Here is a 138,350-nt window from a genome sequence, read left to right on the forward strand (position 1 = left end):
GTCATCCATGCTTTTGTAAGCTCATGTTTTGGACGACTGCAATGTACTTTTTTTTAGGTTTATCTCAATTTTGTTAATCATCTCAAAGCTTGGCCAAAGCTCTGAACACTCTATTCCTATTTAGCTTTAATCCCAGCTTGTTTCAGAATTGATTAAAACATGATTAACATTTGAGGCATTCGATAGTAAAGCCACCAGATATGGTAATGAAAGTCAATACCTTTTCTGAGGCCATCAGAGGTCTTCTTACTAGACCTCAAACATTCTATATTTTTAAATCATGTTTCAAGACAAATTTAAAAGGTTGTTTAATAACTTTCCTTGCTTTTTAGCCATTTCTCTCCTATTCATGTTTCCTGTTTCAAATGGGTTTATATTTTCATAAATGCATTAAAATGTCATATATGCGACCACTTATCAAAATCTCTTGTCCTGTAATTGGTATGCAGTTTGATTTCCAAAAGTGCTACACAAATTAGTTTCGTCTTTATTATTATGTACATAATTAAGTCAACTATCATTGGTAATAGTAAGCTATTCTTCATACCAGACCAAGTGAGGCTGTAGCAACAAAACCCAGGATTGTATAATGAGCTATGATGTGTTTTATGACTTTAACCTTTTGTGTTACATAGTCTAAATATATAAAAAGGTATTGAACATTTGACCCTTTGTAAGGTTTCAGGGTTGTTTTTGTATATTTGCCTCTTCTGGAAAAATTGCTAACAAGAGATGATTATATGTTCAGACTTCAACTGATTATAAATGTCCGACAATTCCACTTGCAGAGTTTTTCCCATCTACTGATTTCAACAAGAACCCCTCTATTTGCTGTGTCTAGCTCTAACACTGCAGCGCAAGAGACTGTCATGCATGCTCATCTGTGAATATGAAATATAAAGAACACTCGCCGTGTCTCCTCCTGTGTGTAGGTTGGCGTGAACTGCATCATAATGAGCACACACCGTGACTGTGCTTACTCCTGACACACACTTAAAAAATAAAAAATAAAATAAAAAAATTACTCTCAGAAGTTTTGTTTTTGCCAGGTTCAAAGCTTTGGAAACTATGTCAATACCTGTAAGGGGACGACATGTTTACCGAGCAAAGATTCATAACAAGTTCATTGCAATCTCTTGCATCACTGCGAATTACTCTGTCAGTTGTATTCATGAACCCCTGAGTGCTGTCGACAGCCAAGAGACACTCTGCTGCTACTTTCAAACACACATCTGCATTGTTGTGGGTCATCAACTGAGCTTGGTTTGTACACTCGTCTCAACAGTCTCTGCACAGGTTTACAGATGATACATTTTGATAATGCAATTTCAAGAGTAATTCATTACTGCGACATTTTTGAACAGCAGTTGTGTAGTGGGATGTTCTATGGTAGAACTTTGACCCATAACGTATGAGTATTTCTAAAGTTCTGGCTAACGCTCAGAGTTGAAGAAATGGTTCAGTTTAGTGAAGAGATTTTTCCTTCATTATTCTAAAAGTTTGAGCAATTGTTCAGCTCTGTGTCTCCAAGGGAGGACTGGTCAAGTCCGCTGTCTTCATCTCCCAGGAGACCAATGTCTGTGGCCAGTAGGCTGTGTTATATACCGTCTCCACTTCACATGTGTCCTGAATTTAAATACAATGTCACTTAGCTTCACTTAGATACGCATAGTTTCCCGTTAAGGATCCCATGCCCAATAAAATCTTAACACATGTGATAGCTGGGTGAAGAATTACCTTGTGTGGACACGTATCTCGTACAGTTAAGTTCTCTCCTTCAGAATTTGGCAGAATAACAAAGTGTTGGCCTTTCCTGCTTCTTAAATGTTCCTGCCTAAGACATCCAGGACTCCTTAAAGATCTTCAATCACGAGGTAGCCAGCTCCCAGATTTCCTTCGCGTGGTTAAATGGAGGCAGTGTATCAACTGCCTTTGTCGGTGCTGAGACACAAAATACTGAGAAACTGACCAAAGGGGCCTCAAAGTACTGAGGATGAATTGTGGTGAGTTCTCCAACTAAAATGATTCCAAAATTGCTTTAGAGATGCAATCATCACCAGGACTTTGACCTGTCGCCATTTAACAGATGTTTATAGAGATAACATCTGAATTCTTGTTTTATCAAACAGGTCTTTAACATTGTTGTCTTAAATGAATTGACAAGGGTATTCCTAGTAAGGTCTATTTTACACTTTGAGACATCGAGGCCTGTGTGTTGTCTATGGACATTTTAAGGCTAATTCAAAAGAAAGAAATGTCTGCAGGTCAATGCTATGAAGACACAGTAATCTTGCAATAAATGTTTCTTGGAGTTTAACATATTGCAATAACATGCACATTTCACATGATACATGTTAAAGGCTTATTCAAATGGTTATTGAAATCGTATTTCTAAATTTGAATGTTTTTATTTTGGTCAAAATAAGACATGTCCTATGAGATGACAATTTACAAAAAATACAATGTTCCTGAATAAATATAATCTGAAAAAATCTAATATAAAGTCAGGTTTACAGCCTTTTGTTTTTAAGGTCTTCAACTAAAAGACACAGTGACAATATATCTTGGGTGTTGACTGTGGGCTTTCAATGACATGAAATAAATGTGCATGTCTTAGGCCAAAAAAAGACATTTGGAACAGCATTTAGCCCAATTGATGGAGCCAAATACATTTTAACTGAACTTTGAAAAAAAAAATTAATTAAAAAATTACTTTGAAAAAATTAAATATTAAAATGGAAAAAAACTATATTTTAGAGACTTGTGTTGCAGTCATGTTTGTAGTCATCACTGAAGACAATCAACAAGGACATGTCTTGTTGTATTGGTGTGACATTTTGGGGATTTTAATGCCGTGACAGAAGGAGTTTATAATCTGAGTATACACTCTATAATTACTCGCAGTGCATCATTTACCAAGGCAAATTCATATATTTTACAGACACTATTGTTGAATGTTGCTGTTTATAGGATGAAGAATCCTGTCCGAGGCCCTGGTCCTTTAACCATGTAATGATTTGGGTCAAATGAAGACAGCATTTTTTCTGATAGTGTTTCTTTGTCACACGAGATGCACACTATTTGAACACACCTTTGAGGGAGCTTGCTTTGACAGCATGACGCAGGCCGGGCTAACCCGCAAAAGGCTCCTCAGATGGCCCACGGTGATCCGCGGAGTCATCACACACACGCCTCTGTTGAGCGTCGCTGCTTTGTTTCAATCGCGCCTTTCAACTACAAAAGCCTCACCAAAAAGAGCCAAGGAAAAAAAGAGCTTTTATCCTCCTCCCTCCCTAACCCCCTGCCTGGCTCCTTGAGCTCCCCAAATGTACAGGGTGAACAACTTTTTATTTTTTATATCATTGATTATTATTGTCAAATGAAATAAATTACATATTTTTATCTTACTTCTGTTAGCCCATATGGACTGAAATGAATCCCTTTAGCCTTTTAAGGAACTGAATGTCAAGTTTATTTTCAGGAAAAAGGATATAAACATCATTTGCACAATTCTGCCTCTTCAAAATAAATAATAATACATATCGGTTGTACATTGACACCCAATCGAAACAGAACTCGTTTAAGCTGGAGAAACAAAAAATCGGCACAATGCGGCGCGTGATTATTATCATACAGTGCGTTCTTCCACCATCATTGAACAAACCATAGTAATCATCGATCTCCTCTCTGGATGACAATGTATGCTGGACTCTGCAAACTACAGAAGCAAAATTCATTTTAATTACAAATTGCAACATCACCCGGTTAAGGACTGTCACTTCGGAAACAAAGTATTTTTTTTCTAGTGGCGTTGAACCTCACTATCAAACACAACAATGACTGATCATCCGTCAGCAAAGCATTGCCCCACCCCACCCCACTGCTCCCCCCTCCCCACCCCACCCCACCCCACCCTACACCACCTATCGTACAAAAGCAGATAAACTGAATCGTATAGCTCAGAAATCAAACATTGGACTTGGAAATAGAAAAAGGCGGAAGAAGAAAAAAAAACAGACTCAGACAAACACTACATTGCAACATCCGCAAAATGCATTTTAAGGAGAAATGATCCGCTTTCCTGTTTCACCCAGTGGAGACATCAAACTGTGTCATTGTTTTTTTTTTATCATTTGCACAGTTAACGTCTTCACACCCATTCCTTAGCACGTCAATTGCATGTTAATACTGTACGTGTGCAGTTGCCCTTTTCATATAGTTTTTAAGAGGTATGACAGAGACCGTGAATAATGTGGCTCCATATTTAAAGCTTTAGTGCGTAACTTCTGAGAAATGGGGAATTCTGAGTAATTACAACAACACTGTCGGCACATCTACATAAACCTTCGGTGTTCGCTCATGGATTTTTTCTTAGCAGTAGAATCAACCACTGAAACATTTCATGGTCACTTCTTAGGATTTTTCTAAGCTCCTGCACCAGTGTCGGGTGGGAACACCAGTTTGTAAACGCTCCCATAATGAGAAATACAGAGAGTATTGCGGAGCTATGATAGCTGTGATAGGCTAAATCAACTTGTTTGGCGATGGCTTGAATGTAACCAAAACATTTTTTAATTAAGAAATGACGCACTATAGCTTTAATTGTTTATGAAAAAACAGCTCCTCATCACCCTGCTCCCCAACCAGCCAACCCCTCCCAACCCCAAAATAAAACCATAGAAATCCTTGTCAAACTTCACAGTCAAGTGACTGCTGATTAGTCGCCAGGGACACAACAATTCATGAGAAACCTTTATGTTCTTTTTTTAGCACAAAGATATGCAAAGGAATGCATCAAAGCAAAGAGTGCTGGGTCCGTGCCCATCGCTGGAATGAAAGGACAGGTGCCTCCCTCCGTTAAAAAGGCTCCGACATGTATGCATTCAGTATGCAGTCAGCGCTCGGACTGAAGCCCAGATATTTGAAACCTTTAATGTCCTTTGCACACAAGGTTTTCCCTCCTCAGTCAAGCCACTTTTTGAAGTCCTTGTCAAAACTCACCGTGACGCTCTTTTTGAAAATCCATACAAGGCGGTAAACAAACCCCAAACCTTTGAAGTCAAAGTGTTTTTCTTTCAATCTCTCTTGTGTTTGTCTTTAAATCTTTCCCCCTCCAAAAGCGCTAAGGCAGACAAAATCAGTTTTCTCCGACAATAAATTACTCGTTATTTATTTATTTTTCAAGTCCGAGAAAATGTTAAGAGAGAGAGAGAGAGAGAGAGATAGAGAGATAGTGAGAACGAGAGACATTTTGGGGCTATGAGAAGACGCTGGTGCCTTCGCTGTTGCCGTACAGGTCGGCCAGCTTCTTGAAGCGCGGCCCCCAGTTGCTGAGATAGTCATAGTTCTGATCGGAGTCTGTACTTAGTGACTCCAGTGAGCTTAGCGACTCGGCCACCGATCCGCTGCCTTCGAAGGCGTACGTTTGCAGGGAGTCGTACGGCGGGGCGGAGGGGTCCACGTCGGCGTCCTTGAGCCGCTCCCAAATGAACTCTCGGAACACCACGTTGTCTGGCAGGGATTTGTATGGCGGGCGACTGGTTGGTGGGTAGTGGAAGAAAGTGGGCGTGTCTGGCGTGACGTCTCTCCGTACGCTGGGGTCCCGGATGACGTTGAGGTTGCGCAGCGTCACCATGTCGAAGGCCTCCGTGTCCTCCTCTCCTCCGCCCTCGTCGTCATAGCGCACGATGTTCTCCCTGATGTCACGCTCCTCGTCCAGGATCAGAGGTTCCTTCTTCCGCCGGCGCATGGTCACGATCAGCAGCACCATCACTGCAGAGGGGGAAGGGAGAGAGATGCCCGGGTTAGTAATGACTGACATATGTGCGTATTTTCCAGTGCCAGTCAGTTGAAAAGATACAGGGATATGTAGCTTTTAGGAGAGCTGAATTTACTAAAAAACGTCAGTATGTTTACATGGCGTTAGAGGAAATCCATTTATAGCGTTAGTCCAACCTGAAACCTGACTTTTTAAATACATGTAAACATGACAGTCCGATTGAATTCTTACTAAATTCAATTTCTCAAACTCGAGCTAACACATCCAGATAACGGGCTACTCCTGCGTATAGTCAATTGGACCGTAACTGGCCTTGGCGCTCTCCGCATGCTCAACAGTTTCAGCACTTGAAATGGTACCAGTTTAGCTTAAAACATCCAGTTGCAGCTTCTAAATGTTAGTGGAATAAAACCAAACATAAAGCACCCAAGAATTGACAGTTCGATTGTATAGAAATATGGTCATAGACGAATTACATCCACTTTTAAAATTGATGGTGTAACATGCTCTTTACCATCAATCCAAATGAGCACATTTCTAACATAAATATGTGTTAGCAGTGAAGGGCTACATGATTCAATCTGACGGAAAAAAGGGGGCGGGACCCACTGCACTCTGAATCCAATCAGAGACTACTAAACTAGACCTGCAATCTAATATACTGTGCCCCTGTGCGGATCACACCACCTACGATTTGCTTTTGAGACTTGTACAAAACTCCACTAAAACCTGAATCTGTGGCCCCTCCGAGATCTCCCCCAGAAGCCCTCCTCCAGCCCGCGCTCCCTCTCTCTCCCATACATTATTGCCGAAAATAACTCCACGCCCAAGCAAACTGGCAAATGTCTAATGATCCTCTATCCATCAATGTCAAGCCGGTTGCCAGTGAAAGATCGTTCCGTGGGCCCATATTTCTTTTTTTCCCCTCCTTTTCGGCCGTCGAGCTCCTGCAAAAGCTGCTAAGAACACGCGGCCCGGGAACCAAATTCAAACAGCACTTCAGAGCCCCCCCTAATAAGGGAGCAAATGGAAGAGATGGAAGGGGAGAAAGTGTCACACGGAAAGGCTGCCGAGAGATGAATGGGCAGCTCTCTGTCGGCTATTTGGTGACTGCTGGTAGCCAACAACAGCAGCACTAGTATCACCACTCAACAGTTTCTTTCGAGAAAATCCCTGAAATAGTCCCTCCAGTTTGAAAAACACTCCTTATATCCAGGACACTATTTTGCTTTTAGTGCTTTAAGACAGAATGCCAAACATTTCCGTGGGAGATTGTTTCCTCTGATTTTTCCTGAACTGGATTCATTCTGTATTCTATTCGATTCAGTAGGACTGCTCCAAAGTGAATTACAAAGTGGCACATTGAAATAGAATATTCTTCAGTGCTTTCCAGCAAAGCTCTTTAGGGTTTAATGCCTCGAAAGGCAGCAGCTCGCGATGCGTCACAGACTGGAAGCGGGCCAACATCCAATCACGTCCTATACTGGGATGAGCAGGTGGATGGCCAAGCATACAAATAGTCAGTTTGTGAAAGGTACCAATAGTTCTATATATATATATATATATATACAATAAATAATTTTTCAGCCACAGACAGTTTAGCAAACACATAACAACGAATGCTACAGGAGCCAGCACACTCTTCATAACACATTTTCTGATGGTGTACACTAAATGAAAAAACTGAGATCAATTTAGTGTTACAAAGGCTTTTGGCTGTAATTGAATTGTTTAAATGATCCGTCCGCCACAATCGATAGAGAACAAGGTGAGTTTTCTCTGCTGCCCTTTTCCAGCCCGCCTGCGTCCTTGAATGCTCTTTCTCATAAGAGTATTTTTTGTGTCCATGTGCTGAACCTGCGACTGATTATTTACTCATTTTGCCACCCACTCACTTGCTGTGTCTCTGAACTGCGCCGCAATTTCAATCAGCAACTGCGACGCTGTCAGGAATGAAAGGAGGCTTCTTTTTTATTTTTATACCAGACCCTGGTCTTGTTTTAGAAACATTGCCCAAATGTGTTAAGGCCCTGAAGACCTGTGTTCTTAATTAGCCTTGTAAAATCATTTTAAAAAAAGTCTGTAAAAAGCCGGAACATTTTTGGTTGTATTATTTGGTCTTGAATGATTTCTGTAGTCGTATTTATTTTCTCTCTTAATTGGTCGAAGGTAATGTAATGTTCTTCCATGAATCAGGATTCAGAACCATTAAAATTAAATTATTTTGACAGTTCTCAGTTTAAAGTTGCTTTTGTTGCCAGGCCACTGTCAATCAAATGACCTTTTCACTAATATAAGTATGTCTTATGTTACACACTTTAACTTTGATTGTTTCTTACTTAGCCATACGTGTTCAATAATGAAATAAATAATTATGTTTTCAGGTGTTTTAGAGTTTACAAAGGTTGAACAGTCCCAAAATACATGGCTGCATCAGAGAAAGGGAATGAGACTCACTCAGCAAACTGAATAGCTTTCTAAAAGTCCTCATTTTGAGAAATAATATCCCAAATTGAGCCATCAAAACATTAAATTGTGAACTGATTGTGTACCTTCAATTGCTTCATTCAGTACTCCCTATCTGATTAGCCCTGAGCATGCTGCCCCCAGATTAGGTTCTGATTAAAAATGTGATTGATGGGAGATGAATTAGCCAGCTGCACGGTATTCGCTGGACATATAAAAACAGCGTGGGGTACTTCAACAACACAAAGCCAGACTGAATAAATATAAATTAGGGAACTTATTTAACACTCACAACACTTTTTTTCCATCTACTTTCCTCCATGGGCAGAACTAATTAGGTCGTGCAAATCCAGTGCTTTTGCATATTTGTCTTAAAGACATTGAAGTAGGTACAAAGTGTCTTTGTAGGAATTGTTCATTTACCCCTTGTTATATGTTAAGCTAAATCGTTTTGGAGCGTTTCAAACCACACGTCCTGGTTAATATGAAATCCAGTTCAATTAAAATCTCAATTTTAGTTTCATCATATTGAATAGTAGCACAGCACCCTTTATACATATAGGGCTTTGGCTTAATACATAACACTTACAAACTAATTGTTTATGAGGATAGTTGCTGATTCATTTTGTCTTGGCCCGGGGTAATACTGTGCCATAATAAAATAGTATGAATACAGAGACCAGCCCACATGGAAGGGTGAATCAAGGTGTCTAGACACGTAGAGAGGTCTCCTGCCTCCTCATCCATGTGACAGATATCACTCTTCTGCACAGAGGACGATGCCACAAAATGAATTCTGCACCACGGCTAGATGAAGGGCAAAGAAACAATCAGAATCAGCCCACCTCAAAACCGTCGTGTTATTGGCCAAATGTGCTACATTTTCATTCTTTATCACTGTGTATTTGCTGCATGATGCTATCAGTCACACGTCCATGTATCCGTCCACATTATGAGCCTGTGCTTCTTAACTGTCTTTTTGACATTTGCGTGCTTGTGTATTTGTTCTGTGCATCTATCGGCAAGCTGTTCGCATTTTCCCTCCCAGTTCCCTTACCAGAAGTCTTCTTAACTTTTGCCAGGCTTTTATTAGGAAGACAAATCAGTTTTTAATTAACTTTCAATTCATTTTATTTCTTTAAGGACTGATTTTAATTTCTTATTAATTTGATCCCAAGCACGTCACACCAGTGTTATAGCGATAGCAAACAATTATGAGATTTGAAGACACAGAAGTCCAATGCCGCGGTTCGTTGCAGGCTACCTCGTGCACAGTGGAGCTCGAAGATCAGATCTTTAGCTGAAATGGTCTGCCGTCTGAATAGAGACACATAAATAGAGAGACGCAGACAAAGGCCTAACACGGGAGACAGACAGTAAAATAAGCGACAGATGAATGGACACAAAGATTTATAGAATGAGTCTGATAAGCTACGCTGCAGACAGAAATAACTGTCTGGAGAATTGGACGGGCTACGTAATGTCCTAATTGGCCCTCGGGGGAGGATTGAGCAATACCTGACCCTCACTCGGCGAATGTGGCACTGGATCTTAACAAGATAATGACCATCTCAGGACTTTAGATGTATCATCCAAAAGTGACTGTATCATTTAAGAAAAAAAAAGGATTTCAATGACATTTAGTAGAACAAAAAACAGGGTTTTCAGTGTTTTTTTTTACTGGAAGGAGAAGCGGACAAGCACTGTAATTAAATCTAAAAATATCAACCTACAGTATGATTAATGACCACTTAGCTTATGAGTACGTAAGGGCAAAGCTGATACACACACACACACACACACACTCACACACACACACACACACACACACACACACACACACACACACACACACACACACACACACACACACACACACACACACACACACACACACACACACACACACACACACACACACACACACACACACACACACACACACACACACACACACACACGCACACAGAGCTCTGTGTGGTGCAAAGGCAGGCAAGCAGGTGGAAACTGCACTTTTTGTATCAACTGCTGTGATTGAAGTTTGTCAGACACAGCCGTTGAAGACTACCACTAGTAAAAGTAGGGGCTTTCTGAAGAGCTCCCCAACTGTGCAACATGCATCGTAGCTATTAGACGCTGTCATGGCGACGAATAGCCAGAATCAGTGTGTCGCTGGTAGGAGTGTGTGTTCCTCTCACCTGATGAGAAAGAGAGAGATTGATGAAGGGAAAGTGTGTGTTGCAGTGTGTGTGTGTGAGAGGGGTGGGAGCAGATAGACTGACAGCACCTGAGGATGACAGCGGCGAGACGAAAGCTCTGGTCTTATTCCGTCTCGTGTCTCATCCCAAACAATACAATCACACGCAATCCCAGCCTGGATTGCTGGCGGCGAGATTGAAAGAGGTCTTGATGGAAGACCATCAAGGAAAATCAAAATAAAGGATTGGGCAGAGCGGCCGCACACGGGCCGTTAATAGAAGGTATGAAGGAGAAAGAGGGAGGGAGAGAATATGCACCCAGAAGAAAAGAAAGAGGCCGATCCAATTGAGCAAAACAGAGTGATGGGGACAGCTGAGGAGACACAAACACACACATGCACACATATGCAAACACACACACACACAGACACACACACGCATACACACAGTTGTACGCCCGCTCACACAGTTGCACGCACGCACACACACACAAAACACAGAGAAAAGGCAACTTGGAGGTATATTAAACTGGAGGCCATTAGTTCTAAGCCTGTGGCCTGAGGCCATGCTGTGCAGAATAGAGCCAGCTTTCATTAGTGATGGTGGGTTCAGGGTTGTGTGGCCACGCATTTCCCCCTGTTGCTCTTTTGAAGTTTTCATTTATCACAGAAGCTTTCTCTGTTGCAGCGGGGGGAAAATAAATAAAATAAGGCAACCTTCAAGGGGACTGGAATAAAAAGCAAAGTCTGACTCCCATCAAAGAACTCATTCCAGTTATTGTACATGCCGTTTTGATCCTCCTCAGCTTTCAATGAGGATCACCTAGGCGTTAAACTGCGACTGCTGCTCTGATGTGGCAGCGCTTTGTCTGTGTGTGTTTTTATGAGCAATAATGCAGCCTGGAGGTGATGGCTCGCTGCTGCAGTATCTTTAAGGTTATGTTAATGACTTTGCATTTACAAGTGTCTTTACTCACATCTCAACATATGGTGTGTTACATTAAAAAACAGTAGCAGGGGAGTGCCTGTCCTTGAAATGCAGCATTCAGCACAGTGCCCGTCTCTATGACCTTCATGTAATATCATAATGAAGCTTATAAAAGACAGTGAAACGTATCTGGGGGAAGCCATCATGAGAGCGCCTTTAGAGGGGAAAATGATCGAAAATCTCAAGTCTCATCATCTGCTTTCTCACAATGGAAAAATGCACATCGTTAGACTTCATTTTTTAGTGCAGTGGGCTACAATGCGGGAAGAGCACATAAATGACACATTGTCTTAAGAGACTGCTTAAACATAAAGTATAAATACATAAAAAACATGATTCACTTAATTAGGAAGAACCTTTTGTTTATATCGCTCATCATGTGAACATATTCATATTAAATTGATTTTTAATGTATTAAAGCATGATTAAATATACAGTTATGCCAACACAGCAAGTGTCTCTTTTTTGACAAAAAATCTCACTTTCTTCCACTTCTCAAAGGAAACAGATTTTTTTATTCTATTGTGAATTTTAAATGAAATGAAGGTTAGCCTTGGGCTTTGGGCCATCAACTGTAGACTTAGTTCAGCAAACAGCACGCAGACTGGATTTGTACCACCTGATGGGTCAAGCTTAACACATCAGGCAAAACGGAAATACAGCAAAATTTGCCCCAAAGCCGGTACTACGGCTCAATTCAACGGATCCTTTTCCATTATCTTACTCGTAGATATCCAGGCTGCTTTCCAGAAACTGTCTGACCTCGGTTACATGTATTTACCCAAGGGGAAATGCGAGGTGAAGATAACTCCCCCCCAAGGTTTGACATGAGTGAGACCTCGGGATACAGCTCTGTTCCAGCAAAGAATTCTCTCACACATCGGAATGCCTGAAGAATGCAGAACAGCAAATAGAAGTCTGAATGGGTTGTAAATGCTGAGCTAAGCAATGCTTTCTGCAGTCCACAGGTCTTTAGATCCACACACAACCATCTACTTAAGTCTGAACTTTAACCTAAATGGTAAAGGTTGAAAGCCTAAATATACAGTATTCCCACTCCAACAGAGCTAAACAAATCCTGCCTGCAAACTAGTCCAGGCAGACACAATTTGGAAGTGATATAATGAAAGAGGTTATTTAAGGTTTTTCTACCATGCCCACTCTTGGGGATGTGCAAAAAATATTATGGCCCTGCTTTTTCTAAAAGGAGGGTTGTCCAAAATACAATATAATACAGTTAACTCTCAAAGATTGGCTTTTGTTTTGGAATTGAAAATAAAGCAAAACAACTGGATTTCATTCAGATAATTTTCATTTATTAAAAGTTAAAATAAACATCTGCAATTTTGTTGTTATTGATAATTGTTAGGTTTAAGGAAACATTTTCAGGGGGGATTTACTTTTTCTTTTATAAAATGTAAAATATTAGCCCTTCAGCCCTCTCTCTCTCTCTCTCTCTCTCTCTCTCTCTCTCTCTCTCTCTCTCTCTCTCCCTATGCCAATCATTTCCATACACTCCCTGTATGTGAGGCTGCTTCTGCAATGCTCATTTGATTACTATCTGTAACTTTGACGCAAAAACTTGACAGACTGCAGAGCGACTTGACTCCTCAGTCAAACTGTTGAATAAAATCTCTTCACATCTGATATGATTCATACCAACCTATTTCATGGACTTATAATTTTTTTTTTTAGGTTTTCATATCCCTTAGTAGGCAAAATAAGTAATACGTTTTTATGACATGCAGATTCACACATGGTTAGTCACACAAGGTTATTGAAATGTGTCTTTCCACTAACACAAACACACATTTAATTCCAGAGTTGGTCCTCGCGAAGGGTCAGCCATATTGCGGCACCCCTGGAACAGTTTTGGGTTAAGTCTTGCTCAAGGACATACTGGTAGAGATGGTGGGCACTGCAGATGTTGTACAAGCCACCACTAGTTTTACAAATAACCACCATCCTGTCCGGTGCCAGGGATTACTCTAGGCCATCCTACCACACCAGTTATATTATACCAGAATGTGGAAATACTCCAATAAAAGTTTTGTTTTTTACTTGTTATTTTCTGACAGTGAGGTGACTCTTACCCAGAAGTGTGATGATGCAGCCTAGAATAGCCAGGAGGGCGCCGGTGCTGAGGCCAGTGGCGGTGTAGGCCACGGCTCCGCAAGACAAGGCCACGCCATCGGAGTCACAGTCACACACGCGCACAGAGAGCGTGTTAGTGCTGCTGAGGGAAGGACTCCCACTGTCCACAATCAACACGGGCAGACGATACACAGCCTGCTCCCGTCTCCTGAAACCGCCTCGTTTCGTCAGCACAGACGCTGTGTTGTCTGCAAAACATAGAGTGAAATTGGCAAGTCTTGTAAGAAAAATGCATAGAAGATATGGAGAATCAAGTTGACTCACAATAAATCATCTGCCTATACTGTGTATATGACTAACAGGAGGCTTAACAGTGCAGACAGCCATTCTGGAGAGTGCTTGTTGTCAAAATAATATTTGGTCAAAATCAGTGAATATCTCCTCATGACCTGCAACCTGTCTGTACTGTATGCAATGAAAAAAAAATGCAGTGTTTATACATAGCTTAGTCTCTGTAAGTAGGCCCACTTTCTTTATATATTGCTTACATACCAGTTTACAGAGCCTAGGCTGTGTATTAACGCCAGATTTTATTTGCAGCACCCACACAGTACGGACAGGTAGCGGATCGTGTAGAGATATTCACTGATTTTGACAAAAAAGTGATTTTGACAACAAGCGTTCTGCAGAATCGCTGACTCCCCCTTTAACTTCTATTCTGTAATTATTGTTGTGCTTTGGTCGTGCAGTTTGAAATGATTTTTTACAGTATTGAAAAGGCAGGAACGCCAACAGATGGTGTCATTAACACAATTCATTAAATGACACACTGTGCTGTCTCTGTGCTGATCCTGACCACCTGTTGGCTAATAACAGCTTTGGTTTGATGGTGAAAGCTTGTATAAAACTTCAGCCTTTGAGTAATACAGAAGGAGGCAGTCAGAGCAGAACAATATGCCGTCACAGAGGCTAAAAATGACACGTTCAAAAGGTTAAAAAAATGAATTGTCAGAATTGAAATGTGTATTTTTTTTTGCCATGAAGGACAAATCTTTTCTTTCGATATTCAGATTGCTCTTTGCTTTTAGCTCTCAAGAGTCTTGGAACAAGGCACACATATAGAGAAATGTTTTCTTGTCAATGCCACATTAGCCACATCACGTAAATGTTTTCAGGGCTGAACACACAGTTGGTCGGTAGCAACTCTGATGAGTGGAAAATAAAACAGTTAAGTTGTGAAATACATATATCATGGTGTTAAATGTGAAAAAAAATTCCACGTCAATTCTTGGTCCTCGGGGGACATCTTTACCCAGCAAAGCAGAAAACACATACTAGTGAAAATGGAACGTTAAGGCATTTAGCTTCATGGCAAAAGTATGTAAGCACCCGCATGTTGGCCTTATGTGCCCGCTAAATAATTCATGTCAACAACAGCCTTCACTGTTCTAGTCTTAAGCTTTGCACAATATAGTTAAACTGTACTACAGGGACTTCCACTTCCACTTAGCTACAGCAACATTAGCGAGGTCAGGCACTAATCTTAAGTGTGTGCGACCCAAGTCATCTCAAATGTATTGCATGGGGTTGAGGTCAAGGCTCAGGGTCTAATTCTTACATTGCAAACTTGGAAAACCATTTATAAAAAAGGGGCTTAATGCTTGGGGGCATTGTCATGTTAAAATAGTAAAGTGCTCAGTATCCTATACAATTGTGTTCCCATTGGAAAATAGCAGTAGCAGTATGTAGATAAGTGGAAAGTAAAGGAGGTTCTTGTTCATATGCAGCAACTAAGCTAACCGTCTTTAGCGAACCAGCTCTTGGCTCACACTTAAAAGACAGATACGAGATGTTGATCTTCTGCTCTACCTCTCAGCAGGAAAGCAAATAATGATGTTTTTCAAAATGTTAAAACATCTCTTTAATTCTAACATGGTGCTCCCCCGTAATACTGTGGCAAGACCACAAGGCTCATGCTGCTTCTACAGTATGTTTGAAAAGTAACATGGCAGCCTTTGTGGAGCTACCACACGTGTGAACAAAACACACAACACAGTGTATTGGCTGAACATATGTGTTTTAAAAGTGGAGTCAGGCAAGATTCCGATGCTATATGCATATTAACACTTTGGATATTTCTTTCTGATAAGCTAATTCTGGTTATTCGCCCACACTGTTACGTGTAGGTGGCAAGCAAGTCATCATGGCCCAAAGGGACGTTTCAATCCCTGTGTAAAGGTACAAGTGTTTCTGTGATCTACTGAAGAGTGGATTAGTAGTGGATTTTGGCAAAAAAAAATTCAGTTATCTCAGATGTGCTCCAGTTGCAGAGGAAAGTTAGTTTTTGCTTTCAGTTTTCATGAAAAATTACCCAAAAAAAAGGGTAGTGAGGGCATTGTCATAGCAGAATTATGGTTTCATTTGTTGCGAATGGGCACGCCGGGAGCCACCAGTGTTACTCTGCACTTCTTCTCCTGAGTCGGATTGCAAAGTAGATTGTGTGCAGGGTGGAGGGCAGATACACAGAGTTGGAGTGTCAATTGCATTGCTGCAAGGCTCCATTTTCAGGAAGTAAGCAGCAAATAGGCCGTACCTAACTTGACCAATACCTTTTACAGACTCGACTGGCAGTTTTCTCAAGGGAGTTTTTCATTGGGCAGTCACGCACCATGGGTTAATCTGACAAATGGAGCTTTGTATAGGACGTAGACATTTCGTACAAGTTTAAACTTGTGAATTACTTTTGGGTCCATGGCTTTTTAAGACCACATACCATTCTATTCAATACTTACATTGAAGAAAGCATGAAAGTATGATGAAAACGAGTATGGGCGATAAAGCCTACAATTCTTTATCGTCATATCAGACCGTTTCATTACTTTCCAAAAGATTATACCATTATTTTCTTATGACCTTATCGAATTGATATTGAAAAAAGAAAAGAAGTGTTGATATAATTGTTCCTCCTATTCTGCACCACACTTTGAAAGGTCCCTACTACAGGTGTTTTCAAAATTCCATGGTCCTCATTTTGCACAGAAATGTGTTCAAAGAGGTATGTTTGTTAAATGGTAATATGGGGACTGTGGATTTGTTCCCCTATCACTGACATTGAAAGCATGTTAGAAAGGGATGCTTTCATGACTTGATCGGTTTTTAAGACCTGAAGATACCTTGGACTAGAAAGATTTATACATTTTACCTTCAGATAACAAAATGACAGTAATACCAGGTAAACTATGGCAATGTTGAGGGATAAAATAGAAAATAGAAGTTTTCGTACCTTTGTTATCTCGCAAGGTGAAGTTGAGATTGCCAGCCACGGTTGCAGCCAGGGCGAAATAAAAGCGGTGACCACTCAGAGGTTCGTCCTTATCCACTGCACTGATGGTCTGAATCACCTGAGAATGGGAACACACACACACACACACACACACACACACACACACACACACACACACACACACACACACACACACACACACACACAAACAAACATGTTTTTAAAGATTAGTTATCTTGCTGATCTTTGTTATCTAATCAATTTACAGCTTGAGTTAACACCTAATCAGCCAGTTAATGTGTGCATGCAGTAAGAACTATGGTATCAGTTAATGGAGTGCATTGTTGTCAAGCCTTTGTATTTGCATTGCATTTACGTCTGTCATATCTATATACATGGGGGCATAAATCTTTCTTAAAAGGCCATGCAACAGTTTGAGTGGAGAAAACTAACTTGAAACTGATTTATGGAAAATATGTTTGGCTGTGGTTTTGTGGCATTTATCTCTTGAAGTACAGTAAGTGCTTATTTGGCAAGAGCATGACATCCTCTTAGGGATGAAGTTTTTTGTTTGTTTTTTTGTATGGGAGGGGCAAGGGATTTCTTCCAATCAAATCATTGTCGAGCAACTGTTCTCTCAGACCTAGACCAAAACATCCAATACCATAGTTCCTATGGGCACTAAAAACAAAAACTGAATGCTGACCTAAATTGTCCGCCTGTATCATACAGCTTAGATGACATTTTATGTCCCAAATGGTAGTCATATCCGATGACAGTAAAAGCATAAACTTATACAGTCGAAGACGTCCAAACAATTATACTGATTGATTAACTTTAAAAAAAAATCATAAAATACCATTGGATTCATCATAGTCCCAGCAGTATATGATGACAAAGCCATATATGTCCATGTGATTTTCAGTTTTCACTAAGCAATCATAAATGCACCTGTAGAGCATGTTTCTTGAATCTTTAACAAATCTTTTCAGAGGTATGCATTTACATCCCCTTATTCAGTGTGTCCTCTAAAACTACAGGAAGTAATAATGCAAACTCCACCACAAAGAAGAAATGCTTACATATACATGTATCTGCCGCAAACATCCTGGAATATGGCCATTTGAAAGGTTGGGTTAGGAAAAGTGATTTTTTTTTAATGATATACCTGGCATATTTACTTAAATTTAGGTCGAGCTCAGTAAAAAATATCGTTTCAACAAAATATCACAAGCTGAACAAGTGCTCTACCAAACGTTCCCACAACAGCATCAAGGATACTTAATATTACATTCAGTCTTCTTACTCTGAAAATCTAAAAGGACACTCAAGTGTACCTGCCTGCATTGACCAGACTGATGCTGTTCAAAAGAAACCCATATGCTATGTAGCCTGCATAATAAGTAGGAAAATGACTCATGATAAGAAGTGCTCTTGCCCTGAGGCGATACAAGACAAACATTCATATCTGTGCGTTTAAGTAGTGCACACTTTTTGTTTTGGCCCACTTTATTTTGCCTGTGAACCCAAGACTAAACCGAATCTTGCTCATGTTATTTCATAGCAGTGTTGACAACTATAAATAATGCAGCAAATCAAATTACCAAATAAACCAATTTATTTACACCCACCAGCATGAGCTGTAATGATTTTTTTATTCATACAAACGGCGTATCCGTAGAATCAAGTTATCCTTTTTCAGAAAAAGGAAACCACTACGCTTTAATTTCAGCCCCTTCTGTGCAGAGAAAAAAATCTCACTCAGTACTTGCTGCCACCGGAGAAGCATATCACACACAAACACGCCATATGGACGACAAATGATAGCCACCGCGACGGCCATCAAAGTGGGTGTTACCGCGGCAGTGTCCTTATTAATTTAGATCAAGCCTTCCTGAAGCCTTTATAGGCAATCTAGGAACAAAAACTCAACCCTGTGACAACTCACACCCGCGTGGATGGGATCCAAGAGATTCTTAAAAGCAATTCACACTAAATTATCACATCTCCCAGCCCTGAAACAGCCACACACACACACAGTCTCGCATCAAGACAAAAACAAAATTAACAAAAACAAGGGGGATGAGGAAGAAGAAGAAGAGGAAGTGAAATTTAGAGCCAATGATCCATCAGTTGCTGAGACGTGGATTATCAGTTGTCGGCTGTGATTAAATGCTGCTGGTTACAAGCTGTCAGGTATTAGGGGGGTTGTGGTGTAGGTGGTAAAACGACATCCTGCCAATTATTAGAACTGGCAGGCGGGGTAAGAAATTCATGAATATTTAACTCTGCGGTCTTAACAAAATTAAACTAGTTGCTCCTTTTTTCAGCAAAAGTAATCAAAAAAGTATGCTTTCTTTTAGTTTGTCGTTTGTTTGTTAACTGCTCAGCATGGCAGCGCATGGACGATTCATGTGGGATGTGGGAAACCAAAAAAGGTTATCTGCTCTAGCTGAAGAAAACATTTGCGATATCTGTATAGACACACAGAGGTGATGTTTGTGTCGGCACCCGATCAGTGACAAGTAGACGGAGACAACGGAGCAGCCTAAACATGCCGACGTGTACGACTGCTCGGGTTTGCATATCATCAAATGGTTGCTATTGATTCGGGGATCATAATAACTCACAAGCCTTTCACTCCGTTATGGAAATTTCACCACATCTGATAGAAACCTTTTTTTCTTTGTGGTTCTTCTTACAACCTGCACCTCCTATACACAATTTGAAACCTCCTTTGATGTCCTCTGAATATGCCAGATGGATTGGGGAGCTTATCTCGGGGATGGGTTATCCGTTTTTTTTTTTCTCCGCGAAAGGACTGTAAATCATCCTTAAATCAAACACTTTGTAATGTATAATGCCTTTCATTAGCGGGGCTCTTGATGCCATCCGTCCCACAGAACCTTTTGCCGGGGAATTCTCTAATGGCTTGAGTAGCAGACAGAAGGGGAAGAGGCATAAATTCTCACTGAAGACATTAAGACTGGTGCCTGTCGCAAAGGCACGAATGAGAAAGAGTATGGTGGTGGATCACAGAATTAAAGTATTTTTTTTTGGTATTTACACATGACTGCACGTCAGATCAAAAGGGATAGAAAAGGACAAAGGTGTCTCGATGTGTCGCTTCGGTGGAGGTGCAAGCAGGAGAATGTGCAAACAACAAGAGGCACGCATGCATACACATATTCACACACTATTTGTAGATGCTGCCAACAATTGTGCCAGGTAGTTGACAACTAGTGTCTGGCATTACATTTTCAACTGTATTCTATATAAGGGTGTCAGCTGACACTTTTGACCTGTGTGACCTCTGTAAAGGAATATATCTATGGAGGCACATTGATATGTTAGCTGATGGTAATATGTGCAATACAAACAGCAATCTTGATGCAAATCCCTTGTTTAGTTGACTATACTGAGGGGGGAATTTTACAATTGGTGAGTACATGGTAGCTACTTAATTATCTAAGTGTCAAGTGTCAAACATTGGCATTACAAACAGACATTTTTGTCCTAATAAGATAATTCCCTGATATCAAAGAAAACATTTACATATATCTAACTTCAAATGTTTCATTTTAAACAAAGATATCTTTTTAACACTGATGCAATTCACAGTTTGGTGTAGTTTTTTTTATCAGTGAAAAAAAAAAGTTGTGTGAAAGAATCTCTCCAAACTAAGCTATACTGTTCGTGCAACACTTTAGGTACTGATAATAAAAAAATGTCAATGATACCCTGCCCTTGCCAAGTAAAGCCAAAATACTCACTTCTGTATTTTTCGATTGAAGGCTTCAATAGACATTTCTCCACACAACGTACCACCGGGACGACTTGAGCTGAACTTTCACAGACCATAATGCTGCTTTGTCACACAGCTTGCAGTTATTCCAAAGAACAGCATCCTGCAGCGCCAGCTAAAATGTGTTCACACATTCAAGATTTAATCCTCTCAAAAAAACAAAAAACATGTGCCTACTCAGACTCTGAAGCAGTTAGACAATTTAGCCTCTGTAAAGTGGGGACTTATGTCAACTGACGTAACAAGACGAGACCGGGAGACTTTGGTGTGTGGGGGAAAGAAAGTATGAGAGATAATTAGCAGGAATAACACTTCTGCCTCCTCACCAGCAGAGTAAACACTTATCAACTCCTTCAAAAGATAAAAAAGGTCTAGTTATTTTATCTTAAAGGGACAATTATCAGATTGTCAGCCAGACGAGTCTTGTGATAGGATCAAGCCTCTTAAAAAGTTGAACCAAGTGTATAAATAAGCATCGCATCAAACAAGGTTGGCACCCGTTGCCTTGGCGAGAAGACAGCTGTCACCAGGGGGTTTGTGTTGACGAAGGAAGCGGCGGTTTCTGTGGTTTTCACACCAGCTTCCTATGACATCTCCCACATGTGACACCCGCAACTTTACCGACCCCGACACACCGCACCCAGCTGTTAACTCACACACGCGCGCACAGACACACACACACACACACACACACACACACACACGTTTTCATAACTTCCGAGGACATAACTTAGTCTATCCATAACCACTACTTGCCTAACCCTTACCCTAGCCCTAACCCTAACCTAAACCTCAGTCTACCCATACCTTAAAGCAAGTCTTCAACCTTAAGTTTGGTTATTTACATTACAAGGACTTCCATTTTGTCCCCAAAAGGAAGGAAAGTCCCCACAATATTACATAGTGAACAGAAACAATGTCCCCACAACATGAGTAATACATGCCCCCCGCACCCACACACACACACACACACAAATAGATTTGAATGGCAGTCAATACGTACTGTTCAACATATGTCATCTTTTTATGTTTTCTGTCATACCACATTGATTATATCAGAATGATTGGCAGACATCCATCCTTAATGGATGGTGTGTTTGTTGGAGTGAATCTGACAAGCCTGCTGAGAATAAAGTGGTTTCCAAGTGAAAAGTGAGATTACATTTCCTCCTTTAATAGAACAGACAAGGATGCTGCCACACGTTAATAGTGTTTTCAAACTTGACCTATCAGTCTTCATCTCAAACTTTGATGCAACACCTCTAATTAACTGTTAATTTCAATGTAGTCTGAAGGTGTGAAGGTTTGTGTTATTGGAGAGATGCAACAGATAGGTGATGGATGATGTGTTGATCAGGGTAAAAAAAAGAGAGAAAGAAACACTTGAAATGTTGTTGCACAGAAAGTCAACATTCCAAACTAAATCCAATGTCTTTGTCCCTAGAGGGTCAACACACAGGACAATAGGTTCAAACAGTCAATTAAAGTAAATGTACTGCCAAATATAAGTAATAATATAAGTCTTGCCAGGGACTTTCCACAGGTTTCCAACAATAAATATATTGATCTTGATATTGATCAGAATACATATATAGGCTACATATATTTTAACTGCTATGATTATACATCCATAATGCTTTTCTGAAAGCAAACTAGAAAAATAATGTTGCCATGGAGTCAATTATAAAGTTTGGTCTGGCTGTGTGAGAGTTCTTATAAAGCTTAAATAACTAATATATTATTTTTTCAGCATATATCTTTATACATGTTGGCAAATTGGCCCCATCAAAAGTGTGATGGTTGAGCTATAAGCAGTTCCTGTTTACAGCTTAGCTATTAATGTACAGACACATATCACTTGATGGCTTTGATTCAGACGATATTTCCCATGCAAGTCAGAGCCAATTTAAAGAACGTCACTCGCAAAGGACATTGAAAGAAGTGCAAAATGACACTCAATTCAAAAATATGCACTGTGTCTGTGTTTTCCAAATTGACAAGAGCTATGATAATAGAGACCGCCAGAAGGAGTAGCCACTGTCCAAGAGAGAAACTAATTGAGATTTTCACAAATTAATAAACTTAACTAATTATCAACTTTTTACTTATGCTGTACCTTATCTGTACACCTATCCATCTGCACGCCATTGGAAGGCGAGGTGGGCCTCACAGTTTAAACCACTATTCTCCAATATGAACACATCTCCAGAGGGTTGCTAAGGCCCCTCATAGACACTGCAAGAGCGCGGGGGGAGGGGGAGCATGGGGAGCAGACTGGGGGCAGCAGAATGCCCAGTCCGCTCATGTATGTAATGGTTATACACTGAAGTGATTGTACAATGTGACCTCTCTCTCCTCCCACCAGCCCTACTGCCTGTGCCCCCTTCCAACCCCATCATAATATCAATTAATATTATGGCAGGAGACAGACGCACCGATGATCCGTAACAAGTGGCATCTCTGGAGAGAGCCGGTGCCACGAGACGGCCCTTTAATTAGGCCCTGAGAAATGGCAGGTTATTCCGTCCCCCTGCACTCCCTGTTAATCTGTGCAGCACACAGCCACGCACAGAGGCGACCCCGGCCCCGACTGGCAAATGTTATTATTTCATCTTCGTCGCAGCTGTGAATATAAGCCCTATGGGTGTGACAGACAGTGGGTGGCATAAGATTTTTTTTTAACAAAGCTTTACATGGATGGAGCAGATGCAATTCAGTATAAAGCCAACGTCTGTTCACTGCAACGGCCGGACATACAGTACAGTAACACAACAGGAGCATTTTCATTAATTAGGAATCACATCTGACAGGTTACGAGTCCACCAAGTTTGTCTGTGTCGGCTGTCTGTTAGCAAACAGAGAGCCTCGTTGGAATTCAAACAGGGTTTTGTATTCAAATGTCAAAACCTCTTTCTGTTTGCCCTGGATCTGTTTTAGGGTGTAAATTTCATCATGAAATTTCCATTTTGTCTGCCTTCATTATTCAGTGTGGGTGTGCAATCCCCCTGGTACACTTCAGAGTTGCCTAAACAGAAGTCTTTATTTGAATTGGACTGAATATGAATATGAATTTTTGGGAAAAAAGAAAGAAGCAAAAAACAATAAGGTGAAGGAGATGACGAAGCACATGTGAGTTGAATATGTGAATGTTTTTGGATTCTTCATGTTAGAACTTTGCACAATATCGGCAAGTGATTTTCAGATAACTTACGGGTGCAAGAAAAAAGTCACATGTGAAAGCAATATGTTCACTTGCAATGGATCCATTTCATACATCAAAAACATGCATTTTGATGCATACAGTTCAATTTGTACAAATGTTTCTACTTTTCTTGTACTTGACTGTGACCATGTCATACATTTTTTCACTTTCTAAACTACTGTAATTAATAAACTTGATTTTTTTTTAAGTACCCTATTACCCATATGGAAACATACGTACCATCTAAATCCATATCTTTGGGCAAAAGTGAGAAGTAATGTCAAACTCATCACACACACACACACACGCACACACACACACACACACACACACACACACACACACACACACACACACACACACACACACACGCACACGATTACACACTACTTTCAAATATTGCCTATTCCTTGACTAGTAACATGCAAGAAGAACTAGCTTCTGGCTACAGCAGCTCATTTTACGACTGCACGCCACTTCATTGTCAGAATTTGAATGCAGCAGATCTCATTGAGGAGAGTGAGGCCTCCGTCACCGGCAGTGCGCTCCCTCGCTTTACAGCAGAGGAGCTCCCAGCTACACCTGGGGGGGAACCTCTCAGCTCAGCTATCACTGGCATTGAGTAAGCAATCTGTCTGCTTCAGCTGAGTAATTACAGATTTGCTGCACCTTTTCCTGCTGATGATGCTGTCATGGGCTGCGGCTGTGGCTATGTCCTGGGGGACCGGTTTGATTGTCGGGGAATGACTTTGTTTCAGTATTGTCATAAGGCACGGTGCCATAATTTATCAGGCGCTTCTGGGTGGGAGAAAAATGTAAAAATGATCTGTTGAATTGCAAAGTCAGGGTACATTGATGGGTAATAGATGGTTGCCAAGGTTGCTATCAATTTGATATCACTGAGCTGTGACGATCTTCTCAGGAAAAGTGGCAGCAAAAATAGACTAGCTCCGGTAGAACGCATTCTTCAATAACGATGGCATCTTAAATAGCCGCAATGTTTATTCCAGAAAATACTCTGCCCCCTAAGGATAAAATGTGATTAATTAAATTTAGATTTTTACATTATCTCAAAATAGCTCAAGGTGGTTATAATTGTAATGCTAACTGAACTTCCTTTTTCTTTTTCTTAGGCAATTTTGATACTGAAGAGACTGAACAAATACGAAAATACCTTCAAAAACTCAACACAGCAACAGAGTTCTTCACCTGTGTGGCTCTGTAACCTCTTTGCACATAGAGCAGCATTGTGGTCAAGCATCATGCACACAGAAGAAAAAACACACACATGAAATATAGTCTCTCATGTTTTGCAAATGAAATCATTTGCCATTCTAGTTCAGCCTCCCGTGAGCAGCACGGTGACAAACAACTCGGAAATATGAATGCAAATAACATATTTAAAAGGGGAGCCTAATAGCCATCCCCAATACAATGCATCATTCTGATCAATTGTACTTATTCAGGTCTCCACGCCTCCTTTACCCTTTTGCCTCTGATTGTATTTTCCAAATGCCACGAAGCAGACGAATGGCAGCCGCAGACTCACAAGTCATCTAGCAAACAATGAGGCCAAATGCTAAACACAGGGAAAAAATGCAATGCATGCAACGCAGGGCTGTGGCTTAGTTTTCTCTCCCTTATTTTCCCTGGACCAAATCTGTGAGCCCTGAAATCTCTCAGGGTCTCTCTTTTTGTGTTTGATATTGCGATGCATTTTCTGCCCCGCTGCCCTTCTGTGCTGATCATCTAATTACACCCAGGTCTTCAGCAACGGAAAGTTAAAAACAGCGGCAGTGCAACCACTCCGTCCCAGCATGAGTTATCACAATACAGCGTGATATTATTGTAGATTAAGACCACAGGCAGAGTCAAGCACCGTCATTAATTTTCACCGGCTTTGACGCTATACGGATGGGGGGGTGTGTGGGGGGGGGGGGGCACATCTCTAATGAACGATAACGACTGCAACACCTGCTATTAAGTCTTAAGGATGTGTCTCGTACTAATGATGCCCTGGAATGACCCCCTGAGCTGTGAAGCGGAATCTGTGCACTGTGGACTTGTTTTAAAAAGGGAAGAAGAAAGGGCTTTAATGGCTGTGGGAGTCAGCAGGGCGCTCTTTGTGAGTCAAACTTCAAGGGAGAGAAGAAAAAAGGAGATGAAGCCGGACCAACTGCATAGAGATACTGTATCTGCCTCGGCGTCTTACCTGTCCGGCCATGGCGTTTTCACACAGGAGGGTTTCATAGTCGATGGCGAAGACCGGCGCGTTGTCGTTTATGTCCAGCACAGTGATGAGAGTGATGCCTTTGCCGATCTGGGTTGGGTCCTCTGAAAGAGACAGAGAGACAAGAGTTATTTTTTTTTATTCTTTTTTGCATTTATTAGACAGTTTTGGAGAGACATGAAATAAAAGCAAATGGAATGGAGTAGAGAGGGGGCTGACATGCAGAGAACGAACCGGGTCAATCCTGGGTCTGTTGCAACGACGACCAAGCCTCATCTGTGTGTGTGGGGGGGAGGGTCTAACCGCTACACCATGAGCGCCCCCCTTTAAATATATTTTTTTGACAGGTTTTTTCGGGGGAACTTTATTGGATAGTATTCAGCTCAGAGTCGAAATGGGGACAAAAAGAGGAGGAAGCCATGCAGTAAACTGCCTAGTAGTCGAACCCTGGTCCACTGCGACAAGGACTTTTGCCTTAATAGTACACGCTCTACCGGTGAGCCACTAGGGCGCCCGAGAGTTCTCGTTTTTTAATGTCACAGCATCCAGCGAACTTTCTTTTAAACACTTTAATTCTGCCTTAACTTAACGATGGTGGACTTGGCCAAATTATGGAATATTGATCTGTTCTTTCGTGTTTTAATTAATCACAGAAGTGCTGCTGTAATGAAACAGCATGTGTGTGTGTGTGTGTGTGTGTGTGTGTGTGTGTGTGTGTGTGTGTGTGTGCTTCAAACAGCTGGAGCCCTTACACACACATATACTGCTGTGGACCAGCCAGACTGGTGGTGATTAAACTACAGTGCGAGGAAGGCTAGGCTGCGTGCGTGTGCCTGCTGACGAGCCATACTGCTCTGTGGTCTTCACGCCTCTGTCTGCACTGACACACAGTGATGGCTGAATGGCTGCGTCTGAGTGCCAGATGATGATTTAGCCCGGCATAGGCGCCTTGCCGGTCAGAGATGACGCGTTGACATTCGGGGCCGGGTTGATTTGACGGTGATAAAAAGGACGCGTGGGGCCCCCGGCAAAAGACCCTCTTGTCATCGGTGCAGTCTGGCTGGCCAAAGTGGATGAAATGTGAGTGACTGCGGCCAAAATGCACAACATCCCTCAACCAAAGGAGTCGCAGAACTCTTTTTCACTTGAAAAAAAAGAAGCCATTAACTATAAATACTGTCACACGGCAGACAGGGCAGTGGATTTCTGTAGCCAGTTCATGAACTCAAGAGATGTTTTTAGATGGAAACAGAGGCCAAGTGTCACTTTGTGTCAGAAAGAATCCAGTGCCTCATGCATGAAGGACTGTTGTGACATTTCATATGGCGATGATTATTTTCTGCCTTCTCTTTGTTGCTATATCAGGCGTGCGCTCACACCGGGGAATCAACCCAATACTGTGGCTGTGTGTGCTGTTAGATGTAAATAAAAGAAACACATCTTTGAAGCAAAAAGCGATAAAAAGGTTTGGGAAAAAAATTATTTAATACCTTTTCCTCACACGGGGTTCAGTCTGGAGATGTGAGAGAAGAGGAACTGCGGGGCTGACAGACTTGTCTTTTTTAACTTATACTGATGTGACGCAGAGAGCATTCGGCAGACTGTGCTGATTGGTGTCCATTGTGTTTATATTATGGCAATTGAGAGATAGGAACGCTGGGGGAAAATGGACCCTTGTGTGTCCTTCGTGCCATCGAGATTTGTAAAAAAAAAAAAATGCAGACGGCACTTCTTCACATCACATTAACATAGATCACCCGCGGGTGAGATGGCCCACCCTGAGTCAGCATCTTGTCCCCACGACTCAGGGACAAACTGAGGTCAAAACAACCATCCTGAATGTGAATTAACATTCCCCGACAGCCCTAAAACAACCCCAAAAACTGCCTTGTCCACAGCACACAGCGCTGTAGGACATTATGAAGAAGATAGCGGGAGAGGCACTTTCTCATTGTGACACCAACAAGTAAAGTGGCCGTGCGCTAAGCCCCAGTGGCAGGTTTACAACCCGAAATGTGTAGTAATTTATGAAACAAATGTTCCTTAATTTCAAATAGGGATAGATAAAAGCAGACTTTGCATTTAGCCAGCAACCATCGACGTTGTGGGCTGAAATGACAACTGTTACGAGAAGATGTTATATAGCCGAAGCTGGCTAGCTAATTAAGCTACCAATAGTGCCATTGGTTGGTTTATACCTTTGTCATATCGCTGGCTAAAAAGTTTTCAGCTTGTTTTTAAACGTATCTTACATACTTGCTTGTATGTTTAAAGTTAGATTTCACTTTTACTCTTGCAAGATAATTGTTCACTCGTGTGTGCCATATTGGCTTCTGTTGCTGGTGGGTAAATTTCCCCAGATAGCATGATACAGCTGCTGCTAAACTCTGATAGTGTCCATGAAAAGTTTCGACACAGACATTTGCAAAATGTACTTAATCAATTTGACAAATGAATGTTAACGGCCAATAAAATCCTCCATAGCTTTGGAAGGAAGAGCTTGGTTACTACTACAAGTTGTTAGCTAGTGAGCTGCCTATATATATATATAGGGGAAGGTGGGGTGATTTGTGCATTTTGGAAGTTGCAAAACCCCTTGTTTCTAGAAAACCGTGGAAGAAATTGGAAATGTGACCACATATTTAAGAAGAGCCATCCATTTGACTCATCCTGTAAAGAAGGGAGACACAAGGAATAAGATATAAGCACATTTAAGCTCAAAAAACTGTGTTTTGCCTTTCAAAGTAAAATTTCCATGATCAAGGTTTTTTGATTATTGTGTCTGAACAATTATAGACACGTTTGAAAACATTTGACACATGTTTTAGTGCTTTGGTATGCTACACTTTGAGTCTATATAGTTAGCACAATGTCAACCCTAAATTGCTGCATCATGCCTATTATCCAAAATTCTGGGGATGGGGTGATTTGTGCGCAAGGGCCTGGGTGAGTTATAAGTAAGTAAGTAAGTAAAATGTATTTATAAAAGCACATTTATGACAGTTTGCACTGTCCAAAGTGCTGTACATAGTGCATTCAGTAGGTAAACAATGAAGGTAAAATAACAATAACCAAAATAAAAGACGTAAAGCCCATACATCCACATAAACACAGATAGTAGTGCAGAGGTAAGTAAGTAGTGCAGAGGTTAATGGGGAGGAAACACCAGGGTGTACATATGGGTTTTGAGCCTTGATTTAAAGGCAGTAATGTAGGGGGAATCACATTTGTCAGGTGGCAGTTGGTTCCACAAGCACGGAGCAACTAGTGCAAAGTACATTTCTGAGAGTTGTGCCAGTGGCATGGCTGTATACGCTGGTCACCAAAAGAAAGTGATTGTCTACAGTAGCTCAGAAGAGAGTGACATCTCAATTCCACTTAACGACACCACTGATGAGAGTTCAGATGGCCAGAAAGATGATGATGGTGACTTTGTCATTGTGACACAATGACGCACAAATCACCCCACTACGTGGGGTGATTTGTGCGACAAGACAACTTTTTTTCCGAAAGCTATATTTCTTAAACAGTTTATTCCAGATCCAAAGTTTTTATTGCCAGGGATGCACAACATCCTGAAATATATGTACATATTTGAGTTGGAGACTTAACTGTCAAGGCCTCACTTTAAAATCACTTTGAGTAAAAAGTTGCACAAATCACCCCACCTTCCCCTACATTATTTACTCTTTTGCTCTTGTGTTTTTGGTTTTTGAAAGGCTAGCCATGTGGAGATATCCAAAGTTTGACAGATAAGAGCTGAGATAAGCTGTGATTGGACAATTACTGTTCGGGGGAGGGTAGAAGCTATGACTGGTAGAGTAGCTTTTGAGAGTGTGCGCTGTAAGTGAACTCACGGCTCTCGATGGCGAAGATGGTGAGGTTGTGGACCGAGTTGGCCTCTCTGTCCAGAGGCTTGGCTGTGCTGATAACTCCACTCAGAGCGTCCACGTTAAAGAAGCGCTCCAAATCTGTATTTCTGTCAATGGAGTACCTGGAGAAAAAAAAACACACACACAGACGACATAGGTTACAGTAAGGTCCCACTTCTCAAAAAAATTGCTTTTGGATGGAGGTATCGATTTGACATTTAAGTGTTATGTGTGAGAAAATGATTGTGATCGTTTTCTTCCATCAAACTGTGAAACAATCACATACTGAAGATTTTCACTTGATACAGAGAAGAACTTTAATCCACCATCAATGGGTTGTGTTCACACTTTGTATAACATATAACATGGTCTGTAAAGCAAAAAAAAAAAGAAAAGTTACTGGATTTCTTTATATCCAGAAATGCAGCAGAACATTGCAAGTGAGTGAAAGAAAAAACGTGTTAACTTTTGATAAGAATTGAATGCTGTCTACTCGGCACACAACACTGATCTAACCCTTTCAATAGACAACTCACATTTCTAGAGAAAATTACCACTTCAATTAGCCTACATCCAAAGGCTATTGTTGCAATGTAATTTGACTCTTGTGGCTGCATTAGTTCCACAATAATTTTAATTTCAACAGATGTAGTGAAATATATTGCAGTCGCCGATAACACTCACACGAGCAAAAAGAGGCAATTTACAGCTACAATGGTGGGGTAATTTGATTTTCTGATTAAGATTACAAACAATCCTAACAGACCAAGCATGAATACCCATACAATATTCATTCAATTAATGCTAAATGGGGGGAGGGGAGGGGGTCTCGAGAGTGACACTGCACAGATTGGCAATGTGAGAGCTTGTTTTGAGGCATAAATGCCACAGCACAAGTGTTCAGCCTTGACCCTCCTACAGGAATGCCCTTCTCTCGTTTAAGATGGCATTTCAATTGTGCAAATGCTGCACTCCTTGGCCATCCCACCATCTGGCATTGTCTTTGTGATAGCCACACGGTGACTTTTGGAGGGTCTTCAAATTGCGCGTTTGTAGATAATGTGGAGTAATTGAATAGATTAACCCCATGAATAAATGAATGGTTATTACTTTGTGATTTGCAAGCTTTATTCGGGGATTTCTTCTTTAACAGCTCGGGAAACATAGTTTATAATACCTTTCTGAGAAAAAGCTATAGTGCGTACATTCTTTATATACATGTAAATGCTGCCATACTGTATATGTCAGTATGGCAGCATTTACAAACTGGTCCCCTGAAGCTCGTGCAGGAGCTCAGAAAAATCCCAATAAATGTCTCAGTTGTTGATTCTACCGCTAAGAAAAAGACTGGACATAGAGCAGAAGGTATAAAATCCATGCGCGATCACCGAGGGCTTTACCTCATGTAGATGTGTCGACAGTGTTGTTGTGATTACTCAGAATTCCCAATGGGGGCAACATAAGTTACACACTATAGCTTTGTGGTGAAATACATGAGAAGAGGTATTTTTTACTTTGTATTGAAATGGCTAGGTGAATTATGGTTTTCCTTACTTCCTGAAAAAGTAGTTGAGCATATCATTGGTACCTTATGGCATTGTTGGAGGTGTCTGGGTCATGGGCAGAGATTTTCCCGATGGAGGTTCCCACTTTGGCGTCTTCCGAAACGACCATCCTGCTGAGAGGAGCGGAGAAGACGGGCGGCTCATTCACGTCTTCCACCGTCACCTTGACTGACGTGGTGTCGCTGTACGGGCCCACACTCAGAAAGTTTGAGTCAATATGTCTGTTGGTGGCTTCTATTCGCAGAGCAAAGCCGCTCTTTGTTTCGAAGTCCAGAGGCTGGAGGGGGAGACAGGGAGAATGTGTGAGAGATGTTCAATTGTCTTGTCAAAATAAGAGTCACCCCCCCAAAAAATTACGTTCCTTCCTGGGAATGTAGAATCTATTGCTACTCGACATTTGGAATCATAAAAGGGGTTAAGGAACCGGTTATAAATGTATGTAAATCTGGAAAGCATTCATACAATGCGTAGATATTGATCCCAATTACGAATGAGGAGATCTAAAATATCCGATAAGGACAATCTAACAAGGGGCTCATACTTAAAGTAAGTTGCTGATGGATTGTACTTACTTTGTGCTGTGAAAAGCAATAATTATATAGTATTGATTTTATGAGAGGCACACAAGCCATGGTGAAAGGCTTTCTGAAATGAATGTTTTTGAAACATTTTGTCATTTTGTCTGGGTCTCCTTATTGCAACATATAATAACTGCAGGGGGGGGAACATTGATTTGACACTTTCAATGTCAGCGACTCTCTCCGACTCGTGTTGTAATTGCCTGAGTGCGGAGCAAAACAAACGAAGAATCAAATTGCCCCATCTGACAAGAATCGCGAGTGTCCAACAATGGCTGTATCTCTCTCTCCCTCTGTCTCTCTCTCTCTCTTTTTTTTCTCACTCTCTCTCTCTCTCTCTCTCTCTCTCTTTCCTACAAAAGCAGCTGCAGCTATGAACTGCCACGATGTGTCCTGAGGAGACCATTTCAAGTCTTCCGAAAAACCTTGAAATTCGAAGTATGAAATGTCGGCTTTGTTGGATCCAAAAGTGAGGCAAGAATGTGCAACAGATTTCCCTGTATAAATGAATAAGTGAGTTTGTTCACATTTAACTTTAGACATTGTATTTATTCATGTGGTAGGCGGATATCAGTGACTTTCTTTTCTTATAGCATTCCAGATTTCATGGTGAGAGGAGGAAACATGTCTGTCTGTTCCATCGATCAATCCACACAGTGTCTGTGGGCTGCTGAGGTAGTAAACTGTCGATCGGCCGTGAAACGTTTTCTTCGATCAAAGGAGTTGGAGATTGTCAATGCTGATTTGTCATTAGTGATTATCACTTAATCTAAAGGTGTAGGAGGAAGGCGTTTTGGAACAGAGTGAGATGGTTAAAGAGGAGAGAAGGAAACTGGGAGAGACCAAGCTCTTATTGTCCTCCCGTAAACAGGCCTATGCCACCTGGTGCCTAAAGAACACAGTGAATTCACAGTTCCATGTATTATTACATTTAACAAATGCATTTTCCTTAATCAATGCAGAGCTGTTGATCTGAGATAAAATGGAGAGGTCTCTTATTGTTTTCCAGAGCTAACTATTGTTGAATACATTTTTTATATATATATTTCACAACAAAAAAGTTATCACATTGAGCATTAAGAATCATCCATATTTGTTTTTCTACACATGAAGCTTCTGGACTACAAAATAAATACCAAATTATGAAATATTATTTTGTTGTTTGTAGCGAGAAAAGGTAATGGGTTGCATAGAGTTAACTGTAGTCACACACCAGACTAATCAAAATTCCAGGCAATATTTTATGCCACACCAGCTGCTCACGTACGCGGCTTTACCCAACAGCCGGAAAATATTTGCCCCCATGTCTCACTGACTTTCAGGCAGGGAGGGGTGTAGTAACCACAAAGTCACTGGCGGGTCTCGGATGTGTTAAATTAAGCCATCTGTTTTAATTTGCAGTACCTTCAGAAGGATTATGACCCCCTCTTGTGTATCCTCATCTGTTGTGATGTTGAACATTCCGGGACTGTCGCCATCCATGATCCTGTAGTCCATCTCTGCATTGGAGCCTATATCAAAATCAGCCGCTTTGATTCTGGCCACCACAGAATGCACCGGCAGCGACTCCAACACTGTGTACTGGTAGTTCTCTAGAGAAAGGAGAAAGCAGAGGAGAGCGGACACTGGTATAAATGGATGTGATTATTTTCACCCAGCATTTTTACCTTCAAGCATCTAGGTTTTTTTGTTGTAACCCTTTCGGCTTCGATTCGGCTGTGTGGCCTCTCACTAAATTCATGTTGCGTAACACAGGCGCGCAGCGGCAGAGACACACAATAATACAAAATGAAGCACTTTGCTTCCACTTCATATACTGCGGGCACAAGGCAATAGATAAAAGTAAAATATGTAATTAAGAAAGCTAAGACCAATTTCGGTTTGTCAAATTTCACCCCAAGTTTTAAAGCCGGAAGAGTGTATTTAGCGAGACTTCGAAACTACCTAAATGCTGTCCAGATTTAATGGGTTATCCATTGGACCAAAAAAAAAAAAGACAACGTCTGAACAAGAGTAAAAGCCTGGACCCCTTTTGGAACCTTTCATGGGATGAAATGTCCACTTGAAGATTCTATTACTCAAAACTCTCCATTGTGTTCCCTGAGCTTTTGTCTGACCCCTTTCGGATTTTTTAAAGCAGTCTTGTAAGTATAAAGAAGGGAATCATATTCATAATCATAATCTCTCCAATCACCATGGCAGAGCTCATTACCAGACCTTTCTGTGTTCCTCGCAGTGTCTCCCCACCGCCACCGTCTAAATGCTAATCTGCCTGACATTGTTTGCCGCCATGTAATCTTTATAATGGCTTTTTAATTTGCCGTGGAATAGCAGCTATTTAAAAGGACCAAGGAATTGCTTTTGCTCCCTCCGTTTTGCCCCCCACACCTTTCTTCCTCTGTCCCCACAAAACCACCACCACCCTCAGCCCTCACACACACACACACACACACACACACACACACACACACACACACACACACACACACACACACACACACACACACACACACCAACCCCCCGGCCTGTCCTATCATGCAGCTAACCGTGGCTTCTTCTATCCCCATTCTCTTTCAAGGCTCCTACCTCCTGAGTCTATCAGCTCTGATGCTACATAATGGTGTATCGATTCTGACCCATGACCCCGCACGACCGAAAAACCCCCCAAACTCCTCCAAAGCCGTGACAGCACTGGGTTAAAACACCATTGATGACTGACTTGAACTTTGCTTTCGCCCCGGGGGCCAGCAAATTGACTCTAAGTCCAATGGTGAGTTCACCAGCCAGCCAGACAGACAGACAGTGGGTTGGGACTATCAGTGGTAAAACGTTTCGGATTATCATGAGAAGCACTGCCTTGCCTTTGAATCCCAAAGCTCGGCCTGGAACCCATTAGCAGCCCGTGAAATAGGCTGACAACTACAAAAAAAATAAAAAATAAAACAACTTCATTGATCCTGGTATCCACCGCTGAAGAAGCCCACAGCTCTGATGAAGAGTAAAGCAGAGAGGTGCATACCTTGCAGAGAAGGCTGTTTAAAAAAAAATATATTATTTGGTCGTAAAAGTCCAAATATTTGCTGAAGATACAAATGTTTGGAAAAGTTACAAAGATAGAGAAAGATTGGGGTTAGGACGACAGAAGGACGAAAAAGGGATGAAATGAAGTTTACTGATGGAAGTTGCGTTATCCTTCCAAGATTTTCAAGTACTTTCTGTTAAATTTTTATTCTACCACACATTACGGGGACATATTCTACAGAGTTGTTACAAAATAAAATGGCCAATTAAATACATTCCAATGCTTTCTTGTTTGGAGCTGAATTACAGTACAGCCTTGTTTGTTCCACTGCGTTTATTGCATACAGTAACAAAGTATGCCCTCGTTTAGTTCTCTCTGAGTTGAAGTGGATTTTCAGCGATAATAGATCTTTAAAGTCTCATTCAGCTAAGGGAAAAGAAGAAGGAAAAAAACATACGAGTGACGCATGGAGCTTGTGTGGTCTTTTGTTCTTTTGATTTCTGAGTAGCTGTTGAAAAGATGACAAGAATAATTAACCCTTTGGCGGGAAAAATGTGGAACGGGAGAGTCTTACTGTGAGTGAAGCGAGGCGGGTTGTCGTTGACGTCGGTTAGCGTGACGGTAACAGTGGTGGTGCCGGAGAGGCCGCCCATCTGACCCACCATGTCTTTGGCCTGGATGACCAGAACATACTGGTCTCTGGTCTCCCGGTCCATGTTGGGCAGAGCTGTTCTGATGACACCTATACAGGGGGGAGCAAACATATAATAAGTGGATGGCCAACTTGATGTTTGGTCAGGCTTAACCACGGATCAGCTAAAGGTCATCAACACCACCTGGCATGTTCAAAATGTGTCCATATGAATTGATTTCAAACAATAACAGCGCTGTCATTTTTATACCATTAACTGTCAATATTACGTTGATTTAGTCAAGTTAGTATTTGTAATTGTTGTTTAGGCCTACTTTAGCAGTTTAGCAGTCTATCCAGTAGCCTACTCTTAGCTTATGTGTATTCATTAGGCTATTTTAACCATGTATCTGTTGTACATAACTGTTGAAATGTTTACTTTTAAAGATGCTAGAGTTAACACCTTGTTAATCAATTACAATAAGCTATAAATACAATCCTTTCTATTTTTGATTTACTTAAAGCTATTTATTTCAACCATTATAAATCAGAAAATGGCCCAATATAACTTTATTTATAGCACCTTTAAGAACAATAAACAAAAGTGCTTTCGCAGAAGCAAATACAAAGCTAATATACATATACATCAATACACTTAGCACATAAGAACTGTCATACAAAGGAGTGTTGTGCTGCTTTTGACACGTACATGTTTCAAATCAAATCACAATCTTTATTTCTTCAGGTTAGCTGAGCCCTTTAATTTTTATATATTGTGTTTTGTGACAGGTAGAACATTTGTTGAATGTCATATTTCTATTATTGTCATATGTATGAACAATAACATCCCTTCCCTTCAAGATGATTGATTGAGGTCAAAACCGGACAACACCACAGAGCTGTAAATACCACCAGTGCAATGCAAGTGTTGCTTTGTTAATACAAACGCATCATAAAAACTTCAGCACTACCAAACAAAAAGTGACTAACAGACATCCACACAATCACACGCTAAACTTATTTTATATACCAAGTTAGTTGACAAGTAACACACAGGAGAAGGCCTACTGCAAGGATCTATTTATATCAAACTCGATGTCTAAAATTGGGAATTCATTCTTCAAAAACGTCTTCACGTCAAGCCCTTCAAACAACAATACAATCAAGGTTAATGGGTCACTCGTTTAAACAACAGCGATGCATTGTGACTCTCCTGTGCCCTCCAACGTGCCGTCACTCCATATGGTTTAGTAGTCTGACATATGATGGCATTAATGTAAAGACTTTGTCAGGAAAGTGAGCGCATGCAAGAGGACACTTTAGCCGCCAGGGGAGGCATTATCTGTTTGTTCCCCTGTCATGATTGATCTGTATCAGAACGGATTGGGGATGAGACAACAACACACATCAAATGACTGGCATTTGTCTGTGGCTGTCTTGCTGTCTTGTTTGCACCTTGAGACGCTGTATGAAACAGCTAGTGTTAAGCCAATATGTGGTATATACACATGCACGCAATACTGAAAAGCTATAGTCCAGGGGCAATCTTTTCATTAATGACATTTGGTCCAATCTCGACTTTATCTCTTGACTGCAAGGGCGATAATTCCAGAGAAATTAGCGCCTCGCCATTTAAAATGCAAAGAAAAGTGTCCTAATCCTTCAAAAGCAATCACTGTTGCTTTCAAAGTTAATGAGTTACCACACAATGTGTTTCATTCATTAAATGGCACTTATTAAAGATTCCTACAGAACCTGGGAGATTACTCATTAAGAAAGCTCACAAAGCCTCACAGCACACACACACAGTTCCTGAATAAATGAATCATTTTTGTGTTGCATTATCACAATCGCAGCCCGATGAAGCAGATCAAAGAGGGGCTCCTGCTAAGCGTCGGCACCTGAAGAATTTCTCGTAATCCTTTAAATTACAATAAAATTTGACATATAATTGAGGGCCAATCTCATGAGGGAGGAACAAAACACCATACTTATACGCTCGATCAGGCAATAAAGAATTCTCAATCAGCTGTGCCCTTGACGAGGAGTGTGATGTTTTTTTTGAAATTGGAATTACCAAAAAAAAAAAATAATCAGATTTCACGGGCTGATTCCAACAAGTAGAAAAAGAGTTATGCCTGTTTTTCTTCTACTCAAGGGTAGTAAAATTATCTATATTTGACAATAGGTCCAACGACAATGACATGTCAAAGTATTGATATTAGTGGAACGATTACAGAACATGACTGTATTGCCCACCTGCAGAGTTTCTCAGTTGCTTCACTACGGCAACTTCACTGCTTTGTCACAGCAGGCTGCTGCACAAAAATTTAAAATAAAAACTTAAAAATGAAATCCACCAAACACTACCTGTCCAGCACCCAACTGCAGACAGTAAACAGCAAGCATGTGACATGTCCTGCTGAGTTGGTGGAGCCCAAACCAGAGCCAAAAAAAAATGAATACTCGATTAACATTGTGCTAATCTGAACCAGGAAAAGCAGCGCTGAATTAGCTACTTGCAGTGCCCGTTTACACTGTGACCATAGACAACAATAAAGCAGCCAGGTTTGATAGTGAAGAAAAAAAGCTGTATCTTTTGATTTGTAAGGTGGGATCTTCAATTAGAAGAGGTTTCTTGGCATGATGAAGGTCCACCTAATTAACCTACCCATCATTCTTGCTAAAATTCGCATGTCGGCTTTGCATGCACACACACAGTATTGAGCAATTAAACTCAATCCAGGAATTAAGGAGGAAGGACAAACAAATCAAGCAGAGTGGGTCAAAACACTTCAACAGGGAAAAATAAAGATGCCTTTTGACCGTCAGCCGCGGCTCTACTCGAAAAACAAACAATTCCATTAAGTGTTTAATTTTCTCTCCCTCTCTTGCCATCCTTTATTAATGTCATTACAGGCTCCTCCAGCTGAAAACTGGTATTGGCTGCTCTGACTGAATGGCTCAGTTGGCTAAATTATAGTGAGCTGCCCACTTCTTTTTCTCCAAAGCCCCCTGCGCCAGTGGGGGCTTACAGTGGGACGACGGTGGTCAATAAAGCAATAATCTTTGGCGCTCTTGCTCTTACAAGACATGCCATTTCGATTCCTGCATCAAGTAATGAAGAGTGGGACATTGTCATACAGCACTGGGGGGGGGGGAGGGGGGAAACACAGCTGCGGTTCTCTTCAGTCATATCTTTCATATCCTTTTTCATGTTTTTATGCTTAGAATTCACACCCATCTGCTCGTTTAAGCCCTCGCATCCATACTCCATCCACCCATTCATCACTAGGCCGGTCGCTTCTTCCACAGTGTAACCTCCTAGCCAATTAAAGAGCACCACCACTGCTCTGCTGTCTGCCGCGGTGACACCTGTGAACCCTGTTTACTGAGTTGAATCAGAGAGGTTATACTTTCCAAGCCTTCAATCCGATACTGCTCCTTTAATACAAAGAGTAGCATAGAACCCCTAGCACTGAGACAAACAAACATAGCTGTTCCCTACATCACCACAGTGACAGAACATGCATGAAAGAGGCATCTTTAAACATTGGTGAGGGAGTGTAAAAACCGAGGAGGAAGCTGGATAATGGTTGTGAGCATAATAACGTTTGCGTGGGATGGCTCCTAAAAAAGGTGAAAGATGTTAAGTTTGTGCAGCCTTGCAGTGAGACAAATGAATGCTCCCCCACTAAAACCGTAGATGGGCTTCACACACAATTGATATACTTATTTAATATCAAGCTTGGTGTGTTGCCCTGAGAGGTATTGGCTGTGGTTAATGATGCCATGAATCCTGATTCCAGCACACTAAAAAAGAAAGAAAAAAAGAATAAAAAAAGAAAAAAAAAAGACATGTTTCTCCTCCCTGCCTGGCCAGAAGCACACACATACTTCTCACTGAGCGACACCACTAATCCACACAGCGATGTTGCAAGGTTGTTGTTTGTCTGCTGTGTGTGTGTGTGTCTCTGCTGGGTGCTGGGTGTGTGCGTGTGTGTCTGTGTGTGAGTGTGAGCCCCCCCTCCTCTCTCTATCGCTGTTACCCCGTGCGGCGCTGGTGTCATTCCTGGGGAGAAGAGGATGATTAAAACCCTTCTGTCTTCTGCTCTATAACACGGCTGCGGCGCGAGCCTAGCATTGCGCCCGTGACTTCCTCCTCAGCCTCCGGTGCAAAGCCAGACGATGCATGGTAGCCGCGCATTTATCTAGCTGTCTCCACACCACTGGCGGCAGACGGGTGGGCCACGCTCCCCCCCTGCTAAAACCCCAGATACTTGACATTTGTCTTAGGAAAGAGGAAATAAAAAAAAAGTGCAGACTCTCTTTCGGGAGGCCCCCTCTGGCTCAGCGTGCAGCTATGAGAGGTGCTGATGAAGGTGATGAACACTTAAACATGAAGGGTGGTGCGCTATGTGATTTGCTGAAAGCCCCTGCAGGTGTTTTCGGCTTACAAGGAATAGATCCTATAACACAAAAAAACAGGGCCATACAAACAGGGAATAAAAAACCTCCACCAGCCCGGGTAGTTTATTACTGAGTGACATTCAAGCATTGTCCCTCCTAATCAAGGGTCACCATGCCTACCCGGGGGTCCACAAAATGTGAAAGGGGCCACAAGATGCCACGCTACAAAAGGTGTTATAGAAACACATCATTATGTCCAACATGTTATAGGACACAGTGTCCATTCATTTGTTGAAAGTGTTACGCTGAAAGGGAAGTGGGTTCATCTGTGCATATGTCCAGGTATGGAAATAGGTTTCATTTCAACAAAAGGTGGGAAAACATTAAAGCGGGTCTTTGACACATGAAGAGCATCAAACACTTAATTTCCTGCGTTCTCTTGAATCTATTTGTAAAAATTTGCACCTTTTCTGCATTCATTTATGGTGGAAATGTCTTTTTTATTCAATCTGAGTCCAATAAAGTCACCGCAATAGTGAAAGGGCATGTTATGGACCACCCTATGATGTATGAAACCATTGGTAAATATATAGTCACAGTTAAGAAGGATATACAACTGATTTGTCCTCTTGATTTTAACTTATTTTGGGCAGAAGAGGGTTGTTTTTAATGTTCTTTTGAGGGGGACACATTTAGCTCTTCTAATATTAAGGGGGACATATCCCCCTGTATCCTCTACACCTGTGTCCAGGCCTGTGTGTTCTGTTTGTGATTGGAATTGAGAAATTGCATCTCCCTCTCGATATTACAGGAGGCAGCAGCCAGATTTATATCTAGCCTTCAGCTGTAATGTTCTCAATTTAGTGCAGTCACCGCGACGAGAAACTGGTACAGAGCTACACACAGCAGCACAGATGTTTGAAGAAGAAGAAGAGCCCCAGAAAAGCACACAACAATGTTAAAGAAGAAGCTAAAAAAGGGGACATGGTAATATCTTAATCACAGGCTTGAATCAAAGCAACGCCGTCTCCCCCTGACCTCAGCGCCACAATTTCACACGTGGTGAGCCTCTACAGCCGCAGATTACACAAGGATTGGACCTGGCCTTTCACTTTATTTGAGCGTATTCTCTATAATTAGATTCTCAGGCTGCCTAGAGACAAAAGCTCTGTCCACACAGCCCTTCTCTTACCTGAGCCCCCCCCCCCCCGCTCTTCATATTCAGATGTCAAAGACCCGTTGCTTTTAAAAGGCGAGCCGTGTCACCATCTTAAATACCCCCTTCAGAATGTAATTAATCCTCTCATTCGGGCACCTGACATTTTCTATTAGCGAACTTCTCCTCTTGTTATTGCAGGCATTGAGGGCTGGCGAGCATGCATGCATGCTTAGCAGCGCTAATGTGCGCGGATAATTGTCTCTAAAGGACTTGCCATATCGCCAAGGTATATAGAGCCTGAGGCAGCTGTTCAAAACTCCTTGAGCCTGCCATCAATTAGAACGCAGTCCTTAACGGCATTACAATTTCAGGCTACACCTGCAAACTCAACACCAAGCTATCAATCAATATATATTACAAAAATGCTTTCTTGACTGCAGCACCTTTGGGCTCAGCAACTTATGTATTTTGCCAGCATTATGCATTGCTGGGAAGTTATTGGAGCTTGTTCAGGATTAAGTACTTTTCCCAAGGGCACCTTGTAGATTCAATTTAGGATTAAGAACCAGAGTAAAGAGACTTGTTAGACGAAAAGAGAGACAGGATGCTACCCACCTAACATCGGGTCGCACACACACACCCCCACCCCCCATCCCGAACATTAGCCCTCTGCCACTTAATCGCTAGTGCAGTATTGCAGTGAGGATCTTAGAGTGTATTTCAGCCAAAGCACTTTGTCAAAGTCACCCTTCCGCTATGGCCCAGGCGTGTGCTGCAAATGGGACTAATTAGTAACTTGCAAAGACGGAAGCGCAACGCTCATCCCACAACACTCAATCCTGGCCCGCTGTCTGAAAGCTACTGTCTCAGCCCTCCCTCCAGAGTGTTCGCTGTAAGATACATGGTATTGACAGTATGTTAAAAACTAACAGTTATCACAAACAATGTAGTCCCTTTCACAGCTAATTGTGAAGGAGGACACAAAGTTTATCATCCGTAATGTAAAACAAGGCTACTGTATGTCACTCTGATACAGACTTACTTGCAGGCATATGGTGGTAATTGTTAGTTAAAGTCCTTTATATACAGATAGTGTGATGTAGTATAATTGACATTACAAATTAGCCTAGCTGACTTCATGACTCTTCCCCGTTTGTTAATACTGTTAAACTAGGTTTTAACAAAGGGGGGCTGTGGCGAACTGGATAGGGTGGTGGACCCATAACTATAGGGTTGGTGGTTCGGTCCCCAGTCTCCCCGCCACATGTCCAAGTGTCCCTGAGCAAGACACTGAACCCTAAATGTCTCCTGTTAGCCAGCTACCCTGAGTAGTAGCTGCTGCTATCGGTGTATGAATGTGTGCTCCAGTTGTAAGTTACTTTGGATAAAAGCATCTGCTAAAGACATGTAATGGCCCAGATTAAGATATCAATGGCATTATCACAAAAGTAAGACAAGCAACTAACTCGAGAGAATCCGGAAAAATAAAAGGGCAATTCAGTGTGTAAATATCCTGTAGAGTTGGATAGATTAACCCTGCAGGCAGCTAGTGTTTAACATGCATTCATTATCTGCCACTTTTTAAGACAATTGCTTGCAGCACTGTTTCAGTGAACAGTTTTTTTTTGTTCAGGTTATTTCCCCCAGCAAATAACACTGCTTATTACTTTATCAATTTAGGGCCTGGCAATCCCACAGGCCATGAGGGTCTCCCATAGGTTTCATTAGAGCAAGATTATCCACTTTGCAACATGGCAACATGTGGCAGTTATTGAAACAACAACTCAATATCCCACTATATGAAACAATTATCATGAGAAAGAAAATCTGAAAAAGTAAAATGGTGTCGAGATGCAAACACATATCATTGTACATATTAGCAGCTGTCACTCTTATTTCCAGATGCAAAAATGAACACAAAGTGAAATGTGGGTAGGCTGGTGTTTGACAACAGTGCTGCATCATGTCGTATCCATCATACTGACTGTTTTCCAGTATGTACAGTGTAAAGTATGACATGTAGTAGAAATTAACACCTTAGCATCACAAACTAATGCAGGGGAACACAGGCCACTTACAGTCAGCAATCACCACCCATTAAAGCTTTCGAAATATCAACCTTGGGATTCAGAAAAATCCACTTAGCTTAATGAAAATCACGTCATCAAGTGGGGCTGTGAAAGAATGAGCTCCGGTTATTGAGCTGAGCGGGTCTAGAAAAAAAAAATCACATGATATGACATTAATGGGGACTTCATGGGGTAGACATGCTGTTTGCAAATCACTTAAATATAAACGTCGGCTCTTGCTCTAATTGGTATTGGTGTCATGAAGTCTCACTTGAGACCCATCGACGGCCAGAGGCAATTGGTCCGATTTCTATCAGTCCCGTCCCTGTGTTTTTCGAGGCCCCAGTTAGTTTAGTTCTTCACAAAACTTATTTTAGAATTTCAATTTATCCTAAAATAAGATTAGCGGAAATTAGGATGTATTATCTAATAATGGATCACTAAATCCCAATAACATATTTCTAAGTGAGATAAGTTGCTTGTGGACCACCTAATTGCAACTGATTCTTTGTGATACATGCGATAGAAGAAGTGAGCGAGCGCAGGGGATTTTTCAAAATGACAGGTAAACAAAACTAAATACAAAAGGTGCCACAGAGGTAAAAGTTGATGACACAACATGATATTTTTTTATTTTTATTAATCAATTTCTTTACAAAAAAAAACAGCAGAGTATTTTTTAGCCACTTAAATGTTTATTTCCCCACGGTAGCTCTTCTTGACAAAGGTAACTGAGTGAACCCTATATCTAATATTTCTCTCAATTAGAGTTGCGTCTCATACTTTATTAGAGAGCAATATACAGGATAAGAAAAATATATAAAAAATGATTTTATCAAAGCCCAACAGAGACATGTAGGCAGTAAAGATGCTGCTGCTGCTGCTGCTGTGAAAGCGTGCATGATTTCCCCCTTGACACTCAGTCACTGTTCTGTAAGGTCGTTGTTTTACACTAGGTTGTTATTAAGGTTACTGTCAAGCAGCGGGACACGTCTTCATGCTTCCATGCTATCGAGTCCCACATGGAGTCACACCTCTCACACACGCTATCCAGCCCTGACACCGACATTGCATCTTATAACAGTGAGATCCAATCACCTTCTACGTGGATGGAAAGGGAGCCAAGTATAATCATTCAGTGGTCAGAGAGCTGGCAGGGGCCCAAGGGCTGTGTGTGTGTGTGTGTGTGTGTGTGTGTGTGTGTGTGTGTGTGTGTGTGTGTGTGCGCCGTGGGTTGTTTGACAGGTTAATAAAACAGCCGTTGTCCAGCAGACAGAGTGGCAATGTTGGATTCATCTGTGAGCTTTAAAGTTTATGCTTAAACCTACAGGGGAGACATATTTTTTCACAAATGACTGAAACGTTTTTTTTTCCATATACACATTTGGAGCAAAATGGGGTTCAGTGTCTTGCTCAAGGATATTTGGAATCAGATCACCAAAAAACATAAAAGCTCTAAAAGCCCACTGTATGCTACCTGCCAGGCATTAGAAAGCACAAAGACAATGTTAGCTATTTGCTGCTGGTCAACATACCTGAGCATTTAGCATCTAAACAGTGAAATATTTCCCACGGGAGTAGTTTGAGACCAAACCAGAGTTAAAATGAAAGTAAAACCCATACTTACACACATTATCTGGGCAGAAACTTCCCTACAAATGTAACAATTTTAAACTAAAAAGGTCACGCAAACCCACTGAACGTGTGCGTCCTTTACACAGCACCAAACATCAGAAAAGTTAAAAGGCTAGTGGGTGAACTGAGTGAAGCAATAAGCAGTTAAAGTTCAACACATTTCCCTCAGGAGTCTGGGGGAGACCAAATCACTGCTGCTCTTCCCAATTTATGCGGGCATTTGTCTACATAAAAGAGGCAAAATATATGATATTTAGTCCAACTTTTTTTAAGTTTAGTTCAGTTCGGTTCTGCTTTGAATTTCACTTTTAAGTATTTGCTTGTCCTGTCAGGAGACACCAGCAATGGAAGTTCATTTACGTAAAAACATAATAAATCTTGGGGAAATGGGACGCTTCAGGGACTTGGTCGAATTAAGACCGGCTCCCGGCAACATTACATTGAGGCTGAAATAAAAAATGAACAGATAATTTACCCTGAGTCTTGAAAAACGTTTAAAAAGAGGAAGAACACATTGCTCGAGGGATTATTTAAGCATATATACTTGTCTAAAATATCTACCTTTTTTCATGCAATAATAAAGTTTAAAATAGCCATATGAGCCGATATGGTTTGTAATAAGCTACATTTGGACAAAACCAGCTGAATGACATGGCTTGAAAGGCGACTACAAAAGAAGGACCTTATTTATCTGATGTCCATGGTTGTCAGGGGCTTGCTCACCAGCTGAATTAAAGGCAGAACGAAACTGGGAAAAACATTGAAGCCCAAATTCCCCCAGTTCCAACGCAAACTCATTTTACAGAAGGTGATCATAGCACTTTAACACATTAATTAACCCCACAGAAGTTTTGAGCTTCTGAGGAGATCCGAGATGTACATCCTCAGGGGAAGTCCCAGTGGAAGTGTTGGAGCTTAAAGAGAATCCACCAGGAACTTTTGCATTTAGAGTGTATAAAACATGTAAATGTTCGCCCCCGAAACATGGAAACATGGAAATGTTTTCTAATGAAAGCCTTAGCGGAGGCTTCATTAGTGAAGGTCTCCAGAAAGTGAAAAACAACATAGAAATCTTGAGATACTGTGCAACACTGCCAAGTACGTTTGCTGAAATTTGATGTTCACAACATTTCCTCCTCAGATGCCCCATCCATAATGCCAACACAGTGTGAAGTCATTTCTTCTTGCGATGCACTTTCCTGTTATTGAAATGCTCCCTTTTCTCCCGATGGCTAGGCTTATTGAATGTTTGCAGTGAACCTCAGAGGTTACCGTAAAGTTTTTGTTGTCGAGCAATCCCTTTTTTATTTCTGTGTCTGCCGGAGTGTGAAAAATAAACGACATAAATCCCTGCATTGCGGTGGCTTTCAACAGTTCATGAATTAGAACTACATTCATAAAAAAAACAGCGTGTGTGTGTGTGTATGTGTTGCTCTCAAGCAGAGGATGAAGCCTAATATTATGGATGGCCCATATTTTTCTGTTTTCCTGCAAGAGCGCTTTGCACAGAGTAGCCGAGCCTTGGCGGGGAAGTGGCTAATGAGCCGGCTATGAAGATGTAGCGAGGACTGCCGCCTGCACTTCTCAGGAATGAAACGCCCTACAAGTCAACAAACATCATGCAGTTTATTTTAGCCCTATTTTTTTCACTGTTTTCTTGTTTGATTGCTCTTGTCTCCATTGCACCAAGGGGACGGTACGTGAGAGGATTTGGTTGTCAGGTGCATTCTTTGAAAGTCAGTGATTTAATGCGTTGTGTCAATGGTGTTTTCATTGTCAACATCAAGGCGTTTGAGTCAGGTTTATTTTCCAGTATGAGCAATGCTTAAAGCCGCATTATGTCACTTTTGAGATAAATTGTAATGTCACCTTATTTTTTTATAAATTAAAAGTTAATTCATAAGCAATTAAATGCACCCTTGCACAGTTCAATATGCCAAGGGATTTTCTTGCTACAGCCTTACTTGATCTGGTATGATCAGTATCTAATGGTGCCTAATGCTAGCAATCAGATATTTCTGTGTAGATAATATTATTGACATCACTGGCTCTCAATCAGGTCACATAATAAAGATGGCTTTAAAGCAACTGACTGAAGAGATTCTTTGGAAAATTAATTTAGTGTCCGCTTCATTAGGTACACCTGTAAAATGTAATGCAATGCAGTACAACTGTTTAGCCATAAAGTCTACTTTTATGATGCTTTTTATGATCTCTCTTTTTTCTTTTTACATTGTCATAATTCAATTATATGTTTTTAGCTCCAAAGACCTTTTGTGATGGTGTTGTACCAGACTGCATTATGTTCATAGGTGTTATTGATATTCGGCTCCTCTCATGTATGCGAATGCGAAGAACATAAAAATAGAAACAACTCATAATATAATGTGGTACAGTTTAACACCATATTTAACTATGAACTCAATATGCTTATAATTAAATTAAAACGCTCCAATAGTGTTAACAAAGATTGAACATTATGAGCTCTGTGTGCCCTTCAAGTAAAATGTATCAATAAATCAATCTGCTTAGTTTTGCCACGGGAGCCAGAAATAATTTGTTTGTCTTGAATGATAAGGACAACATGAACCAAAACACAAGTTAAGAATATACTGTATGTATCTTCATATATATGATCAATAAAAAGTTGACCACTGACAATCTCATCTTATTTTCTTAATTTGGAATGTATGGGCAGGATCTGATCACCTGTCATTTTGATTCAAATATGGCAACATTTTGATTGGTGCAAAGAAAAAGTACGACTTGTGCTTGACCCGCCCATTTCAAACTAGTGAGGAAGCACAGATTAAAATATATATTTTTTAAATACAGTAAAGAATGTCATGTAAAATAACCAAAATGTGCCAACTTTGTTGGGTAATTGGGCTTCATAATGTGAGTACTCAATGTCGACACTGCTTGAGAAAAAATGGTCATGTTACTAAATCTGTTGAGGGTCTTTTAATGATACACCGGCTACAAACGTTGTACCAACCTGTCTTGGGCTCCACTGAGAAGTACGGCTGTCCGTGGATGATGCTGTAAATCACCCTGGCGCTGTTCCCATATGTTGGGTCATCTGCATCTGTGGCTGCCACTTGCACGACCATGGTTCCTGTGGGGTAGACAGCCCTTCATTAGTTACCAAGACAACCAGTCAAACAGGGCTAAAAGTGGAAAGAGTCATCATGTCACGAGAGCGTGTGACCAATTCTACTTGAAAGGGAAGAAAGCAATGAAGAATTTGACTTCTTTGACGGTAAATAAACTCATTAGTCATTAGGCATTACACTGTTGAGACTGTTGTTTACTTTGGTACTGTATCTAATTTCATTTCTGTGACTTTAAAGCATTTTCTTTTCACAGGAAACCTTTTCGGCAATGCTAAAAGATCTGACATGCTGTGTACTGATTCCCAACCTCAAACGCTGCAAAAAAAAAAAAAACGATTTCAGTAGCTAGGGATCATGGTTTCCAGGGATGGTGCAGCAGGATTAAAGCGTTACTGCTAGCCTTTAGAGATCATTTCAGTGCCATTGTATCACATTTGCCTCCCGCGGATCGGTTAGCAGCCTCTTCCTCTGGTGGCTTCAATCTGTTGATTCTAATTCAGCAGGCAAATGGATTGCGTGACCAATCTGTGCTCTGTTAAAAGAGGCACTTCCCCAATCACCAAAAGAGACAAGGCAAACTTCTTATGAACTCATATCACACTGATCTATTTGTTTGTTATTTTCCATTATGAAAGAGTCAAAGAGTTTAAAAATGTCCTCCAGAGATGTCAGATGAGGACATTGTATCTTTGTGTGTGTGTGCACTAATTAGGGCTCAAGAAACTCTGTAGATTAAAGGATTTGACAACACTAAGTTTCCGAAAAAGATACAGTTGGGAAATTATCTTATTCCCCCCCCCCCTTTTTTTATAACCATTACTTTTTTTAAATTTTCCATTTACCAAGCACAGATGGTAACTCATCCAGTAACTGATTTAAGGTCCATAAACTTATTCTGGAGAAGATGTGTTAATCCACAGAGGGGAAAATGCAGCTATGAAAAACTAAATGATATGTGTAGGCGAGAGGCAGAATAGTGGTTTTGTTTGTTCAGACTGCTCTGACAAATACTGCAGATCATACACTGTGAAAGGCAGATCTGCTGGTTAAACGATGGATGCATTGTACTGTATTGGAAATGGAGTTTTGAGTTTTTTCTTTGAAGGATTTAATGTAAATCAATGAAGGCTCTAAACATATATACTGAACCTGAAACCTTAAGTATGATATAAAAAAGAGAGAGTCCCTTATATTAATAAGAATTCATCCTTAGTTTTCCCACTAAAACACATACCACAATTAATAACTTATGATTGGATAAAAGGTATTTAGTTTGTTAGCCAGAAGTTCCTTAATTAGACTACTGCATTCATTTACTAACAAGGAAACCAAATCTAAAACAACATTGAATAGACACATTTAGTTTAATTTAAGGGGTATATGACATTTCCTTTACTTCAAACATTTATTTGGAATATTTGGCAAAAAAATCATTAATTGCCAATTGAGAATGTAATGACGATACATTAAATGGGATTCATAATGGAGAAAAACACTCCATATTTCCATAGCAACTCCCACTCCTCATACTGCTGCTTATAACTTTGTGAGTTCACTTTTCTTTCTCCCAAGGTTAACAAACTAAAGAGCATAAGTTTGGTATATTGTTTCACTGTACGTACTGTATGCTGTCAAATTGTCACTTGGAAACATTATCACACATCATCTAATCTAAAGGAGCTAACATGCCAGATATAGCATTTACAAAGCTGTGAACAATGATTAACTTAATTTAATTAATTTGTAAAATGTATGCTTATACTGTATACAAATACCACTTATGCAAACACCATCACACCAAGTTCAAACACATATAAAGTCTGTTTTATACGACTTGTTTATATCCAGATTCTGTTTTCATGTAATTTGTTTGGCTATTCTATCCTGCTGTATATTCAAAAACCCTAATTAGCTTTAGCAAGATGCCCTATGCACTGTCACTTGCTTTATTCTGAGATAACCTTAGTCTCAGGAAAGAAATACAGTGGTAGCTACTGCAGGCTACTGATTTGGTTTCAGTGGCCAGCAGTGCCCCCAAATCCCCATACTTCCCTCCAGTTTACAAGAAGGATATTTTTTTCAAACTCGACTGTGAACTACGTTGACAACTGACAACTGCTGTTTCTGCGTGCATTATATTGTATTGTATTGCTTGCCCTCTTCCGCTCTTCCTCCAGGGAAAAAAATATATGTCAGACATGACTCTTTATGCAATTTTTTTTTAAATACAAACAGAACATAGTTGATGTGACTCGATCTGACAGCCGTGGCCTTGGAAGGTGAGGCAGAAAAGCGTTTGAAGATTTCACAGAGAAAAAGGATAATCGGCGACAATGAGTGGCAATCAATTTCAATAGGTCATTCATTATCTTATAAATGAGCCTTGTTGCTCCAACAGGGCTGATTCATTGGTTACATTGTATTTTCCAGGCAAATTCATTTTCCATCAAAGAATTGATATCCAACCAATTAATACGGAGGTAAAAGCCATATAATTGTTCAGTTATCACAAAGAGCCATTATGGTCCAGGCTATGTCTCGCTGTTAGACTGTACGTCAGAGTCGGTTCTTAAAGCTGACGCCTACAACACACTCGGCAGTGGTGAAATCATCAAAACTAGACATTGTTGAAACTACCCTGGAAATGAAAAAGTGCCATTTTCTACGAGTGTGTGTCTCTACCAGTTGTTCAAGAGAATAGAGGGGTTTATGCTTGAATATTTCACTTTAATGCCTTTAGCTGAACATATCTGGCCAAGCCTGAGCCCGCGTCGTATAGCGTCTGACAGAAAGTGCTGCTTTACAAGTCGGCAATGTTTTACTTTGAAGAAAAACATCCTAATAAAAATCTCACTTTCCAACATGAGATGTATTTTACAGGCTTTTTACAGAATGGAGTGATCATGGAAATTGAGGATTAGAGCCCCCCCCCCCCCCCACACCCATTCTGGCTATAAAGCAGAATTAACAGGCTCTGGCCCTGGATGTGAACAATATAGTAGGGAAAGAGCTTGGGAGAAGCTGGAAAAGTTATCACCAGGCCGTTTGTAGAAGGACACCTAGATTATATCATCACCTCTTAGTCATGACAGGTTATATTATAGGTAGTTTAAAACACCAAGGTCAAAGGATGACTGTATGAAAGAGAACTCAGGCGGCTTCTAAATCTCTATTACAGGTTGATAGTTAAAATCCTTCTGTACAGCGCTGGGCAGACCGAGGCTGTAAATTAACATTCAATATGGACTCGGATGGAGCTTTTTAAAAGGGTTTATTTTTCTACTCTAACAGGTTGTTTGCCCTGCGAGTCCAACAAACATCCTGTTCTAACAATATTGTCAGAAACGGAAAGGTATTAGCAGCCGGCTGAGCTGGATGTCAAAATGGTGACAAACGCCCTGAATAGATTCTTTCTGCTCCACGAAGCTGTCATCTGCTACTCAATTTGCCCTGTCTGTGTCCCTTCAATTTTTGTCCATCTTCATTGACGTGAAGGATCCGATCCTCACATTTCTCGCATTTACTTTTTTCCCCCCTCCACAGCTGTGTGCAAAGGCAGATTTTCCCTAATCAATTCCACATCTTGGGTGAGCAAACTGTCATCTGCCAGTAATGAAAATAAATGTGGCATGCTGCAATCGGAGCGCGGGGACAGGTATTCTTCAGCCACTTGCATACTGTATAGGCTATAGACAGGCTGCATTCCACTGTCAAGGACAATATGCATTTTTTGAGGGAACATTTGCAATGCAAATATGTTTGTATTGTTTTTAGGAATGTGAATCCATTTTGTATCGATCTTGTGCATGTAGAAATAAAAACATAATATGTTTGTGTGACTAGAAGCACAAATTAATAAATATCAAAAAACCTTCCATTTAAGCCCACACATTTTAGAATGCCCTCATGTGTATTCAAAGCCGCCACCGTTGAGTGAGTTGGTTTTATTCATGCACAATCACACCTGCTCCCCATTGTTTCAGATAAGCGGGGATTATTGTTGCTTAGAGATCAATTCATGTTTATTTGCCTTTGCCAAGCGGAAAATTAATCACAGCTTTCTTTTAAATAAAGTTCCTGCTGGTTCCTATGTGTTTTGACAGTTTTAGCATTCAAAGTTCGCTCAGCGTTCACTTTATAAGTAACACCTGTACAATCAAATACAATACAACCCAACTGTTCCGCCATAAAGTTGCCTTGTATGATGCCTTACATGCCGTGGACACGTTTATTCCATATATCTTTGGGTAGTGAGGTCAAGGTAAGTGATGGTGTTATATGGTATTACATTGTATTCATAGGTGTTTCCTATATGTTTCTATTCACCTACATAACCCTCTTATGTACTGTATGGGAAGGACACAATAACAAAAATACCTCTGGATATAATGTAATCAAATATAAAACAGCATATACCAGTTGATTTCACTTACATTTCTCTGACCAAAACAGCGTTAATATGGAAGTTATGACAGCTCTGTTGTACTGGATTGCATTGGATTGCATTAGATTGTTAGTGTGCTTAATATGGCGGCCACTGAGAGGAGATTTTATAACTCACAATGCAAAATATGGAGAGGAATCCACATGACACCAAACCTCCACCTGAGATGAAAGAAATAATCTGGGATCCACTTCCCCTAAACCGGAACACCTTTTTCATTTTCCCGGAGTAAAAATGATGACTATCCCATCCTTGATCTCTGCTTCTCATGAATTAGACAGGAACAATGACAGCAGGATATAGGACTAGGTGAGCAGTAAATTCGAGCGGCTGTGGCCTTGGGTTGACATTACATTCTCTATGCTTGTAATGAGCCCTCAAACCGCTCCTTTGGCCCTTCGCCGGTAGAGAGACAGACAGAGAGAGAGAGAGAGAGAGAGAGAGAGAGAGAGAGCCAAGCTTTTCGTGACTGTCACACCTCCAACTGTCCCCTCTGCTCTATCTTGTCTTTTTATTTGACATCCCCCAACGTCGTGATTAAGACGAAATCCTTCAGAGATCCCGGAGGGCCATAAGGTCTCCCTGTGTATGGACGAGCACTGCTTCTCTAATTACTTTAATTAATTAAATTCATGATTTCTTTTAAATTGAAGCCATTCATCAGCGGTGCAGAGCCTGTGACCATTAATGATTTAAAGACATCTATAAAGGAATTATTGAGGGACAAGAGGTGCTCGGTCCCCTCCTTCAGCCATTCTTTACCGCATTGACAATTGCTCTGAGCAGATATTTACAAAGAGGAGAGGGGGGTGAGGCATTATTCTTCTGTTGTTGTTCTCTCTCTCTCTCAACTTGTGATGATGAAGACCTTGCCGGGGACTGCATGGCGTAGTAAATAAAGTGGCAGAGGAGGGTGACCCTGTGTCTGGGCGCTGGTGGTGTGAACACATCCTCCTCTGTGGTTGATGTACCGAGTCGCCGAGTCTTATCTCGGGTTGGACACGAGACTCCCGAGCCCCTTGTACTCTAATCCTCTGGTTCCTTAAGCCCGAGCTCTGTACCCCCCGTTGACAGCCAGGCTTTGTAATCCTTCAGAGATCTCCGTTGCCTCTGTAGTAGGCAAAGCACTGACTGCTTCTTTCCCCCTTTGGAAACAAGCTCCCACTGCCATGGTTATTGCCTGCTGCGATTTTTCATTTTGACTTTGAAGGTTCTGGGAAAAAAAAGCCCTAAACACCTTTTGTTTTCACTCATTTCCATCTGTATGCTGCCGTGCATGTTTTTAAAAAAAGGTACTGAGGTGATGCCGTTACAACAGAATGAGCTTTTTCGGTTCATGGGTTTTATTGGTATGAGGGAGTTAAATGTGCTTTCACATGCTGGCAAAACCGTGTAATTTAGGTGGTTATAATTAACTCTGGAGCTCGGCTCAAGGCTCAGGAGCTTTATGGAATCTTTTTAGCTCATTGTTTTGGTTTGATGGCTCTCAACTTTCTGCCAAAAGAAGATCGGAAAACCCTCTTTACGCTACCTGCTCAGCACCAAATTGCAACCAGAAAGAGTTAGCATCTAGCTGGTGAACATAGCCAAAGTGCCAGATATTTCCCACGGGAAATGGTGGAGACCAAAAACAAAGCTAAAAGAGAGTCAATAATGGACTTATATTATTACAAACATAACTCAAAATTACAGATAATGTTGCTCCTGATGTACGTAGACAGGCAACTGAAAAACAATCAGTTATTGCAAGTTTAGCATCAAAAAAATAAATGCAATCAAATCTTACCCTCCCACTTACAGCCCCCAATACGGCTTTGTTCAATGTTCTTAGTAAACTGTGCAACTCATCTACTTCAAGTCTTTTCATCACTATTGAGGACTGATTGCTAAGCCCATTCTGAAACTGACTTATTATTCGGACTGCAAATTGAAGTGACTAACAAACATATTTCTGTTCACATGCAGTATTAAATATATGAGATTTCTCTCCTCTCTGAGAAACAAATTAAACTTTGAAACCCACAACTCTAAACATCTTCTTTTACAAAATGGACAATTATGTTGCTGTAAGTCATTTATTATTCAGCAGTCACTAAAGAATCATCTCAAACATTGTGTTTGTATCTTTAAAATCAATGAATAAGGCCATATAACTTCAATTTCTGTCAACCGAGTTCATTTCTGTCTCCAACCCATCAGTCATCGCTCCCTTGTGATTAGACCACAGCTCCCAGCATGCTTGGCAGGGCCTTGGGAACCCTCCTAGCAGGAAGCTGGAAAAGGTTAAGGACGCCTGCGCTGCTCTGTTTAATGGAAGGATAGAAATGTATTTGTCTGGATCAGACATTTTTTCAGAGACATTTTCAGCAGAGGAGGTAACCTGTGAGTACCGGCTGATGTGAACTCTGAGCCCAATTTGTGGAAAACATGCCCATGGCCATTAAGCCTGATTCAGACCTTAAGTTCGCTCGAGTCAGTTGTGCATCACTCATCAACATGTCTAAGCCTTGAGGTCTGTGCTGGCATGTATGTGAGGTGATAAATATGTAAATGAAGGCACATCAGACCTCACATTACAATACTGAGTCTGACCTAAAAAAACACAATGAAATAGGACATCATTGTTTTCTCAGAACTGTCCATTTCTCGTTGACCAATGTTGGATTTTAGCTGCACTAATGATGCGATGGAAAATCCATAGAAAGATATATTTTCAAAGTTACCCAAACCAGCTTTGGTAAACTGATGAAATATATATATGTGTATATAAGTGCAATGTTAAGTTCCACGTAAAGAGCAAATACTGTGGACCGTGGCTTATCAATATGGATGTCACTCTCTCTCTCTCTCGCTCCAGCTGTGTTTCCCCTACACCTGCTAAGTTGAAAAGCCCCAGGCTGTTGTTGTGACTCATTTGCATTTACTCGCATTTTTTTTTAGCTTGAGCGTGACCCGTTGGAAACCTTGGAGGAAAATCTTGACCATGCAGCAAGAAGCAGCGTTGCTACAGTCAGGGGTCTGTTATGGTGGCTTCCTCCAGGACTGTATTTAAAACAGACAAGATAAAAAATATATATGTATGCGCAGTATAAATGCTAATGTGATCAACGGAATATGAAGCTGGCACCCTACGACAACTTCAGATGCATAATGCTTTCAGCTATGTTACCAGTGGGGCTTTCAAACATGGCAATGGTGGCTGGTGCCTACACTTTACACCACTTTTTGATCAAGGCTGAAATATAATAACTATTCAATGGTTTGCAATGGCATTTTATACAGACATTCATATATAGATTTTTCAACTACCGCCATGACAAGGTTACTTATAGAATGGATTGCAATTGTATTTTTTTGCAGATATACATGACCCCTCCCCCCCTCAGGATAAAGTGTCATGATGACTTTAGTTTTCTGAAAGATTGTAGTGCCATCATTGGGTCCAAATTGAAACGTTTCTTATACTTGGTTTAAGGGAAAAATACCTGCAAAACTGATTACATTCCCATCAGCGTTACTTCACTTTGTGTTCACCACTACTTAGAAAATGGTAGAATGCTAACAAAAATAAGACGGTGAATATGGTGAGCATATGGAGAGCTGTACACTTTTAGTTGTTAATTTATGTGTATCAATCTCAATCGAATAACTAATGGAACTGATGAAGAATTCCTTCTTTAATAACCCAATTAATATTTCAAAACTTTTTTTCTAAATTTCCAACAGCAAAATTAATTCATTCAAATTTGGCAGTTGTCCTCTGATTATCAAGGATTTAAAACAAAATACCTTGAAGCTGCTTTCAGCTACTGTGCTGTATACATATCCAAAACCTTAACCCCTCAGAAGATTTTCAGATGCCAACTTTTAAATCAAGGCTAAAAAAACACGTCTGTTCATTGTTGCTCATAGTAGATTTTGGCTGCTTCCAATATTCAATAATTTCTTCTTTTTGGAGTCCTGATTTGTTTTTCTCTTTCTTAACTTTTCTATTATTTTCTTTTACTCTCAATGTCTTTTTGTGAATGACTTTGAATTTCTAAATAGGATACATGAATACATTGCCTTGCCTTGGCCAAAGTTCCAAGGGCATGTTGTGAGTTCAATCTTTGTGCATCATCACACTTTCAAAAACCCAATTTGAAGGATGTTAAAGCTCAATAAACTCAAGTCCCTTGCCATATTATTTGGAATACGGTATTTGTGGAAAGAACAAAGCAGCCTATAACCTGCATGATCTGGCAATGGGGAACCAAAATCCAAGTCGTTTAACCTGGACCTCGACTGATGTACTAGACCTTCATGCAGTTCAAATTGTGCCCTGTGTGATTAGCACATTGAGCCGTACAAAGCAAACACGCCGGGTTCAAATTAATATTCAGAACTTTCCGATTCCCCTAATGACCTCGAGACAGAGAGAGATGAAGACAAATTTGGTGAGGTGGAAAATTATCAAATGCAAAGATGTTGGAGTGAGGGCAAATCAGAGAGAGAAAGTGAGAGCATGAGAGAGAGAGAGAGAGTTAGAAAAATATGGCCATCTAAGAGAAAAAAGAGGATTTTTTTTAGAGGATTATACTCTTTTAAGGACCAACTGGGGAGGCTTACCTAATGGTGACATCTCTGGTACCCCTGCCAAGTACGGTCCATCGAGAAATTTTGGCTCATTATCGTTGATGTCCTGGACCTTGACTACAAATTCAGACCGGGGCTCCACGGGTATGTTGGTGATTCTGTCCACAGCTTGAGCTGAGAGGGTGTAGTAGGGCTGGGCCTCCCGATCCAGGCGCTTGGTGGCGTGGATGTCTCCAGTGTTCTCATCGATGGTGAAGATGGAGGTGGCGCCCTCGCCATTTAACACATACTTCACCTTGCCATCTCCTTTGTCCACATCTGAGTGAAGCTGGTGAGAGGGAAAAAAAACAACATTACTATTTTTACTGCTTATGTGACTTTATAAAAAAATTACTTGTGTTTTTCCTAAAGGTGCTACGAGGAACGTTTAAATATTTCTGAAACAGTCTAATTTGTCCTCTGGTGATCATACATTACATTTATACGCCTTTCTCATCGGTATGCACACCCAGGAACTATAGCTGGCATAGCAAAAACCCTTTTGTCCAAAGGGGTTGCAAGAATTAACACAAACTGATAGTTCCTCGAAGCCCCTTTAAAGGATTGTTTATCAAGAAATGTATAAATGTATTTAGACTTTCTCTGACTGAAGAATTTGTAAATACACTGCATGTCATGGGACTGTAGCTGAGGTCAGCAGACACACTGACTGTTTTGAATACTTTTGCAGATGTGTTTAGACTACTAGAGAAGAAATGGACAAGGCCATATCTGCATTGTCACAGGCAGAGAGGAAAATAGAGACCTAAAATTATCTGTGTATTAGAATGAATCTTCTTAAAAAAAAAGAAAAAAAAAATGTCTAACTGTAGTAGCTGTGTATCTGTGTATCTGAATCTTATGGCAGTGGGGGCGGGACCCGATAAGCCTTTGGCTTCTCCTGCTTCCCTTCGGACGATAACACAAAGTAATATGTATGAATATGCAATGAGAAAATTATGTATTATGTGTAATTGTCCGGAAGAATAATAATAAATAATAAATAAATGATGATTACATGAGCTGGTTGATGCTTTATAAAACCTTTTCAGAGATACCATTGAGCTAAATTAACTTGACTGAAATGTCAGCTTAGCTGTGTTACACACACTTTATGTGTAATTATCTCATATTCTAAACTACTAAAATGTGTAAATGTTGTATGATATATTTAATATTTACACCATGTGAATTCGACATGTATTTGCTGATATAAACAGCACAAAAATACACACAAGCAAATACACATTTGTTGGACACACATCCGATCAGATAAAAACTAATATCTAAACATGCACCATGTATGCATGAATTAATTATGTTACAAACCCCCATCATGATTTGCATTTTGCCTGAAATAATGGAATGAAATCAAATGGTGCCACTTACTGCAATGCAACTGCGATTTGAGACTAATGTAATGGTCTTTACAAATCATCAGAATAGCAATTTTCCATTAGAGCCAGCAATTACTAGCTCATCTCCCATTAAAATAATAATAATAATAATAGAGCCGCTATTACAAAATGTGTTTGAATCAATAGAACAATGATTCAGCAAATTAATCTTGGTATTTCACATATTTCCCATCCAGAAATCTGTCATTTCAAGATAAAACGTATGGCCGCATTTTGCCAAACTTGTAATGCAAAGCTTTCAAAATGTGTTCTTCTTTTGCACATTTATTAAAGTGAGGAGATCCTATATCATATGTTTGGCTTCTTTTCTCAAAATGACATCAGGTGTAGATACATCTTTGCCTGTACTGAAGAATCCAATCCTCAAACCACTCCTGTTTAACGAAAGCCGGAGTCAATGTTCCATTTTGAGCTTATTTTAATCCATTTTCAGCACTTTGGAACAAACAGAAGTACTTTTACAGTTTGTCATTGACACATCAGTAATATGTCATCTGGATATTTAAGGTCAAATATGTTCAACAGTCCCCTTTCGTTGCCATTGAAAGTATCTTAGGTTTAGAGACAACTATTGGAAAATAGTATTTTAAAAAGGTTTTGGCCTTCACCTGAGAATCAATAGCAAGAGCATGTTGTCAAGGACCAAGAGCCACGCCACCAGATCAGTCATTTTAAAGGGCCATGCAAAATCATTCTTTCAAACTAATGGCACACAAAAAATGGTTCAAGATCAAATATTCATCAGCTCAAAGCATGTGTGCCACCACTATGAAATACAAGTTGCTTTCGTGCAGGAATATAAATAGGAGTTGTTACAATATTTCATTGAAAGATATACAGGTTTACAAAGAAGTCAAGCAAGCATCATTGTTTTTTATCTTTGAACCTGTGCAGTCATTACAATAACTTTTAATCTCAGAAGAACAAGTCATGACTGTAAAGATGACTTTAAGACCCCTCCTCAAAGAACGACTGAAGAAAAAAAATTCTTGAACATCTCTAAAAAAAGAACACTCGAAGCTAGTAACCTTGAATAATCCTGTTTGAAGTCAGAGCTGTCTGATGGCCGTCAACCCCTTTCAATGTGCGGAGCATCACTGTGATCACAGAACCTGCCATATATCTCAGGCGGAGGCCATTGTTGATATTAAAAGATGGACAGCTGGACCATTTTCAACTGTCAGCATTTAGCAAAGTGCATATTTCTGTCTTTCTTCCATTACCGCCAACATGACTAAAGACCTCAATTAACAGCGAAGCACACAGAGCAAGCTTTTAGTGGATTTTTGTTCAGGGAATGTCTTTCCAGATTCTAGATTAAGTAAAAAGTACACTGCCATCATCGTACTGTAAACAGAGCAACCTTAGATGGGTTCTCCAGTGATTTAGTGTTGCACTGTTGACCCTAATCCCTGTCAATTTCAGAACTGTCAGATGGTTGAATAGATTCAGAAACGCCCTTATCTCACATGGTTACACAGTTGGATAAGCAGAGGGGCCGTGTCTGATCATAAAGGTAACTTTCTGAAACCAACATTCCAGAATCTACACACTTTATGGACTTTGGAGAGAAAGGAGCCAGAAAACCATTCTTCCAAAGTAATTGAGTAGAAGCATAACACAACCCTAAAAGATTCACTCCCTGCCTTTGATATTGTATCTTCAACTACAAGGCTCTTCAGTCTCTGGTAATGCTAACATGGCTCTTGCATTGGTTCACAAACGGATTTTATGAAACAGCCCACAGTCCACTGATTTAAATTTTTCTACAAATAAGGACATTAAATACAATGGTGTAGCTTACATTGTCACTACAACAGATCAAACTATCAATTTCCCAAAAGGCAACATTTGGCAAAATCTGTATCATCTCTCAGTAAAAACTCAACCTCTTATATATAAGATAACCAATGTGCTTGTATCAAAACAGAGAAGATTAACCAAATGTACCTTTCACTTAAAATGTGGATATTACATGATTTCTCAAGAAACGTTTATTTTTCATATTTTTAAAAGTCACAACTTTAAAAACATTCAAAGAAATTGCAGGAATGGAATCCGTTTCTAAAACCTTTAGAAACTTCTGTCCCAGTAGAGTCCCCATAACTACTCCAGGTTTCCAAACAGGACATCCTACACTCCACTCCTTGGCTGTGCCTCAAGATATTTTTCCTCTGAACAAACAGAAAAGTTGACAATGCAAAATTTTAACTTAAGATTGCTGCTTAATCACTGCTGTAAAATGCAAGCACAGCTCTCTCTTGGGTTCAGGGGACGAGAGCAGCCCACGCAGATGACATAGTACTTTCTACTACCTCTGTATCCTCCTCCAGGGAGATGGGAAAGGTCTTAGAACGAGTCCGCAGACACCTCCTCTCTTGGACGGCCTGACATTTGGGTTCAGGAGAAAAAAGGTCTGCCCTCTCCCTTTCAATCTTCTAGCTTTGTCAGATGCACCTGACCCAGTACTCAAGAGCACAAAAGAGAACAGCAACTGTATTTATCAGTGCAGATTTTTTTGTCTAAGAGAATATTATATTAGAGCAATTTAATTAGTTGTTGTCCAAACAGAATGAATTAATGAATTTTTTTGTTCAGTTTGTACAGTAGAGCAACTGACGAATACCCATTCTTTTGATATTACGATATACTCTCACACGATTGATGTTGAAAGTCTTCCTTCAATGTATCTGTAAATGTCAACATCTCATTACAGGACAAATAACAATGTTATTTCAGCGTTCCAAGCCAACGCTGCAGGGGTTTGAGAATGATTAGGTCAATATTATATCGGTGGCACTGAAGGAGTACATGCCGAACAAAGAATACAACACCAAAGGTCTTTTTTATTAATGGAATCCATCAAGCCCTGCCGATGGATGCATGCGTTTAGGGGCCGGGATGATTGCATTGGCCGTGTCCTCGAGCCTCAGCGCGTGCATATGCCTGGCTCTCTTATGGAAGCTCACGCTGTTTATTCACCATCTCCCGCTGTCAGCTGGAAACTTGCGGGTAAACTGTCAAGATCGTGGGGAGAGTCAACATTTAATCTTGAGGAAGCCATCCGTTGCGGTTTGTGTCCGGTAAATGCCACGGATGAGAAGGACAAAGCTGACAGGCCACAAAGCATGCAAGGCGGGGCCAAGGGGTCAAGCGCACTATGGGGGCCTTTTCAGTCAACTCTTTGGCTTGCTCAATTTCCTACTCTCTATCCCTGGCACTAGAAGAAGGGCACGCAACAGTGCAGGCAACTGGCTCCTCATAATCAGTCTCGCATCAACACCAAGGACCTCATAAAATATGTATGGCTTGGCGGGGCTTGTTAAAAGTAGGGCTGCAACTAATGATTATTCTGATAATCGATTAATCTGTCGATTACTTTCTCGATTAATCGATTATTTATCGATTACTGTTTTGGTCCGTAAAATGTCAGAAAATGGTGAAAAATGTCGATACATTTTCCAAAGCCCATGTTGACGTCCTCAAATGTATTGTTATGTCCTAAACACACAGATATTTCAGTTTACTGTCATAATAGGATTAAAGAAACCAGAAAACATTTACATTTGAGAAGCTGAAATCAGAGAATTTAGACATGTTTTATTAAAAAAATACTCAAAACGATTAATCGATTATCAAAATAGTTGGCGATTATTTTAATAATCGATTCGTCGATTAATCGTTGCAGCTCTAGTTAAAAGTATACCCTGGTCAAATACTTGTCTCTCTCTCTCTCTCTCTCTCTCTCTCTCTGTCTCTCTCTCTCTCTCTCTCTCATCTAAACCATTTTAAAACAGCCACAGCTCATTTTCGGGTGGTATTTGAAGTTTCAACTCTTTATTACTTTAGCCAGCTGCCATAGTTGCCTCTCTTGCAAAAATATATTTTAAGGCTCCTCTCTTAATTCTTTTCTTTTCTTCCCTGGAGGTGAGTATAACGCAGCATGTGGCTCTGCGCTGCGGTGTAGCTCAAAGGCACTCTCAGGGATTGTGAAGGAGGGGCGGGATCTCAACACCAAGCCCTTCTGAAATCAGTGAAGACACTTAGCGTCACTTTGTATGCAGTGGAGTTCTCCAGGGAACAGCCTGTTAGCTTTGTGTTTTCTTGTTTACCTTGTAGCGAGATGGAGGGTGTAGAAAGCACAAGAAAGAAGCCCTAACAATCCATTGAAACATGCTTGACCTATCACCACAACAACTACTGCACAATGTGTTCGAACTTTTGCAGCATTTTCATTTTTGCCATTCTATGCGAAATGAAATGAAATGTTGGTGAGGGTGTACTTCTGTTTTGTTCTGCTTGCCTCTCTGTGACCCTGCAAGTAGGACAATGCTGAGGCCTTGAATAACAAAAAATACAAAAAAACAAAAAGAAAATCCAAACGTTTGAACTCCAAGTTGCATGTATTCAAGCATTGTATTGGAGAATGTCAATAGAGAACGTCATTTCTCCTATTCAATGGACTGTGCACAATCCAGAATGGATACAAAAGTCCATACCTACAGGCAACCTGTGAGCAACACTGGATCCAGCACACCAAAACAGTCTCTGCTCTAGCTCGAGAGTCCTTAATCGACAAACGCCCTCAAGCTATTTCACAGAGCAGCGCGGACGGCGGCAGGGCTTAACGGGGGTCTGTATTGTCCATGGAGTACTGTATGTTTCACAAACAGACCAAAAAGAATACACAGACTTTGGCATGCACTCATATTGTCTCCTGTCGAGAAATTAATGCTTCACAGGAAACCTGCACACTCCGTAATCACCCACCCCGCAGTGTAAATGATATACGATGTGATTTCATTACATCCAACAGAAATCACTCAAGTTTGCCAGTGAATGAAGGTTATTGCTGGTCACTAAATGTGAGCCATATGTAAAGACAGCAGGGAGTTCAGGCTCAAACGGAACATACATGAATCTCAAATAAAGAAGGGCCAGATGGAGGAGGAGCTGAATGCAAGGAGGGTCATTCAGCTACAAGAAAATAAAAGATCTAATGCAGACAGGGGCTTGAGTCCAGCTGTCACTGACATGAGCTCTCGACATGCTTGGCTTTTCATCTATTCACTCTGCCATGTCCTGGTGAGTAACCATGGCGCTGGGCTCTGAGAGAGAGAGAGGGAGAGAGAGAGAGAGAGAGAGAGAGAGAGAGAGAGAGAGAGAGAGAGAGAGAGAGAGCGCGCCTCTACTTCATTTCAAGTTGGGAGGTGGGGAATTAGCCATCACCATGGAGAACCTGTTAGCCGTTATCACACAGTGCTGTGCAGATTCATGGGATCTGCACACATAGGCTTATCCTTATTGTCCTTCGGTATAATACATAATGTGGGCATGTTTCACTTCTGACATTGCATTATAGTGTTTTATTAGCCCTACTGGTCCCTTCTCCCTCATCTTTTTATGTTCTTCGTGTTCCATGTTTGTATGCATTTTTGTTTTCAACATAAATCAGAATGCTTTGGGCCGCTTTGGTTGTTTGATTTAAGCACTTTCGACACTGTGTTAGCATTATTGTCACATATACTGTACATGTATGTATGCACGCACACGCATGAGCATAAAAACCCACTAAAAAATGCAATGATTTATGGGACAAGTATCTGTTTGGATTGGAGCCATATAAAATTGAGTCCTCGAGCTGAGGCAGATTCCAGCATACAGATTTACTGCTTATAAAAGCATAAACCTTTTTTTCCCCATTTTGTGAGGCAGTTTAAGAGATTAACTGAAACACATATTTACACCAAAGTGCTCTCTCTTTTTCTCTCTCACTCTGACAACGCCTTGTGTATTGGTTTGAGCAGCTGTAATGTTTTCTGACTCATTTGCAGTTAATGAGTCTGTTCTCCCATAATAACTGTAAGTTATTTACTTTGCCATATGGAAACATTTTCAAGCACACAAAAATTGTATGCTAGTGGAGGAGACATGTTTCCATGTTTAGCTTTTACTTCCTTAAGTAGATGAGCTTCATACATCATGTTGAACAAGTTGTGTGGCAGCTTGTTAAGCTAAGCATCACACTCTGAATTAGAAAATGTTTTACACAAATTAACAGTTTAAAATGTGATAATAGAGTATTTATTTCTGCAGCTACATGTTACTGGTTAACATATAATAATGCATGTAGCCCACTTGTGCAGAAACTGCAGATGTAAACAAGTAGTTAAAGTGTCACTTCAAAGACTAAAAACTAGTTAAATTCTTATCACAAGGTTTTTCTTTGTTGCAATTTATTGCACACACTTATATAAAGAGAGAGAGAGAGAAAAGAGAGAACATCTATTGACTGACCCACAAAGGCTATTACAATTAAATTAGGGTATGTGTATGTGCTCCTTAGCTTAACTTACATATGAAACTAAAATGAATGTTATTTTTGAGACTCCTGTCATCACTGAAAACATGTATAACTGTTGTGCTGTTACATTTCAGAGGTATTATACAGAAAAAGATAGGAAAACAATGATGACAGTGTTGCTGAGTTGCAAATGGTTCAATACCCCCCCCCCCCCCCTCCCACACAGTGAAAACTGCAAGCACACACAACCAACAGTGTCTTAAATTCTGAATTATTTGCATGCATGAGAAATATTATACAGAAGTTGCAGTTCAAGCTTACCACTTTAGTTTAGGAGGTTGAGACATTGAAAGGTATATAAAGTGTCAGGTTACATTAAAGCAATGAAAGGAGTTGTGGTGTCAGTTAGACTGTAAAAGACAAAGCAAATTAAATTTTGGTGGAGGTTAATTGGTGAGAGCATTTTCAGTTCGGAGTTTAAGCCCTGCGGGGCAGCTCAATTTCCTTTTGTGGGAAATGAAAGCGGTTGAATTGTGTCAGGTGAAGGTAAGGTGCTAGACATGCTGTAGTTCCGTGCTGTGTGAGAGCGCGGCACAGACGTTCGGCAGTGACGGCAGTTGAAATGTAGGCCCTATGTCTGTCTGAGTAGCTGAAGTATCACGATTCAAAGCGGGTCGAGAAGGCAGATTAATGGACTGTTAAACCCACACCAATAGATTTGGGTGATGGCTTGACAGGAGGTACAAAGCCAGTGCATTTAGCGTTTTTCTTATGGGGTTAAAAACATGAAAATGCAGAGAGGCAGTTTTCAGCAGGGATAAGGCAGAGTTCAACGCTTTCTCTCTGTCTCTCTGTCTCTCTCTATTTCTTGTTCACATAAGGGTGTCAATCAAAGTCAGAAATGGTTTTTCAGAATTTGTGCTAGAGCCATTTTTACATTTGTCTGCATCAGCTCATATCTGCACCTGCTGGCTGATAGGAGAGATTATGGCTCAGTTTCCATGTGAGTCAAGGGTATTTGGATTTTCACAGAAATGGACATCAACAATTTTAGTTAAGATCTCAAAAGCAAAAACACGGCGTGCACACATTTGTATTTATTTAGCTTTTATTAAACTAATCCTTCAGGTTTTTCCGTATGAAATGTCCTCATTAAGTCAGAAACGCACAGTACATGAATCTGGTTGTCAGTTACAATATTGGGCTATTCTGTGTTTAATATAACTCTGAAATATAATACCCTGGTAGCCTGCGGTGCACACACGGATCTGACAAGAAACAATGGAGCAGCCTGGGTATGATATTGTGTTGATGAGAGTTGCAGGCTGTTAACTGACAGTGTACTGATGATACATTATTATTGGCAGCCAATCGTCAAACAGGAAATGTAACCTGCTATGGCGAACTCTTATCACATTTCGAAGATTGTATTTATGATTAGTCAAAAGTCTAGTTCAAGATACGTCTCATAACATTGTGATGAGTACCAAATTAAGCAAGATGTATGGGGAATATGATAACTCATATTAAGATGGATATCTACTGGAAGATATTTATGATCATTTCAATTAAAGGCATCTTTAATTAAGCATATTCTCACATGTCTCATTTGGTTTTATTAATGGAATATTATTACTAGTCAAAAACAGTTAGAGATATTTCATATTTAAGTAGTATATACTTGTATGCCTAGTGTATATCTGTTGAATGCCAAAGCAGGTTGTTGCATTGCCATTGCAACGGTTTCTGATTGGTTGAAATCTACCTAAATATAATGGTTGTTTCTGAGCCAGAACGCATTTGCAGGATTCTTGAATGAATTAAATGACCAGATGTCCAGTATGTAATTAGAGATGATCAAGTGAACCCTATTGTAAGGCCTTTGTACATACACTACGGAATTACGTATCAGCCGTGGTATCCAAAATGGAGTTACTCAATTTCTGATGTTCAGTAGAAGTACAAAGCGGGTGTATCAGTTCCAATTTTAATGCTCCAAATAGTGTCTCTGAAAACACTACATGAAAAGAGATACATTCTCTATCACATAGTAGTTGCCTGTCCACTGCCCAACATGAACTTTTAATTAGATATCAATAGGGAATAACGTTTTCCTAATTTACTTTAAGACAATATGACCACGTTTGGAGTAGCCCCTGACATGTTAATTAAAGACATGCAGGAGTTTCAATCTGGTGCCTTGCTGCTTTGCAAGCCTTGCCACCATACCAATATGTTATCGACATCAATGAAAGCAATCAAGCTAGCAATCAGGAAGAGCTTTCATTTTATTTTGTTTTATTTTGCGTGTGCATGTAGGTGTGTGTGTGTGTGTGTTTGTGTGTGTGTGTGTACATGGATACATGTGACATTCAGCTGGCCTTATCACAGTGATATACACATAAATGGAAGACAGGAATAGACGCCCCTTTCAAAGTATTATGGATGAGGGAATCAAAGCTCTTTTGTGACAAAAAGGCTCCTTAGATGCTACAGTTGAAACGACTGCTTTTTTGTTTGTATTTTTTTTGTGTGTGTTTCCCCCCCCCCGACCCCCCGTGCGCAAATGAGTACAGGCTTGAACTGACAGCCTACTGATGGACCAATCTAAATAGAAACGTGAACAGACAGGAGCAAATCTGTGGTTGGTGTCAATTCAAGAAATAATATATGCATGCTGGACCTAAAATAACAGCTGTTCCTAATTTCACCCTTGTCGACAGATGAAGAAAAAATATTAAAAGACGCAATTATTAAACATTAGATTAAAGTTGTATAAAAATGCTGCTTACTATACAATACTGAAAATGCAAACCACATGTATCTTCCAACAGCACTTTTGTACCACTTCCATTAATTTACAAGAATCAAAGTCTCTCATTGCCACCTTTTCTCTTTTAGAACCACCAGAAATATTATGTGAATAGTAGCAAGGTTTAATATTAACTATATGCCCAAGAAGAATGTAGGTTTGCCTGGGGAAGAAATGGTTGCATTTTATCAGCATTTTGTCATCAGTATTCCAACTAATCCTTTCAATTTGTGAGGGTTTTTTTTTTGTGACAGATAGGAACTAAAGTTAAAACCATGATATCAGGTCATCATGTTAAATCAGCGGACGTTGTTACAGGCTGCCTATTTTTCTCAATGAGGACCAGTGCTAATGATATGTTGATTTACAGTGAGGTAGAGCGATGGCTTTGTGTGAAAGCCTTACATAAACCTTGGGCGGGAAGCCGGCTTTCTGCTGAGATGGGGTTAAAATTCAATCTCAGAATTAGTCAGCTCACATTAAACGTGGAGAAATGTGTTTAGTAGACATTGCCATGTGCATATAAGTCAACCGGTGACAAAGCTACATTGGGAAGTGAAAAAAAGAGGTAGGTTTTACTGCCAGGGATGAGTCCAGGACATACAGTACGGTATAAGAGGCTACCGTGGGCTATAAATGTCAATTGACATACGGCTCTGAACCTCTGGTCCCTGGCTCCAGCTCTGCCTCATCCTGTCTTACAACCCACTGAACTAACTGAAACACTGTGTTTCTGTAAAATGAATATTGACTGTGGCCCCTAGGTCATGGATTATGCATATTGTTTTTCATTAATTCATCACAATGTGACGCATTATAATATCAATGTTTAATTTCCTACTGTTATTTAAAGTCCAGTACCAATGAATAATGTTTGCACAGCACTGGTCAACTTATCTGCTTTCAAATGTGCTAGCAATAATACACTTAGGTGGTGCACTTACTAGATGGGTATGTACATTGAAGCAATTAAAGAATATAATTGGACCATGGTCCAGCTTTTGTTTAAAAATCAAGATTTAAATGTTTAATATGTGACAGGTTCATGTGAAATGCAGCGCAGGGCGGCATACTCTGGAGACTGTGCTAAAAAGGTTTGCAAATTAAATTTGAGTCAATATAAGAATAAGAGAAACTTAGAAATAAAGGATGACTAGTGCAGTTAGATTTCTATTAGGGCTGTCAAATTAACGCGTTAAAAAAATGTACGCAGATTAATCGCGCTTCTATAGTCCCCTTTGACCCGGTGCAAAAGGGATGCGATGATAGCACAGCTGCATCTGTTGCTTGCACAGGATTAAAGAGTAAAGAAAGAAGCAGGGGAAAGGGCCGAGGGCTCTATGGACGTGTTATGGGACGCTTCGGGCAAATAAGCTAGGCATCTTATGTTATTCTCCGCAGTGTCTGTGCATTATTGATTTAGTGGGTGCCTAATTAACAATGTAGGTTCAAAACTCTCAGTATCTCTCAATCTTCCTCCGTGTGTCTCACTTTTGTTTGCTAACTGCCTAATCTCTCGCCTAAACGGACTCCCGCCCCATGTAACTCTTCCTAGATTATGCCTGCCTTTTCCTTTTTTCCTCTTTTGTGTGTGTGCGTGTCAATATTTTTGGCTATGAGTAGGACAATGTTGAATGCATGGTTTCATGTAGAAACCTGGCTGAGGGGAGGAGACAGATGTTACGAGAGAGCGAGAGAGAGAGAGAGAGAAACAAACGGTAGGCTATACAGCTGTTTATAAACAGGCATAAAAGTGTCATATAAGTATGCAATTAATTTAGATTGATTAATCACAGAGCGTGTAATTAATTAGAATAGTCTTTTTAAGCACTTGACAACCCTAATTTCTATATATAATACAAGTAAATTGTGTCTCTCGTTGTGAATGTTCAAAAGTGAAAAGGCATTGGTTATTTAAACTGTAATTCTATTATTCGTTGTCATATGTAAGCTTAACATGTTACTTATTCATGGAGACAGTTAGAAAAGGTCAAAAGCAAAAAAGGAACCAAACAAAATTGGTATCAATTTGTAGATTTCAGCTACTCTGGGAGCGGCAACTCTCCTATTAAACCTTATATCCTTGTTCACAGAAAAGTGCTATTTCTCAAATGAAAATGAGCCAGGAAGCCAAGGTCAGGTAAAGAGAAATATACATAGAAACCCTGAAATTTGTGCCTGTGTCTCTTTTTCCCCATTGTGACAGCCTACATTATACTCTAACCAGAGAGTGACAGCTATATATGGACCCAACCATTCTTCTTCTCTCCATTGTTAATCACCTTGAATTGATTCTTTCCTGAGTCCTATTGAGCTTAAGTTTCCACAAGGAAATAATTGAAAGAACATTTTAAAAAGTAAGCCATTGCTTTCAAGCAACCATTGTTATCTGAAGCAACTTTATTTCATATATAATCAAGTCAAATTCTAGCTAGAAAATCGGAAACAGGGTTGCTACTAAATAAATAAATGTAACGTGTCGATCAAGGTAAAACAAAAAAAAATGGATTCCTGATGCTACGGGTGTATATTTTGGGGATTTAGAACACCGTTTCTAGTATAGTGACTTTTACTTTATGTGAGGTTAGCCTCATTTGGTTCTGGCTTTACATGTAAAACATTACCTATCCATATTGTATAGAAAATATGACAACGTGAGTGACAAAAGGTGTCTAGCGGTCAAAGGATCAACATGGCTTCACAATGCTTTCTATTTTTATCATATTGTGTTTGTTTGCTGTATAAGTGAAAAACCCTTCAATACCTCTCCTTTGTGATGACTCGGTTCAAACAAACAGCAGTCTACTCCCTATGGTCGTTAAGTTAAAATGTTCCTCAACTTTAAAAAGCGCTCCAGTCTGCCAACAAAACATGACAGGGCTTTCCAAAGTGGCTGCTTTCCATCTGTTCTGAAGCAGATTCCCATCGACTGTCATGTGAAAAGGGCCCTGGCAGTTTGTTCAAATTTGGCAGCAAAAAGGAGGAAGTTACTTAGATAGAACCATGTCATGGAATTGACCCTGCTTTTTTGTGAAACGATGACATTAAAAAAACTGAAGCCTTAGTATCTATTTTTAGGATACCTACACTTACAAACTGGCTCTGCTGTGTTGGTCTTCAAAGTCATCTAATAGGTTTCAACAGTACCACTGACTGATCATCCCAGGGAGTTCCCAGATATTTTAAAACCCACGCAGGTGCTTGGGGGTCGTTGAGATCGCATGTGATGTCGCATGGCACCCACGAGAGTCGTCAGGACTCATAATAATTAAACAGTGGAGTGGTGTCTGAAGGACTGCCTGGGAGGGGACTTCAGGGCAACACTTGAAATGCTTGTTGATAATCGCAGAACTCGGAGTCAGACCAACAATATCTCAACAACCATTGAATGAATCTCCATTTGATTTTGTTCAGACATTCATAAGAGGAATCCTAATAACATTGGTGTTTTCATCTTGAAGCACCATGAGGTAAGCATTATTTATTTCTGAAAATCTCAACAAGCACTCAACGAATAGCCACGAAACGTGGTGCATATATCAAATGTATGCAGAGGACACACCTCATTGATTTTGGTGATATCTTCACAATTCACATTGTCTAAAGGTTAAATCCCAACGACTTTGCCGTCACCCTAAGATTTTCTCAAGCATCACCAGCTGGACACAATTTAAAAATGTGTCAAACATAGGCATTTGAGGATCAAGTTGTAGACCACAGCTGAGCTAACCAATCAAGCCTTTGTTTACATCCACCCAGAACCCCTCAATAATGGTTAAGATGATGGTAGTTCCAGAACAGATACCACAATAATCCACCGTATCAAAGTAAGACAACAACAAAAAACACAAAATGGCACTTGTTTGAATGTAGATAAGAAATGTAATCTAGCATTAGCAGGTTAGCATTGTCATTGTGAGCATGTTAACATTTAGTCCAAAGCACCATCGTGCCTACGTACAGTCTCACAGAGCCACTGGCATGGGCTCAAGACTCTAAATCTTGTTTAAAAAGGGAGATCTTCATGGAACTAGAAAGCAATTCACTTATATATTCATGTATTCATTCATTTCAATTCTTATATTTACCCCATGTGCCCCATTGTGCCAAAAATGTCAATCAGACCACAGTGATGTATACATTTGCTCTCCTCTCCGCAACACAGTCCATTTGTGTAGCTGCTCTGTGTCTGTTGTGCTGTATGTGCTTAATTGAACAGATAGCTAGCGGGTTCTGCATAGAAATTTAACAAGCGGCTGTGGAAAAGGAAATATCAAAACATTGTGTTTGTGTGCTTATTTAAATGTCCTCAAAGAAAACATAGCTCAGACAAAAAACATATTAAAAAATTATTCATAAGAAACAAATGATTATAAAATATCCACACACGTTATCTTTACCATCATGGCAATTCCTCTATGACAGTTGTTTCCTTTGGCAATTTTGATAAACACCATTTTCAGTCGTTCCTAGATTTTTTTTGAATGCTATAGCGGAAACCATAATTGCCTGTTTGTTTACTCTTGTTGTTTTTCCCACACACTCAAAGCTCTCCACAGCAGACAGGTTCTGATGGTATTTGAGACACGCTATTTTGATTAAAAAAAAACAGTGCAGTGAAGAGTGTTCATCGCTCGGAGCACACTGCGGTGACCGTCTAATGACAGTGACATCAATAATCTCTTCTGTGGAGCTATAGTCGCCCATAATACAGGGATGAGGATGACCGACAAGGACAATGAACAATCCAAATATTGGAGATGTGGATCAGGAGAATAACCACCTCATTACTTTCCATAAATCACATCATTTCAAGAACTGGAGAGTGACATTTATTCACTATATAATATTAATTCACTATTTGGAAAAAAAGAATATATATATTTTTTTTGAGGCATTGTTTTGGCCAAGGGGTTGGTTTTGTAGTGATTTATTCTACAGTGTATAAACCTCCCATCTTTCTCTTTCCTCTTTCCTGTCAACTGTCATGCTTTTTAAAATGATAAAACAACATTGATTTTTGCCCCTTTTAGACTGACATTTTGTTTCATTGACTGGATTTGAATCATTCAAGAACTAACAAAAACATGTAATTAAAAAAATACATGTATTTTTATTTTGAAAGAGTTATAATTCTTAAAATGCAACAAGATGTTTGAAATGGAAATGAGAAGTTGTTGTAATCTTTAGAATTACATAGAAACAGCAGTGTCAGAAACATCGCCTCAGCCTGGCTGGTACTAGCCTGGTGCTACCAGACCATCGTACTTCATGTCATTTGTACAGAAGGTCTGAAACTGCTCTATTTGGCAAACGTTCACTCACTTAGAGGCGGGTGTCTGTTGAAGTTTAAAACTATTGGATCTGCCCAGTGCCACTCTGGATCAGCCAACCAATTGCATAACTTTGGTCGCAGCATTCAACTGAAACTGGAGCGCGACTTCGACGTCATCGTTCGCAGCCACTCGCTCTGTTCGCTGATTGGACAGCCGAAAATCTTCCTGAGCTCAAACACGTGAATTCACCGCAGCCCCAGACTGACTACTGAAGGGAAAATGAAATTTGGGCGGAAGTATAGGCGGGCGTAACAGGACTCAAATTAATTTACAAAAAATATTTCCCAAATTTCAAACAAACTGTTTGCTGTTGTCTAATTCTAACCTATCAAAATTGTACTCAGTTCCCCAATCATAATAGTTACCCTCCATTGGAGTTGACAACTTTGTTTGCTAGCATTGACAGTAAGCATGCCTTTGTTGTGATGAATGTGAAAATGGTATTTTTTGTTTTTAATGTTTTCAATGTTCACAATAATGCACTCTGCGTTTTAAGGTTTGTGCTCATTTCCAGAAATATTTGTGAAAATTGTGATGCCTGCACATGTATGGACACCGCAGTGTTCAATACTAAATAAATACATATCTGAATTATTGCATTCTTCATAATAGAAGTTACAAACAAATATACAACAATGAAGGTGTGAAAGCTCAGCCCATTATTGTGAAAAGTGTCTTTATCCTGCTTCTTTTGACAATAACACAGTCTATCGAGGACATGTCTACATTTTGTTAATTCTGTTTTGCCTTCTTGAGAATATTTCACCAGTAATGAGTGTGCAGCTTTCCCTTTCAGAGTTGCACTTTGTAACCGGAGTAAAACAAGTATGGTACGATGGGATGGGGAGGGGGAGGCTCAACGTTTGGATGAGCGGTACGTGAAGGGAAAGGGCAGGCCTCCTCAGTCGTGGGAATAAATACTGCCGTCACCACTGGGAAATGATCCATTTGTTTAATGTGCCATTTCCGAAGTGGAACCCTTGTAATCCTACAGACATGGCAACATCACCGTGTATATCAGCCCTCTGGAATTTGATCAGGGCTAAAACTGTTTACCAATGTTTGGAGCCTGACATTTATTGAAAGTGGCCTTTAGTAAAAGTCATAGCCAAAGCGTGAAGAGGTTTCCTGATGAGGCCGTGAAGCTTCTCCATCTTCTGTGCCAATAAGACAGAAACCGGTGAATATCAAAGAGCAAATATATCATCACATCCCCTGCAGGTGTCCTCAGAGGGCTCAACTTTCAGTTACTTTTTGGAAATTAACTGGGGATGCTTTTAAGGCTGATTGTACTAAGACACGAGAGCTGTGTGGTTCAAGACTTAGTGCTGATTAGCTAATGCTAGCATAGTAACAATCAGCATTGTTAACATTGTAGGGCAGGCTACCTACTAAACATCAACATTCTAGCATTGTCATTGAGCATGTTATCATGCCAATTAGCTCAAAGCACCGCACACCTAATGCTGCCTAAATGTCAAACCAGAGTTTACGACGAGCATTCATGTCAACTTTCAAGTAGTAGGTACAGCTCTGAAAAATCTGATATATCCAGCTTGGAATTTACTAATACAAAAAAAAACTGATAAAATACACAAATATGGATGTCTCATTTAATGTAATTTAATCCAAATTGACATGATGTGAAGAGTTAATTCACAACGTTAATTGTCAATTGACCAACTTCAGTGACATAAACTCTCTCGAGGCATCAACACCCTTCCCATGATTACCATGCACCTCATATGACCTGGTACAGCAAGCTAACATGGCTGTGGGCTCTTTGTCTTGGTAGCTGCTAAACCGGCAGAGAATGGGGATTCGAAGGATGACACAAATTAATTGAGTCATGTAACAACATGTTCTGAATGACTCATCACATCATGTAGCTTGCTGTTGGACCGAGTGAATAATAAGGAGTTGAACCTGAACATTTGGCCACTATATTTTGAGGAAACACATACAGCCGTGTAGGCACTGTGGGCATTCAATCACTATGTACCTTACAAAACAGTACATAGTGTCTACGTACTGTTTCCTGTGTGAGTAAATGTGGTATTAAGGGCTTCTGTGTTCCATCCATTGCTCACATGGCATTTGAGAATCTCGCTGTCAAGGCCAAGGCTTGTGGGAAAGTAATGTGTTGTTCCTGTCGCCGTGCGGTTGCCTTAAGTACCCCAGACAGCACAAGAGCAAGTATGACATGTGCCAACGTCTGGCCAAAAGACCCAGAGGCCAAGGAGATGACGAGTCGGCAAAAGATTGGCCAACGCGCACGGATGTCACGACTCCTTTCCTGGTCTCCCACTCTATTTCAAACCAGAACTGCATGACAACATGTAGGCTACCTGCTTCCCACCTGATCATTTATCAGAAACAAGGTGAATTTAATGTTCCCTCACTTCCGACATTATATAGAAGCCATTTTTTCCTCATTCACTCAATGAAATACTAGTTATCAGATTTTTCATATTTTTTAATTCCCTAAATATTTGTATCAGCATCAGCTTAAATATAATAACATATTGGGCATTGTGTGAATATATATTTCAATATATTTAATAGAGCATATATTCAAAATTATCAAAAAGTCTTTAAAGCGTCTTCATTTTCATCATAGTGTTTTCTGAAACTAAACCAAAATAAAACACCACACTTACCAATATGTCGCTAACTACAGAAGCTGTGCTTGCAATTATTTTGTGATGCCTTTATCTTGTGCTAACAGGTTAATCTTAAAAAACAGTTTATTTTCTAGTAATAAGAGGTTGATTAGCTTATGATCTTCAGTAAATGGCCTTTAATTTTTAGATAACAGCATTTAAAAATAATTGCTTCTGTAAAGGTAGCCACTTGTTCAAGTGGCTACCTTTACAGAAGCAATTATTTGAAAAATGCATTGCACCCAGGGAAATGCATTGCACCCAGGGAAATTCTTTGGCCTTTAAACACATCAAAAGAGTGCTACAGCCATAACACTAATTTTCAACAAGCTATCACAAATCAAAATGAGTTCTACCAACCGCTGGGAGTAGGAAATGATTTCTAAGCACTGAATACAGTGTGGGCGAATTCAGCATATTATTCCAGAGAAAAACTGGATGCAATTTGTCTGTAAAACATTGAATAAACGTCTCATTCTGTTTGACACGTATAAATGAATCAGGTCCAAAGTGCAGCACGTTTTCAACTCAGTGTTCCATTACATTTCCATGCATCATACCTGTTCACTTATGCATTGTATTAGTCGATAGGCTTGAAAGGTCGACAGGCTCAGATATGTCAATCATCCATTATTAATGTTTAGTGCTGTAAAATCGCTAGATTTCCATTTAATCACAACTGGCCTCATATTCTACTTGCTAAATGATTTCCCAAAATGCACCAACAACATACCTGAGGCTGTTGTATGAGTGCTATGTGTAGGTGGAGGGAGCAGCAGTCATTAATACAGTATTTAGATCAACAATAAGAGCAAGATATGAAGTGTTTTGAAACCAAAATCCATGTCTATCTCTTGATGATATTTCAGCCATAAAGATCCCTTAGGAACCCGTGAATTAAAAATGTCTTAAGGTAATCCTTTTGCATTAAATCCTATCATTATCAATGTCCAGGGAGGTTGGAGATAGATTTTCAAACTCAGGATAGATGTGATTAAATTGACAAACTTTGAATCTAGTGTAGGAGGATTCATTAACATATCATTAAACCAGCAGATTTTAAGTGTTTGTCTCAGGAAGGGTAATACAATTCACAATAAATAGAGGCACCAACCGCTATTACTTTTTTACACAACATATTGTCGAAGCCAACTGCACATATCTGCATTTGGGCAGTGCTTGAGAGTCGAATATGCAAATGCTCCAAGAGCTCCTGGCAAGCCCACAACTTTATGTGATGTACTCTGATTGATGGGATATCGAGTAAAGTCGATCTCATAATCTATGAGAAAATAAAACAGACGCAAATGACCCCAAAAGGCATTTGCCCAGCTGTTAACAATTCACAGCTAATTATAATGAAAGCCTACAGCTTGCAGTCAACACGGGCTGATGCATGTCCGCACTATACTATACCAGCGCGAGTTGATGGCAGCCTCTTAAATAACTACTGGGTGAGGCCTTCACTACATCACACTGTGCTATTCTTTCTTCACATTATTGAAAATCAAGAACATCTTGTACTCGAGAATTTCTGAGGAGACTTTTAGTGTTCCAGACACTCTAGAGCTTAGAGTACATCAGCAGACAAGTCCATATACTATAGAAGTCCAAGTTCCAACAAGTTTTCCTCTCTTTTAAATCCCATTCGGTATACCTGCTGCATGCTGTATTGTACAGTATGCATATAATTTGATTTGTGAGAATCTTTCTTCCTGGTAAAATGTCAGTAAAAGGGACAGTAAAAAAAATATATACCTTGAATAGCATACGTCTGTTGTCTGGGTAAAGAACATTTGATGGACTTATGGATACTTTTTGGGGATTCTCTTTTAAAGAAATTGTCAAGTCTCAAAATTGTTTGTACAAAGAGAAACCTCTTCAAATTTTAGTCGAAACAATAGCCCAAAAGCCAAGGACATCTCAGTTAAAGCTGGGGTATGTGATTTCTGATTGGTCAAAATTAACATGAGCTGTACACTTTGACCAATCAGAGCGAGGCTCCGATTCTCTGTTCTTATTGGCTGTTGGGACTGTCCATTCACTTTGGCACGACTTTGTTGTTGTAGAGCGTGTCAGGGAGGGACCATAGGGGAGGGACCAAAGAGGTATTTGGATTCAAATCTCTATCCCAACTGCCATTTTCTCCCCGAATCCTCCACCCCAGCATTAAACTGGGATACCAACAAAAAAAATTAGAAAAGCAGGAAATGTTCATATTTGAAATGGTGAATAAACCATTTTTATTATTTGTTTATATTGCATGAAAATGTATTAATCTATAATCAAAATAGCTGCAGATTATTTTTTTGTCAGTAGTGAATCATTTTCGGCTGAAGAGCACAGTCAAGTATATTGTATGTCCTGAGCAGATTTCAAATATGTGACACATTGCTCTGCAGGACTTTGACTGAAGCCAAACTGTGCTTGTATCTACACAGACTTCTACATGTCAGTTTGCCTCGTGTGAATCGCCCATCTGCCCTGTCTAGTTGTGTGCTGCTGCCTGTCCTCTGCATGTTTGAAATGTAATGTATACTATTCAGCCTGAGCGGAGTTCTTTCATTACCAGTGTAACCCTAATTAGTACCGTTCTTTTTTCCATTAGCTTACAAACTACGAATGACATGATTAAATAGGGCTGATTATTTCTTCTTTTTTCATCCAGAAAATGATTTGCAAAATATCTTTCCAACAAAGATATAAACTGAAAGCACAGATACTACGATTTGTTGCGTTATTCGGTGTCAAATTGCAGTAAAGTTAACAAATTGCAGGTCAATGCTGAGGTTAATTTAGCAAAATTCCCATCTTTAAAGATACTTTACGCAATTTGATTTTACGTTATCTCAACGTGTTACTCTAAGTTACTATTACCTTGTATAAAAACAGAATAAATGGCATAAACCAGCGTTTCCAATCCTGAGGGTCAGGACCCCTCTGTAGGGTCAGAAGATGCATTTAAGAGGTCACAAGATGGTAAAGTGGGATAAAAATGAAAAAAATAATATTTACTCTTGCTTCACAAAATTACATATTTTTCTCAGACGTTTTTCTAATCTTTGCCCTTTTGTAAATTACTGAAACATTTTACCTTTCTGGAGCCCAACAAGGAATAAAATCCAGTGAGGTAAAAACACTTCTGAGTGGAAAAGCATTAAATAACAAGTAGCCAACACTTCAAAATTAGGGCTTTTTGAAGGAAAAAAGCATTTGAACCAATGCTGAAAAAAAAACTCCTAAATCAAACCTGTTAACCTGCTTCACTTTAAATATGGTCTCTGTGAGGAGCTTGCAAGGAAAAAGGTAGGTTCGCCCATCCTTCTTCCAGTTGGGATTTGGAATAAAAAAAGAAATCGCAAGCTCTTGCAAAAATTGCAGAAAATTGGTCGAATAGTTTCTTGAGATGGCTTGAAGACTGAAAATTGTTTGCCGGACTGAAATTACACGGAGCGATATGCCTATCACTAACTGAACCCTTGGAAGGTATAATTCACACTCTACAGGAGGCATTGAAGGACTGTATTAGCGAACATAAAATGGACCGACACATGCCACTTATAGAGCAAAACGTGTCCCATTGTCCAACTTTTCCATTTACCTCGACTGCTTTGTGAAGCGCCCCCACACACAACAAACATGTCCATCACTCACTGCTGGCATTGAAGTGTAATACGAACCCTCGAGCCTTGTGTCTCAAGCCTTCCTGTAGCTCTGTAGGGGAACTAATGGAAAAGCCCACCTGATTTACACAATGTAACCGAAAGCCCATTGTCGGTGGAGAGAAACAAGAAAAACACGACTACTGCCATCTCTTTAAGGTTCAACAGTGCCGCTACAATCCAAAGGGATTATACACAACTCAAACAAACAGTACTACTTCAAACAATAAAATACCTTATTAAACCCCACCATGAGAAGGCCTTTGGGAAGAAAGACTTTTGATGTGTACACAATCCCTCCAGTAGTGAATATATTTAGTCTTGTATACGAGGAAAAAAGAGCAATTCATTCTCCTGACTCCATTCTTCATCGAGAGGGGTATCAGGAGCCAAATTCAATAACAACCTTAGATCATAGCCCAATCCATCGCTGAATCATCCCATAGTGTTTGCATAGCCTCAGCCCCTTGGCATTATTTAACACCGTCAGACTATGAACTCATCCCCTCCATAGAAAATGAATGGGCCGGGTTCCAAGAACAGGATATCTTCACAGAAAGCCCCTCAAACTTCTCTGGATTTAACTGAATGCAGGCTGTGTCAAAGTGTTTTCTATTGGCAAGAAAAAAGGCACTGAAATGGAGTGAAGATTGGTCCGAATTGAGCGGACACAATTTGTCTTGCACCTTAAGTTTACATTGTTCATAGTCCCTATCCATCAGCTTAAGCAAAAAGGCCTACTTCCTACTGGATGTAAAGTTTAATATCCAGAGTTGTTAGAAAAATAGAAAGTTCCTTTTTTAAATGAAGAATTACCTTCATAGAGACAGATACATTATGCGGTTAGTGACGAGCATGCCATATCAATGTGAAATCATATGAAGTGATTACATTTCCTTAAAGATCTGTAAAGAAAAATAATAACTCAACTTATTTGCTGCACCAGTTATCCCTGTTGTCATTGAAATTGAATGAGTGCTGTGGGGTAAGAGCGTGAAAAGAAACAGAATTGATTCAGCCACCAGCTGTTTCCAATGAAGTTATTTGCGATTATGTTTTTATGAATTCTCCTGGGGGCTCCGAAAGTCTAAAATCAGTCATGTGGAGTAAGTAATAAGGAGGGTTAGTTTTGCTCAATGAAGCAATTATGCTTTTACAGCCACGCCTGTAGCTAAGATGAAGACATAGTGAGCAGCAAAGGTCACCTCGCTTCCCTCGCTTCACTCTCATGATCGGATATCTTTCATTGTCATCGATTCTGTACATTTTAAGGGCAATGTAAGTTTGTGAGTCCACCACTTTGGTCCAGCTTGCAATATCTTAACATCTCGTGGATGTATTGGCAGACATTTTGGTTGAGATATGCATGGTTCCCAGATGCCGAATCCTGCCAGCTTTGGTGATCTCCTGACTTTTCCTCTAGCGCCACCATGAGGTTCACATTGGTGGTTTTGAGATGTTTTGAATGTGCCAACAACTGTTTGATGGATGTTTATGCAATTTGGTTGAGACATGCATGTCCGCCATTAGGATGGATTGTGATACAATTAGTTAACTTTTTTTCCCCCCAAGTCTACTGCCACCATCAGGTCAAAACTTAAATGTGTTGAATAATTTGGTTCATGATGAAATACCTGCTAAACTAACACAATTACCATCAGCCTTAGATGTTCTCTGTGTTTGGTGCTAGTAAGCATTTTTACATGCTAAACAAAGATTGTTAACATGGTAGACATAATTCCTGCTAAACATCAGCACATGAGCATTGCCAGTGTTAGCGTTTAGCTCCAGGCACTGCAGTATTACAGCCTCACAGAGCCACAAGCACGGCTGTAGACTCTTAGATCCCATTAAGACCTGACAGTGAAGTACGACTTGTATCTTATCTGGTCAAGGTGATCAGATCTCAGCCAGGTGTAAATGCAAAATCTTTACAGTGTGTCCACATTCTTAGGAATAAAAATCGCCCAGTCAAGTTGAACGATCACCTAATTCTGCCTCTTTTCCTGTTAAGAGATAAGCTGGCACAGCAAAAGCTACATGTACCAGTTGCTGTAGCGCGTTTTCCCCCTCACTAAAAAAGGGAATTAAAAATGAAAGACTGCCAGATGGGCCTAATATGCATATTAAGATCTGATCAAAATGCAGGCAGGATTTGGATTAGGGGAAACTTATTCATATGAAGTGTAAATGCAGAAGTTTGTGGTTTTAGATGTTATTATCCAGACCCAGATCCCATATTAATACCAGGTGTTCTATAGCCTTGTTATCAAAGAGACAGACATGCAGTTAAAGAAAGACCAAGAAAAACAGCAATCAATCTGCCCGTATGAAAAATCTGTTACCCAGTATACCACATGATTGATAGTGGCAGGAATAAAGGCATGAATTAAAAGCTGACATTTCACATTCACTGAGATGCAATTAGTGAATTTGTGCAATTAAATACAAAAAAGGGACCATAATGAATTCGGCACAATCATTCAAAGCCGCAAAACAAAGATAGAAATCATAATTAACGCACTGGCCCTGCAATGCAACAGAAAAACAAAGTGTGCATTATCTCTGTTTTCTCATGCTGCCAAGAGTATTTTTTTAACACAATGAATCAGTGACAGTATCTTGGGCCGCGACCAACACGGTCTGCAAATGATAAAATACACCCACAAGAGCAAAAGGTGCAGAGGCACCATTGTGAATCACCGGCATTAGTCCAATGACTGGCTCATACAATATCCTAATTGCCTCGCGTTACTATGCACAGATCCCTCTCCACAGAGCAATGAGACGCTGAACATCGCATTGCTATTCAAGTCACGAAACATTAGCTGAAACCAGAGCACAAAAAAAAGTTACCAAAAAATGATTTGATCACATTATTAAGAAATACTGTGACACAAAGTGCGAAAACGACTTGCTATGAATCATTTGAAGCGGCTACCTGATTTTGTTAAAAAATGTGTGTGATACAAATTAGCAGTGCTGATATGGAATGGTTTGTCATGCTTTCAGAGTGTGTGCCAAGTAGGAACGCTGTAGTTGAAAGACTATACTAAAAGCTTTTCCAGTACATGTAGGTCATTTTCCCTCCCTGTGGAAATATAGCCTGTTTTAGGATTAGGGGCTATGATTCATTATGACTGAATTTAATTACAGCGAGAGGTGGCCAATGCATCCCTGGTTTTAGCATATTAGGGTCCCTTCATCCATTGGATGGTAAATGTCTAGAGGAGGGTGTGGGGGATGGGTTGGATAAAATAAAAATGTGTGTGTGTGTGTGTGTGTGTGTGTGTGTGTGTGTGTGTGTGTGTGTGTGTGTGTGTGTGTGTGTGTGTGTGTGTGTGTGTGTGTGTGTGTGTGTGTGTGTGTGTGTGTGTGTGTGTGTGTGTGTGTGTGTGTGTGTGTGTGTGTGTGTGCACAGCTGCAATGTGAACACGTTTAGATACGCACACACACACACACACACACACACACACACACACACACACACACACACACATACAAAAGCACATTACCGGAAATAATCAGGTTAAGATGAGAAAGTCAGATAACTCGTTTATGTATTTCACCCTTACATTTCCCCAAAAACTGTGATGTCAAAGTCAGCCCCCAGTGCACTTCTGTGTACCAAAAAGAGTGCATGTATATTATTACGTAGACCTTATAGCAATTAATAAATGTCAATAGGAGACGGGGTACACCAGCCTTTTTCTATGATGTGCCTTTATATCGCTGCCAAAGCCAACTGTCATGTTAGAGTTCTTTTCAGTTGATTTTAAAGTGGTTTTGAACTATTGAACGCTATTAATTATAAAAATGGATATTGTTATAATGTTTCAGCCATGCTGGCGGCAGGGCTCTGGGGATGGAAATGTGGGTCCTCTAGGCCTACTTTGGTCCAGACTAAAATATCTCATAAACTATTAGATGGATTGCGGTGAAATGTGGCACAGACATTCATGTGCTCCTCGGGATAAATTGTTAAAACTTTGGCGACCCCGTTTTCCACTGGCACCATTATAAGGTCATATACTGAATAGTCTAAGCTACAAAACAATGACACCCACATCACATCTTAGTGCTTATTCGCCAATGTGAGCATGCTTAAATAGACTAAGACTTGTTTTATTTAAAGAGTGCTACATTTTAACCTTTAACAGGTGCAAAAATGTTAGAGTCAGTAGTTTTAAATGAGGGTTATGCGTGTGTTTGGTTAAGCTTACTGGTATGCCATGGAATTAGAGGTATTATCTGAAGAGGAAAACATGCACTTTTGAGCTACAGCAAATACAATGTATATTACTCAAAGATGCGCGATAGGAGACTCTCTTTTAGAAAGTCAATGCTGTGGGTAAAACAACAAGAACTGATCAAATTAAGAGAACATCGCAAGACATAAGAGACAGAACAAACTAAAAATAGCTCATAGTACGTCCTCTGCAAATAAAAAAGGTTCAGGTGAGTAGCCTGCAGTCAATTGCTACAATGACTCTTGGGAAAACAGCAACTGCATAAAAGCCCTCATTTGTTTTAATTCAGTGCGTCCCGAGTGCGCACCTACCCATCCTGCGTGACATAACATTAAGGACCTGGGGCAGTAGGCAAACCACTGTGGAAGACGCCAGCAGAAATATTTACAGTGCGCTCACTGCGCTGGAATGACCCAGGCGCGAGGAAATACCTTCTGGCCCCGGCAAGTATTGTGACTCTTTCTTGAGTGAGTGGCTCAAAATCACCCTTAGACGCTTCCAGAAAGATCCAAAATGGTTGTTTCATTATGTTCTGTAAAAATCTGAAGCCGTACTACTAACACTAAAAGTGGCAGATGGTGGATATTTTTTCCGCTTTGTCCGTTACTTTTAGCAATTTCCTCTTCTCCGCTTGCTTGCTATTTTTTATTTTATTTTTTTTACAAACTCTCTACTCAACTATTAAAACACATTTGAAAGACATTTTGTGTTGGTATTCCTTCTAATCCCAAGTATTTTACATTTTATAAGCCTATGTATGTTTGACCAAATCATATTTTCTGCCCAAATGTCCCAATTATAGCTGATATACTCCACAATCTTTCCATGTACCCCCTGCTTCCTGCATATACCCAAGCGAGCGAAAGTGTGCCAGGTTGAAAATAATTAGTGTTGTTTGATCCTCCATTGGTATTTCCCAAAATTAAGTTACATTCAACAATTCCAAGAAACCCAAGTGAGGTTATGTGCACGTACATTGGGTTCCTTTCCTTCACAAAGTCCAGCTCTGTTAATCAAATGATTATTTCCCCATTAACATGAAAAAGGAGACCAGGTTTCTCACCGGGATGGATGTTTCTGAAATCAGACCACCGCTGGAAGTGGGGAATAATCCTATTACTATGAGCTTCAGTATTTTTTCAAATGAATGGAGGTTTGATAGACTTTAAACCCGGGGGCCCGTAAACAACAAGGGAAGCCTAATCCAACATTAATCAATCTGAAAAACGCACTTTAGACAATGAGCTATTCTCTGAAGGCATCGCTAGTAAAAGCAACAATAATACAGATGAAGGAACTCAATCTCCCTGCAAATGTACTTGGAAACATTTGCGATGCCTCATGTATCGTGTCTGGTGGTGTATCATGCTGTATGAAAACCAATTCCAGAAAACTGAGATCAAACTCCTTTCATTTCATACAGATATCCATATAAAATGCAATTAAGTCGGTCTGTGAAAATCGAGCGGCGTGCCTCATTACATTTGGAGGAGAATTGTCAAGTAGCCTCTGCACACGTTTGCCTGATCGACATTTTGCTTGTGTGCCTCTCATATCCTGTATTTTTTGTTCTGCTGCTTTCCAACTGACTAATACATTATTATGTTTTGCAAAAGGGGAATATTTCCATTCTTTAAAACCCAAAAAACCTTCTAGGGAGGAACAAGTGTCTGACTGTTAACCAACTTTTATCTAATACATGAACTGCCTGTGTGCAGTGGAGCCCTCCCACGCTTCTATTATTCATCAAAATGGGGAAGGATGCTCAACGCAGCCGCTATACCAAACACTATAGTCTCCAGGCCACCTGTTATCCACTTTGTAGAGGAAAAATATAGAGATCTAAAAACTTTACTCGTGTGTGAATTCATAGTACGTCTACAGTCTCAGCACACGGGCTGAGGACCTCTCTTGAATTATTCACCATCAGACCTGTTGGGGATGTGGAAAATTCAATAGATCAGCACTTCGGGAAACTTTGGCAAACCCGGTTATTCAGACAGAAATATAAAGCACATAAAAGAGGAGAGAGACAAAAAACATCAAATTATAACACGCAGCAAACTTCCAACCATCTATTCATTCAATATGCCTAAATATTTAATTAACCTACCGCATTATTGGCCACAAGAAAGAGAGTATTTACTTTGTGCAGTACATCCAAACGTCAAATTGATAAACCTGTGTTTTACCAAGCTATCGACAGACCACCATAAATCTAAAGAACTGAGCCGAGGGAAGAGACAAGGGGGGAGTGAGTAATGTCCACGCTGTAAATAATAACTTAAGTTTGCCAAAAAAAGTCAAACAGCTTTTTGAATAAGTGCTGGCATATGAGAAGTAAATCACTGTATCAGACTTACACCACTCGACTGCTTGAAATGCACTGCTTTGTTTTTTTCTTTCTTTAAAAAAAAAAGTAAAAACACAATGTAAACTAAGGAAACCATGTTAAAAAATACTGGACCGTGGTTCATTGGATACACTGCATCTATAGAGGACACTTTAAATTTGACATATTTATCAAATTAAGTGAATTCAACAGACTTGAAATGTTATTCACAGTACCCACTGAGACAAATTAGGCTTTGGAGTTTAGCTGCAGGTGGGAGCCCCTGTAGACCCATAGCTCTACCCACACATGCGATTATGCTGAGGCCCGATTGGACCTCTCTCTCAGGACTGTGTGGGCGTGCAGAACTGCCTCTCTTGTTAGTTTAGTTGCGGGGGGGTTTTGGCGGGCCCATTTACACCATTATCTTTTCCTGAAAGGTATACTTTATTGCACATTTTTTCGGGACCTGAAATCAGTCTCGTTTGACACCCATTCTGTCTTTGACTTTGCCCTGACCTCCCTCTGGACCTTTTACAAGACGTCACCTAAAACAAATTGCCCTTGTTGATGATGACACCAGACGTGGACCTTGTATGGTGAGAGAGAGAGAGAGAGAGAGAGTGCAAGTGTAAACAACATTCCACTTCTGTCCTTCCCCCAGCCCCTATGATAACTATACCCTGTCGTCTAGCTTACACCGCCGCTTTCATCCACTTTTGATTCTCCGGCTCAGATAAAGGCTTTCCCACTGTCCCAAAGGGCCCCAGGATGCCTCATGAGCTACCCCCCACCCCTCTATGAGCCCTTGTCCCTGGGTACCGTGTGCATGATGCCCCCCCCCCTCCCCACCATACCCACACACACACACACACATACACACGCACACGGACACACACACACACACCCTGTCAGCTTGAATCACCCTCCTTCTCTCCGGCTCAACATGCTGCTCTCTCTCTAACTCCCCAGCTGCGCCGGCGATGTGTTTGCTGCACCACGCGAGTGTGAGTAGATGCTATTGAGACTGACCTTTGCAGCGGCGACCTGTGCTCTATGATTCTAACCCATTTGACAGTGAGCATCCAACGGAATGCTAATGAAGTACCTTGCATAGTAACGTGTTATGTTGCCTCCATTGTAATTATCTGTGGGACCCGTCCCTGATGCCCACGATGCATATTGTTTGATTATTAAACTTAATTACTGTCATGCACAACACCAGGGTTCTCGCCACCAGGTCAGAAATTACCCATGATGCATGCTCATGAAAATGTCTACTGAAAGTTGCAATAAAAAGGAACAAACAGTACAGCTTGTTGCAAAAGGATAAAATGTCCTGTTTCCATTTTACAAAACATTTCCTCTCTAAATCCCACTTGGACAGCAAGCTTTAAGAGAGTCCTCCATTAAGAAATGCTTTTTCCATTTCCTTGCTTCCTCAGTGAGGTTAGTTTTATTTGTATTGGAAGACCTCTTTTTTTGAGAGCGGCAGGCGAGCCCTCGCTAATGCTGCCTGAATTATAAGGTGAACTAAGTCCATCCATTACTCTGATGGATAGCCAGACTGCCAATTTTGAAGACATTTCTGTGTATGAAAAATAATATATATATATATATATATATATTATAGACTATATATACTCTGCATAAGGGTCCCATGAGGTCCCATTGTGGAATTGCACTTCGCCCCCCCCAGGCTGTGAATATCTCTGGAGACACTTGAACATAAATATCTATGAAAAAAAGATAAACTAGTAAGAGAATGTAGCGCAAGATTATTGAATAGGAGGAAAAACATATTTCCAAAGTGTAAAACACAGAGTTGGCGTAATAACAAAACAAAGATCCAACAGTTGTCTCTTGTTATGTGTCACAAAATGTGCACGCCTGCTGATGCTGCTTACTCAGCAAAAGCCACATATTTGTACACTTGCAAATATTTAATCGCATGAACACTGTTAATCAAATCATGTTTACCAGTAAGTGTTTGTTAAGCGGGTGAGTCGCGCCAGCCTGTTTAAATGTGTGCGTCACCAATTTGCGGGGCGGAGAGGCGCCGCAGTTTCAGCTTCTTTAATGTATGTTTCCACTGGCTTGATGTGACTGCAGCTGATTCCAGGCCAGTACACTTACCCCAGGCAGAGTGCCAAGGCATAATGAGACATTTGGTTGTGAAATTCAAAATCTGACAGAATGCATTAAAGCCAAGCAGGCTGCAAATGCAAAAGGGGGAGCAGCCTGGCCAAAGTGATGACTTCCCATTTCCCTACCTACTGTATCATATTTCCCTTTTGCTTCCAGCCAAACAAATGACCAACATTGTGCAGCGACTGTGCCCATTGTTTGGACAAACATTCCTATTGTTTGTCATATTAAATACCGCGATTACTGGTAATGTCACTCTGCTGTTTTTGCCCACCTTCACATACTGGTTATTCTAGAGCGGATTGTGAAAAACTAGCGTTAGTTACATATGTTGTTTGTTGCTGTTTTTTCGTAGAGGCTACATAAAGAATCCATTTCTAGTGAGGCCATTTTCTTGACACGGCAGGACCTTCCATGTCACACTGAGTCACAAGGTCAGGATGCTTCACCAAGACTATTTTTTTTGTGTTTTTACAGCACCAGTGTGCCTTTGTGAAACCAAACAAACACACACTATGTGACAACTCTGATCTGTGGGAACAAATAATATGACAGCTTCTCTGGTCTCCCAGGCTGCCTGCTTTGCCCACGGGGAGAAAATAAATCAGATTTTTTTTTTTATATTTCTGAAATGGTAACATTGCGCCCGGGCACACAGGGTCAGATGTAAAGATGCAGTCTGTCTGGCTCGTTACATGCCTGCTGCTACGCTGTCTCTGCCCCTAGTCGGCCGGTACTACTACTACCACTATAAAAATGCATGAATACCAAAGAAAATAAAAGATCAATCAATACATGTATGGGGAAGAAATGAAAAGAGTGCCTGTTGGAGAAGTGACTTGCAAATGAGTTTTGTGTATATTCCACCCTGGATAAAGCTCAGATCTCTACACATCTAGACTATGAATACATAATAAGACCCGCTCAGGTCCTCTGGGATTTACTAACAAGAAAAGCAATCAGACACGAGCATGTGTGAAAAGAAATCAAAACACTTGAGATTCCTGACTACTGTACACTGGCCTCTCGTCTGTAACGTTCAAATGGGCAACACGGAACAAGGGCACAACATATGAATCAAATAACAGATGTTTACAAGCAATACTCTTTCCCCATAGGCACTAGTAGCTATCTCAGGACACACACACACACACAAACAAACACACACACACACACACACACACACACACACACACACACACACACACACACACACACACACACACACACACACACACACACACACACACACACACACACACACACACACACACACACACACACACACACACACACAAACAAACACACACACACACACACACACACACACACACACACACACACACACACACACACACACACACACACAACACACACACAGCAGACATGACAGCTCCTCCTTTTCAAGATACAGTGGACAATGGACAAGGAGTGGCCTTTCGCTGAACTCCTGTCACAAATACACTCACTAGGATTGAGAAGCTTTTCCTTCAGCATTCCCTCCCTCTGGCTGGTGACAGAGGGGGGGAGAACAATGGGACAGCCAAAATGTATCCTAATTCCAGCTGGAGACACTAATCCGGTTCAGACACACAGCAAGGAAATGGGCTTGTGAGAGCACACCCGGGCAAATGCATGCAGATGAGACTGATTATCCTGCAGACGAGCGGAAAGATGAAAACTAATTTAATAATAAGACCAGAAAATTCTCAAAGATAACAAGGGATCTCGAGACCAATCCAAGACCCATCTGGCTAAGCAGTACACACACACACACACACACACACACACACACACACACACACACACACACACACACACACACACACACACACACACACATAAACCAGAGCCATTTCCCAAGCAGGAGCTGTCCATTCAAACAGTGGTGCTGAAATGCTGGGGAGCAACATTTGTGTGTACACCAATCACTGTTTAGTGTGAACCAACAATTCCAAAATGTAGTTTGAAAATTACAAGTTGTTATACTATGAATGTTTATGAGATCTGGAATTTGACACGGTTGAAGTACTTCTGCCAGTATACAACTTGATATGTTTTCCAATTGTGTATGTCTATCACTACATTTCAGAAAGTAAATAATGTGCTTTTCACCCAACGACATTTATCTGGTATCAATATTTAGTTGTTTCTTCCATAGTGGAATGTAACAAAGTATTCAAGCTCTGTTACTTCACCTGTCTATATATTATTTGATTATTTCTATTATATGTGACTTTGTTTGTCATCCAAAGTTACCAGTTACTCCCAGCTGTGAACGTACAAATATTCAGGCCATCGTTTTACCTGTCTTTTGCATCTACTTGACTACATTTCATAAATTAAATTCATTGTTTTACTCTGATACACTCATGTGACATGTGTAATAACCTCCTGTTTCAATATAATGAACTATACGAACTCAACAAGCAACACCTGAATCATACACCGATGACAGGCGGCAGGTTGTTGGGTTGCCGTCAATTAGATCTGATCAAAACACACCCACACAGTCCTGATGGTGTTAAACTATTATTAAAGGACACATAATGAATGTGTTTTCACCTTTGTGTTGTTGCTCATTTACTAATACATGTTAAATGTTGAAGAGAAATACTTGAACATGTACGTCATTTGAGTGATTTTTTTAGTGAGTTATGATTTCAAATGCAGCAATGTTTCTTGTGATGGAGCATTTTTATATTACAGTATTGCTATTTGCTACTGAAGTAAATGGAACATACAGTTTTGCATGCTAAAGCTATGACAATAAATATGCTGCATTGCTCCAATTAGATAGATTAGTTGGATTAGTTCAATTAGTAGTTATGTTTGGTGTGTGAAGAGGGTTGTATAGAAACTGTAAACTTGTCATGCCTTTCCCAAGATGAGGAATGTTCTGAAAGAAGCTTTTCCGCGTAATAGGTACTTTAGTAAAACTTGTTTACCCATATAACATTTACAAGCAGAACAAAAACACTTTGGTTTACAACATAATACATTTTATAATAACAATAAAACTGAACCATCAAACTTGTTAAAGTTGTTGAAACCTACACGTATTGACAGTCATGTCCCTATATCAACTGCATCATTGTGTGTGTGTTATAATCCATTTACTAGTTGATAATATGAATGTGAAATAGATGCATTATCATAAAGTGTTACAGGTGAGTTCACTTCATAATATAATGTATTTATATTGCACTTTTCTAGAAGCTCAAAGTCACTTTGCAGTTTGTTGATGCAGTTTGCTTTTTTAAATACAGATTGTAATGCAAGGCATGAAGTATTGTTAAACTGGGGTGTACCTGCTTTTATTTGGGTGAATGCTTCTTTCACTGGTCTGTTTACAGTTATAGCAGACGGAAAGTGATACATAATAGAATAAGAGGGTTCCAGTATCTCATAAATGCACGATTAGTCACTTTGTCAGTGCACCCTTATGTTAACTATGCCATTTGTGTCAGTGGGATGGTTTCCTACTTATTTATCTGCCAAAATATGCATTACTTTGATCTATCTGCTTGCACCTTGGCTGAACACCTACTCTACAAAGACACATTTGAGTAATATGTACCTTCCCTTGAGAATGATTACAATGCAAATTGCCTTGTCACAACGTACACTGTCCTCTAAACTATAACTGAACATTTGTTCGAACACTGGCCTCAGTCGGGCTGGACAAAAGTTTAAAATACCTCCCTACACCGCTTGTGCTTTGTCCTTGTCGTCTGTTTTACATTTAATACAGGGCACTGGGAATATGTAGAACTCAGAAAAACACTGATGTGTCCCAGATTGTTCTGGTCATTATAGTTAGATGTTATTGATATTAGGGCCGTGATGTGATGTTATGTATTTAGTCCACACAAACTGGACACAGCAACTTGTATTCCAGCTCTGTTTACATTGTCAGTGAACTAATATGGAATATAGCAATATATCACAATATGCAACGTATCACAATATATCGTGATATATCATATCGTGACCCATGTATTACGATACGTATTCTCAAGTCTTTTCCAATGCCCAGCTCTAATGCATGTGTTCTAATTTAGTGTATTAACCGTAGAGCCCCATCTGCACCAATAGGGAATGAAAGGATGTGTGAATTAGTTTGTAATAAGCTTTTTTTTTGTTTCTTGTGCATGTAAAAACACATTTAAACCGGGCTAATGCTGAATCCATTAGCCGTCGCTAATCGCTTACCTTGCCAACATAGAGTGGTTCGTTTCCCGTGTACTCCTCCAATACGAAGAACTGGTTCCATACCCAGCTGCGTTTGTGCCTGTGCAGCACCTCCCGGGGGCCTGGATCCGAGTGCGGGGACTTCTCCAGATCCCCCGGGCTGGGATCCTGCCCCCAGCAGCCCTTCTCCCGCAAGGGGAACAGCAGCGCCAGGAGAGCCAGGGCACGGCATATGCCCGAGCTACACCAACCCATCATCTGGGCGGCCCTCCAAAAGAGAGATGAGGCCAGAAGAGGAGCGAGGAAAAAAAAGTAAGAAAAAAAAATAAATGTAAAAAAAGACAGTGAGGCTGAAATGTCAAAACCCTGTAGGGCTTTGTCCACACAGTCGTGACCCTGTGTTTCACCAAAAGGCGAGAGCAGACAGACCCTGGAAAGAGCACACGGTTTTAGAAAGAGTCAAGCTCTGCATTCTGCTGTGGCGCTCTTCTTCTTTTCTTCCTGATTGCAGACTAAGAGTGGGGTAATTCCCTCCACTTCGGAGCCAGGGAGTTGACATTAAAGCTGGCTAACAGGGTCAGTGGCTTCCAGGCCGGTCTTCAACACACAGGGCTGTATATAATTGGCATCTATCAGAAAACACACAGAGGGATAGCAAGGGAGAGGGGGGGGGGGAATAGAAAGACAAAGACACAGAGGAGAGAAGAGAGAAAGTACCGTCAGCAAAATTGCCTCTGTGACCGCAGTCACTTTAGACAGCAAGTGATGTGCTTGCTGATGCAATGATAATGACATTTTTCACCAATCATAAAGAAATTGTTCAAAAATGAATCGATGGTAAATATGGAACATACAATCAACATAATGCCCTTCACACACGTCTCTCTCACTCACACACACACACACACATGCTCACCTACACACAAACACACACACAAACACACCGAGGAGGAATTAGTCGAGGTCAAACGCCTAACAAGGGTAAGGATGGGAGGGGAATATGACCTGACTTTCTCTCCCCCTGCACATCAGCAAAGAGATTTCACACACAGCAGCGATGGAGGAGCCGAAGCAACAGTGGCCCGCGCGGAATAACAATCCCACGTCATTCAGCTGCCTCCCAATTATCCGGGCTTTACCTCACCAAGGTCATTATTTTGTCACATTTTTTCTCTTTTGTTATGAGATCACGGACGTAACGGTGGCTCGCTCGCTCACACACTCAACACTAACAAGCCACATGATCTGTGTGTGGCGAACTCTCATCATCCCAGATTAAAAATAAATCTGAGCTGTCAGCAGCGGTTGGTGATGGCCCGAGCGCTACTGACCTCTACACCGAGCAGCAGTCAGTTTGGCGGACTGAGCACAAGTGAGTAGAGGGGAGGGGAGGGGGGGGGGGGGGGGGGCGGTATGTCTCCTTGCCGTCCCCATGCCTTGACAGATCCCCCACCATGCCAGAACATGAAGACTTGTCAAAGCAAGAGAGAAAAAGCATCAGGTCATCGTTGACAGATAATGTTCTCGGTGTCACAACACATCCTTGGCCCTCCCGAGTCGTCAGGCAATTAAATATGTGTCATAATATCCCCTCGTATTATCCGTCTTATATCTTATTTGATGCATAACAAGGACTTTATCAATAGTTTGATGGATCTACACTACACACGCCTCACATGGGAGCCGGAGATGCCTCGCAGCTGTGCTTCCGCTGGCAAAAAAATTGTATGCAATATCTTGGGATGATGATACTGACTCGGAAATGTCATTTTAAACTTCACGAGGTCTTCTTAAAAGCAGACGTTTAGAAAACTGAGAGCTTGACCGCGCACCGTATATTTATTTCCGAGCTGACCTCTCATGCTATCTGCTCCACGCAGAGTATTGGCAGGGGCCTGGCTGAGCGAAGGTAATTGCTTTGGCATAAAGTGACCTCTTTCTTCCCACACACAGATTCTCCACTTCTCATTCTCACTTCCAACCCCCCCCAGCAAAAATAAGAAAAAAACAATGACATACAGTGCATCATGTGTAAATGATTTGCTGTAGTCCACCATCATCCAGTGCTAATCATTATCATGGAAATTAATCGCAGCTGCGTGATTGTCACCTTCTACTGACACCTAAATGATGTAGGTGAGAAGCATCCATATCACATGAGGATGTAAAGCTATATTGTGTAACTTTTTCATCTAAATGAATGTGGCTTACATTTAAGCCCTCGCCGAACCAGTTGATACAAAGTTGATTAAGCCTATCAGCTCAACACAACTCTCTCTGTATTTCTCAGTATGGTGGCATTTGCAAACTGGTGTCACGTCATCCCATGACACTGGCGCAACATGTTTCAGTTGTTGATTCCACTGCTAAGAAAACACCTGGGAGTACAGCAGAAAGAATAAAATCCATGCACTATCACTGAAGGCTTTCCTCATGTAAATGTGCCGACAGTGTTGTTGTAATTACTCAGAAATCCTCATGGGGGCAACATAAGTTACGCGCTATAGCTTTAAACAATTCCTCTATTTTAAAATGCCTAACCCCTCTCTCCCCACTCCCACTTCCCTCCTCCTTCACGGTCAAGGTGCAGAAAGCAAACAAACCCTGCAAGGCATAAACTTTATCCCAGAAAAAGCAGCCTTAAATCTAAGGAAAACATTCATCATGATGCAGCTTGTGCCTTTCAACATGAACTGGAGTACAATAACCCCACACACACACACATGCAAGGCGAGGGTGCGCAGACAAACACATTCAAAGTCACTGCCTCTGCATGACAATTTAATGGTAGAGGTGGAAAGTGGAGCAGATCTGGCTGCAGGGCAACACGAGCTGTGAAGGCAGGTTGCAGCGGTTGTAATGTGGGAGAGAGAAAAACCGGCGCTGGGTCAGTTTTAGAGCCGAGCGGCTGAGTTAGAGCTCCCGAGAGATGGGAGTTGGATCAAGACTGGAGATAGCGTTAATGTAGCTGCAGTATAAGGCAGATATTGGCTTGTTATTATAGGAGAGTGAGTGGATTTCAGGTGATGGTGTATGTTGTGTTTTATCCTGCAGAAACACACATTATTTTGTGTGTACAACAACAAAATTGCATCTGTGCAAAGACATGGAAGTGATGAGAGCATACTTCATGAGACTTTTCACTCCGTTCCTTCTTCCTGTTGACATCAGGTGAGTGACAGTGAGGAGAAGCGTGGCGATATGAAAACACACTCCACTCGACGTGTTGAAGTGACAACGAAATCATCAGGGGGGAAAAAAATGACTTTGACAAGCACCAACTGAAGGCGTCTTGTTCCCTGTAATGGACAATCTCACTCAGGAGGAGATGCTTTTTCATATTGTAGAGTAGACTAGAGAAATGAAAACTAGGATAACTGAATAAGAATAACTGACTGTTGAGTCACAAAACTAGGAAAAAAAGTGGTGTATCAGGGCAAACTCAAGGACTGGCACAAATGTGAGAAGAAATATAAAAAAAATAAGGCATTTTGCTTTAACTACAACTTTTCAAACTGTCTGCAATTGTTCTTTTAAAGACAGTTTTGACCTGCTGCCTTGAAGCACTGGCAATGTCTCAGTGCCAAACGCTCTACATGCTTCAGTTGGTTTCCCGCCGCCTAAGGAGAAAAAATCAAATCTTGTGCTTTTTTCTTCTTCTTATCATTTCAAAAATATTCAAATATCAGCACAAAAATATCAACTTCTGGTGGAGGCAGTCTAGCGATGCCAGCCTTTCTAAGTCCATGTGTGTTTCTCTGATGAAGCACACTCATCATCGGGCAGCGTCAGAGTGACGGCGCTAAATTAAGTGAAAATGTGAGATAGAGCCGTGAATCTTAAGCCTCAGCAGATATCCCCCGCGGCTGTGTTTCTCTTACACACAGTGTTTCTAATCCCATTTGCCAGCCTCAAAACAGGATTACCAGGGCTACAGCACTCAGTAACCAATAGCACGCTTCCACTGATCCATATTCTCCTCAATCATGGTGTACAGTGAGTACGTCCAAGAGTGTTTTCACCCATGGGGCCAGAATACACAACGCAAACTGCTGAGAACTTAAGTTAATTATGGTGTGAGACGCTTCATAAAAGGCTGTTCATAGCTAAGAGGGTACTCTGATTCATTTGGATTTATGGGCTGAAGGATACCAGCATGTAGCTCATGGTTTGTGATGCGTTTTTATAGTGACATTTAAAGCTCTTTTTGTAGTAGAAAAGAAAAGGCAGCATATGAGCAGTTTTCATAAAAATACTAACATGGCACTTGATTGATTTTTTTTCCCCCTGGAAGCTTCTCCACTTTGTTCTTCTCTTCTGTCTATTTCCAGGGAATTCAGAGAACAGTTAGAGAGCGGCTTCAACCTGTGAAGCTGTAGAGCCTTCAAGGACACACCACTCACAGTACACACACACACACACACACACACACACACACACACACACACACACACACACACACACACACAGGAGCAGAGTCTCGCTGACGCAGGGGCTTGAACCCGCGTCTCCAGGTTGAAGGGCGGTCCCTCTCCGCTCACAGATTCCCTGCCTTTCATTTGTTATTCACCTGGCATCCTTTGACTACTGTAGTAGATTTGGAGTTGACCGACACTGTGTAATGTGTCAAATGCCGCGTGGGACAGACAAAATGCAACATCTCTATAGGGCTCAATAGATGGCTATATAGACACATTACCTTACACACGCTGCAGGTAAACAAAGACAGGAATTAATAGTCCCATTTTAATTGGTCATCGAATCACCCTATATAGGTTTAGATTGAAGTCCCTACTACCAGACAGCAAGTGAATAATCAAATAAATAAATTCATTCATTCCCAGGATAAAGTGTTCACTGAAGGTTTTCACTGAGGTATTTTTTTGAATCATGTTCTCCAAACTGAGATCCTAACTTCCAGACCTTCACAGAAGCACTAACATTCCTTTCTGTCCTTGCGGCGACAAAACAATATAATTTATACACGCTGCTGACTGCTACAGCCTATATCACACACTGCTTATTCCCACTCACTATAGTGACGACTAGAGGGCTTGCAGGCAGCAGGGAAGAAACACAGTTTTGCACAGTCAGATATCTCATTAAATTTGATGGAGTCAAAATACACACGCACTGCAAGATATATCCACCTTTATAGCTCGTTTTTATTGAGTATTGATCTGTTTGTCATCTTTTTTTCCTTCTTCTCCTAAAACAAAAAGAACATCCTGCCAATTTTCGTATTCCCACTGCAGTTATTAGTTTTAGGACTTTCCCCTGAACATGTGGGGGTGTAATAAGATAAAATAGAGCAGATGGACTTATTTTTAAATCCATAAATCCTTATTTGATTATTACATAAGTAAATGCTCTCTCACTTGGTCACATTAAAAATGAATCGTAAAAAAGATTTTGCAGTGCAGTAGTCCACTCGGTGACTCTTTGACATGGACACATCAGCACGTATCCCTCCGCTCGGCCGTGACTGACCTGACTGCTTTGACCCTGCTGTTAAGTATCAAGCATTGCGCATCAGCTGTCAGCACACAGGTGCACCGTGCAGACAAAAAGTTCGCCATGCACACACCTGTTCCCGAATCGATATGAGACGTCTTGTCCGATCAATTAGAATACAAGAAAGTCAGTCGCATCATTAATACAGATCGATTAAACATGTGAGCAACTTGTGGGTTTTGAGAGAGATAAGGCTGGAGATGAGGGCGCGAGGACGGTAGCATGCATATGATGAGCGCGTGCTGCCTGGGAATCGGGCAGCGCGCAAACCCCGACAGTCAAAAATCCCTGTGAGCGACCGCCGCAGGAAAACCTGTGTCCATGGAATACTAATCACAGACTAAGCGACGGGACAGGATAAATGCACAGAATACCTAAGCAGAACACAAATGAACCCGAGATGCATTGTGGCGGATGGACAAAATAGAATAGGCAGACGATTGCTTTTGAAATCTATTGGAATAACTCACCAGAAAATAGATGGAATAACTTCAGTTCACCGCGGCACAGATGGTGTCTGGTGGCAAAAGTTGTGGGTTTTGGTCCGCCTCTCCACGCACCCAAAAGAGAGGGCTTATGTCAAAATAAAGAGTTTAGAAGTTTTCATGATGCAATTATTAGTCCCGATGGCAGAGCAGGTCTGCAGGAGATCGCGCGTAAATGCTCTCACCCTTGGAAAGGATGTGACAAGTCTGTTCCTTCATCCCTCTCTCCCTCTCCCTCTCGGTCTCTCTCTCTCCCTCCCTCTCTCTCTCGCTCTCTCTCCACATCCTGCGCAGTGCCTCCTGTGCAAGGAACCCCAGCTGCAGGGTTCGAGGTATGTGTATCTGTGTGTATCAGTCTCTCTCTTAACATAGGCAACAGGGAACGCAAGCAGCGATAAGGATTTTTGCACACCGGGCGAGACAGAAAAGCTCTGATCTGAGCCAAAAGAAGAAAAAAAAATCCTCGCTGTCTGTAATGGAAGCCTACCGAAATAGTTTGAGCAAAAATAAGTTGGCGAGGAAGGAGCCAAAGCAACACACGCAGCGTTTTGGCACAGGGAATAGAAGAGGCACTTTTTTTCCCCAAACCTGCCAAGTTTGTATGGCAGCAGATGGCATGTGTAGTGTTAAATGATTGCCTTGCTGGTTTAAAAAATTGAAAAATAAAAAAACAAAATTCTTGACACCTTCAATCAATTATAGTCCACTGTAAATTTCTTGGACCCATAAATGTTGTTTCCTATGAACTTTTATGATTGAAGAGGTATATATATATATATATATATATATATATATATATATATATATATATATATATATATATTTATATATATATATATTAATTAAATCCAGCCACATGTCACATGTTGAAATAACAGAACAAAGCATTCATCATGTGTATTTCTAATCAAGGTTCAATGTATGATGTTTTTTCTTTGCATAATTCCAAATTCCTAAATAGGCTTCAGTGTGTTAAAAAAAAGTGTTTATCATAAAGTGAATTGCCACAAAGATATTTGGTCTCCCATTTCTGTTTGTTTTTCATCCAATTAGCAGCAAACTGAGCTCCTGCGGTGACAGAAGAATGCAGTGTGAGACTGGCCTCTCCAAGCTATACTGCACCTCCACGCTCAAAGACCTCCAAAAAAACAACCACTATTACTTACATTCCTAATTAGCGACAGTAAACACAGAGCACACACACACACTACAACGCTCTTTTCTTGTTTTTCTTGTTAACAGTTTGAACTGTGAAGTTGTTTTTATTAGAAGGTGTTTTACACTAACATGCATTTTTTACATATACAAAGAAATAACCTTACATTTACTTCAAACACAGTCCATATCATTAGTCACCCAAAGATGATCCTGTGTGGGGTATTTTGTCTGCAACATTTGCATTTTTAGGACAGATAACATTACAATTGTGCAGCAGTTCTCTCTCTCTCCTTTTGTCTTCTGTGCTCTTGTCATTTAGGGAGGGAGCACTGACCCAAACTAATAGAAAGAGCAGCCTCTGTCTGTCATACCTGGAAGAGCAGTCAGCAGAGCTGAAATTAGAGGCCTGGGACAATAGGACGGGTACAGATAAAGCTACACAGCATAATGGAGTGGGGGATAAGAGGAATAATAATATTTTGAGGAAAAATGGAAAAGGGGGTAATGAAAGGAAAGTTAAAAAAAGGTAATAGAGCACATAGATCCAGACTGAATAGAAACTTGACCTAGAGGGAGACTATCCCTGCGTTCCAATACCCATATTTCAATACTATGCTGGAAAAAGATTAAGGATGTCCCAATACATGCATGTCAAATTCACTGAGCCAAAAATACCTGGTAGCCTTAACTATTAAGGCACCCGGGTATTGGCCTGTTAGACAGAAAGCATTGTTTTGCTTCGCTAAATGCTATGATGCTAAGCAACGTTTTTGTTTATGTGTAAGAAGGTTATATATATCCAATATATTCAAAGATATGTTGTTTTTGCTTCTTGGACTAAATAAAAGGTGTGTCAGTAAACTACATTTGTCTGGGCCTTAGTGTGATTCTCATGTTGAGTGGCTCCTTTGCAAAAATGTAGTAGTAATGTTGTAAAGTAGTATGGTAAAAGAAAAAGTATGTGATTTGAAACACAGGGTCTGAGTTCAGAGCCAGAGAGTGGGTGTGTGATAGTACAGACTAGAGAGAGAGAGAGAGAGAGGTGAAAGGGAGGAGAAGAGGGAGGTGTGTATCGCAGGAGGGGGGGCTAGTGGGTAGTTGGATGGAGGGAGGGAGGGAGGGAGGGAGGGAGGAATGGAGGGATGGAGGCTGCAGTTCAGCGGTGAGAGTTATTTAATTGGAGAGTGACATTGGGAGCCCGGCTCGTCAGCTCCTCCCCATCAATCACGCGCGGTCAGGAGATGCCCGAGGTGATGTGGCCCCCGCTCTGCTCCCTGTGGATCCCACGGCCAGGCGTGGGCATTTAACCGCCGTGCCTTCAACCCACAAGCCAGCCCTCCCCCCTCCCCCCCATAACCCCCTCTTCATCTGGATGCTCTGACCTCCGCACACCTGGCCTACTGTTATCTGCTCTCCCCCCTGACACCATGCCTGATGGGTCTTTTTGTTCACATACTAACAAGGAAAAACAGTGATGGGATATGCTTTCGCAGCTTATGGGGGGGATTAATACAATACGACCTCCAAGGACAGTCAAGTTTGATTTATATAGATACTGTAGCCCACACACCTTTTACACACTGAGTAGCATGGAGTATTTACAGGCCTCCTCTAATACAGTCAAGATTAACTAAAGTACCCCTTCATTGACGCCATCTGTAATCTTACAATCTAGATGTAATTATTTGAATTGATTTTAAACAGGATGTTATCTAACTCCATTATTATTACACTAAGGGTTAGCCTGCAATAACATTTTCACACAATTTCACTGTCAATGTGTTGGTGGTTTGGTCAGGTTTGCATTTCTAGCTTGGCTAATTCTACCAAAAGGAATGTCTCAAGCTGGACATTTACTCCATTGTTTTAGCTAAATAGTTCAAGTGTTAATCACATTTAACTATAACGGCTATTCTTACAATACATGTAGCTAAACAATTTGGGCCAGTCCATAAGTTTAGTAATTTATTTCAAGATTATTTGTATCCATTACTTTTCATCCTCATTAATTCATTTTAACTATCTGTTTAGTCCTCTCTGTTAGAAATAGTTAAGCGAACACACTCTCAATCCCAACGTGCATTTTTGGGTCTTTCAGTTGACTAAATATATGGATATATTATTTATGGAAACTATTTCTCATTAGTTGAGCTAACTTTATAATGTTTTCATATAACCCACATACACTTTACAAGTACTGCTTGAGATTAGTAGGCTAAACCTGGTTGGATACCACTGCTCTAACTGACATATACAGCAATATGGATATGGATGATTATCAGCAGAAATTGTCAAAACAGAAAAACATCACTAATGTTAATTGCTGCTGAATCTCTGCCCTGCTAAAAGACAGTTGACAATACAATTCCAGTAACTGCCTTTCATTGTCATTGGAAACAGATGATTGTAAAATGGACTGGCCAATTTTGGCTCTAAACAAGGTATTGATTTCCCCAGTGGACATTTAAAGAAAACATGTTGCTGTGCTCACAGCTAAAGAGCTGTCATAACGCATATAATCTTTTTTTTTTTTGAGCAGCACTGCAAAAACAAAACACTTAATGTGGTCAGGCACCGGTGAATCTACAATGGAATAGCCTCACATGATCTGGCTCTTATTACTATGCAAAATCCACATTGAAATATGATCATGTCCTTACAAGTGTAGTTTAATTCATTTCGTTTCCAAGTTTTAAAGTTTATGAAAATAGATGTCAAGACACTGTCGGCCTTCGTGTTCTTTAGTGCCGGCAGAGCAATGATTCAGAGCGACTGACCTTTCTCGCACCGCGGTCTTGACAGTGGGATCCTGATTTATTTATTTTTATATGAATTCCATTTAGTAGCTGTCCTTCTTCTGTGCCCGGTAATTGCACAGCGACATTTTGCACACAAGTAAGAAATGCCTCCTTTAATTGTTTTATTTTATTTTGTTCTAATCCTTTATTGTCCATTGATTTTTTTTGTTGGGCTCAGGCACATCAGAAGCAGTGTTTCTCTCAGCCAGTGTGTGGTGGGTCTTTTTTTTTCTTTGCCCCAGCATAAAGTATGTGAAGATGCATTTCACTACATGGTGTTTGTAAAGCTTTGCAGAGAGCCAGGCGATCAGAGGGAGCATGGCAGCCTTGATGTTCAAGGGACAAGGCCAGGGGGTAGTTGACGTCCCCTGACTCCTGCTGGCACCATGACCAAAATACAAAAAAGGACTAAACGTATTTGCATATGCTGCATCAAAACGCTCCTCCTTCTTTTTACAGAGGCAGGGATTTGCACTAATCATCCAGGGGAAGTATTGAGCGATTACATTTTCATCAGATGCAATGTAAAAGAGGGTTGAAAGATCAAGTGAACTAATGGATGACCTAATCATGGGGGATTGGCTGTATCGATTCAGATGGTCATATCCTCATTGTCTGTCAGGCCACTGAGAGGGCTGCAGGCAGCATACTATCCCTCACTGGCTGAAACCACCACATACAAGAAAAAAGCTCATTCAGATTACACTAATTTAGCCCATACCTCTCCCTGTTCCCCTGGGGGTTAAATAGATTATGGAAGGAAGAATGGCAATCTTGCTGAGTTGCAGCTTAAAAAACTTGTCTGCCAGAGGGTTAGACTCGGAATAAGTTATTGCAACGGGTTTTTATCAACCCCAACTTCCCATTTTAGATATTTTATTTTTTTCCCCCTCACAAGGAGTTTCTGCAGCATATACCTCCGCCACTCGCAACACCCCTCTCCATATATAAATTGTCTTAATCCTCATTGATATACAGTGTGTTGAAAATGTTGTCATGCTTGCAGATGCAATTTTGCACGCAGGCAAAATTATGACTCGCCGGGTTGGTGACACGCGGGGCTGCCAACGCTGCAAGAGACAGTCATTCTTCAAGGACAATCTCCTGCATCTGTGTGAATAATCAATGTTACTGAAAGTTTATCATGAAGTCGTGGCATGTTCAATATAGCGTCAGGAGGCGATATGGCTTCGGCAGAAAGGCGCGTGTGTGAGGCAAAAAAAAAAAGCGACACTATATTCTTCTCCCTTTGAGAAGATCCAGACAGAGAAACCTCGAGAAGGAGAATATAAATCTAGTGTTAATACTTGAGATAGATAACAGGCTGAGCACATGAGGTCATTTTCAGCAATTTCCCCCCAGACACGTCACAGCAGGTTCTGAAAAGAGAGAACGTCTCACTGCAGACAGACATGTTCATTCAACTCGGTGTGTGTCGACTGAGACAGCGGCCCTGATCCGAATCCTAATGACACACCAACTTGTGCAATAGCGATTCAGCGGCCCTGCGTGTCACAGAGCTGCAGAGCCGTGGCAGCCCCGGCTGTGCTCTCAATTCACACTCAGATCTGCCACGACACAATCTTTGCAAAAAAAAAAAAAAAAAGGTTGGAATAAGGCTGTCGGATGAGATCCTCCTAGTCAACACTTCCACTATATTGTATTGTAATATACACTCCATGGGGGAAAGCCTTTTAGGATCCAAGTATTAAAACTCCAAAAATGCATTTGATTCATGGTTGTCATTCTTATCAAGCATGGCTGTCTTCCCTGTCAAGACAGCCACTATAGTGTGCTATAATATACAGTGCGTGTGGGTGTATATTGCTTATGAGACCTCTTTTTGATTCACGGTTGTCATTCTTAAACACTGACCGAAAAATAATAAATGCTCCGCTCAACTCCACAAATTAAAAGTTGTATACAGTATTTCCAAATAATAAATCACTACAGGTGAGGCGGAATGGGTTCTCATAGCCACACATTCACATTAAATTATAAGGTGTTCTGCAGAGTTTTCTTTTTTTTTTGTTGTACAGCCTGTAAATTCTCATTTTCATCTACTTCATTTCTACACATTTTAACCAAAGTTGTTCTAAATTAATTAAAAAAACACTGTGCTCTACCTGCCCAACACCAAACTGAAATCCAACAAAGTCAACAACAAGCCAGTAAGGGAAACTAAACAGCCAAATCAGGGCTGTACAGTGCGACAGTTTTGATCGCATTTGCTACTGAAATTGATCACGTGCGATGATGAATACAAGTCCACTCGCACTAGTGCTAATGAGGAGAGGCTGTCTTTGAAACACAGAGGAGCGCTGCACAACACTGCTTAGAGGGCTCTACATTAACACTGCGGGTAAATGAGTCTTAGGCAAGTAAGTTATTGAGTCCACCCTCCACTTTGGCTGGTGAAAGATGTGTGCTCGGGATCTGTGCTCGTGCGGCGATTCTAGCGTCTAATAAACTTCACCAACGGTAATAACCTGAAGGACATGGCTCTCTGCTCTCTTTACATTACCGCAGTTAAGTTAGCGTGTGTGCAAACAGAACATTTCCTGTGCGCCTTCACATTAAAAGTATGTTGCTAGCCAAACGTGAGTTGACTTCTATTTTGAAGCCGGTAAGAATAGGAAGTTAGCGCTTTACAGCACTGTAGTGCTCTAGCTTGAAAGGCAACTCAAGCTAGAGCACTACAGTGCTACTGTTGACAGCTGCAGAGAGCAGTCAACAGTAGTCTATTTAAACAAAGTTTGAAATAACTTATTTCAAACTTTGTGTAAGTTACACAATAAGCCACTGAAAAAATACTCCCAACATATTCACAACAACCTATTGAATTTATCCTAAATTGTACCAATATGTATACTTTTTTATTTATTAGGCTATGTTTAATGTTTTAAAGTTTGGTTTTAATTAACAGAAGGACATTTTCTAAAAAAAAATATTATTATTAATATAATAATTATATGTATATACAAAAAAGATATAGATATTACTTTTATATTTTTATGGGGAGAAATAATTCTGAATCAGCAAAAAATTGCAATTGGCAGGTTAGATTATTTTGTCTAAATTGCAATCAGTGCACCCCTATTACTTTTTCTATAATTATTACTGCACACACTAGGATATAATATTAATTGAGAATCTCAAATGAGACCAAGATGATGCTCAAAGGTAATTAGAGCGAAATGTAAGGGTTAAGATTATGCAAGTTTTTTACTTTGTGTGCTACCAACTTTATTTTTGTGCTACTGAATTTCTTTGATTGCTAGGACCAGTGCTACCACCTAAAAAAAAAAGCGTACAGCCCTGCAAATGATTTTCTCAGGAGTTGGTGGAGACCAAAACAGTGCTAAAAGCAAAGTGTATATCAAACAGGCGATCGAATTGGGAAATGCTGAAACCAATTTCCCCAGTGATGTGAATATTACCGAAGTTTCCACAGCATAAGTGAGCATTCCATCTAATAACGGGTAGCAAGGGTAGAGATGCTCTGATCAATTCCAGTCAGGTTTCTAATGAGGGCTTAAGAGGGTTGTCCATGTGCATTGAGTGTATTTAGCCTTGTAGTAGTTTGATTTAACTGTGAGTACTGTGCATACATAATATATTGGTCAGAGGTGGAATGTGCTGCAGTAGTCTGAGAAGTTTCTATCGGTGTTAAATAAAAAATTGAAGAACATTTATTTAAATACTTTACTGATTTAAATCCAAGGAGATAGCAGTCGAAGCTGTAGTCAAAGCTTTCTCCAACTGCAATGAGCTAGAACTCATGCAAACGTTTAAATTGATAGGCAACTTACAGTATATGCGGATGTGCCGGTAATATCACACAAACATTTGGTCTCTTCAGAAATTCTGGTTGGGGATCATCTTTCAAAAATGTTCCTTAAACTAGAGACACTCCGTCATTCAAGAAAACTGCGTGTGGTTATCAGATTGCATTTGTATTCATTTCCTAGTTTATTTGTTGTGCCTCAGGAGTCAGTGTTTTTCAATTAGGATTTCCCTGAGAAGGTGGCAAATGCTCGGAGCTTTTGACAGCAAGCCTTGACTGGGCGTCACGTCGCCCGGATGCCTTTCTTTGGCTTTTGAAAAGAGGGAAAATAATGTCACCTTGTGTTATATACAATGAGAAAGGAGAGAAAGAGGCAAACACAAAACAAGACAGCAAATGAGGACAGAGACATAGACAGGGGGAGCAGGAAGTAACAGTAAAAGAATAAGAAAAAGGCATTGGCTTTTGTCATGACAGTCTCCTCTCTCCCATGGCGGGAAAGATGTGTGTGTTCACATGCTCCAGTAGTCAGGCTGAAAAAAAACCCAAGGCCTGTTGCATTCACTCCAGCTGAGCAATAGCGCTCATGGTTGCCTGGTTTGGCAAAGAGCTTGTTATCCCCCCATCCCTTCATCTGCTTCTGTCCACATCCCCCTTTCTTTTGTCCTCTCCACACACCACAAGCATCTGCATTCTGTTTGCTTCAACAACCCCTTCGCCTGTTTCCTGGTCATCAAGTATCAAGGAAACAAGCAGCAACTTTTTTTTTTTATTATTATTATTTTGTCGTGCAAGACAAAGGTGAACACACACACACAAAAAAAGCAGCCAAGAGCACAGGTGGTGTTTGAGTCCGCCGAATCAGCGCGTCCTGATTCCCGAAAATCAAATGCTGTCCTGTCAAGCCCAATGTAGGGGGCTGCCAGCCGGGCCTGAACCGGCCTGCCGTCTGACAGAAAGCGAGAGGCCCCACATCTCCAGAAAAGAGGAAATGAACAGTGATAATCTAATGGACTCGATCAACCAACAAGTGTCAAATGGGAATAGGCTACATAGGCAACGCACCAGGAGCCGATGTTGACTGAACACAGCACTGGGTAATGAATGCCGGTGGAAATCTCAGGTTTTCCTCCTCTCTTATCGGGGCACATTTCAAATGCTTCTTATTAAACTCCAGGAGTTTTCTCTTCTACCCATTAGATTTCCTTTTCCGTCTTTATGTGAATGAGATTGTATGAGCCAAGAAAGACTTGCTGAGTCAGTGGGTGGAGGGGAGGGGGTGGCATAGCAAAATACATTACCAACAATCTCTCTCTCTCTCTTTTTTTCTGGTTCTCGAAACACAGTGAATATAAAGTAAGGCATTGTTTTAGTCGGGTAACAGATTTACAGTGGCAGCCGTTCGCGGCCCAAAATGGGGAATACAAGGACAAATATTTGCTGTCAACTGTGTAATTTCTCAATTTGTTAAGATGATGCCGCTTCTTAATGGGAGTACACTTCCAGGGGTATAACAGCATAATTATGAAGCTATCTGTTTTGCTTGAGAATCGAGGATGAAACTGCCAGCACTGTCATTTTGCAAATTGTTGATTTCCCTCGTGGCCTTTGGGCTTCGGGTGACTGTTTGCTAAACACCTCCGCCCAAACCGCCAAAGTCCAATTATAACTGAGCAAGATGTAATTTGACAGAGGAGGCCAGTCAAGGTTTGGATTTCTCCCCTTATTGTTGAAGTCTGCGTGGGCCTGTAATAAGAGTGATAACAATTATTTGAAAGGTTTGGAGGGTGCTGTAATTTGCCTTTCCGAAATTTAAGAAAATAGCTACATTTTTTTTTTTTTTTCTATTCTGATGTAATATACAAACATGCATCACTGGCTACCTAGCTCATGCACCTACAGTGGAAAGGTTTATTGAAAAGGACAGGGTTCCCGGGGGGTAGGTACTTGTTCAAGTGGCTTGAAAGCTAAGACAAAACCCAACTAAACAACGCAGCAGCAATATGAATCTGGCAAGGTAAACAATGGAGATGGATCAGTCTATGTGGTGGAGTGACCGAAAATGGAATGAGAAGCAGGCATTATGATAGGCGGGGTAGACAGGTGATGGGGAAGGTCAGAGGGGACCAAATGGACCTAGTGGATGGATGTGAAATTGCAAAGAAGGGGCTTAGGGGAATTAAGAAGGTTTCCTGAAGAGAAGGGACAGAGGCATAGGCTGAATCCAAATGTCCAGACCTCACTGGCCTTACAGATTTTTAGACTTAGCAGGCATGTTCCCTAGAGAACACAAGCGCTGAGGGCTGTCTAAATTCATAATTCATCCAGTCCGCCAGGGGCCTCATGCAGGAGGACTATCTGCAGACATCCAGAGAGTCTGCTTGGGTTGCAGAATTCACCAGACTTCACCGACTTAATTATCCAAAATACATTGTAATATGGGCATGACATACTGTAGTTTTTTCAATTGTCATCTTAAAGACTTGTACATTTACAAAACAACACCTTTATTTTAATGAAAGACAATATTCAACTTCATCATGATACAGAATAGACATAAAAGTATAGGTTAGTATAAGAAGCCCTGCAGACCTGGCGTGATGACGGTGAACAGAGGTTCAGCCAGATGTGACACCTACTTGTGTTAAATCTTCACTCTCAAACCTGAACCAGTTCCAGCCTGTCTACCTACCTACCTACATGTACCTGCAAGCCTTTAATCCTTTCCTTTTCAATACACCTGTGATTGTAGAATACATACTGTGTCATACATGTGAAAGCTGCTGGATGCTAACAAATGTGGGGTCGCTTTAGCAGATGTCCAGCTCTTTTTTGGATTAGGAAGTGTTATAGATTGCATTAAATTCAACACCCAAGTACCCATTCTAAAATGTTTTTTTTCTCATGTAACGACAAAAGTGAAACATTCTGTTTGTTTGAGACATTTGATTGGAAAATGACTACAACTGTACATCTGAATGAATTATATTCAATTCACATAAGAGACAAAGGAAGAAGAGGAAATGATGACTAAAAGGAGGATGACAAATGGTGATTAAATCCATTGTCTGAAAAATGGCTGCAATCAGTGTGTGAAATAAAGATTAAGCGACAATGAGGTCTGTTCATTAGGAATAAAAAAAGTCTTTAATTAATTACAAATAATTCACTTCGCCAAACACCTGCTGCTCACTGACCGTTTTTTTCTCAACTACTTTCTGTTCAAATTTTCTCTCTTTCTAACTTTCAACACTTTTGATTTCTCAAGTGAGATCATTCTGGGGGGGGGGGGGAGTTCTCCACTGGTGGGCAAAGCTGGGTCCAGAGTGGCACTAGTTGATTGAGCTCGTGGTGTGAGAGTCAAGAGTGTCTGAAGCCCTTGTAAGCCCTTTTCAAGAAAAAGGCCCCTATGGGACTTTGCATGGTTTCGAGGAGGAGTGCAGTGCTGGGGTCCAGGCTTTTCCATCAGCTGACAGCCCCCCCCCCCCCCTCTTAGGTCCAAAGGCAGCTGCCAGCATGAAGAGAATACTTAAAAGCAAACGGTTTTGGGTGACAGTTAGCTGATGTGGCCCGTCCATGTCCGTCACAGCTTTCATTTCGTATACCGCCATGCCATGCCATTGATTCCCCGGCCGGGTGACATTATAGTGACACTCTCCTTTTAATCTGTTGCAAAGAGCTTGACCCATGGTGCGCGTCTCCCGGGGACGGGGGAAAACTCCTGGCTTTACTGGAGTCAAAATGGAAGCCATCAATTTCTGAAGGAAAACCCCTCGCCACAATGACACTTTTGGACCTGGGGGTTGTTTGGCTTTCAAAAAGAGACAGTCCCATAGGGGGTAATGCAACAGCTGGGCTATCCGGAGAGCAGCGAAAAGTGAGCGGATTTCAAAAATGAATTGTTTGAGCAGAGAGGGGTTATTAGTGAAGTCTTATTAATGGAAGGAAAAAAAAAACGTTGGAAACCATTAACTCAATTGGGAGGCGTCGGCATATCATTTTCTAACGGATATCTGAAATCGGCGAGAGAGTGTCTTCAATTTATGTTTGAGTCGGCTTCTTCCGTTCCGTGTGTTGTCAGAGCCGCTTGACATATTGTTTCAGGAGCGAGGGGGGGGGGGGGGGGGGGAGCGGGAGGGTGTTGCCGGTGTAGACACAAGGCTGCGTTTTCGGCGAGCCAAATTAAAGGTCAATTTGAGAAAGTGAAAATTAATGTGAGCTATCAATTTCCTGCCTTTAAAAAATGTGACACATTTCAGCCTGACACGTTTTAATTAGGCCATCAATAGCATGGCAACAGTGGCTAATGGTGCAGAAGACACTACCGGGATGAGTTGCCTTCACTTCAAAACCGTCGAGGACACATTTAGATGGCATTTAAAGCACTGTGTGTTGGACGATAAACAGGGAATTGTGGGACTGGATTTAAACCACCAATGTGTGATGATTCTGCCACTATCGGTAAAATATGAATATTAAAAACACCTATAGGAGGAATATCAATACTAATTTGCAGCGTAATCTTGAGTGAACTTAATTTGTATGAGTCATTGTGAGAGAAAATTGGGCCTAGGGTACTGTGCGTGATTTAATTATGATTCTTACTACAAAAGCAAAACAATCTTCCAATTGCAGATTTTTTTTTCCCCAAATGGGTGGAACCTTCTTCATTAGCCACACACTCTTTCAACTGTTCCTGGTTTCCTACTCCCCTTCCATCCTCTCCTGCCCAGAGAATAAATAAGATAAGGGAGAGCAATGAACGCATCCATCATTCAAAGTGGAAAAGGGTAATTTAGCTTGGCCCTCCTGACAGCTTTACAACTTTGCACGCTATTCTATTTTAATTGGCAATCATGAATTAACTGAATGAAAGCTCTGTTCACTGCCGATGTCTTTCTCATTGCAGCTTTTAATTGGGTTGACTTGATGAGTTCCTGAGATAAAAACCAGACAATATATTCTGGTGATTGGCAACCCGTTTGTTGCCATACAATTAGGCAGCAGACAAATCAAGCGCGGACTGTTTCCTCCTCAGCCAGGGCCCCGCACTCCTATCATCAGACACGTACTGCAGTTACAGTGAAGTGTTGCCACGTATAACATGATGGATATTTAGAGGAGAAATCTGACAGGTGCTTTGCCTGTGTCTCCATTCTGTGAGTGTAGTGTCATGTATCCAAATGTCTATTATTGATCCCACTTGCTCCAACTGTGCATGTCTGTTTCTACCAGCGTTCTCCCATGCCTGATCATAATCTTACAGAAAACCAAAAAGGGAATAGTCAAATGCTGCAATAATCTGATTTGAATAATATGTACTTGAGGTCCGCTCCAATAGAGCATTGAGCAGGTTCTTTTTTTTCTTCTCTTTCTCTCTCTCTCTTGCTGCTGGTTCTTAATGATTAAAACAATCCCCGAGGCTCCTCAGACTCACCCTACACTTTTACATATAAGGTCAAATGTTCAAAGCTTTCCTCCCTTCTCCCTCCATTTTAAAAATAGGAGGGGGGGGGGAAAGGAATTAAACTTTAATGGGCTGATGAATAAATATTTTGTGTCCCCAGGACTCAGCACTTTCTCCCCCATTCCTGCAGCTGGCTTAATTACCCCTTCCTCAAGCCTTTCTGTAAATTAACACATCTCTCTCAGTGTCCTTCGACATTGTTTTTCTTTTTTAAGTCTTTTGTCCCAGTCAAAATTTGTTAGGTAGCTTTTTTTTTGTGTGCCACGCGCAGAGACACATAATTATTCAGCCTCATAAGTCACTGTTTTAACTTACAGTGCAGATTTTTTCCCCCTTCAGATGCGAGTCAGACCGTTTGCTCGAGGCAAAAATTGCACTGGGGATGTTTTTCTGTACTCGCCAAATAGTGTGCGAACCACCTCAACATATATAAGTCTTACATGTACGATATTCCATTTTAACAACCCAACTTGTACAGGAAACCAGATATCTTCCTAAAAAAAGAGCTCTCTCTATATATATTATTAATGATGCTCTCCTTTACCTTCCACACAGACAGGCCAGTTAGGTGAGAGGGTCGACCTGTAAGAGCTTTCATACTTGGTCCAAAACTGTCAAAGCAGAGATAAAAAACTCCATGTTCTTTAAAATAGCCTAATTTCAAATTCAATTGACCATATTCCCCTGCCTGCCTTGGTTACTGTTGCTACGCTAGTCAAGCTTTCAGTTAGGCAATCACGGTGGCAAATCCACAGCACCACTTGAGAATGCTTATTTTGAAAGTGGGCTTATGATTTCACACAGTGGTAGACAAAATCTGCGTTTCAAATCTTTAATTCCACCATAGTTTATTGCGGCTGAAATGACAGCTGTCAATGGCGGATTAAGGTCTCAGGTCAGCATTGCATGAACACAGACACCACCCCTCCAAACTCTCCAAATGCCCATTTCTAGTGACAGACACATTCACTTTCAGTATGTGGAGAAATCCACTGGCCTGCTATGTCTGGTTACTGTTGCCAAGCTATGGACAGGACAATCGCTGCTCATGGGAGTGATTTAGTGATAAGTCAATTGATGCTTTATCAGCAGGACAAAGACAAGAAGAGGTGAAAAAAAAGAAAAGAAAAGAAAAGTGATTGAGTGTCTGGATTCTGGAGAATGGTTGTTGTCTAAATCACTTTTTGTAAAATGGTGTTAATACACAGCCTAGGCTCTGTGAATGGGAAAGTTGCTAGCGACAGTGGGCTCCTTTTGTTTAAATACCCTTTGTTAACATACCCGTTAACAGAGGCTGTGTATTAACATTGGATTTATTTGGATGATTTTGGTAAAAGCTGATTTGGACAACAATAGCATTCTCCTGAATCACTCAGTGCGTTTCCATGACACAGATTGGATTAAGACATATATCGAACTAGACACTCGAACGGACCGTGTTACTTGTCTGAGTATACATGGCCTTTCAGGAATCGGATAAATGTCCAATGCATGGCTGTCTCCACTATGCTAGGTGGCGCTGTAGCCCTTTCAACAAGTGGTTATAGAGCCACGTCCGGTTCTTTTCTGGCAACAACCCTACTATTTCTTTACGTCGTCTCCTTCCACTTCCTTGTGAAATCCTCCACATGGATTCTCAAGCAGGCGCAGAACGCAAACTCCGATATGCGATGTCCAATCACTGTATACATGCAGAGAGAATGTCGACTATGAACGAGTTATCTAGGTGTTCTTATCCGACTTCGCTTGTCCATTAATGTGCCGATTTGTGTGCGAAGTAAATCGAATAAAGGTGTTTACATGCATTTTACAAGTCTTATTCGTTTATTTACCCGATTATGAGTCTGCATGTAAACGCACTGACTGACTCCATCTTAATATCTCTCCTGAAGACATATTTCCACTTTCATTTTATGGACTTCTACTGTATCTTCCACTGTCATTTCCTCCTCTACCTGCTTTTTACTGTATTTTATTTTATTTTATTTTATTTATTTTTTTGCTTTTGCATTTGCCCTATAGATGCTCACCATTCTGATTCTGCCCCGTCACATCCGCCTGCGTGTGATGAATGTGACGTTACTCCATCAGAGGATCATTAAATGTCAGGTCCTGCCGTGACAGCGGAACGTCCTGGCAGAAAGTCGATGGCGTGGAGGGGAGTGAGGAGGGGAGGTGAGGGTAGGGGAGGGAGGGCCATATGAGCGGAGGAATCGTCTGGTGGAAGAGCCTGCTGGGAGGGATCAATGGCTCATCTAACACCCGCATGCCCACTCCTGAACCCTGCACGACCACTCACACCACTCACCCACCGCCTGCCTGGCAATGAGGCAGTGTCCAGCTGCTCCAAATGAGTGTGCACAGTCAGACGCAACCACTTGTGGTGATTTGTTGATGTATTACAAGAAACGGTTGGCGACATAACTAGGAAAAGTTGACTCTGCGCTCTCCTATTAGTATGTGTTCAGTGTTTGCAGATCAAAATGAACTGACTACTGTAGAAATGTCTGGTGTTGAGACAAGCAGCAGCTTAAAGTGGAAAAATCAAGAGGAAATAGAGACAGCAGCGAGGGAGTGACTCGACCAGAGAAGACTGGACATACAGCACCAGGCGTCAGATCTTTTATTTCTCTCTCCCTCTGGTATCTTAGAAAGCAATGCTGTGTGAAGTAGCCACCATCATATTATGAGTTACAAAATACAACGATGCCAATCATACTGCTGTCACCATTTGAGTAGAAGTGAACTAATGCTGTACTCGGCTCACTGATATTGGCTCATTTCATCCTCGACTCGTAACATGAACAACCTTTGTTTAGACGAAGATGCAGCCCTGTTCAAGGGCAGCTGAAAGGTATGTCTTCTGTTAGACAAATACAGAAAAGAAAAAGCACACGTATCACACCTATTCTTTGTGTTATTAGGCCAACATAAACCTTATAAGCTAATAAGCTTCTGTAAAACAAGATGCAGAATTACATTTCAAACAGAATTGAAATCTAAAAACTTGCATTTGTGTTTGACCTTTCAACACGGATATTAAATCATTCTTATCATTTAATGTCTTCTGCTACGGGGATCATCCTTCAAAGACAATTTTGCAGGTTATTCTTCGTCTCCCTTGTCATGCACGGTGTCTCATACAGCAACACAACCGTAAGGTTATGGAGATAGTAAAGAACACAAAAGATTAATCTGTCTTTCGCCCTTAAAGGAATAATCAGACAAATTGGGGAAAAGGTTTTTTTCTTTCTTTCCGAAGGTTAGATGAGAAGGTTGATACCACTTGCATGTCTGTATGGTAAATATGAAGCTACAGCTAGCGCCCAGCTAGCTTTACTTAGCATAATTGCTATAAACAACTAGCCTATAAAAAAAGTGACGACAAATAACAAGATATAACGTGATTTTTGATAATGTTACCTTTAGATAAAGGTAAGCCATTGCTTACTGTATTCAGGTTAAAGTAAGCTATACTGGCCAATGGGTTCTAGCTTGGCACAAGTTTGAAAGAAAAGGGAAACAGCTAGTCTGGGTCTATCCAAAGACCAAATCTGCCACACCTTTAGCTGACAAATGAACAGCTACTGTCTTGTTCCTTTAATTAGACATTTACCTAAATTATAATTAAGAATTGTTGTGTTTTGAGTGAAGCTTATGCGTACTATTCTTGGCTGGGAGCAATTGTTAAGACTCTGGGAGAAGCTTTTTTACGGTAAGTAGTTGAAGGCTACATATTAAACAAACCAGATAGCAAGTTATTAGTGTATTGAGTGGTGAAACGTATACAAGGAGAGATATTGGTTGATGTTGAATGGCAGAAGCATACATTAGATTTCTTGCAATCTGGTCAAAATATCTGATTTGAGAAACAGAAGTCATGTTTGTGTATTTCATCTACAGACAGTAGCATACATGTGAACTAACACTTAAATAACAAACACGGACGGTGTATGGCAGCCCATCCTTCAATTATCCAGCAGTGCATATTATTAATACTACTACAATTGAATTGCATATAGGACAGAAAAGACAATGCTCATTGAAAATAGCAATGTGTTTTTGTTTTTTTTATGAGGCTATTGAAAAGGTAACGTGTCTCACCTCAAGTGAGTGCAAACAGGCAGACAGGCAGAGAGGAACAATAGGGATTCATCAAGCAGCAGCCTCTAAAGCCCAGGATCGTGACAGAATTAAATGAATTGGTCTATCAGTGCGACACCTGAGAGACAGTCTTTGGGAGTCTGTCAAGATAAACTCCTAAGGATCTTGCGGAGGGGTGCATTGCAGCAAGGTCATCGTCACATTGCATCAAACAGGGCGCTGCGAGGAGAGCTTTTGTTCTCCTATGTGAAGTCCCCATTTGCCAGAGGTAACAATTAAGACTCATCTGTCAGCACGGGCTAATGTGTTCATTCCCCGATTCCACACTGGATGTCTTCACTTGCTCATTTGCGGGTTTTCATGGCCGTCATTAAAGTCCAAGGTGTTACGGCAAACTGTTGCTCCCGGATTGCAGCAGAGTCGTGTCATTTGTGGCTGATTCTTTTTTTTTTTTTTTTTTTTTTACAGCTAATGATATCTTTTAAAGGTTGGGTTTTTTACTCGACTTGAAATGATTGTCTGGCGAGTGCCGAGTTAAAGGGGCATTTCAGTGTCACAAGACTTTGGCACCGTCCAATCTTCCGGTCTCCCTGGGTCGCCCACTCTGTTACAGTGAGCTTTATCAGATGTGACAGCTTGGGTCCAATAAAGTGGAGGTCTTTAACAAGTGTTTCTTTTAGTTGGATGTGTACAGAGGACGAATGGAAGATTGTATCTCTCCATCTCAAAGGAATTTCTTTCTCAAAGTCCAGCCCCAGGGTTAACTTTGCACAGGCATTGTATTGCTATGGAAATAAATGCCCCCCCCCCCCCTCCCTCCCTCCCTCTAGTTCAATAGAAAAACCTATGTAAACTAAATTATGATGCAAGTGTCACACAAGCCGAGGAATATAATAGCATTGTATACTTGAAGCCGAGCACATTTCAAGCAGTAATGAAGTTGCGCTTGAATGAGAGGGAGCCGTTTGCGATTCAGGCTTTTGGGAATAACAGGCTGCGAGTCAATTCCAGCGGGTCGGTTTGGAGAGTGTGGCGGCGAGATAAAGGCAAGGCGACATTGTTTAAGACTTGATCCTGATGCAGCACTCCTCTGCTGGAGGATTGCACATTTACAATGTAGAAAATCAGCCCCGTCCATTGTCCTCTTAACTAATACTGCGGGGGGAATGCACAGGGAATCCAAACATTTTCCCTCCATCTCAAGATTACACTTTGGGCTGTTCTATTGGCCTGCCTCTCCAACCCGCCCCCCTGGCCTATTCTCTTTGAAACTCTTTCATTCCACAAACATCTGTTGGCAAAGGGGAATCCCTAATCTCTCAAGGGCTCTCTTTCAAATTTCATTACCGAGACTGAATGCAGATTTGAGTTACTGCAGACGCTGCTGTGTGTTCTTAGAATATGTTTCATTCTTCGCTCTATTTTAATGGATTCGAGAAAAAAAGAATAATCTAATGCCCACCATACACTAAATTACTAAGGTTTCGATTCAGCGGTCACATAAAAATTCTGATGGCTTTTGTGATAATTTCGCTTGATTGTTGTCTGCTCAGGCCCGCCTGTCAGCCATCACCATTTGTCATGTTTGTGAGGTGAATGCATATGGGGTGGGTCGTCGTCTGTGTGGGTAAAGTAATAATACTAGAAGGCTTAAAAGAATAGTTTGACATTTTACAGAGTTAAAAGAAAAGATCAATATATATCACTATCATGTGAGCCAAGAGTCGATTTGATGAACACTGAACGTAGGGGTAATAATAACCCACTCCAGCCTTTAACCCCTCTGTAAAACAACTACTTGCCGTTTTTTCCAGTTCAGTTTTTCAGGGGTTAAACCAAGATTAGCTCATTAAAGTAATTTCTGATTCGGAGTGATTGGAGTTTTCCTCAAGACATAATTTCACATTTTTGTGCAGGCCTACCGTATAGTATTGAATTGTAGTTTTACTAACAAACAAGATATAAAGTGTTAAGTAGTGAGCTCTTGAGCTGTTCAAAGGCAGATGTGTTGTACCTTTATACAGCCCCTAGCTGCAGTCTTTATGGAAAGTAAAGCAAATTGGCTAATACCTTAAGCGTACAGACATGACAGTTGTATTGCTCTTCTTGTCTTACTCAGCAAGAAGGCGATTACACGCAGCGTACCAAACTATTCCTCAAAGATAAAACAATGTGTTGATTTTAAACCTGCTATTTTCCTGTCCATTGGCAGCCGAAACAAGCTGTGAAAACAAGACTAGGATTCCTTATACAATTATAACTGCGGACATACTGTATTAACAAACTGGTTCCTGTTTACACATCTAACAGATACTACTACGACGTCTTAGTGTAGCTCTGTTTTGGTCTGCAGTAACTCTTGTTTAAACTGTATGGCTTTAAAGCTGCTAATTGCATCGGAATATGTACAAAATGACTGATGAGAGCTGTGCGAGTGAAAGCTAATAGTGAGGCTCGGGCTCCCTGAAAATCAAAGCTGGTGGGTGTTAGAACACTCCATAGAGCTAAGGGGAACTGCAACATTGATGATAAATGTCTGTGAATTCATCATTACTAGCCACCCCTTTCACACAATATAAGAAGGTAACTCCCAAGGTCGAAGGATAGTTCCTTTCACTGGAGTGTTCCTTTGCGCCCTTTTAAACACCGATCCCTTTAACAGGGCACTCACAGTTCAAATTGAAAATTATGAAGCATCTGAAATGACATTCATTGCAAGAGTGTGAACATTTTTTTGAAAGTGACCTTTATTTGAGTCAGGACAGCTCCATTCCCACTCTCACGTGTTTGGTATTGAACCTGCACATTCCATAGAAAAGCCCTTGATTATGATTGTACCATCATGTCTCTATTCATTTTGTAGGAATCAGTGCTGGCTTTACGTCTTGATGAAATCACCGCCTTGAGTATTAGTGGTTCTATTATGTCTTCTGAAAAATAATAGTTATTCATATCCTCATGGTGGGCCGTAATAGAGAATGTTATTATGAGACATTTGAATTGTTAAATCGAATTATAAGTCCAGTAAATCTCATCTATTGGATTCAATGCAAAACTACCAACAGACAACAACTGAAAGCCTTCACCGCCTTGACTGGCTGCCTTCTCAGCTGCAGACTCTAGACATAATAATACTCCTAGTTATTGGACAAAGCCGTTGACTCTTTCCCAATATCAACTCAACATAATATAGAAGCAAAAAACAGAGAATGGAAGGATGAAGTTCAAATTGAGGTCTGCAGTAGTGTGTTCAGTGTTATTTTTTTTTAATGTGTTAAAATCACTTTCAAACTATGTCCTCACAAAACCACACCAGTGGAAACCATTCAGTGCCAAGGAAGATTTAAAAAAAATATCTGAACATGTTGACATCACAACTCATTTTAATTCTCAAAAGCTTTGATAAACATGCTTGGTCCTATTTATGTACTGTAGAATGATTGGAGAAAATAAAAGGCTTCCTGTTCATTTGTGTCTTCCAGCTCTGGCCGCATTTCCAACACAATAAGCATATTCCAAGAATGCGGCGCCGCTCATGCCAAGATGGTAACACTTCAAATTCTAATATGGGTCTTGAATTAATTTGCTTCTTTCATCTGTCAGGACCCATTGTGCCTTCTGTTAATGACTGACAGTGACAGCAGAAAACTCTCGCCCATACAAATAGAACTAAGAAAAAAGAACTTACGATAGCAGCAGTGGCGGGAAAATAGCCCCAACACCTAATTAGGTAAAGTCAAAAATAAGGAGCTCTATTTCCATGGTGCTTTTCAATATAGAGCCAGTCTTGTCAGTATATAATACAGACCCAGTGTGAGTAAGGGTTTGTATTCTAGAAAGCTAACAGAAGAGGGTGCCTAGCATTTAAAAAATTGAAAGTCAGTGTCTCGCCCCAGTGTCCCAGGACTGAAGTCAGTTTCTGTGAACTTGAACCTGACTCTCTTTAAAAAGGAGCTTGTGAAGTCACTCAGGTGTAAAATCAGTTGCTTCAAAGACAATGGAATGAATGGGTCGCTTACTTACTGTATGTAACCACCATAAGGATCAAAAGAATCTGAATTGTCATGGGCCTGAAGAATTATCCCCCCCCCCCCTTGCTTTCAGATTAGTAGAGGTTTATGGTTGTACTCTGCTGCAATCGTACCAATCCACGGTGCTACAATGACGAAAACAAATAACAGTGAATTAGCACCAAATTAAAAAGTGAAGTTTTATAAGGAGATAACAAGCTCTTATAAGCTTTATATTGTGGTAGTATCACCACAGTATATCAAACTGACATTTTCTGTTTATTTATGGCTGGTTATTTTATCATTATCATACTTTTTAGAATGTCATTATGCCTAATTAGCGGTCTATTATTGTGGTCAATGATCCTGTGGTGGCAGCCTCCTTTGAAAAATTGTTTATTATTAACCGTCATTATTATTAGTGCAGCTTAAAACCTTGCTGTTATTAGAATATATGACTTGTTTATCGAGCACGAATGCCATTTTCTGGGAGGCAGCACGGTATAGGCTATTGAGAGGAAACACTGACTTGTGAAATCAATGCATTGTTGATGTGGCATGTTTTGATTTTCCAAAGCAAAGAACACAATTTGGTTTGATTTTTCACCCTCAAATGTACGCAAAAACAACTGCAGACGTGTAATTAGCAGCCGTCTTCATGGTTACCATGCAGCTGCTACTGCCCAAACACAATGGCGAGGGTGTGTATTTACTGTATTCTTCTGAGCAGTGGACCGTGGCTGTGCTCATTATACAGTGTCATGCTGCTGATGCCATCACTGTAACCGTGGAGAGGGCAGGAGAGAGGGAGGGGGTGTCTTCTCTGCCTTGCTGTGCTAATTTCACTTGTGTGAGTCGACTCGATGTACTCAAATGAAGGAACATTGTATTGATTTATGCGCTGTGTATGTTATGGTCAATTGCGAGGACATTGAGGTAATTGGTTACCATTGAAAAGAAAACAATACAGCTGGGCAGCCTATCAATTCATAACAAGAAGTAATGGCGTGTAGTGTTAAATTGGCCCCCGTGTAGAGTACAGCCAAAGTTATCTTACCAGTGTCTCGATTTCCCTTTTAAATAGATACAAATGTCACGCTTCGGTATGGAAATGAAACGCAACAAAAATTACAGCAAAAGCAGGAGGCATTCATCTCCTTGGCGGTGGGATTTTGGGGCAGAGGGCTCAGGACAGTGGGTGAGGGCCACCCGAGCAGTTTAACCCCTCACCAATTAGCGCTGGAGAAAATCCTTTGATTTTAAATGCAGCAGCACAGACCTGCAGTACAGTACATGTCCCTCAACCCTCATTATTCCGCTGCCTAATTTCACCGACATAGCTCGCGGTATATCTCCCCAGACATAACCACGCTGTTAATTACCGCTGCAGAGTTCTGGAGAGATGGAGTGGTGTGAAGGACGGAGGGAGAGGGAGAGAGAGAGAGAGAGAGAGAGAGAGAGAGGGGCTGGAGAACGGGCGGGATAGTGGAGAGGAGAGAGGCAGCATCACTCTAGTTTTTATTAAATCTGTGGTAAAACTGTGAAAAAGATCTGTGAATATGTAACGGCGTGCAAATCATCCCAAACACCACCAAAGGGACTTGGTGAAGAAGTAGAGTATGCTAATCAGATGCCGCATTCCCCCCAAAAATAAGAGCACATAACTTAAGAAGATATTTTCTTTTTTTCTACCTTAATGGCCGTTGGGGAGAGTGTCTCCTCTGACTGCTGCTTAAAGGATGAGTGCCTGCAGTGCCTCTCAGTGCACCTGAAGTGGGGAAATATACTTCTTTTTTGAAAGCCTTATTGTTGACTGACACCTTACACGAGATATACTCCCTTCAAAGTGTTCAAAACACAACGCGGCGTGGTGACTCCCAGAGAAAGCCTGAACTCCATTCTTTTGATTTTGTCAAGGTGACATTGCTTTAAAAAAAAAAGAAGAAGAAAAAAATCTATATTCGTCTCCGCTGTGCAGTAAAGCCCTTTGTGACAGCGAATGGCGATTCCAAGCACTCTCCTTGTGCACCTGTGATGTACAAGAGCACGTCTAAAAGGCAAAACATAGGAGTTTTTCATTATTTAAATCATAGAAATACATAGACAAAGTAAGAAACGGGCAGGGCAGAGGGGATCTCTGGCCCCACGGTTACTGAGAAAGCTCATAAAATAAGAAACACCACGAAAAGCATTCATTCACACATGTCGTCCCTCATATCTCCACTTCATAAAAGTGCCAAGTGCAGCTATTCTAGACCCCCTGTCTAATAGGCCATAACTCTATGCAATTAGGGACAACTTAAATAGGGACACTTGTCTGATAAGTGCATTGTTATGGGGGTTATAACAGGATTTTATTTGATTATTACAACAAAGTCAAGATAGCCGCGCCGGAGAAGTTCAAGCCATTATTTTGTAATTACAGAGGTCATAAAAATAGCGGGATAACTGTGAGACTGGAAGTGCATAAGTAATGGCATACAGTATATCCTAGGATGTGCAGTACTGCAACGATTAGCAATGCATAAATGTTTTCCACTTGTTGGCCGTAATTCGTCGCTAGGCAAGAAAATTTAAATTAGCAGTATAATTCTTTAAAATGTGACCTTTTGTTGGGCATCACAAAGTTATGTTTTCGTCTCAGTTCTCTTCGCACTTCCAGCTCTGTTTTTTCCCCCCATTATAAATCTAAATGGATATTTCTGGCATCAAACAGTTTAATTATTCCCTATCCTCTCTGGTACATTTGCGAGTAGAGCAACTTCCCTAATGATATATGACACAGTGCTATGGTTCGGTGAGAATATGTAAGCCCTGCAATCACATCCACTATGCATCATAATAAAAATAAAAAACTGTGCATATATTTTTTTTTAAAGCTTCAGGCTTCTTATTTCATTACTGACCTGTTATGCCGAGACCAGAGCACAGAATGTATGTGATACATTTGAGATGATCACTTTGTCATATTAGGCACGTAGGCTACCTAATGTCTACTGACAAAGTATTCCATGTCCATTTTAGTTCTATAATTTCATTCTGAAATATTGAAACAACATAATAAATCTGTCCATGTATAAGGATTGCGAAGGCCCACTGTGGATGTTGCCGTATAAATGTTCTAAATACAGCTAGCCTCAACATCTTGACATTTTAGATGTAATCAAAACTTAAAGGTAGCAGTAAAGGATTGTCAAGTATCTCAACCGAACATAGCACACATTACTTGATTTAAATGGGTCATTCTTGAAGTTGATTTCTTTCTTTCAAAAACTAAATGTATTTTCTCAATAGTGCAGACCTCAGGATGAATAGCAAATGTGCGACCTTGCGTTTTCTTTCAGTTTCCGGCCCCTCTCAATCTAAGGCCCCAGTAGCTCGGTCAGCCATGTAGCACCTAGGAATACCACGGATGACTACATGATATATATCATTCGGCCTTGTTACAGCTGCTATTACACTTATACATTCATTTAGCCAACTGCCCATTACGTCCGGCCTGCACATGTAAAGGTTTTGAAGGCTCAAATGGAACTGGAGAAGGTAAAGCCCGTAAATGTAGAGTGCGCGTGTGAGCAATAGAAAAGGTGAGCCTGTAGTGGCAGGGTTACCAGCTTCCAATATCTATGAGAGGTCTGCCCATTTATGTGATATTGAGTTTTCCAGCGCGAGGCCCATTTGCGTCCTGTTCCCTTGCTCATTTTATCTGATTTACTGGGCGGTGTGTGTGCTATGGCATCTATTCATCTGTGTTTAACATCTCCAGGGCCAGGGGTTCACCTGCCTCGCCGCGTCCCCACCGGAGCTTATTAACCGTGGTCGCTAACGGGAGCACTCCTAGTTAATTACATAAATGGATACGTACACGCCAAAATGTAGCACATCCCGGTTTTATCTCCTAAATCATCTCACATAAATCTGACTCGATGTCCCCCAAGCAAACGACTCCCAACGATGATTGCACACTCGGGCTCCTGCTTCTTTGAGATTATTTTCTAACCACGTACTGTGTGCTACATAGATCCACGAGACATTATCATCATACAAGTACAACATATAGATGAATACAATAAATGAAACTAATTCAAACAGAATGTAATTATCAATATAAAGTCATCATACATCTCATTTAACCTTCCAAGTTTGCATAACAAAGAAACATCTTCATCAACAGTCACTTGATAAAATAAATGTACACTTATGTTTTGTCTTTCAATAGCTCATTCCTGTTTTATAAAGTCCTTCGGTGTCTAGAAAGGCGCAGACAAATATAATGTATTATTATTATTATTAAGAATATTATTAAGCCAGACACAGTTTGGTCTGCTAAACCTAAGGTGACGAGTCTTAGTCAACAAGACAGTGTTTCTTCAAAGTTCAAAGACAACCAAAACATTTTTAATCTTGCTAACCTTACCTTGAACTTGAAGTATACACGTCTTGAATCTGACCATAATGAAAGAAATAAACTTTGGACCACAGGATTTTGTTAACTTTTCAAAAGGTTTTTATTTTGTCAGGAACTCATTTTCCCAGAACCTTATATTCAACTCCCTGCCTCGCTCAAACAATGGTCTTTTTAGTCCAAGTCGTTGTGTCTCTTGCTGGGAAACTCAACTCTTGAGTAGCCTACAGTAACTTGAATATTTGTTTGGCGCTCACAGTAAAGTGACTGAACTGATCAAAATGGTGAGCAGGGCAGAAATGTCACCAAGCAGAGACAGATGAAGTAAAAATGGAACAGACAGTCTCTTTACAGTGTTTTTCTATAGACTCAGTGCGACATCAAAATGTGTCCCCGAGTAAGACCGTATCAAATGAACTCTAGTGTGAAAATGCCCAAAGATACGATGATCCGAAAGTACTTATAAACTGCCTGGTGTATTTTTCCCTCTATTTGCTCCATAGGACTTTGGTAAAGGAAGGGCTTAGATAAAACCAACATTTCATAGACAGAGTTAAATTGCTTTCTGGAGCCGCCTGATGCGACCTGCTTTACAGAACAAACAATGGGGAGGTGACGAGGCGGCCGGGTAGACTCTCTCTATCTCTCACACACTCACACACACACACACGGAACTGGCTGAGTTTACTTCTGCCAAAAATCGCCTTTAATTTAAGTAGAACAGAAAATTAGAACTAAAAGGGCTTCTCACCTGAACCACTTAGCGGGAGTCTCTGTTAATGCACTACATTCTGTTTGAATAGATAAGAGTGTATATGATTACCACTGTATTTGGCTCAGACATCTACGGGGAGTTATTTCAAGTATGCAAAGTGACCAACATTGAGACAGTTATTAATATTTTTCTTTTATGTGCAACACAAGAAAACTCCCACTTAGCCTCACATAATGATATGCACAACCCAGTGACATAATGCGAATTATTATAAATATGCTCCTGAAACCCTTTGATGCTTAATAATACATGTTGCTAAATAAGTATAAATAGAAGTCACAGGAGATGGCATTCGGAGGCAACTTCTCTAATTTCACAGAAAGTCGTAGTTGCTTTCGAGGTAAGAAGTAGCGGGGTCCTAAAAATATCTGTATTTGATGTTAATGCCAAAGGAAATATGTGCAGTTTTTTAGGAAACATATTTGTAAATAGCATAAAACACACACATCCTGTGTGCTTAAACGTCTCAGAGAAAAGGCACAGAAGGTTGTATGCGAGAGATTTGGTTTGAAACACTGCGTTTGCCATTTTCCAGCTATAAACAAATACAGAGGTCCCGTCGCACATTTTCCAAATCAGAACCGTTAATTGGCCCACTGCTGGGCCAACCCAGTCTCACAGTGAAATGTAAAATAGGTACATTGGTCCACAGCGCAAAATGTAGAGATTTCACAATACAGGCCTTGAAATTGTGAATTACCTACATTTGTTCCCCCTATTCATTTCAAATGGCCAGCGTACATGTCACGTGACTTTCAAATCCTCCCGGCCGAAACGAAACCCAAGCTGTGACCGCCATTGCCCCAGCTTTTATTCTGCAGATTTTTAAGATGTATAAGCTATTAAATGGGTTTTTGATAACATTGTTAGTGAGAAATGTGTGTCTTACTCTCACAATCTTCACTCAGTGAATGTATACGATGTAGTTTGATGGTTATCACGAATATTATTCTGGACATCGCCAAGAAAATGTAGAAATACAACATTTCTTTCAGGTCGATATACTGGTTGCTATGCTGTTGCTATGACGCTCCTGGTGCTGCCTCAAACCGGAAACAGGAAGCGTTTGAATTATTATTATTTCTTTGCTGTAAATGCTTGATTTGTTGTTCTCTCATTTAAAAAACACATGTTTATTACAGAGGAGGGATGACGTCTACAGAGTCGCCTGCTAACAGCTCCCGTGACAGTTATGAACGTTTTATATTTTCGTTGTCACGAGGAAAGCCAATCAAGAGAGCAGAGCTCAGTCATCCTCCACGGTCAAACAGGAAGTGAAGCGATAAATTACAAAGTAAAATCAGTTTAACACTTCCGGTTTCACCATATGTAATGAATTTAGCTTTCTTGATATGTCATTTAGAGCGATCTGATGATTCTGATCACTCGATATTGCGGACTTTACAGTTAAAATAGCAGGAGAGATCACTTTGCTTGCTTTTTAACCTCTGCATAATCTTGTGGATTAAATTACTTTTTATTTTATTCATTATTTTACATGAAATTACCTTTGAGGGATATCCTTGACACCTATTTTTTTTCTCACCTGCACACTTTGTTACCTTTTACCTTTTACGTTGTATCTTATTTTCTATTGTCTATATCTTTTTAGTTTTTTTATTGTGCAAATAAATTAAATCAAATCAAAAGCATTTCACCGGAAACAGGAAGCGTTTTGATGACTTTCGTTTTTTTTTTTTTTTTTATTCTTTGCTGTAAATTAAAAGCTTAATGTAACTGCTAAATTGTGTTCTCTAATTTTTAAAAAACATGTTTATTTAAGAGCAGGGATTACGTCTCCAGAGTTGCCCGCTTACATCTCCCGTGACAGTTAGGAACGTTTTTTTTTTCACGAGCAGCTCCCATGAAGCATGGAAGCGATGCCTATGAGTTCATGGCATGGACATATAAAGAGTTCCGAGCTGTCCGCCGGTGATGGGCCGCATTATTTCAGCTTGTGACGTCATCTGAATGGGCGCATTCCATTTTCATGTCTGCACCAAGCTGAATCAAAAGGCCACTATGTTTGTTTTATAGCCTGATATTGATTTTAATGTAATTTCATGTGGCTGATTATATTTATTATGAAATAAAATATATTAAAAACATATATTATATCAGTTAATAGGCCTATTGAACCAAATCATCCACTAAAACCCTACTGTGTGTGTGTGTGTGTGTGTGTGTGTGTGTGTGTGTGTGTGTGTGTGTGTGTGTGTGTGTTTGAGTGATAGTGAGAGAGAGAGAGAGAGAGAGAGAGAGAGAGAGAGAGAGCATGGTCAATCAGACTGAAGACTATGTTAACAGTGAGTGAGTGAGTGAGTGAGTGAGTGAGTGAGTGAGTGTGAGTGAGAGAGAGAGAGAGAGAGAAAGCATGGCCAAATTGACTAAAGACTGTTAAGAAATGTTTCATTGCATGCCCCTCATTTAATCCCTGCACTCTCTTCATAGGCCTATTTTAATGAGATATTCAGAATATTCAGCAGTTGAGGGTGTGCCATGCATGTTGTGGGAGGAAGATGATCGAGATGGTTGTGGATTTTTGGATGAAATGGAGCACTAGGCCGAAAACAATAGGATGCCTGGCTACTCGAATCCTGGGGGAAGAGGATGAGATGGTGGAGGGCTACAGAGACCTGCATTTACTTCTACAACAGACTGCAAATGTAACATGGGGGTTGTGCATGGAGGGACAGAGCAGACTGTACTTCATGAGCAAATCATTATTTACCTATTTGGGCCCATAGTTGGTTGTGGAGAGAATGATAATTCACAAGCTGCTGAAGATAATGGACAGCACTGCTCCTTCAGCTATTCAACTGCACTACAGAAAGTCATTCCTGCCAACTGCAATACAATCCACAATAACTGCTGCTTCAATGCTACAATTTCCCTATGGCAATAAATAAAGTAGGCCTACATTATCCATCTACAAATCCATCCATCCATCTATGCAGGTATATTTGATTTAGGCCTGTATTTTAGATTATGCATAGCGTTCTGCATTATAATCTCTGAAAGTGACATCCTTTGGATTATTATTTCCAAAAGAAAACAAATGAGCAAACAAAAAGCTTCATTTTCATTATTGGGCTTTAAAAGTGATCAGGGGCCTATTTCAGGTAGCTGGTTTTGAGTCAACCCAGAGTTTGTTCGCTCTGAGTTAGTGGAAACTCAGGGTTTTCCGTTTCAGGTAGCAGGTTCAGCGCAACCGAGAGTCAGTTACTGCGGCAACATACGCCGTGGGTCTAACCTGCTGGATAGGTGGTTAGACCTACCCTGAGTTTGTTTTCACTTTACGCTGCAGCTCCGACTGAAGAAAGAGTGTCACTGTCACACGCGTCCCTGTACAGTTTGAAGCAAAATCACTCCATAGAAATCTCCATCGGGATGTTTTTATCATTTCCTGATGATTTTACGTTTGACCGATCATTTATCTGATCAGTAGCCTTGTTCTCAGTCCGTTCATATAGGCGGCCACCTTACACATCGTGACATGCTCTACATTCAGATTAATAAACCTATTTGTATTGTTTTTAACTGGACTTAATTGTCTTTCACTCCCCATTTTAAAGAAGCGACAGTCTGTTTACTGCACAGTGGGCTATTAGGCTATAGCTTCCCAACATATTATACAGCGAATATAAAACACTGTCAGAAATGCTGTGCCGCGCCAGCTTTATTACTTTACTGCTGATATGCGTAACTTTTTAAAATAGACTATGGCTTCTCATACGGAAGCGAAATGATTGCTCTGTTTTTTTCTGAATTGCCGAGGAGATTAGATCAGAGTTATGTGACAATATCCCCGTTAATTCTTCTCCATAGGCTACCATAAACTCATTCGTTAATATTTCTAACTCCAGTGGGAGTGAGAAGTGGAGAAGTGGGAGGATCACGCATTTGTTTCTTCTGTTTCCATGGTGAATCATGTTATCAGCGATCCATTGACGATGGCTTTTATGCACACGCTCCACCCAGAGTGAACACGCTCAGAGTCGATTGACCCAACGCTGATCCACTGTTCTGTAACCGAAAACCCAGAGTTACTCATCAACCCTGCGCTCTGAGTTGACCAACTCAGAGCGCAGGATTAAACTCAGAGTATGTAAAACCAGCTACCTGAAATAGGGCCCAGAAGATCAAAACCTTGCCATAAGAACACCAACTGAATACATCGCTGGAAAGGTCTTAATGTTGTCAGTGTAAAGATTCTACGACACTACATTTAAACACACCTACAATTCACCATCATGCTTATTATTTGATTTAATGTATTTGCACAATAAAAAAATAGGCCACAGAAAAATAAGATATAAAGTAAAAGGTAAAAGGTAACTTGTGCAGGTGAGAAAAAAAATGGGTGAAGGATATCTCACCTCAAAGGTAATTTAATGTCAAATAATGAATAAAATAAAAATTATACAGAGGTTAAAAAGCAAGGAAAGTGCTTTTTGTTAGCACTTGCTATTTTAAATAATATACATATATTTTGCAGGTTTCATACCCTTCTATTTTAAAACGCTCTATAAGTAGAAGACACCACCACTCAAGGGCATGTCCGTCTAAAGGAAATGCAATGAAGAGAGTAAATCATGATATATAATTCTTCTCTTCTCTCTCTTTATGATGAATGTAAGTTTGATTTGATTTATTTGCGAGATAAAAAAGGAGGTGTAAGCGGGCAACTCTGGAGACGTAATCCCTGCTCTTAAATAAACATGTTTTTTAAAAATTAGAGAACACAATTTAGCAGTTACATTAAGCTTTTACAGCAAAGAATAAAATAAAAATAAAAAGCGAAAGTCATCAAAACGCTTCCTGTTTCCGGTGTAATGCTTTTGATTTGATTTAATTTATTTGCACAATAAAAAAACTAAAAAGATATAGACAATAGAAAATAAGATACAACGTAAAAGGTAAAAGGTAACAAAGTGTGCAGGTGAGAAAAAAAATAGGTGTCAAGGATATCCCTCAAAGGTAATTTCATGTAAAATAATGAATAAAATAAAAAGTAATTTAATCCACAAGATTATGCAGAGGTTAAAAAGCAAGCAAAGTGATCTCTCCTGCTATTTTAACTGTAAAGTCCGCAATATCGAGTGATCAGAATCATCAGATCGCTCTAAATGACATATCAAGAAAGCTAAATTCATTACATATGGTGAAACCGGAAGTGTCAAACTGATTTTACTTTGTAATTTATCGCTTCACTTCCTGTTTGACCGTGGAGGATGACTGAGCTCTGCTCTCTTGATTGGCTTTCCTCGTGACAACGAAAATATAAAACGTTCATAACTGTCACGGGAGCTGTTAGCAGGCGACTCTGTAGACGTCATCCCGCCTCTGTAATAAACATGTGTTTTTTAAATGAGAGAACAACAAATTAAGCATTTACAGCAAAGAAATAATAATAATTCAAACGCTTCCTGTTTCCGGTTTGAGGCAGCGCCAGGAGCGTCATAGCAACAGCATAGCAACCAGTATAAATGTTGTATTTCTACATTTTCTTGGCGATGTCCAGAATAATATTCGTGATAACCATCAAACTACATCGTATACATTCACTGAGTCCAGATTGTGAGAGTAAGACACACATTTCTCACTAACAATGTTATCAAAAACCCATTTAATAGCGTATACATCTTAAAAATCTGCAGAATAAAAGCTGGGGCAATGGCGGTCACAGCTTGGGTTTCGTTTCGGCCGGGAGGATTTGAAAGTCACGTGACATGTACGCTGGCCATTAGAAATGAATAGGGGGAACAAATGTAGGTAATTCACAATTTCAAGGCCTGTATTGTGAAATCTCTACATTTTGCGCTGTGGACCAATGTACCTATTTTACATTTCACTGTGAGACTGGGTTGGCTGGGCCTGTGTAGGTTTTCGAAGTTAAACTCTCTCTAACCTTGTAGGCAAAGAAATCAATTATTTCCTTTCAGCCCCGAGGTGCTTAACACGTCCTGCACCTCCCAGCAATCAACAGCTGCATCCGTCTAGTTTTTCATAACCACGAAAAAAAAAAAAGTACAACAAAACTGAGCCAAACCTGTGCACTTCTTGAAAAGTAGCCAAGGTTGGAACTCAAAACACCAAGGACCAAATGTGTGGGAGGGATGAGGCTGAGAAACAGGAACAACACACATCAAGAACACACACACACACAAAGGTTGTGTTTATCACTTCTGAGGACATTAGATGGAGTTACATTCATTTCCTGGAGACTTGCCCTAATCAGAATCACTACTTGCCTAACCCTAATGGTAACCTAAACCCAAGTCCCACACCTTAAAGCAAGTCTTCACCCTAAAATGTAATTATTGTAATTATGGGGACTGCCATTTTGTCCCCAAAAGGAAGGTACGTCCCCACAATATCAATGTGTAAATAGAAAAATGTCCCCACAACATAAGTAATACCAGCCCACACACACACAGCTGTAAAGAAAAAACCCACACGGCTGTTTGTGACCAAGGATTCATCACAACAACTTTTGTTGTCAATTCAATCGGGAAGGAATGTGTTATAGTTGGATGTTCAAGGTCCTTTTTCTTACTTAGCGTGACACCAAAAAAAGGGGGAGAAGAAAAAAAAATCTGTGCATTTTAAATGAAGAAGATTTTATGAGACAGTCTCCCCAGCCGGGCGAGACGGACCAGCTGATGTTGGTCGCCCCGCTCTGTTTCACCATGTTATGTTAAGACTGCGGGGGGTTACTCAAGTGGAAGAGCAGGCCCACCCGAGTCACTTTAGGTCTCGCTCTCTCAAATGTTAATATAATATAATATTAATTTAACATTAATATTAAAACTCCACCACAGACTGCATATCAGGCCTGGATATCACATTATCCTCATGGTGGTGGTTGGATTATAAAGCACATCCTGCTCATTTGGCATTCCGCTCTCACTCGCTCTGTCGTGGTACAGAGACGCTGTGTCACTCGTTACGTCAAATGCCAACATTTAAGCAAAGAGTTTGCTGAAGGCTGGGGGGAGACGAGTTCAGAAAGCACTGACTTAAATGCCACACATGGTGTCGAGAACAATGAAACGTTGAAGATTTGAATATCTCTCTCTCACACACACACACACACACACACACACACACACACACACACACACACACACACACACACACACACACACACACGTATAAGCAAAAATAGCTCCCCACTGGCAGAGCCCTGGTTCAATATTCAGACTGCACTTGATGCTTTTCCTCCTCAAAGAATGCATCTATTTATTATTTCATATGCACAGAGCCGAGGAGGGTTAGTTGAAGCCCACAAATGCCTGTGTCCACCCTCAGAACACAATATATAGCCACAAGATTTTCCTGCTCGAATGCTTTTCTCTAAGGTTCTAATGCATGCAACATTCAAAAGGCAAAAAAGGCAGGAAATCAGAGCTGATTTTTTCCATTGAAGAAATCCCCCAAAGGAACACACTACAGACTACAGACTACACACTAACACGGGACATCAAAATCAGTCATATACAGATTGGTAGCATGTCACGGAATTGATGTCTTTCCTTGTAATTGTAAGTTAGCTGTTTCTGAAGGAAAAGCAGTGATCCACTTAAGCCCATGAGACGTCCTGTATAATTCTGTCAACTGTCTATGAACCCTGCTCTCAATGGGAAAGGGGGGATTGTCGAAAATAAAGCAATAATAAAGACAATGACTGGGGGAGAGAGAAAAAAAAAACTGCTGTTCCTCCCTCATTGTCACAAATGTTAATCAGTGTGTACAGATCAATGGCTTTATATGAAAGTGACTCCCACAGGTTCTCTTTCTAAATGTCACCGGGATCGTCTCGTTCGTTCGAGGATGTGGTGGATTTCCTGCGCATATGCTGGAAGCAAAAGCCAACACACACACACACACACACACACACACACACAAATCCTCATCTGATAGAGGCTTCATAAGCTCCATATGCCGGCTATAAGGCAAGTTTTTGCTCCTAATAAAGCCAGTGGCCCCTTCACAGTCCGCCATCTTCCGACAGACTTCACAGCGTCGGTGTGTTTTTGGGAGCCTTGGCATTTGCAAGTTAACACCTGAAGGAATCTAATTAACAGGGAACCGCAGTATTTAATCACGTCTTACAAGTTCACACTGCACCCTGTACTTCATTTATTAAAAAAGTGTTATGATTTTTAAATAAAGCCATCATTCACTGTCATGACTCGGGCATTTTATGAACACCGAAGGTCTAAACTTGTGTAATTTTTTTTGTTAGAGCCAGAATGTGTGTGAATTTTGAGTTGTTGGAATATGTGAAGCCTACATTTTGATTACAAAAATAAAAATGAACAAATTAATTTGCATCATGATTTACCTGCAAAGTCTGTTTCCACATTTAGCCATTGTAGAATCAATTAACTTTTGCACCTTTAGCCATTTGTAAGAAATGTTTTTCTTTATTATCGTGATTTAAAAATAAAAGATGCACGTTTGCGGTTTCTTTTTTTAATGCACTAAACAGGTAGATGAAGAGTTGTTCCCAGACTAGACCTCTCATATGATTTCAATTAAACATTTTACGATGCAAAGAGATTTACCTATCCCATATATATCATACAGATATGTACAAAACAAACCTTGTGCAAGTTTGAGATGCAGAGCTTTATTTTTTTTTCGATCTAAATGGTCTCATGAGATTTATTGTGTGACCCCTGAACTAAACTACGGTGGCGCTGAGCATTCACCAAATAAAAAAAAGTTTCAGAGCAGGAAAGTTTCAGAGCAGTAATTACGAGATAATTATCTCGTAATTACGAGATATTATCTCGTAATTACGAGATCCTGCAGTGAAACTTTTTTTTATTTGGTGAATGCTCAGCGCCACCGTACTAAACCACCCACAGTAACTGTACAATTTATAATGTACAGTATATACTACTGGCTTCACCTTCAACAGCTGCAACAGTAAAATGATGCTCACAAACGGATGCATCAGCATTTGCAATCTAATAATTTCACATTTATAGAAGTCACAGGGGCAAGTACTTTTAGTTTTGAGTACATTTGGCTGATAATAATTCTGTACCTTCACTTAAAAAGGCAGAGTCAGCGATTCTGGTGAATGCTTGTAGTCAAATGTGTTTCAGGTATGAATATATAACACAGGGGGCCCACCGTAGCTAGCAACAGGACCGTTTACAGAGCCTAGGCTGTGCATTAACGCTGGATTATTTTCAGCACACACACACGTAATCGGCATGTAGCGAAAGGAAGAGGAATTGTGAGGGGATATTGACTGATTTTATCTCCAGAATCACTGACTCCACCTTCAAGTAAGATTCTGAATGCAGGGCGGATACATATAATGAATTATTTCTTCATGGTGGTACTGGGAGTACTTAACAGTTCCTCTGGAGCGTGACTTCCACATATGTGTACCGAACATGTTGTTGCATATAATTACAATATTTACGTGGTACAGTACATAGCAGGTTGAGGTGGATGATATGGTGTATGCTGTGTCCATTAATTTGATCCAGTAGGCTGGTTAGTGTGATTAGATTTGATTAGATGAAGTGGCTCATGATTTATTCTCTCCCAGCGCTCGCAGCAGATGTCTAATAACCGCAGTTACGTCGCACCCAAAGTTGCAGCGATACAAGAGACGCCCCGCGCTCGTGTCGTTCTGCCGCACAGATGCATGATTCACTTCAGGAATTAGTGTAATTAGGGACGCATCTGAATCAAACGTGGCACATTGCTGCTGAGACCGCCATTGATTTGATTTACGGCCCTTTCTTCTTGGTCTGTTACAATATAGGCCTAAATTTCATTTTCCAGGATTGAAAAAACATTTTGGATGATGCAAATGAAATTTGTGTTATTCTTAGTAAAACATTGTTGAAGGGAGATCTGCAAGGTGAAATTGAGCCGTGTTGTGTTGTGTACGTGACAAATGGTATACCTGTTACATGAGGGAAAAGTCAAATAAATAATACAGAAGTAGACAGTTGATTTTTGTTGTGTTTCTACAGTAGATGGACGGCACACCGATAAGGATTAAATGAACAAAAGAACACACACGTGAAATAAATGTTTTTCTTAATTTGCTGAAATGAAACAATGCAAATATGTGCTAACAACAAACAAAGAGAGATCTGTTGCAAATACAGCTGGATGCACTGCAGCAGTTTCTTTGAAAGAAAACAAAAAAAAAGACAAAAAATAATCAAAACAAATGCCTTGCATTAGTCACACACGTGCCCAGGCCTTGGCGGGTGTGCAGGACGTTACAGCCCAGTGACTTCCTCATTTAAATTATGAGCGGGCAGAACAACAGCAACCCAAGACAGGACCTCAACCAAGACGCGTCAGGCTAAAGTCCAAGGCTAACCAGTTCACAGACTTTCAGAATAAACTGCTCTAAAGGTGGAGTCAGCGATTCCGGAAAACAACTTTAGGCTCTGTGGACTGGTATGTAAACTAAGGGGGCTCTGTCTGTTTACAGAGCCTAGGCAGTGTATTAACACTGGATTCTTTCGGACAGTTAGTGGATATGAACTGATTTGGGACAACAAGCATTCTACAGAATTGCTTATTCCACCTTTAACCGTTCCAAACTGCAGTAGCTCTGTTCTTCGTGTGAACATGTGAATCGCGGCAGATTTGATGCCTTGATTCAGCCAGAATTAGCAGAGATCATGTGGAGATCATGGTGGAGATGGAGGTATTTATATATTTCCGCCTGTGAGGTGGGCTTGCAAGGCGTATATAATTACCAGAAATCCACTGTGTATGTTGCATGAAAAGAAAGTGTGCAAGAAAAAAAACTGAAGTGATGTAAAGCTCTGCAATTTCACACAATCCTAAAGGGGTAAGTGATTTAGTGACTTTCAGCCCGTCTTACTTTAATCACTTCTAAAAATGACGCTGATTACCAGCGATGGTAGGAGGCACACATAGTGCAGCATGCCTCTCTCCCTCGCACCAGCCTATTCTTTGATGTTGTTGTTTTTGTTTGCTGCACCGCCCCATCATTTGAATATCACACAGAGAGGGGGCTCCTACTCGGCCACTCGCTGCGCCTTTGTTGCCGTGATTAAAGCAGGTGTCGCACGGGGTTGTGTTTGTTAACGACAGTTTGCATTTAAATAGCTGTCACTCGCCTGTCAAGGGGAGGAGGAGGAGGGGAAAAGTGTTTGTTTCCGGGGCCTCCGATGTACTCAGGATGCATCTCCTTTACATAAGCTTAACCTAGCTTTGCAAATGAGTAGGCAAAGTTTTAGCAAGAGAGAGAGAGAGAGTAAGTACACCTGTAAAGACTCTCCACTGATGACTCCACTATAGTGAAGTATATGAAAGTCCAAACTTTGGAAAGGCGAGGCAAAGTTCAAGCTAACCCAGTTCAAAGCATTTGTTTACAGCTCGGAAGTCTAAACATATTTTGCTAATGCACATTTCCTTTGCACAACATAGCGAAAGAAATCAAAGAGAATGGCTTTGTGATTTGAACCAACCACCCGGGTTGGATTCCTACACAAGCCTCTGTAAACAGCATGGGCAAGTGTCTCTCATTACAAGTTCTCTCAACTAAGTCGCAATATATAATGGTTGGCTGTGCCTCCAAAATGACCCAGATTGGTGTTTTCTTTAACAGCATGCATCATTTAGCCCGTTACAAGAATGATTACTACTCGGTTGAGGTTAGGGTAAAATTGTTGTCCTGCTATGAATCGGCAGCTATCTTTAGATCCAGCTTGTACTGTACAATGCATTAGTAAAACAGTATACAAAAATGTAATACAGATATCAATACTAATAACAATAACATTAACACAAAACTGACTTACTGTAACCTTATATAGTTGTTAAAGTGATATACAGTACCAATGCATTGTTGTTTTCAGGTGACCTGAGGAATGCAAGTCCAAAATGAACTCCTTTAGCTCTGTTTTGTTCCCCACCATCTCCTGAAACTAAAATATGTCTCTTTAGCTGCTGACTGTTCCATTATGTCCACCTGCTAGTTGTGAACTCTGCCAGCCTGCTGTTTGGTGCTGGGCAGTCAAGGTACTGTGGGTTTATCGGAGTATTTTTCAATTAAAGCAAGTTGATGAGAGCCGTGGGAGTGAACCAAAACAATAAATCTGCAGGTCATAAAACATAAGCAATCAGCTTAAAGAAGCTAAGATGCATGCCATAGGAACTGCAGAGTGTTTGTACTAGGAACATATATGGTTAACTGTTACTAATACATTCCGAGTGCTTTAATAAAGATTATTTGGATGGAGCTTAGTATCTTTATGGTACAGTCTCCTATAACAATAAGCCTACATCTTCATTGTTGACAGTAACTTAGAAACTTACTTAATGGGAACTAAAACTCATCACAAAAAATGTTTCTAAGAAAAAAAAAGTTACTTTACAAGAACATTATTGTCAAGGCTTCACTCAAGGCTTCCTCATGCAGTCCACATAGTTACATTGAAATGTTAGGGCGGAAATAACAATGGCATACATGTCCTCTGCTTCAAAATGAAAAAAAATGTAGAAATCAAGGACAGCAATGCACTGTGAAAACGGAAAGGTCCGAAGAGAAAATTGACTCACTGCCAGATGTAGAACTTCAGGGTTTGAGAGTCCGGCCTACATCTGATCTCCAGTCCTCAGCCCAGTTGTTATGATCCACAATTCACTTAATTCTTTTAACTTTCACATGGACGACTCATCACCATTACATGGAGCTGAAAGTTGTTTTTATTTGAATTGTAGCGATCCTCTGTCAACTTGGGCAGGTAAAACCCTCCAAACATTTCTGTCTTACTTTTTCTCTAAGGCCACGCCCCCTCAATTGGTCACCTGGCCAGTCCACAGAAAACTATACAAGGCTACAAAACAAAAGCATGAGTGACATGAGTCATGAGTTAATCAGAGGTTTTAAATTGCAAGTTTTACATTACATATTCTTCCCCTTACACCTTTTGACAATGTCACACTGCATTTGATCTCAATTTGGTTGGGTAAAAAAATAATAATCAAAGTGAATTGAAAGTCCTCAAGTTGTAAAGTTATTATTACATTGTTTTACCACTGAGTCTCAACAGTGTGCGCCTTTATTTAGCAAGAAGTCAGCCAGCAGAGAATTCAAAAATTTGGAACAACCACACATCTCTGAATTTCACCATAAATCTCAGCGCCCGAGAGCCTGAAATGTAATGTGCTGGGGCTATGTGTCATGTTTCCTAAAGTTTTTCCTGAATTTTAATACGATGTCTGCAAACAGAAGTTGGCCCACAGAGACTGCATCATGGCACCGTGTAGCATCCTTTTCAGAGGCAAGTGACAACCAAGAGGCAAACATGACATTCTCTCTGCACTCCCAAACAGATGGTGTTCCTGGGTTGTGTATAAATAATGTTTTACAGGACACTGGTATGTAGGAACACATTTCTTTTAAATGGCGACAAAATATGAAAAGAGAGGACGCCTCACTGTTGCCTCAACTCTAATCTGGGCAGGAATGGCGTAGGAAACCCATATGTCAAGAACAATTGCATTGTCCTTGAAAAAAGCAGATTCCTCTTTGCTGTAATG

At 40.6% G+C, this 138,350-nt stretch overlaps 1 protein-coding gene across 1 annotated transcript; it reads right to left on the reverse strand.

Moving 5' to 3' along the window:
- Window positions 1–5,257: 5,257 nt before the first annotated feature.
- Window positions 5,258–92,536, reverse strand: LOC307267478 (cadherin-7-like; the record flags this gene model as incomplete). The annotated part of the gene is made up of 11 exons (XM_080049808.1): window positions 5,258–5,772; window positions 13,524–13,772; window positions 16,808–16,925; window positions 26,027–26,148; window positions 29,902–30,038; window positions 31,505–31,758; window positions 33,464–33,651; window positions 35,656–35,823; window positions 47,984–48,103; window positions 57,154–57,448; window positions 92,300–92,536. The coding sequence occupies 11 exons, from the start codon at window positions 92,534–92,536 to the stop codon at window positions 5,258–5,260; spliced, it is 2,403 nt and encodes an 800-aa protein (XP_079905934.1).
- Window positions 92,537–138,350: the final 45,814 nt, after the last annotated feature.

Source organism: Ammodytes marinus, assembly GCF_949987685.1.
Source record: "Ammodytes marinus genome assembly, chromosome: 21".
Lineage (NCBI taxonomy): Eukaryota > Metazoa > Chordata > Actinopteri > Uranoscopiformes > Ammodytidae > Ammodytes > Ammodytes marinus.